The 144,179-nt window shown below is 37.2% G+C and overlaps 1 protein-coding gene across 1 annotated transcript; it reads right to left on the bottom strand.

The window, feature by feature from the left end:
* Positions 1-36,315: 36,315 nt before the first annotated feature.
* EYA4 (EYA transcriptional coactivator and phosphatase 4) lies at positions 36,316-138,548 on the bottom strand. The gene is made up of 20 exons (XM_069489093.1): positions 138,471-138,548; positions 138,187-138,324; positions 137,642-137,814; positions 98,919-99,043; positions 97,422-97,490; positions 89,342-89,434; positions 84,896-84,962; positions 83,560-83,702; positions 83,278-83,421; positions 81,479-81,558; positions 77,516-77,681; positions 67,998-68,134; positions 66,493-66,576; positions 53,539-53,628; positions 47,439-47,497; positions 47,171-47,331; positions 44,791-44,905; positions 41,886-42,007; positions 40,138-40,238; positions 36,316-36,396 (listed from the first exon to the last, which is right to left on the bottom strand). Exons 1-20 carry the CDS (start codon positions 138,546-138,548, stop codon positions 36,316-36,318), a joined length of 2,226 nt encoding a protein of 741 aa, XP_069345194.1.
* Between the last annotated feature and the right edge of the window lie 5,631 nt (positions 138,549-144,179).

The raw sequence follows: 144,179 nt of genomic DNA, 5'->3' as shown, positions 1-144,179 counted from the left end.
AACTTCACAGAAAAAAAAACAACTTTGGGGTCTGAGAAAGAAGAATGATCATAGCCTATTTTTCAGAGGGTTTTTAAGAATACCAGGGCCCATACCTTTCTGTGAGGAGGTTTCAAATAGGCTAGAATTGAAATAAAACAATAGTAAATAACACTTTTAAATGCTACCCCAAAATCAGTTTTTTTCCATCATTGTTGAGATATCAGGGGAAAATTATACTTTCATTAACAAACTGGGTGTTGCTTTTCAGTGCTTAATTTCTGGTACTTTTTGACAAGTTTAATTTATATGAAGCTTTTTTAAATCCGGTATACTAGAGTTAGGGGGATATGGCCAGGTTTAGCTAAAGGGACAACTGAGTTTGAAACTCCTTCCTCAGGACAACACATGCCCTGTGACCCTCACAGGACACACCCTACAGGGGCGATGAAGGAGAGCTGAGCTTTTAGTCACCAAAACTGTCATCCTCACTGCTCAGTGATGAAATACTACTATCTGTAACGTTAATATGTGAGAGAATGATCATAGATTTTTGAGAGGCTCGTAATTTGTACAAATATACACATAAATACACGTACACTCATACGTGTATGCACGCACGTATACGTATACTTGTTTTCATATGGTAACATACATGTTTCCTGTAATTCTTTTCCTGATAACTATTGTTTTCCCTAGATTCTTGCAACAATGTTACACTTATCAAGTAGGTAGTTGCCGAAAGGAAGCCTATTCCCAGCCGGGAAACTGCCGTAGCACAATGCAAACTACACTTTTCTAAAGCTTTAAGCACTTAACTATTCATGATGTTGCGATTTGTACTTCCGCTCTTGTTTAGACTCGGAATAATCCTGTTTCTGCAGTTTGCGTAAATTCCGTGCAAAATAAAAGATTAATATTGAAGTATAATATATTATAACACAGCTTCCTTATAAGGCATGATACTTCTACTTTATTTGTGGAATAACTCTTATTAGATGAATCTGTCAATTGATATTTGGCACTCTGGATTTTAGAGGGATTCCAACGTTTAAATGGATCGCCCTCTGGTGTTCTTCTGAAGTATTGCCAGTGGGAATCAAAACCCTGAGTATTGACCAAAGGGAAGGAAGAAAGTAAAAAGTTTATGCAGTTTTCTCCTTTAACTGAATAAATTGTAGCAATAATTGGGTAGTCTTGTGAACCCACCTAAGGAATTTCTTTATTCTTATTTCGCTTCTTGGTTTTGGTGATGCTGTTTGTGTTACTGTTGTTCTCCCTCAGCATGGAGCCAATTTTTTTCCCACTCAAAACTTTTGACTCTGTATCTTTTGGCTTTTGAGAGCAGTAACTCTAATAAGGTTGTAAGTGCACAAATATTTTATTGAATTCCTCGTATGTGTCAGGTACTGCGGTAAGTCCTAGAAGAAAGAGAGAGGGGATGACTAAAGTTGTCTCACTTGCTTTTGAATCTTTTTTGACTATCGAGGCTTTGTTGATTTTTTAGTCACACCTGTTCTTCATAGACAATGCCAACCTGCATGTAAACATAGGATCAGCTTCCTCCTACTGTTGGGAGTTCCAGACACACTCAAATTCTTCCCCTGTGTTTCTTAGAGTCCTCAAATTGTCTCAAATGTGCTTGATAATTATTCTTTAAGCTATTTCCACACAGCACATCCTCCAGCAGCTACTGAAGTGTGTGCGTCGAAAGCCACTTCAGGTAGGAAAAGTGCCCTTGGGTGCCACGTGGGCTGCAGCCTGCAACACAAAGGGGTTGGGCCCTCAGAAGCAGAGATTTCAAGCCATTGTTTTAAACTTTCATTTTATTTTCTCTTTGCTCAGAGAGACTTATAGATTAGCCTGTCCCCTGCAAAATTGAATCCCTGGGAGGATGAGGTATTCATTTGCATGAGGATCTGGAGCTGGAAAAGGGGGTTGGAAAAGTCTGGAACATTGGGCACTGCTCAGAAAATGTTGGTTGGGGAGAATGACTGTGTGTGAAGCGGGGAGCAAGGGTGCATCATGAGGACACTGGACATTTGCAAGAGGAACGAGAAGATGCAAAGTGTAGGAAGAGAGGCACTGGAAAAGGTGCAGGATAACGTGAAAGGTAAGCTGTGTGTGAGCTATAATTCATTCTAGAGGCCAGCCTAGACAGAGCTGGTGGTGGCACTGCCATAAGGTGGCATCCCTCTCCCCCAGCCCCTCCCCTAAGGGCTAAGTGGCCAGCACTGTCCCCAGGCCTGGGCTTGCCACCAGGGCATAGTCAGAATCAGGGAAGTAGTTACCAGAGGTGGTGCCCTGTGGTGTTTCTTACGTAGCATTAGAGACAAAAGTCCAGGACCTGGTTATAAAATACAAATAGAGAAAAACAAAAGGGAGTTGAGGTCTGAAGTGAAGTGGGTCATAGACTGAAAGAGCAGCTGCCTTAAAACATGCAAGTATGGAAGGAATACATGGAGTCAGGGTTCCACAACACCCCCCCGCCCCACGTTTTAGGTTTGTTGGTTGGGTCTTTTGCCTTGTTTGGAATGCCCATGGCCTGTGCCACAGTAGAAGGAACTGACATGCTGCAACAAAAGTCACGAACCCAGTTCAAGTTGGTTCAAGGCCCAAAGATCCTCAACAATGCTGGGCTGAATGATGCAGTAAAGTCTTTTGAAAATTAGTTTGCTTTTTTCTACTTATATAACCTCTCTCTCTTGTATTGCAATTATTATTTTAATTAATTTGAGATGATGTGGGGCCATGATACATTCTCATCACATTCTTTGAAATCACTTCTTTTTATATTTTCTCTATAGCACTTAATTGGAGTTTTGTTAGCTGTTTTCAGCTCTATTGTTTCCATTTTTTTTAATTTCAAGATATTAAGGGGGTACAAATGTTTTAGGTTACATGGATCACTTTTGTAATACTTGAATCCTGGCTAAAGGTGTGCCTGTCACCCAAATAGTGTTCATAGTATGCATTAGGTAGATTTTTGACCCTCCCCTTCTCCCCCCACAGGTTGATTTCCACTTTGTTTTACATCCCTCTGTGTACATGTGTGCTCATTGGTTAGTTCCAATTTAATAGTAAGTATATATGGGGTTTGTTTTTCCATTTTTTAGATACTTCACTTAGGAGAATGGTCTCCAGTTCCATCCCGATTGTTGCAAAAGGTATTAATTCATCTTTTTTTCAAGATGGATAAAAGAGTTACATCTAAGGAATGAAACCATAAGAATTCTAGAAGAAAATGTAGGTAAAACTCTTCTACATATCTGTTAGGGCGGCCTTGAATCTCCCAATTTTCTGATAACAGCTAAAGATCATGCTGTTTCTCTCCCAAGCTAGCAGGCAACCTGCTGGGACTGTTTTCACAAACTTCCGAAAAAAGACAAAAGAAAAGAAATGTAAATCTTTCTCTTTACATTCACCAGCTCACAGCCTTAAGAATTTGCTTCTATAGCTTAAAGGTGTTCCTGAGAAGCTCCCCGACCAGGCAGCAGGAGGGTGAACTCCAAGTCTTAGTTTCCTGCCCAAAACCATATCCCAGGGGCAAAAATCACAGCCCCAGTGATAGGCCTGTCTACATCTCAGAGGTAACCAAGCCTCCAGGAATGAAGACGAAGCAAGAAAGACGGACAACTTGACATCTTGCGACTGCCTGCTAATTACTTCATAACAATTACTATTTTTCTCTTTGTCCCCATAAAAGCAGCAAGCCACTTGGCCTAGCTGCTGGCATCTTCCTTCTCTTTCTTTGGGATGCCACGCCATCTCCTTGCTTTCCCCTCCTTTCTCTCCCTCTCTCTGTCCTTCTAAAGGATAAAATAAAATAAATTTTACTTATATTGATAAGGAAGACCCCCATCTATTACCTGGCACATCAGCCACCTGAGACCCCAGCCCTCGGACTGCTTCAACCTAATAAAAATGGGAAAAAGCGAGTAGATGGGGCTCAGAATTTGGTGGTGAGACCCCTCTGAGCCCACCAGTGAATAAATCTTGATTCTCTGACTCTCCATGTGCCCCTCGGTTTGTCCTTGGAACCACCCGCTATAACACTTGCTGTAACAATATATCTTAATCTCTGTGTGAGAAATCTTTCTTCACCCGCGCGGTGAGCACCTGCTAGCCTTTCCTCCCTGACAATATCAGCCTAGGCAAAGAATTTATGAAAAAGACCCCAATGGCAATCATGGCAACAACAAAAATTAATAAATGTGACTTGATTACACTAAAAAGCTTCTGCACAGCTAAGGAAACAATCGACAGAACAAATAGACAATCTACAGAATGGGAGAAAGTATTCACAAGATACACATCTGATAAGGGGCTAATCAGAATTTACAAAGAACTTAAGCAAATCAACAAGGAAAAAATACAGCCCTATTAAAACGTGGGCAAAAGACATAAACAGAAGCTTCTTAAAAGAAGAAAGACAAATGGCCAATAAACATATGAAAAAATGCTCAATGTCACTAATCATCAGGGAAATGTAAATTAAAACCACGATGAGATATCACCTTACCCCAATTAAAATGGCATTTATCAAAAAGTCCAAAAACAATAGACTCTGGAGTGGATGCAGAGGGAAAAGGAACACTTATACACTGTTGGTAGGACTGCGAATTAGTACAACCTCTACGGAAAACAGTATGGAGATTCCTTAAAGAACTAAAAGTAGGCCTACCATTCAGTCCAGCAATCCTACTATTGGGTACTTAAATCCCAAAGGAAAAAAAGACTTTTTATCAAAAAAACACCTGCACTCAAGTGTTTATGGCAGCACAATTCACAATTGCAAAGATGTGGAATCAACCTAAGTGCCCATCAATTCCCGAGTGGATTAGTAAAATGTGGTATATGTATACTGTTTCCATTTGTATTAGCGCCCCTTCAAAGCAGAGAGCATTTCTTAATTATTTTGGTATTCTTAGCACTTAGTACAGGATTTGCTTATTCTTTAAAAAAAAAAAAGGTGATTTATAAATATTTTGCTGAGGAAATGGAAGAGTTAATGAATGATAACGATACATTCTAATAAATGAATTGTAGATAAACTGAGACCAGGTTAATCCATTTCTATTTGGCTGACCATGTATCAGGTCCTTTTAGTCTCTGTTTGATGTGGGCTGTCAGGAGCTTAAACAAATGAAAAATAAGAAACAAAAGCCAAATAAGAAAATGTTCCATATTGTGTAGTTTAGTATACCAAAGGGAATTCAAGAGAGGATCCCTGGAATCTTATAAAATTCAACTCATACTATAAATTCATTTTATCCATAAGTCCCAAGTGTGATATATTTTGGGGGGAAATCTAGGTTTGGTGGCCAGCGCTGGGAATGATGAGCAATTTCTGGTGGTTGGTTACCTGGGTAAGTGAAATAGAAAATCACAGATCCCGTTTCATATCTTTTGGAGAGACCCATTTTTCTCATCTTTACTTAATAATAATTGTCCTAAAATTTGTAGATATCAGGACATCTTTCTGATTGGGCACAAGTACAATTATAATCTAAAAATTGCAAATAAAATACCTGTTGTCTTTTTCTTTCTTTCTTGCACCCCCCACCCCCCCTCAACAGAATTGTTGGAGTGTTTTTTTAATTGCCTGTGTGAATGACTGTCTCTGATCTTGGTAAACCTGTTGGCCCCTCTGTGGGTAGTTATTTGAGGAGAATCAATTCAAGTTTTTTAAATGGGCGATGTTTTACTTCCAAAAATTATAAACCATTTGCCATTCTGGTGGTTTATTATAATTATCTAAGTTGGTTTCCTTCTTGAAAAAATATAAAATATAATCCTGGGTTTCTGAGACCAATACTTTACCTGAGGGATAGAATAGATTCCCACTCAGTTCTTCCACAGGGATGGTTTTTACCATCCCTAATCACCTGTGGGAGTATGGAAGGAACCACCCAAGATTGCTCCTTTTATTGCTAGTTTGAAATGTTTGGCTTTGTGCCTAGAAATTGACTATGCCCAAAGTATAGGAGTGCAACATACATTCTTATTAACCCAGCTCCTTGGTCATAGGAACTGTACCTTGGTATTATTATAGGAGTCACTAACAGGTGAAAAGGCATCCTAAAAATTGAGATAACTCTTTTGCAAAATAAAAAATTAAATATATATTTTCCCCACATTCTTTTTCTTTAAAAATTATTTGCTGTATTTTGGAAAGTTGTCTAATTCAATAATTACCAAGATTTGAGAATAATAACTTAAAAAGTTTTTAAATAACAATGATTAATTACAAACATTCACAAAAGTAGAATGCATAGTACAATGTAACCTCTATGTACCCATCACTCAGATTCAAAAATTATCAATAGTTTCCTACCTTGGACTATTTCTTTTCCTTTCCTTTTTTTCTTTTTCTTTTTTCTTTTTTTTTTTTTTTTTGCTGAAATATTTGAAAGCAAATTGTACATCATGTTATTTCACCTCTATATATATCTAAAAAAAACCACACACACAATTTTTTTAAAACATAACCACAGCACCATTATCACACCTAATAAAATTAAAAATGGGTTTTGGTCTCATATGATATTCAATTAATAATTGATTTCCCAGATTGCATCAAAATGTGTTTTTACTGCTGTTTGCTGAAGATGCACCCATTCAATGTCCAAAATGTAGTTGAATCCCCATAGTACATATTGACTAATAACATAATGGTGTGAATTTGGTAACACTTTCAAATGCAATTGTATTTCACTATTCTCCATATCAGCTACATATATTTAGAATACGATAGTACATGTGTGATGACCATATGCACTTGCAGTATTTGTAATAAGTTTGCAACCCTTCTTCAGGCTGTGAGTCTTTGATCTAGGCTAGGTTTGTTAAATGGTTAGAGATAATTCTATTTTAGACCAAGATTTTAATTTATTTTTGTATTTTTTGTTTTTATTATATTTTATTATTGATTGTATTGTCAAAGATTACACACTGACTTCTCTTGGTAGAATTTTAGTTGTAACCCTGGATTATTATTCTGGTGGTTTTCTAAGGTTTTATGCCATGGAGTACTTAATAAATGAGATAATTTCAGATCTTTTGGCCTACTAAAATCTGAGCTTCTTTATGCTTGATTTTGCTCTATTCCATTTTTATACTATTTATTAGTTACTAATATATTCCCCAAATGTCAATTTTGCAATATTCAAAAGTTATTTTTTAAATTAAAATGATACCTTATGAATTAAATTCTAAAAACTATCATCTCAAGGAAAGGAAACCTATTCATTATAGAAAATTTAGAAACTATAGAAAAATGAAATGAAGAAAATAATCTCTTATAATCCTATGACCTAGAGAGAACCTGTTAATATTTTCATGTACAGCTTTCCAGCTTTTTCTATCTTTTATAGCTTGGTTCATTCTGCATATATAATTTAATATTCCATTTTTTCACTCAACATTGTGTGTGAGCATTTTCCTATTTTATTATGCATAGAACTGTGATTTTTACAGGCTCCGTATTTCACCATATGAGTGTACCATAATTCACTTAAGAATTATGTCTTTGCCAAGTTATTTATAGTTATTTATAACTATTATAAATAAATCAATAAACATTGTTTTACATATTTCTCTAATTATTTTAAAAAATAATTGAGTTATTTAGTAATTATTAATTAGTGACAGATCTTTTGAACTAATTGTTCATGAAATACTAGATATAATTTCCTTGTTTGCTTCAACCCCTAAATCACGAGGCTCTGTTCCATACCTCTCAAGGTCCTAGACACTTGGCATCTACTGATTCCTTCTTCTCACCACCACCCCTTCCATCTTGCTGCATCATCCCCTGCCGTATTACCCCAGGGAACTCCAAATTCTTCTCACTCAATCAAGCCGTCACAAAAACATTTCCAATTCTCATCCCTTAAGACACAGTCCCATCATTGTATAATATATCCCAAACACAGCACAACTCTCAGCAGAATAAAATGGGTTTTCAATGAACAGAATCTATCTGTAAAGGGCAGTTACAGTAACTGAGACAATTTTCCTTGATTAAATAGCTAATCAGCTCCCGGGACTAGCTGTGGAGCTGCTAAGAGGTAAGGCAAGGAAACATGTCAGGTGCTTAGCATAGTACTTGGCACATAGTGCTTGAAAAAAGTTAACTGATGATGATGATGGTGGTGGATACATCTCCTTCGTGAAGATATTGGGTTGAACCTTGTGAGACTGCCATTTTTACAGGCCAGTGATACAGAGAATGATATCCCATATAAGATGCTAAAATGTGTTTAACACATTTTGAGAAAACCTCTGGGTTGAAGAAGAAGCAAAAATCACCTGAAAAAATGGGCTCCACTGAGAAAGCTCTGTGGGTTGCGTCTGGCATTCTACTGCTACTACTAATTATTTGTATTATATTTGTACACATTTCCTTCAACTGCAAAACTTGATTCTAGTGTACACAAATCCCTCCTATTGTGGATAATTTGGAAAAAATAGGAACCGGATGGTTAAAATTTTAAGATAAGGGAAATAAAAGACAAAGCAGGAAAAAAGACTTAGAAAGAAAAAAAGAAGTCATAACAAAACAAACCAGATCTTTTTCAGGATGGCAGTTGTGCAGCTTAGGAGGCAATTAATAAAAACTATGGCATAAAGTTTATCAAGAGCCAAGCTACGGAATGAATTTGTATCTTTACCTTACACCATGTACAAATATTATCTCCAATGGATCAAAGGGATTAAAGACCTAAACCTAAGACCTAAAACTATAAAACTCCTAGAAGAAACATAAGATAATAACTTCAGGACATTGAATTTGGCAATGATTTATTGAATATGATATCAAAACACAGGCAACAAAAGCAAATACAGACAAATGGAACTACATTGAAATTTAGACTTCTGCTCATCATCATAGTGAAACAATCATAGGTGTAAAGCAACCCTCAGAATGGGATAAAATATGTGCAAATCATATATCTGATAAGGGATAATTATCCAGAATTTATGAGGAACTTCTACAACTCAACAACAGAAAAGAAAACCCAATTTTTAAAAATGGGCAAATGCCTTAAATAGACATTTCTCCAAAGAGGAAATACAAATGGCCAACAAGCATATGAAAAGGTTCTCAGCGTCACTATTAGAGAAATTGAAATCAAAACCACAGTGAGATATCACCTCACACTCATTAAGATGGCCAATATCAAAAGAACAGAAAATAACAAGTGTTGGCAAAGATGTGGAGAAATTGGAACTTTTGGGTTGCACCATGATAGGAATGTAAAATAGTATAGTTGCTATGGAAAACAGTATGGAGATTCCTTAAAAAATTAAAAATAGAATTACCATATGATCCAGCATTCACATGTATGGGTATATATCCAAAAGAAGTTAAAGCAGAATCTCAGAGAGAGATGTGCACACTCATGTTCCTTGCAACATTATTCACAATAGCCATAAGGTGGAAGCAACCCAAGTGTCTAGTAACAGATAAATGGATAAAGAAAATGTATGTGTATGGCATATACACATACATTGGAATATTATACAGCCTTAAAAAAGAAGGAAATTATGCCACATGCTACAACATAGGTGAACCTCAAGAACATTATGCTAAGTGAAATAAGCCAGTCACAGAAGGACAAATAATGTATGAATCCATTCATATGAAGGATCTATTGCACTGTAGTCAAAAATCATAGAAACCAAGTAGAAAGGTGGTTGCCAAGGGCTAGGTGGATAGGGAGAGGCAATTAGTATTTAATGGGCAAAGAGTTTCAGTTTTGCACAATGAAAAAGTTCTAGAGACCTGCTGCATGATAATGTAAATATAGTTAACACTACTCAACTGTACACCTTAACATGGTTAAGGTGGTAAATTTAACGTTATGTGTTTTTTATCATAATTTAAAAAAAAAAAGGTTGAAGCACATTCTGTCTCTTCTCATCAGTTTTCAAAGTTTAAAATCACATTTTTGCTCTGTGAGTTACTTAATCAATTAAGACTCCAGTTTTACTGAAAACATTGGTGATGACAAAAATGACAGGACTTAATACTACAAAATTTCACACTTCTGGCCATCTGCTTTTCAGAGCAAATGAATCTTAAAACAAATTAGCATGTGGCATATGAAAGAAAGGCAGGAAAAATTGGCACACTGCTCAGACCTTCAAAGAAGAGCACTATCCATTCAGTTTGAAAGCAGTTCTCCTCCATACAGGCAGGTCGTTCACACTGCAGGCCAAACTATTTCTTTGTACAAACAATCTCCTGCAGTCCAATTCATCTCACGTTCCTCTGTTATGACCATTCAGCTTAAAGCACAGCAACCCGCTTGCCTGAATGATTTCACTTCTGGTCAGTTCCTTTCATATTTGGCTTTCACACCTGACTCATGCTTCCTACGTAAGGTACAGGATAGGTTATAATAAACATAATAAAATGTAAATAATATAATAAACATAATAAAATATAAATCTTCATAGAGCCATTGAAGCTGAGTTGTTCATTAGGAGATCTTTACGCCAGCAACCAAGGGCATCCTCAGTATTTAAAAATAGATGAGAGGCTGCACCAGCAATAGCAGTGGCACCTGGGAATTTGCTAGCAATGCAAATTCTGGAGCCCCGCCCCAAACCTACTGAGTCCGAACCCCTGGCGGTGGGGCCCAGCAAACTGTGTTGTCACAACCCTCCAAGTGACTCTGATGCCTGCTGGAAATTGAGAGCCACTGCTATAGATCATCTGTCCCTGCATGGCGGAGGCTGGATAAAGGCCGATGTGCGAAGAGTGACAGCAGGTGGCAGTGTTTGACTATTTCTGCCTTTTTCACGAACCTGTGTTCACCACAGAGCAAACAAATTTATCACTGAAAACGTACCGTAGGTTACTGGTGATTTAGTGAAAAATAAATTTCATCGCTAGTTTGCTTTCCAAAAAAGAAGAAAAAACTTTTAGAAGAAAAATTGAAAATAAAGACCCAAACTCTAAAAATAAAACATACATTTTTTTTTTCCTGTTTTGACCTTTTTGGGAAATTTAACTTTGGAGGTATTTTTAAAATTGTATTATATCAAGATAATAAAATGCCTATACTGGATCTCCTTAGGTATAGTTAACAGAATTTTCATTCCTCTCTCCTGTGCCCTGCTGCTCTACTGTTTTGTTTTCTATTCTGTGTAGCCATGACTTTTACCTGCCCAATTTGCCTACGCGTATCCCTGGTGAGAACACTGAGTTTAAGGATAGTTTATATTTTAAACAGGGCTCCTTGTGGCACAAGCCAGAATTTTAATCATAGCTAGGGGGAGGGACTTGGAAAAGAACTATCATTGTCTTAAGAGATTACATGACATATACATGATGTCACAGCAAAAGCGTCAGGCTTTCCAAGCAAATTATTCTTTTCCCCACTAGTGGAACAAATACCAGTTGCTTTCTGATCCCCCGTGGCTACGGGGATTCAGCCTGATCTGCCTGGGGCCTTCTCGAAGGCTGCCCTCCCAGTGACCCTTCCCTGAGCACAGAGACTGGTCCACTGCACTGGGACCAACGGAGGAGCCAGAAGACCATACTGGGCCCTAGCCACTCCCTGTCCCTTTCACCGGACCCTTAAAGCACAAAGACTTTTTTAATTTTAACATTATTATATGCTGAAGGACTTTTCTTGATGAATGGCCCTTTGAATGACATGTACAATAACATTCAGTGTCTTCTCAAAGAGGAATGACTACCGCAGTGACACAAATGCAGTCGGGGCCATTCCACCTATTACCACAGCTTTGTTTTCTGGTGTCCTTTTATCTACAACACCAATTTGTCCCTGTCAGCAGTCATAAGCTATGGAGGCAGGATGCCATGCACGGAAGGCAGTGTTTGTTCTTCTCTACTGGCATGTGAAATATTTTTTTCCTGATGCCATGTTACATTTAATGTTATGCTGCTGGGGGAGGGAAATTCATCAGTGCCTCTCCGCTCACGGTCCTATCTTGTCTTGAGATCACGTTTCATTATTCCCCAAGCCAAGAATACATGGGGTCTGATCCACGGCCAAATAATGTGATTCTGGGACATAGATTGGGATTACTGAAGATAAAGTGGCCTGGCCATGAGGCGTACTGTAAGAACACATGTGCTTATTAGATTGCATCCCATCCTTGTGGCGGCCGCCCTCCTGCCAAGACTGAATGCTACTAAGCACATAGCTCCCCTCAGCTCCCATGTGAGTCACAGGTTTGCTTTCATTCCAAAAGCAAAACATAACAGTGACAGAGGCCCAGTGCCGCTCAAGAGCTCCAAGCTGTCAGTTCGTCTGGGGACAGGGCCTGCCTTCCAGCTGATGCAGCACCCCAATAATGCCAAGTGGCGCCTTCAGCACTGTCACAGGTGCAAGCTATTTCTTCCTGAATGAATCACCAATTCTCCTCTGAGATTTTTGTGCTACTCACTGTTGCTTACATCATAAACACACGGAGGCTGCAAAGCCTCACACTTCTTTCCAAACATCTAATAGGAGCTTTTAGCCTAAGCGTCTCCCTCCTTATATGGTAATAACTGAGCTCTGAACCACTCCCAGCTCAGGGCCTTATCTTTGAAAGGACCATGAACATCAAAGGCTATACCAGTAGCTGAAGACCTACAGTAGTTTTTTAATGTACCAGATACAAAAAGGCAGGCGTATGGCCAACCACTTTCCAGATGGAGTGACATATGTGGGACCACAGCAGGACCTCAGAAGCCTTAGGAGCAGTTTGACATCCACGAGTGAAGCCCGCTTGGTCTTAAGTGAAAGATCAGGGAGGCAGAAACAGCTCTGTAATTTTATCCTTCCGTTTGCAACCTCCCTATCCAAAGGGCCCTAAGGTTGGGGAAGGGTCTCATAGTTTCTTAAAAGTGTACAGCGCAGACTATCTGCCTCCAAATTGTCTGGAGTGCTTCTTACAGGTTTATTCTGAGCCTCCACCATGTCCCATTCACCCCTCAGTGAATCAGAATCACTGAGTTTGGGGCCCCAGGCATCTGCATTTTAACAAGGCTCTTGGGTAATCTTTTTGGACATGAAATTTTGGGAATTGTTTATCCAGAATCTTAAGAGACTTTCAGACTACTAATTAACAATGGATTCCCTGAAGAGTTGTCATGGGGTACAACGGGCCCCAGCCACTCCTTCCATTAAGTCCTCATGCAGAATGGCCACGTGTAGGTGATTGCTCTCATTATGTGTGTATTATCCACCAGGATACAAATCGCAAGGGCAATAATCAGGTCTTTTACTTCCTTTACACTTTTAGCAATGGCAATGACAATGCCATTATAAGTAAACAAGATATATAATCTTGTAAACCGAGACATAAAACAAGGCATCTAGTAAGTAAAACAAGACAGAAAATATTATTTGGATTTATTGTATTGCATTTGAAGGACATCTCACTGGAATTCAGCTGGACTCCAGAATAAGTCTCGCCTGATTGCCTAACGTCACTGAAGCTCGCAAGGACATGGCAAGGTTGATGAGAGGGCTTAACTGGCTATTGGCAAAGCTCTGTTAAGAGGACAGTTCTTACTAACTGAGTTGAAACCTGGAGTGACCCAAAAGAGGTCCAAGTGCTAGAATAGAGCCTGACATACTAGGTGTTCAATAAATGCCTGTTGCATGAAAATGAGATTTGTGGTTCCATTGCTTCTCAATATTTGCCGATTCACAGCTTCCTCCACATTCTCATCTGGTTATTTTATTCTTGCTATCCTACATATTTGCTTTAATGATCAGAGTGTAATAAATAATAGTAATACTTAACTTGAAAACCTCTAGTGGCATTAATTAAGAGAAAGGGTCACAGTGAATTTTATCAGACATTACTGAGGTTTCCAGTGAAAAAATCTAACGTGCTACCATTTAGACAACTTCAAGTGTTAGATCGAGGCAGAAACTCTAAGGCAATTAAGTTTTAGGAAACATCAAAATGCTCATATCTCTGTGAAACTGTCCTGAGAACCTTTAGCACTTTTCTTTCTGTATATAGACCTTGTCTCAAATATGGTAGTTGGAAAAGAATATTTCGTATGTATTATTATTAAAATGTGCAGGTCTAATGCCCCCCCTATTTAGAATGTTAGCTCAGTGAAGACAGGAGCTAAAACTATACTTAATAATCTTCATAGGCACAAATAAGTTACAGAGTTTAAGCAGCTTGCAGGCAGTTAATAAATACCTACATACTGAAATGAGTGACAACTGGAACCCTGGCATAAAATGTAGCCAAGAATCCCCTCATGCCAAGAGAGGGTTTCTGGGTGGTAAGGAGGATGCTCTAGAGAGGAACCCACAGAAAGTTCTTGCTCAAAAAAAGATTCAGAGCCAAATGCTTACTTGCTCCCAAGGACCAGTCTGACCTGACATGCTGTTGTGGGGGAAAAAAAGGAGAGAAGGAAGAAAAGAAGGCAGGAAAAAAAAAAGAATGAAAGAAAGAAAAGGGGAAAAAACAAAAAAAGAAACTAAGTGGCAGCAAAACAAATTTGAGGCAAAGGTATTTATTGGCACTTGTTCACCCAGCCTCTCAGCCTCTGTCCTGTGCCTGCTGCAAGTGACCCTTTCCCATTGGGAAACAGGTGTCTCCTGCCAATTAGGATTTAAAAATCAACAGGGGCTTCTTGAGAGAATGATGACAAGTCTAATTGCAAGAAGCAGCTGTAGAGCCCTTGGCTACACTAGGGCAGGTTTTATTAATCCCCATTTTGCTGGGTGCCTGGCACCAAGCTGGGGTCAGCTCCCCTGTCACAGGGTCGAAGCTGTAAAATGTAGGGCGAGTATTTAATGACCTGAGCTCAGCAGGAGGGATTAGAGTGCCCGGCACTGACACAGGGAGTTGGGCATGTAAAAGTCAAGTGGACACAAAGGCACTGTCAACAAGCAGCAGCATTTCAAAGGGTTACCACCACTACGGAAAGTGACCAGCAGGCTTGCACAATGCGCTGGGATTTATTCAACCTTGCCGTGTTTACTGGACTATCGTCAGAACCCCACCCCTGCGTCCAGGGGAAGAACCTGGAGTTTCTTAGAAGTGTGGCTTCAGAATGGTTACTGATGTTTGCTTTTGCAAACATACTTATTCTTATATTATATAAACCTTAATGTGAAGAGATCAAAAATTGTGGGAGTATAGTACACTAGCGGTCCCAGACTTTTTGGCACCAGGACTGGTTTCATGGAAGACAAGTTTTCTGCAGACTGGGGCAGGGGAAGAAGGGATCGTTTCGGGATGATTCAAGCACATGATATTTATCATGCACTTTATTTCTATTATTATTACCTTGTAATATGTAATGAAACAATTATGCAACTCACCATAATGCAGAATCTAATGCTGCTGCTGATCTGACAGGAGATGGAGTTCAGACGGTGATGCGAGCGATGGGGAGCAGCTGTAAATACCGAGAAGCTTCACTTGCTCACCTGCTGCTCATTTCCTGCTGTATGGCCAGTTCCTAACAGGCCACAGACAGGTACCAGGGATTGGGGACTGCAATAGTACACCATCAGTATAGAATCAGCAAAGCAAAACAAACACAAATAAATCTCGGCATTTGAAGAACCTGTCAAGACAAAAATTTTTAGAATAAATTGAAACTTAACTTGAAAGAGTGTCTTAAGATTTCCTAGTGGCAGAGCCTTCCTAGATTCTCCACAGCTCTTCTATGAGTGTGTTCTCTAGGCAGCGTGTATGCAAATATATGCTCATATGCATATGTATATATGCATATATGCATAGGCAAATAGCACCTCTCCAGCAAGTCCTTCTTGGTCCTCTGCGTTTCACTAGCACATTCTTTATGCCTGCACAATAGCTTGTCTTTAAGTGCCTTGACTATTTTCTTTTATACCTGGCTCATTCATTACTAGAGTGCAAACTTTTTGAGGGTTGGTGTGTATTTTAATTATCTTTGTAGCCTTATCATCTAACATGGTACCTGACATATATAGTAAGTGTTCAATAAATGGTTCTTTAAACTCTCACTTCCCAAATCAGGAGGTGTGGAATCTATCTGCCAAATCATCGCTAACAACTGCCAAGGCAAACATAGTGCAATCATGTGGGTCTGTTGCCATCTAAGAAGTCATTCCTTTAAAATGCCAGTGACGACAGGAAAATCCAAGAAGCATTCCTCCAGAAACACATGCAAACATTCATTGTGGAATGCCTTGGCATTCTCTCATAAGAATAGTTCAGTGAGAGCCCAGCAGAGAGGAAAATGAAACCAGAGACTAACATTTGCTCATAGAAACGTACTATAGACCTTAATTTAGGCAGTGCTGAGAGTCAGGGTCAAGTGGATTAACAGGATGAAGAGTTTTCCGCAGGGAAATTCTGCAAGTCCTATGAATATGTTAAAGTCTACATGCAGAAACTAGTCCATATACAAATGAAATCCTTTTTAACTAAGTTTACTAGAAACTTACTCTATGTTATCTTTTGTTCTGGTCAATAGAACCCAGAGAGTCTTGGTCCCACAATGTCATGCTAAGGAGTTTCCACTTGATCTCTTAAGAGATCCTGGTGTCATGTAAACAGAGACACAAGCTCAGTTCTGTTTTTTATCACCCTGGTGGGCTCATGCAGGACGTATTAATATTAGAAGGGTGGGGAGTGACTTCAGGTAACAATTTAACACTGTTAATCATCTTGGCAAAAAGGAATTGTAATCTTTAGAGATGAGTCCAATGGAGTGAGGTCAGGGCAAAGAGTTGAAGAACATTTCACAGATAATATTAATAAACCTGGAGAGGGAAGAAAGAAGGATGGGTCGATACTAAATTCAAGGTTTATAGTTTGGAGAACCAGGTGGATGGTATGGCATGAACAAAGGTAAGGAAGGGAAGATAAGGTGCTGGTTTGTGGCTTTAAATGAAAAGCTAAATTTTGGAGCCATTAAATGCAGAATTTTAAAGTAAAGCTAAATTTGTAAAAAGCAGACCGATTTTACATTGGGTTCTGAATCTACAGTTAATAAAGAATGTTCTCAAAATGTTTTAATATCATGGATCATTATGTAGGAAAACAAGTCTGTACAAAGCGGTAAAATTAAAGATTCATTTTATAATTTCAAATCATGTGTATATAGTATAAAAGAAAGAGACCAACACACTCAATCCTAAAAATACAAAGCTAAATTTATTGCTTGCTTGAGTAAGAAAAACTCTGCTGGTCCGGCACAGTCTCATTGAGCAAAGAAAAATCTTACAAAGGATTTGGGAAAGAACTTATTCTGGGTTGCGTTGGTGACAGCAGCAGAAGGTTGTCCCAGTCTTGGAAGCAATATTTTGTGTGGGTGACGGAGCGGGTTGATTTCAGCCTTAGAAGCGTGTTCACTGCACAGGATGCGTCACCCAATGGTTGACTTTCAAATTGTAAGGCTGCCGCTGATTGGTCGGCTTTCAGAATCGTGTTCAGGGCCGAAAGTTGTCACTGATTAGGTGAATTTAAAATCTGCTTTGGTGTTTTCTTGTTACCACAGCCCTTGAACTGAAATGTATTGATAAACAGGATTAAAACTAGTTTCTAATCTTTACTGGTTAGCAAAGCTATAGAACTCCCAGGCTTTTCCCGGGAACATGGGGATTTTAGCTCTTCTTTGATTATTGGCAATGGATACAAGACCAATGCAATAACAACCTAACAGGCTATTTCACTGCATTACTGCTCTGACGTTTGTTTCTTTTTTAAGTGTCTTCACTTTTGAACTTATGACGATAGAGAAATAGTCAATCAATGAAAGATTCCCCAAATTGCCAATGTTTTGAATTTTTGTGTTCTTATACCAATTAAAATCTACCATCATTTGGCTAGCACCTAACACATCCTTTCATTTGTCTTATTTTCATGATGTTGTGCATTGTCTTGTGCTATGGGGAAAGTTTGAATTCAGTGCTGAAGGTAGCTGAAATTCAGAATGGTTCCTTACTGCACTTAGGGCTATGTCCATGTGCTGTGGGTTTTCCTCTGTAAACTATCGGTTGTGCTTGTCAAGCTGTTTAGATACTTTGAATTCTAAGGTAATTCTGCGTAAGGCACCATTTGGTTCCCTTACAGCTGATGTCTGGGGCTATATGTGCTTCAGCTGTGGTGCTGGTCCTGACAGGCTGACAGAATGCTTGCTAAGTGGATGTCTAAACACATATGTCTAAGCACATATGCCTTCTCTGCACGGGATCAACAGAAGGCCTGCATTTTTGGGAATCCACTACACTGTTTATATTATGATGTAAGGTTTGGAAGCCATTTTAGGTTTTCTTTTAACACTGCTGAAGGAGATTCCACCTCAAACATTATTGAACTAGAAACAGCATTCGATTCCAGATACTGTACCATGTAGCTCTTATTAAAACACTTATTCTAGGGCATTTCAGTTGCCTATGCTCCTAATTAAATCCTTCCTCAGCCTTCAAAGTCCCTAAGGAATCAGGCCTGATTCCTTTCCTGTTTGGTCCTGGTGCCTGGTGGAGGGCTTGACACATATTAGGTGCTCAGAAAGTGTTTGTTGAATAAAATAATTAGTAAGTTTTTAATGCCAGATGTCAAAATATTTCTTCAATTGGAAACAGAGGTAACATATTCCTTTTATTGTGCTCATTTCTAAGTTCCAATCAATTATAATACTTAGAATTTCCAAACAGAAAAAAAATATTGGCAGCAATCATTTCCAACCCCCTTATTTTACTTATAGTTTCCTGAAAAACAGAGTGGAAAAGAGAAGAATTTTTTTTGGGTAGTAACACTATCGTCAGGAAATGGATCTCTTGATTCTTTTTTTTTTTTTTTTTTTTTGAGACAGAGTCTCACTCTGTTGCCCAGGCTAGAGTGAGTGCCGTGGCGTCAGCCTAGCTCACAGCAACCTCAAACTCCTGAGCTCAAAGGATCCTCCTGTCTCAGCCTCCCGAGTAGCTGGGACTACAGGCATGTGCCACCATGCCCGGCTAATTTTTTCTATATATATTTTTAGCTGTCTATATAATTTCTTTCTATTTTTAGTAGAGATGGGGTCTCGCTCTTGCTCAGGCTGGTCTACGAACTCCTGAGCTCAAACAATCCGCCCACCTCGGCCTCCCAGAGTGCTAGGATTACAGGCGTGAGCCACCGCGCCCGGCCTCTTGATTCTTAATCCAGTGCTTTTCCTATCATCCCTTATAGGTCTTTTTATCCGTATTTTCATTTTTTCTAGCAGTCCAAAACAGTTTCTAAGCATCATTTTTGTATCAAGTTCACTGAACCATTTAAACTTAGTCTCTGTATTTTCACTAGAATAAGATTTGGAAAGCAGAGTTCTTGTGATCAGTTCCTTGCCGATATCGAATCACGAAAACACTTTCCCAATGATTGTCACTGGATACTTCGAACTACTACGTTCAGCTTTTTCCTTTATGCACATCACACAAAAATGTCTGCAGAGAAAGGAATTCTAATGACAAAGAAAAGTAGGGCAGGAAAGATAAATGGTATAATTTAAAATCTGTTTAAGGCTTGATTAAACATCAGGATATCTTGTTAAACTCATGGTCCAGTGTGTAGAGTGGAAACTTACTGGTTTTCCTTGACTGGTTACCAGCTCACATATTCAGATCACTCATTCCTTCTTTTCTCAGGCAGGAGCAAATATTACAACCTTTGACCTGAGAGACACTCTGGTTGGGGGATAAAAAAAAGAGCACGCCTTTTAGTGAGAAGGAAATAAGCTGGACTATATCGGTGTATATGGCTTTTACAAGTTGTTTGTGAACTGAGTCTCACTTTACAGAAATTGAGGTGCTCCCACTGCAAAAGAATCTTGGAATAAATCTTTTGTAAGTGAAAAAAAAAAAAAAACAAACAAAAATCTAAGATACAAATATGTGTCCATAATGCCGCTCTCTCAAAGGCAGCCCCTTGGCTGGTGATATGAAACCAAGTAATACGTTCCTGACTCTCTTTTTGCCTTAAAATGGAGCACCCACCCACCCACCTGTGGGCAGAGCTAAAGGGCAGCTCATCTTCCATTGCCCTGGGCAGTCGGAATCATTGAAAATAGGCCATGGTACTTACTTACAGATGCTAGAAGAAACCAAGCTGAGCTTAATGAAAATCAGGTAGTTGTCTTGAATGATATTAAATGAACTGTGCAATCTCAGACGTTTCAACATGTTTTCTCCAGAGATCCGGGTCTAGGCAGAAATGCAAAGTGTGTTCACTAGAGTTAGAAGCCTGAGATTTCTGGGCCGACTGCTTGGCAATAAGCAGGTGAGGGTGATGAAGGCACATTTGGATGTTTAAGCAGGGTCCAAGTCTTTGATTCTGTTCCCCTCCTATTTTTCAACTGCTGAATGAGATAACGTATATATTTTTAAAATGATTAATTAAAATAAATAGGCTCTTTGTGTTTCTGGGCAGGAATAGCCAGTTTTTTACCTGCAAGGCATGGGGAGGGCCTGACATTGTTCTGTGGGGGAGGGTGTGGCAGGACGCTTCACCATGGTAATATGAATATGTTCTCGCTCAGGTGGACTGTTTCAAGAAAATTGGACATTCTTTGGAATAATAAAAATAACATGGTTTATTAATGGTTGCTGATCCTGACTTTTTTTTTTTTTTTTTTTTTTTGAGACAGAGTTTCGCTCTGTTGCCTGGGCTAGAGTGAGTGCCGTGGCGTCAGTTTAGCTCACAGCAACCTCAAACTCCTGGGCTTAAGCGATCCTACTGCCTCAGCCTCCCGAGTAGCTGGGACTACAGGCATGCACCACCATGCCCGGCTAATTTTTTTTTTTCTATATATATTTTTAGCTGTCCATATAATTTCTTTCTATTTTTAGTAGAGATGGGGGTCTCGCTCTTGCTCAGGCTGGTCTCGAACTCCTGAGCTCAAACGATCCGCCCACCTCGGCCTCCCAGAGTGCTAGGATTACAGGCGTGAGCCACCGCGCCCGGCCTGATCCTGACTTTTCATTAAAACATCCAAAGAATTTTAAAAAAATAGTATTGTCCAGGTCTCACCTCAAATCAATTAAATTATTATCAATGGGAAAGGAGCTTCAGCACTTTTTAAAAAGTCTCCTATGTAGTTCTGATGTATAGCCAATTATTTTGAATAATTTGCGTAACCCTTTAAAAGGTATATCCTACTAACCAGAGGCTCCATCCCCAATTCACACCCTCAGAAGTGATTCTACCTGCCTCTTTGGATCAAGTCCTCTTCCCCCATATCCTGTCCGGTTGCAATAGTCCCCTAACCACTCTCCCACCCCCATCCTGTTCCCACCATGCCCCTCCATTCTCCACATAGCTACCAGAGTTGTCTTACCTAAAGTGAATCTGACTGTGACATTCCTCTGATGAAAACTCCCTGGTTCTCCATCCTGGCATCCGATATTGGCTTATATTCAAACTCCTCAACTTGGCATTCAAATTCCTTCCTGAGTTTTCTGCTGCCTTCTTCCCCAGCCTCAGCTTCCACTGCTCCAGGCAAATTCAATGTTCTCCGCAGGATAGGGTTGCCAGATACAATACAGCATGCCCAGCTAAATTTGATTTTCAGTTGAGCAACAAAATAATGCAATATTTGGGACATGCTTTTACTAATAAAAGTATTCCTTTTTTTTTTTTGGAGACAGAGTCTCACTCTGTTGCCCGGGCTAGAGTGAGTGCCGTGGCGTCAGTCTAGCTCACAGCAACCTCAAACTCCTGGGCTTAAGCGATCCTACCGCCTCAGCCTCCCGAGTAGCTGGGACTACAGGCATGCGCCACCATGCCTGGCTAATTTTTTTCTATATATATTTTAGTTGGCCAGATAATTTCCTTCTATTTTTAGTAGAGACGAGGTCTCGCTCTTGCTCAGGCTGGTCTCGAACTCCTGACCTTGAGCGATCCACCCGCCTCGGGCTCCCAGAGTGCTAGGATTACAGGCGTGAGCCACAGCGCCCGGCCAAAAGTATTCTTTATGTATCTAAAATTCAAATTTAGCTGGATGTCCTATATTTGTATTTGCTAATCTGGGGACCCACCCCAGGAGGAATTCTGGAGAGCGGGGCCACCCCCTTCTCTGCCCACACTGCACAGGCTGCTGCCACCCCTTCTAGCTGGTTGAGAACCCACATTTTTCTCCCAGTCAAGCTCTCCTTCCTCTGTACACACACTCCTTTCTTCAAACTTCCCCCTAAGGTGAGAGTTGTGTCTGCGCCTGTCTCCTCACCCCACTTTCCACCCCCAGGCACGATGAGGAGCAACTTGATGTCAGGAACTGAGCTTTACCCAGTATCTTCATATTCCTAGCTCCTAGCAGTGCCCGGTGCTCAATAAGTGCTTGGGAAGTGACTTGATAGCACTCTCTGGACACGCTGGCAGATACAGTGAAGTAGGATCATTACTTTAGTTTTTGGTAACAGAAGCATTACCCTTTCTGGAACATTACCAACACTCCTCAAGTCACCTATTGCAGCCCATGCCTGAGGATACTGTGCCTTCCAAATACTCTTTTTGGATTTCTTTCTCTACAAAATAACCACATTTTTTTTTGTTGTTTTTGTTGTTAATTTCCTTTAGAGATGCGGTCCCCAATACCTCGGCCGCAGAGTGGTACTCATCCCTGGCCTGTTAGGAAACAGGCTCCGCAGCAGGTGAGTTGCAGGTGAGCGAGCAAAGTTTCATCTGTATTTACAGACACTCCCCATAATTCACTTCACTACCTGAGCTCCTCCTCCTGTCAGATCAGCAGTGGCATTAGATTCTCATAGGAGTGTGAACCCCACTGTAAACTGCACATGTGAGGGATCTAGGTTGCACATTCCTTATGAGAATCTGATGCCTGATGATCTGAGGTAGAGCTAGGTGGTGATGCTAGTGTTGGGAAGCAGCTGCAAATACAGATTATCATTAGCAGAAAGGTTAACAATGTAATAATAATAGAAACAAAGTGCACAATAAATGTAATGCACTTGAATCATCCCAAAACCATCCTCCTGCCACCCTGGTCCATGGAAAAACTGTCTTTTATGAAACCGGTCCCTGGTGCCAAAAATGTTGGGGCCCATTGCCTCAGAGGAACCTCCACAGAAGGAAAGCTCCTTAAATATAATGTCACTTAACTGTCATAACAAGCATAGGAGATGGGTTAAGGGTTAGAGATGGGAAGTTTAAGGCTCAGGGAGCTAAGTGACCACCACAAGGTAACAAGAAGCACTGTTGGATTTGGACCCAGGTACATCTTACTCTGAACTGTGTTCTCTCTAAGTGATTATGCCTATTCTTCTCACTTTTTAATCAGAGCTTAAGCATCAATGTCAACTTCCTCCAAGAGTGAGGTAGCTGGTCTCCAACGTAGCCCCAAAGACCCGCCCACAACCTGGTACTAACACCATCGCCTAATTGCCTCCCATATTGTACCATGGTTGAGCTGTGTGACGTATAGTGTATGGCAAAAGGTATGCCACTTCTGAGATTAGGTACAAACAACTATGACTTCCATCTTGGGTGCTCTCTTGCTAGCTTGCCCTGTCTCCTCCTCTTAGATCTCCCCTTGAGAGGCAAGCAAGCTGACATGCTGTGACTAGTTTTATGGTGAGGCCCATGTGGCAGGAACTGAAGCCTTCAGCCAAAAGCCAGGGAGAAATGAATGCTTGCCAGTGACCATTTACATGAGCTTGGAAGAGAATATTCCAGCCCATCAAGCCTTGAGAGGAATGCAGTCCCAGCTGACAGCTTGCTTCTAATCTTGTGAGAGACCCTGAGCCAGAAACATTCAGCTAAGCTCCTCCTAGATCCCTGACCCTTGGACACTATGTGAGGTAGTAAATGCTTGATGTTTTGAGCTGCTACATTTTGGGGCAATTTGTTACATAGCAATAGATAACGAATACACAGATAGACAAGTATATCTTTCTCCAAAAGGTTTTCTGATGCAATTGGGTAGAAGAAACTTTAGATCTCTAAAATCATACCAGTTAGCCCACTGCCTGCCTCAATTTCTCAGATGATGCTGAAGAAAGACCTTGTCTTCAGCTGGAATACTAATGTCCAAGCCTTGCTTCCAGTGTATCACACATGGAGAGAAAACAGACTGATGGCTCTCTTTTGCACCATTTAGCAATTGGGGAGCAAACATTCCCTGTTAAACCCTTGACTCTTCCAAGGCGCTGGTGGGTGGTTATTTATGGTTGATTCTGAGTTATTACTGCATAACATCCCCACAGGCAGTTTGCACAGTATTTATTGAGCAGCCTTTAATGATGAATAGAGTGAGAAACACCAGGCAAAGAGTATGGTAATAACAGTACATAAATTTTATTTTCATTTAGCATGAAAACACCTGATTTCCTTCAACATTGTAAACATGTCACATTATTAGACAGTGAAAGCTTGATGAATTTAGACGTTCATTTAGACATTGTTTTGAATGGAAAATGTACTTTAATTCCATTAGCCTCCACCATTACAGATCATTTTGTTTTGATTTGTCCTATTTCACTTTGGTTTGTTTTAATTAAAAAAAAAAATACAAGGAGAGAAATCAACTGTAAGGTTTTCCCAGGATGGGGTTGGTTATTTTAAAGACACTTCACTACTTATTCTCCTGAGAAACAGCGAAGCAGCCTCAGAACAGACCATTTTATGGTCAGAGTTGGCAAGTACCTCATGGTATGTAGTTAATAAACATGATTAAAGCTAAGTGTTCAGAAAGAAATTCTGCTAGACCATTTTTTTAAAAAACAAAGCAAAGAATGCACTCATTAATTATGTACAATTTTGTCATTAGTTAAGGAAGGAAATTTTAGGCTAGGAAGGCAACTTATTCCTAGACATAATGTTGAAGAAATAAGTACCTTCAAACTTAAATTATTGCCCTAGAAAAAGACAGACAAGTGTCTTTGCAAGTCTCATTATAGATTTGTTGTTTCATTGGCATGACGATGTGTTTTCTAGCACTAAGATCTTGTCAGTTGTTGCAATAGAAGCTCTTACTTTTAGAGTTTATCATTCAGCTGTTTTTTTTTTTTTTTTTTAAAGGTTCTGGTTGATCAAAAAGCATAGTAAAATAAGCTCTCAGTGTGGGTGCCAGTATGGGTGTATTGGAGTTACAGGGGAAATGGGAGAGAAAAATAAAACCTACACACTTTTAACTACCAGGCTAGTTCTGAATATACACAATGCTGTAGACTTTATATAATTCAGCAGTGCCCTTTTTATTTAACACATTGTATGTCTAGAGGTGTGATTGTAGTGACTCAGGGTTATAGGGCAAACATTTTTCCATGGAATGAAAAGGTAAGGAGTGGTCAAAGAATCTGGCATCTGATTGGCTAAGTCAGTCCTAAACCGAATTCCACAGATGGTTAGGCCATGTGGTCACAGGTGGGGGGTGTGGTGGGGGAGGCAGATGGAGCACTGAGATTCTAGTCCTGGATATCTGTGTCCTCAAGAGGTGTGCCCAAATCGCAGAGTGACATAAAGTGAGGTGCCAGAATTCATCCAAAGCACCATAACTTAGAGGGGAAATATTTTAAAGTAACAATTTTAAACTATTATGAGATATTCTAAGCCCTCTTCTTTATAAATAAACAGTCTCTCCCTTCTATCTCCTTTCTAGCCTCAGATGTCTTGGCCACTGTGGAGCTGGAAAGAGCAGAAGACCTAGAGAAGAGCACAGTCAGGAGTCTTAAAACCACTCTTTATATACTGAGCGACCAACTCTAACCCCTTTATTTTCCTAAGCATTGATTAGAGGGCAGGCTCTGAGCTGTTGGCTCCAAGAATCAATATTTCCAATTGGATATTCTTGCACATTCTCTTGACTGCAAGTGACAGAAACCAAAGTCAAACAAGTTTGAGGAAAAAAGAAAAGAAAAGCTTTTGGCTTATGAAGCTAAAATATCCAGGCTTCGTTGTGGAATTGGAGTTCTGCTTCCTGACACCCTGAAACTAAATGTTCTGACATTACCAGGGCTTGGCCTCTGGGCTACTCTTGGCTTCATTTTCAGGTTCTTTCTCAATGTGGCAGGAAAGATGGTCCTGGCATTCTAAGCTGACATAGACACCGGAGCTCCTGATCCCAGAGACAATGCATCTTTCACGAGGGCTTTGGAAAAAAGTCTTGGGGTGAGTATTCATAGGCCCAGCTTGGGTCCTATAACCACCTTTGGACAAATAAACTATCATGGTAACTAGGATGGAAGATGCTGACGGGCTAGGATTGAGCCACATGCACAGAGGTCCATATGCACAGAGGTATGGTGGGTCTCTAAAAAGGGGAACACAAAAAAGTCATTTTTACTATGAAAATGGCAACCCAAGGAGTGGGAGACAAAGTTTGCAATTCATATATGTGATGAGGGGTTAATATCCAGAATATGCAATTCAACAGCCATAAAAACAACCCAGTTAAAACACGGACAAAGGACTGAATAAACATTTCTCCAAAGAAGATAAACGTATGTCCAGTAAGCCATAATCATTAGGGAAATGGAAATAAATACCACAACAGGATCTCACCTGACATCCATTAGGATGGTTACTATAAAAAATACCAAACAGAAAAAAACAAGTGTTGGTGAAAATGTGGAAGAAAAATGTTGGAACCCTTGTGTATTACTGGTAGGAATGTAAAAGGGTGTAGTTGCCATGGAAAATGGTATGGCAGGTCCTCAAAAAAATTAAAAATAGAATTACCATATGATCCAGAAATTCCACTTTCGGGTATATGATGAAAAGAATTTAAAGCAGAGACTCAGATATTTGTACACCCATGTTCATAGCACCATTATCTGCAATAGCTAAAAGACAGAAGCAACCCAAGTGCCCACTGATGAATAAATGAATAAACAAAATGTGGTATAAACATACAGTATTATTCAGCCTTAAAAAGGAAGAAAATTCTGACATAGGCTACAACATGGATGAACCTTAAGGACGTACATTATGTTAAGTGAAATAAGCCAGTCACAAAAGAATAAATACTGTGTGGCTCAGCTTATCTGAGGTACCTAGGCTGCTCAAATTCATAGAGACAGAAAACGGGAGGTGGTTACCTGAGATCAGAGCGAGGGGAGAGTTGGGGGTTATTGTTTAATAGGTACAGAGTTTCAGTTTTGCGAGATGGAAAGAGTTCTGTGGCTGGATGGTGGTGACAGCAGCACAACCATGTGAATGCCCTTCATGCCACTGTACAGTTAAAAATGTTTAAGACAGTAATTTTTATCTGTATTCTACCACAATTGAAAAAAATCATGTCCACTATAGAATTTTAGAAAAAAGACAAAGTTGGCCAAGTTGGTTTTCTCCACTTACCCTTTATGGACTTCCTTCTGAATATCTTCCATCCAGATACTTCTGCAATCATGCTGACTCCTCAGTGCTCCACTGTGATTTCTTTTCGCTATACTATAGAGGCTGAGGACCTTCCTAATTCCCTACTCTGGTCTCCTTGGGACCATGCTGTAGGTCAGGGAGCCTGTAAGTTTGTTGTACCAAGAGCTATTGATATGTGAGTTGTACCTAGTAAAGGTGTTTTGAAAAGAGAGAATCTGGAAAATGTGTCTTAACCTAAATGCAAACTAATTCAGCAGCTTTAACTGGATAGTTTTCTCTTGGGTCTTCATAGAGGACTGCCTTTAATTGCAATTGTCAAGCCAAACTATCAGCTAAGAGCCCTTTTACCACTTACCTGCGAAAGTGAGATTTCTACTGCATAAGGGCATTTCTCTCATGGACAACACAGGAGTTACTTGGATGGCATTTATGTCCAGGGAGAGAGAACAGAGTTACCATTAACCCCATAGCTCGCAATCTCACCTGCTCTTGATTGCACTTTGCTTCAGATCATGACTCTACAAGTGCTGAGCAACACAACTGCAGTAAACAGGCAGATATAGTGCAATGAGTCTAACTCTGCAGTCCAGATAACACCAGCCTGATAGACTTAAGTATGTTCCAACTCTATCTATGCCACCTACAAGTCATATGACCTCCGGAAGTCACTTAACTATGCAATGGAACTAAGGATACCAACTCGCAGGCATATAATTAAATGGTAAGCTCCTGGGTCTTTATGGGTTTTATCAAATGTTAGCATATTTCCTTTTCTTCCTTCCTGCATGCTCACCCAAGAGCTGGCTCCAGAACTAGTGATTGAATCAAAGCCTGACCACCCACTACATGATCTCATTCCTCACCTTGCTAGAATGGTACCAGCTGTCTCTGCCCAGTGGTCACTGCTCAGGTTGAATGAGTAAAAAACCAACAATAACGAAAGCTTCAAGGAAAGAGATGAAGGTACACATATAAATATCACCACTCTGCCTAGACTGAGGCAAGGAAAATGTTTCTTTTTCTTTTCCTTAAAACTAATTATTGAGTCAAGCATGGTTAACAACATGTATTGCCAGAAGTAGCCAGTTTGTGGTAGCTGGTTTTATTTAGGAAATCGGCGGGTGCTCGTAATTTGGAAAATGTACTTGTCATTTGTAAAACTCTAGACGAAAGTTTAAAAAATGATGTTATACCACTTTTTCTTCAGAGCCCTCTCCAGGGCTCCACCTCACCCCCTGCTGTTCCCATAACTGATGTAAAAGTAATTTCATGTGCCTAATAGGGTGGTTTTATAGGTGTGTGTTTGGCGTTAATTTTACTTTCTATGCATGTACTGGATATTACTGCCTACTCTCATGAAATAGTTTATTCCACCGTAACATATATTTTAATGACCACCATGTTTTTTAGACTACATTAATCTGTCTAAGAAAAAGTGACTAAATCATCTGTCATTCTGTTGTGGAGCTCTTTAATATGTTTTCTTTCTTTGGCAAATAAATTAGAATGTCACATTGGTTTCCAAGCAGACCTATGCTGGCGATGACTTATTTATACAAAAGTCACTGATGAAAAGTTCATAGAGGCATTTGGATTTCTTCAGGGTTGTAAATCCAGATATATTACTACTTTATCTTACTGGAAACTGGGGTATGGTAGGAGATGAGAAAGCATGATGTTAAATCAACTGGTGATCCCAAATAATTTTCCATGGTGCTCATCGTCCATGAACATTCTACATCACTGGCATCATTCCTAGCCTTTCAACCAGGCTGTCTAAAGTTTTCACAAATGGTAAATGTTTTATAAACGATCAACTGATGTGATTTGATGAAATTATTTAGGATTACATGTACTGCACTCAGAGAAATTCAGTTACGGCCTGGCAAGGTGTTTAACAGACAACCAGGTAGTTGCCATAAATTCAGTTCCCCCCTAGACAACTCTATTTGAGGCCACCACCACCTCCAAATTAACATTTCCAGAAACTGGGCTCAATTTCTCCCTCCAATACCAAGCACCATCAACCACAATAAAAACAGCAACCAGAATCTCTCTTCCTCTTTTGTGTTTCTGATCTCTGTGAACTGCGTTATAACCTACCAGACTGCCCAAGCCAGAAACCTAGAAGTCGGGTTGGATTTGCCCAAGCACATGAGATAAAGCAGCAACCATGACAAAGTCCTAATTAATCGTAATACCTACATTTCTTTAAATCTGTACACTTCTCTTATTTTCTATGCTCATCACCTAACTCAGGAATCTAGTACTGTCTGGGGAATGGACACGCCTGGAGCTCTGACTTGGGGGGATAGGCGGTACATGGGCAACGTATGTAACCTGAACTTTTGTACCCCCATAATAAGCTGGAAAAAAAAAAAAAAAAAGGAATCTAGTAGTGACTCTTGAGGATGCTGCGCCAGCGTCTTGGGTTTCTGATTATCCTGGGTTTCTGATTCTCCTTGTGTGGCCAGAGTAACCCTTACAAAGCACAAATCTGCACACATAAATTCTCTGCTTACAAACCTTTCATTTGATACCTGCTGATCCCAGGATAAATTAAAACTCATTGTATCAAAAATCCTCATGAATGGTTCTTATTTTTCAGTCTCATTGCTTACTATTTCTTCTCATCACTCCATGCTCCAGAAACAAGAATTACTTGCAGTTCCCCAACCACATCATGCTACTGTTCTTTTACCTACACTCTCATATATTTTTCACTTTGCCTGGATGCTGCCAGTTCAATCCCACATTCCCTGGTCTTCTCTATGTTATCCTTGCAGTTTCAGTTTGGGAATCACTTTCCCCAGGAATCTTCCCTTTAAGGGCTGGTTAGGTTCCTCCGCAAGCAACTCATTAAGCACCTGTGTTTACTCTTTGCAACACGTTCTACACAGCATCTGAACATTCAGCCCCAAGGAAATGCCTAAGAGCCTTGAGGGTCAGGACTGTGATGAGTTCAGGGTTAGCACTACTCTGCTGTAGTTCTGTGGAGGCCGATTTATTTGGTAGTCCCTCTACAAGCCCCAACATACACCCTCTTTCAGTTCTGTGTATTTTCACTGAAGGCTCACCAGAACACTAAATTGACATCATCATAGCAGACATCGGGCACAAAAATCTAAGATTTCATGACTGCAAAAGACAACGCAGTGTCCTTTAGCCAAAAAGACAATGTCTGTGCAAGCTCCAACCAAAAGATATTTCATTGGGGGGAAAAATAATTGTCTGGCTTATATAAAATAATTGTCTGCTGTGTCAAAGATTCCTTAGCATATTATGTTTGGGCATTTTTAAAAATTGTGTACTAACATGGTCCTGGAAGGTTCTCTGGATGAGGGGAAAAACTAAGTATTTAATAATAATTGCTACTATTTCCATGTAAATTCAGGACTTGGGCTCAGCGAACATTTCCCTCTTGATGTTCTGAGGAAGCATCTTTGTTGAGCATAGTACACCTCAAGAATTGACTTTGGCCTGGTCAAATCGGAGATTCCTTTGAGTAGTGACCTGTGTCTAAGAACATGTGTACTTTGAGAGCATTATATCCAATAACATTTTTAAATAAGCAAAATAATGCACAGATCTTAAATACTGGTTATTTTTTGCTAAGGGAAATTACTCTTCTCTTTCTTTTTTTGTTTCAGAGACTGAGAATCATGAACCACAGAGTTTGCGGAGAGCTCTGATTTTTAAGTGATTTTTTTTGTGTGTGGCTTTAAGTAATTCAAGTCAATCCAACCTACTGATGTTTCATACTTTTTTATATACATGCAAGAGAAAAAGGGGGTATAAAGGAGGCAATTACTGATTCATTGTAAACTTGTTTTTATCCAGCAAATCATTGTCAGGTCATGTATAACCTTTTTTCACTTAAATCCCTGTTTCTTATTTTCATAAATTATTAGGATTAGGCCAGCAAACATTCCAGCTAAGTTTTCAATACTTACATAAGTCCCAATCAAACTTACCTGCATGTTTTCTTCCTTTTTTGTCCTTCAAATCTAGCTCCACTATTTTAAATCACTTTAATTCTAGACCATGAGCATATATACGTTTTCCTATAGTTTAGGGTAGGCATTCATTAACAAATGCTTTTTGAGTACCTGCTATATGCCACACGCTTTTCTAGATACTGATTCCATAGAAATGAATAAAACAAACAAAAATCCCTGCCTTCACAGAGCATATATTATAATGGCTGAGTCATACAATACAAAGATTAATTAAATGTGTATCATGTTGGATAAATCTAAGTGTTAAGTATTCTTCACCAGTCAAGCAGGGAAGTGGCAGAAGTGTTGGGGACGCATGTGCAATTCTAGAGAGGAGCACCTTCTCAGCGAAACGGCGGTCTTTGAGTAAAGACCTGAAGAAACCCAGGACATAAGCGACACAGATATCTGAGCAAAAACCTTTCCAAGTAGAAATAATAGTGAGTGCAATGGCCCCACGGCAGGTCGGGTGCGGGTATGTGCCAAACATGGAGGTGCCAGTTTGGCAGTGCAGAGTGAGCCAGAGGAGGGTAGAACAACATGAAGATGGAGAGCTCGACAGGGACAGCGCAGGTAGGCAGACAGGCCATGGTAAGGCTGCTGGTGTCTGTGCCCAGTGATCTGGGACGCCAGCTGCTGGAGGTTTTCGAGGAGAGGAGGGACACGCTCTGATTCGCAGTATTATTCTGGTTGAAGGGGTGTGAGGGCCAGAGCAGGGAGACTAATCCAGAAGCTGATGAAGTAACCCAGCTGGGAAGCGATGACAGTTCCGACCCAGGTGGCACTGTGGGACAGGTGAGATGTGGCTGGGGCAGAAACACAAGTTCAAAAGTTCAGATTTGGACATGTTGGTTTGAGAGGTGTTTTCCTCCAAGCCAGTATGTTAAACAGGCAAATAGGATGCAATTGTTTGGCGTTCAGGGGAGAACTGGGATATGATACATATAATTTAGTATTATCACAAATTCAAATTTCAATGGTAGTTGTCTATGAGAGACTAGAAAGGAAGTTTATATATTCAATTTATTTTAAACATATTCATTGTATTCTTGTAGGCCATCATTGACTTTTTTTTTTTTTTTTTGAGACAGAGTCTCGCTTTGTTGCCCAGGCTAGAGTGAGTGCTGTGGCGTCAGCCTAGCTCACAGCAACCTCAAACTCCTGGGCTCAAGCAATCCTACCGCCTCAGCCTCCTGAGTAGCTGGGACTACAGGCATGTGCCACCATGCCCGGCTAATTTTTTCTACATATATATTTTAGTTGGCCAGATAATTTCTTTCTATTTTTAGTAGAGACGGGGTCTCAGCTCTTGCTCAGGCTGGTCTCGAACTCCTGACCTTGAGCGATCCACCCGCCTCGGCCTCCCAGAGTGCTAGGATTACAGGCGTGAGCCACCGCGCCCGGCCGACACTTGCTTTTAATATTCTAATACGCATTACTTTATCATTAATGAATTGTGGCTACAGTATGCATTATACTTGAATGGAGCTACCTATATGTAAAAAACTATGCAATCACACCTTTTCAGTAAACCAGCCCACTTTTAGTCTTAATTAGTGACACTTCACTGTGTTACCTCCTGCTTTGCCTTAACTGCAAATTACACAACCTAGGAACAAAAAAGGGAATGTAAGAAAGAATACATCAAGAAACCTAAATACAAATTTCACATGATTTAGAATCAAACTAAATGCACACACAAAAACTCTGCAACATGGGAAGGTGAAGAAAATGAAAACATTTGCAAAGGTATTTATTGAGAAATAGTAAAGATGTACATATTTTTACAAGCTTTTAATATTAATTTACATTTCTTTAAATTATGTAGGCCCCGATAATCTATATTTTACTAATACATAACACAAACCCTTGACTTTGTGAGATTTCCATAACGATATCATAGTTGGGAGTCAAAATGCAACTTTGGCTCATAATGCTTAAGTTTGTTTTTAAAAGAAATACTAAACGCCATATTCACTGAGAATGTAGGCCTGTCATAAACAAATGTGCTTTAAATAAAAAAACAACTTCATACTGGAGCATGCTGTTGACACTATGTTGAATCTTAGCTCACCAAAGACTAAGGAAAAAAAAAAAATTTAGAGACAGTTATTACCTACTTTGGTGCACAAACCGCATGACTCTAAAATATTTTTTTGCCTCTGAATTTAATTTACAAATTTTTGCAGGGGTATAGTGTCTTAATCGTATGCTATAATATTGCAGCCAGGTCACCTATTTTGTTACTGAAATTGCATGGTCTTGATATTTTTAAGGTGCAACACAAGGTGGTTATCTTTCCTAGTGATATACCAAGTTTGTATGTGTAGTAGCTGAAAACCCATTTCAGTTACAGAACATTTTTCAAACCGGTTTACAATAAGGCACAATATTCTATATGTAAATAGAATGTAGGAATTGTCAAACGGGCTGGCTTTTTGTTTGTTGGTTTGTTTTTTGTTTTTTCAGATCAGAAAGGAAGAGGAATTGCTCTTCCTAAGGTGGGAAGGGAAGAGTTCTAGTTTAAGCATGCTCAAAGTCACACGACCAAGCCGTGATGCTGGCCTGTTGGCCTGCACCATCGTTGTGCCAGACGAGCTGTTCTCTGTCAACCTAGCAGTTAGGTTTTATGCTGGCAGCCTCTTCTGAACAGAATCAGGAAAAAAGGTGTGTGTGAGAAACAGCCCCGGGCAATGCAATCAGCCAGCTTCTCTTTGCCATTCGAAGGGGTGTTTCTTTCTGCACCTGCAAGTTTAGCAGCATAAGAAGCCTTGTTTGTTTGATATAAAAAAGAATTACAAATTTAGATGTAATTCCACAATTCTATCACTTAAAGGAACCGGCTATACAGTAAAGATAATTTTGGTTTTTTTCACAGTAATAAATAGTTAAGGTTTTAGCGCCCAAAGTAATTAAGTACTGATAATCAATGCAATACTTACATTTTTTTAACTGCTCTTTTCAAGCTAAAGGCCAACAGAAGTGTAAGATTTATTATTATTATTGTTAAAAGTATTCCAACCTTAATTTGTCTGGAACAGTACATGGGGCAAAGGTAACCAAAAGCTACAAAATTTAAAGGGCACATTTAAGGTTTATGTGATGAAGTCACAATCTTATGCAAAATTAGGATCTCACTACCTTTCTGCCCAACATAAATATGGCCTTAGCATTCAGTAAAGAAATACAGATTCGAGTCATAGCCTGAAGAAATAAAATCCTATTTCCATAGTGAACATTATGATCCGTGAGCACGGTGCGACCTATGGAAGCCACAGAAGCCTCAATTGATGAACTGTCATGAGCCAGCCTCTGGTTAGGGTCACTGACGAGTAGCTGGACTGCAGGATCCACATTATGACATTTCAAACACAGAACTGCAGGTGCAGACACCATTAAAATACTCGAGATCTTGAAGTCTTAAATTTCCACAAGGGAAATCTTGTCATAGGAAATGACAGGAGAACCTGTACAGTGTTCCCAGCATGGGCTACACAGGAAGAAAAAAAACCCTGTAAACACAATGATGACAGGTTCTCCTTGCAATGAATGCTGTCCATTGTGCAGTAACAGTACAGGCAGCAACTGTCGTTTGCAAGTCTGTGACGAAGAGAACCTGCATTGATGTGTTAAGACAGAGAACCAGGTACTATTTTACTGCTGTGATTTCAGTAATGTTGCCAAGATCCAGTTCACTTGCTAATTTACTTTATCATGATATTTTAGGTAAAATTTTCATAGACTCGCTTTTTTCATTAGAAGCCATCTGGGACATCTGCCTTCCATTATTGATGACATATCATTTCACAATGGCATTGGGAATAAAACACACCTAACTTTATTTTAAGCCATGTTCACACACTGTGGATTTTAAGCCACGTCCATGGCATATTCTCAAAAAGTTTGGGTGATAATTGCTTATGATTTGCATGATAGTATCTTCCTCTATGCAACTTACACATATCAAAAAGTCTCAAAATCAAAATCGGGCAAGTCTTCATGAATATGGCTCTTAGTTTTCTCCGGTAAAACTGTAGAAGGGGTACTTGAGACTTCTACATACATTTTGCTTTCTAAGTAAAGGTCCCACAGTCTTTCCCAAACCTTCTGTTTATGGTTGGATGCACAAATAGTTGCCTCATACAATTATTGGAATTATTAAGAACCCAAATAAAACACAAGCTTTCTTTTATTATCATTGTTGTTTCCTTATTGCAACAAATACTCAGTTTCTTGCTGATGCAGTATTAAGCTTTGATAGCTTGAATTTGAAATTTGGTCATGTTAAGAATTATCACAAAGGTTTTTGCTTTTCATTATCTACAGAGATTTTTAACCAAAGTTACATTGTAACACACAAACGCTGTCTTGTCTTTAAGGCACAACACATCAGTATGAACATTCTGTTTGCCAAACTTAAAAAAGAGACAATATTATATTCCCATTTCCCCTCCCTCTCCCCTCCCCGACAAATGAAAGAAAAATTGCATCCACTTTCAAAGTCAGCTGCTAATAAAGTCACAGTAAATTATTTTCATGAATAATTTACACAAATTACAGGTCTAGATAGGACTGTCCTTATACAGTCTGAGTGCATTCCAATTCAGATTTTCTGGGCTAGGTAGGCTAAAGTCAGATTCAAACCTCAGGGCTGAGAAGATCTCCCATTGTGAGGAATGTTGTTGACCTTGTCAGACGGAGCATGTGTGTTGCTGCTTTGCCAGGGTAAGAGTTCTTTGCTAAAGCTGTTAATTCCAGTTAGGACTCATTCGGTGTGTACCAGCAACCTCCACAGATTTTTTTTTTTAAAAAACCCATTAAAGTGTTGTAAATATAAGACCATAGAGCTTCCTTTCTGTAGCACTAAAGTTTAATTCCATTCAGCAATCTGAATTCTTCATTCTGGAATTTTCATTCCAAATATGATTTCATCCTTTAAGACAATTTATATGTGTAGAGCCAGAGGCATTGAATCACACATAAAAATTCAGTGTACTTGAAATATAAAAAATGGATCTCCAGCTAGAGAACACAGTTACAAATACTCTAATTCCAGTGCTTGATGTAGAGCCAAGAGGTCTGAGTGACTTGATATCCTCCAAAAGGGCATGTTGTGCTGTGTGGTTAAGAGAAGGAGGGATGGGAGAGAGAAGGGGAAGGAATGAGGAATGGAGAGAGATCACAAACATCGTCTCAGCAAAGCAGCAGTGCACACAAGGATGTGCAGTCCACCCAAGTTCAAGGGAGGGAATTTAAAGGAGGGATGATCACATCTGAAGGCTTGGCAGCACCAATATGGCATTGTCAAAATAATAAATAGATCTGAACTGGATGTGAATGATAATAAAAGCAAATATTGAAATTTCTCAGGTGGTTTACTATTTATTCTGGAAAGTATCATTACCAAGATCGACATCTGGCAAAGCAAGTGGGCATCAAAATCCTCCCTGGCTGATGAAAGCAAGTTGTTTGTTTGTTTGTTTTGAGACAGAGTCTTGTTCTGTTGTCTTGGCTAGAGTGCAGTGGCGTCATCATAGCTCACTGTAACCTCAAACTCCTGGGCTCAAGTGATCCCCCTGCCTCAGCCTCCTATGTAGCTGGGACTATAGGCACACGCTATCACACTCAGCTAAGTTTTCTATTTTTTGTAGAGATGGGTCTCTCTCTTGTTCAGGCTGGTCTCCAACTCCTGATCTCAAGATATCCTCCTGCCTCAGCCTCCCAGAATGATAGGATTACAGGTGTGAGCCACCGCATGCGGCCCAAAACAAGCTTTAATCAATGTCTCACTCTTAAACGTCCATCTCTCAATTGAAAATAAAATAAAACAAAACAAAACAATAAACTTCTTAAGCCTAAGGCTTTTTATTTAAGAGGAAAAGAGGGTGACCTATGTGAGAAATAATTTGAAGCTAGACTATAGAAAGCAGAAAAAATATGGGAATGAGAACTCTCTTACTTGTTTAGGATAAAGCCAGTGGAGTTGACCTGATTTATTGCACTGGCATGGGGTTGAGAGAAAGTACTGTAGCACACATTTTCAATGGGGGAGATATTATTCCTAAGGGGACAAAAGTAGGTTCTTGTAGAGCAGAAAGTCTTAGCCATTACAATGGTTTGTGGCTCTCCAAAGATATACCAGTATACAGTATATCTGTGGCATTAAAATTTCACAAAAAGGGGTGATTAGGAAAAAAATGTCTAAAAGACCCCCATGGGGATGATAATGAGAAAAAGAAAACACTGTGCTATAGCAACTGACAAAGCAAAGCATTATTTTTAAGTTTGAGCTGATGACATCTTTTAGAATATACATGTATGAAATATATATTCATGTATGCAATGGAAATACATATAAAACATGGAAAAATTTTATTTAAAAAATTAAGCATCATCATAATAATCATGATTGTACATAATTCTTTGTTGCTTAATATGGTAACCACTAGCCACATGTGGCTATTTAGCACTTGAAATGTGGTTAGTCCAGATTAAAACACAGACAGAATTTCAAAGACTTAGAACAAAAAAAATGTAAACATCACATCAATAATTTTTATATTGATTAGGTGTTGAGACAATAATGTTTTAGATATATTGGGTTAAATTAAAATGTTATTAACATTAAACAGTTCTACCTGTTTCTTTTTACTTTTTCAAAATGTGGCTTCTAGAAAATTTTAAATTACATATGCAGCTCATGTTATATATTTCTATAGGAGAGTGCAGTTATACATACCTATTCTTAAACTTTGAGATTTCTTCTTAAATTTCTCAAACAAAATATGTTTAGGGCAAATTAAAGGACAGAAATTCACCTAGAAGTAACATTTTTTTTTCATTCAGCTCAGATCTATTTGTAATAACAAAACAATACTTAATATTTCTGCACATGCGATTACTGCTACATTCAAAGAAAAGCATGCATTCTGGTACTAGAGAAACCAACCACCTGCATTTCAAAATAGAATTATAAGCCTTCACCATCACCCAAACTGTACCTACATAAACAACCATTTGGAAATAGCATTCTATCTGAGATTCTTATCCATTTGGAGTCACGCCTTTTTCTCTTGAAATTCCGGGTGTAAATCAGAAGGTGTAACAACTGGTATACTGAGTCTAGCTTTCACACCGTGGATAACTGGGGGTAGACTTGGTAAGTTTTAATTTTCAAAGGCATATATTGTTATTGGTTTGGAAAAGTGAATTATATCACTCCTTACCTAGATATACGTGAATTTCACACAGGCTATAAGACGTGTAAATGTTCCCTGGAGGGGCCACATCATTGACTGCTATTTGTTGTGTGTAATTATGGTGCCAATATGAAAAAATCAAAACAACGTAGACTCAGGACATTGACAAACTCCAGAAGATATTACAATTGTGTGCGACTGGAAACATTTCAAGCGGTAGTCGGCAATGAAAGTTGTATTTCTTGAGGCTGCAGCCCTGACCTCATACAGAATGTCTTTGGGGCCAGTGTGCACTAATGGGTCACTAATGAAGACCCAGGTGCTCTGTGGGAGGCAGAGCCCCCACCCGCTCTCGTAATGGGATGGAAAAGCATGGAGAATTTCAAGTATGGCTGCCAACACTATCGCCAAATCTTCTAAAATGGATGCGCTTTCTTCTTCTCCATTTTGCCTGATTTAAATTGACCAGAAACATAAATCATTTCCTTTCTCTTTCTATTATTGCCATAAACTTTTCTAGAAAAGTGTTTATGTTGATTTGTTTTGGGAAACAGAAATCAGGAAAGCACTCCAGCGCAAGTGTTTAGTGAAGGCTTTATTAGACGATGATTTAAAATTTCTTCTGGATAATAAGGGTAACATTCTTTCTATATAAAACAATATAAGCTGACATGTTACTGTTTAAAAATACTGATTTATCGTTTTGCTTTATTTTATAAATGCTATCACTTTTGTCTTGGCTAGCTGATATTTTGCTGTCACTTGGTGAAGAAAGCAGGTCTCAGTGTTGTGTTGACTGGCAGTCTGGTGTCAGGGGCCAATCCTGATATCATTCTTTTGATGTTGAACCAAACATTTAATGGTTTTTAATTGCCTTGGTTTCTTCTTCAGAAATATGGGCCAGATGAAAAGCCTTATTTTAATACGTAGATAAGCCTATGAGGTCTTCTGAACACGTTCAAAGCCAGATGCTTGGCTTCAAGCAAGTACCAGTGGCTCACCAGAACACATGAAACTCTTTTATAACATGTGAGGCCCACTGCCTTTAAGACAAGTTGGCATAAAAGGATCTGAATAATGCAACTCATTCCAACAGTGCTTATTAAATCACTTACAGAAGCTTTTCTTTGGCTACTAAATCCACCCTTGGTATTTATCATCACGGAGAGTACCTACTTGTAGGTGCTCACAGGGGTCATACGGCACAGGAGATTCATGAGCCACTCACACGATTATTCTATGGGGCTCATTAAACTTCTTTATCTTGTTAAATTTCATGGGCTTAACAGTGGTTGTTTCCCCTCCTCTTCCTTACAGACCACTCAGTCATCTATATATGCATGCATTATGTGCATATATATGCATGTGTATTTATGTACACACACAAATATATATATTTGTCAAATTTACTTTATACACACACACACAAATAAATAAATATAACTAAATTTTCCTGCATTTCCTATCAAATTTTAGGCAAAAAATGCTAGACTCCAAATGGTTTATTTGAATGTAAGTATTGACCCTCTCATGCTCTTATTGCTTTGCATCTATAAATTTAAATCACTTGTCAAGCTGCCATTGGGCCAAACTACAGGAATGCAAACAAAAAGGCTTGCATCAGAAGTATCACACCGACATTGTTGGAGACAGGTTACCTTTTTTGCTGCCTGTTCTTCTTCTACACCATCCCCAATTACAACATACACTACTTTTCTGCCAAACCTTTGCATTATTCGTTCAAAGCAACTTTCTTTTCCTGGAAGATAAATGAGATAAAGTTCAGAGTGAAGTTACCTGGTTAGCGGCATGCTCCTCATCTCGGCCATCTCCAATCACAACATAAGTTATGTTAGTGCCAAATCTGGACACTATACGCTCAAAACAGCTTTCCTTGCCTGAAAAACAATGCACTGCTTATTCTTCCAGCCATTGCATTCATTAACCTAAAGATTCATAAAGTGTTAAGTTAATTTCTCTTGAACATCACTTGAACTAGCTTACAGCCTCTGCGTTTATGAAATCAACACACGCTTGAATAACATAAATCTTTACTTAGGACAGGTTATTAAACAAATGTGCTTCATGCTGCAAAAATGTCACTAGGGTTAAGCATTTGACCTATAGAAAATGTTAGTATGTTTTACTCCACGAAGAGTACTGGAACAACTTTACAGGCAACTATAAGTTTTAATAACCTTTGTCATTTAATTCTATATATCAATTTTTATCTAATTTATTTTAAGTAGCATAGCCAAGTAACTTGAACATGTTATTGTGAAAAGTCTTGAAGGTTCAGCTCTAAAGAAAGAGGAAATACCAAGATGTGGATTTACACATAAAAGATTAAATATAAGGAATAATTTGGCCAATAAAAAAGAATATTGTCCCTACTAAAATAAATGTTTATCCCGGGATAAAGTTATTTGATTTGTCAAAAAGCAAAATTATCTTCTATACAGTAACTGTGCTAACATAAATACATACATTTATATAAAAAATACATGGTATTGCTACCCAAGCTCTGAATTATAGTGCTCACAACAATGTGGAATTTACTGGATGGAACAGCTCTCTTAAACTGTACTGAAACAGCTGCAACTGGAGGCTCCTTTTGCCAGAGCCAATATCAGACCTCCTCAAGGGCCAGGGCAAGTTATTTTTGGTGGGGGATTTTAGGATTTTGAACCTCTCTTGTCAATGTACCAGGGCCTAAGTTTGTTGACCTTCAGGGCACATTACACAACCCATTTATTTTCTCAGGCATTTCCTTGACAGACAGTGGAAGGTATGAGCAGTTTTCTTTTAACTCTTTCAAGATGGCAGAAGGTGATGAAGTTGTGTTTTTGAATGTTTATTAGAAGTTTGAGTCTGCGAAATCCACTTAAAGTCAAAGATAACTGCATAGATAGATAATATCTAAATAAATAAGCTTATAGTTCTTTGATTGCTACTGCACAGTTTTGGAAATGTGCTTTTTGATTCATGAAATTCTTTGTTTTCTGTAATTAAGCACACTAGTTCAATCCATCTGAGACTCCCCTGTAATGCCAAAACAGTATTTTTATCTTGGATCTAGATGACTGCATATGCAAGGATGTAATACTATAACCCATACTAATTAAACTATTAAATACCATGGCTAAGAGATATGCCATATTATTTAGATAACATATGCTGTAATATTCCGTGAAATATACAGAAGAACTACCCAGATACTGAGTTCAGAGTTTCACTAGCTAATAGTTCTCATAAAATTCCTACACATACAATGAGTTGCAAGAGACTCTGCAACTTTATCCAAATTTGCTTCATGTACTAATAATGAAATTGATGAAAAGGGGAACCACGCAGAGTCACACAGATGTGAACACATTCCATACAGAGTTTAAAATAATTTCCTTACCTATTTTGGTTGCACTGTAAATATTTTCAATGGGGAAAGCACCTCCTAAACTATAGAGCAGAACCTTCGCGAGTGCTGGGATCAGTTGGGTTGTCGTTACCAAGACATTTACACAGTTACTCCTAAAATAGAGAAGAAATGTACATATTTGTTTTCTAATACTAAATAACTTCTAATAGATTTAAAATTGTCACTGTAGTCTCTAAATTCCATAATAAATGTCCTTTTCAATATTCAACAGTTTTGCCGATCAGCACATATGTATTCACCAAACAACGGCAGATTGTTAAGAATAAAACACAAACCCATGACTGTATTGTGACATTTAAAGTTCTATATAATATTTTGTCAAAACAATATGCTATTCAAAGTCATATACAGGTGAATGTTACAGAATGAAAACATGGTGAAATAAAATAAAGCACAGGCTTAAGTTTAGAGATATGGTTTTGACATGAAGTTTCACCACTTACACTGTGTAATATTCAGAGTTACATCATTTCTTTTTTAATTACAAACATTGTATATATTTTTAATAGAAAATTTATAAAAGACAGAAAAATATAAAGAAGAAAATGAAACGCATTAATTATTATTCAACTATCTAGAGAAAGCTGCTGTCTGCATTTTGTGCATTTACTTTCAGTGTTTGTATACAAATTTTTTCCCATTGGGATCATACTATTATATATACGCAATTTTGTATTCTGTTTTATTTATTTAATATCATAAGCCTATTAGTTTATATCATATCATCTATTATTTCCCTTCTCCCAACAAAACAGTATGTGCAAACTACTCTACCATGTAGATGCACCAGAATTTTTAAAGTTAAATTTAGTTGCTTAGATGGCTTTTGATTTCTAAACATTATAAATAATGCTACCTAAATTTTTTCCTACATCTTTGATTGTCCTTAGACTATATTCATAGAACAAGAATTAAGGTCAGAGGGTAACTTAAGTTTGCTAAAGGCTGTGATAACATGATTCAACAAAGCATCTATTTTCTGACCTCCTGGGCATTTTGTGAAAACTACCAATATGATAATATATAAATTATAATTTAATAATATATAAAATATAATTTAACAAATTCCATAGCATTTAACTATTCAGTGCATATTGATTTATTTTTCTCCTCTCCTTCCTTGGTATAACTTTATTAATTTCTCAAAACTATATATCCCTGTAGTTGCTTTAAGGCCATCTGTTTAATAATCTGTATATGAGGTCTGTCTAGAAAGTATCCAGCTATGTCATATGAAAAATAGAGACATTTATTGAAGAAGATACAATATCCAAGAAACATTGTTCATAGGACGCCTCAGTCCCCTACAAAGGCACACAGTTCTCCCAGTGTCTCTTAACCTAACCTGTACGCATTCAATATTCTGAGGTGTTCCGCTTGGTGCAGGCCTTCCAGGACGTGGATCACTTTCAACAGATTCTAGACCACCTTTGAAGTGTTTGTGCCACATGTTTATTTGCACTGCACTCATCGCATAATCCCCAAAAGCTTTCTGAATTAACCGAATAGTTTCCGCAGAGTAATATTCAAGCTTAATGCAAAATTTGATGCAGATTCGTTGCTCCACTCACTCAGTCATTTTGAATGTGACAGCCACACAGAACACAAGTTCCCTCAATGGCTCTAGCGCCCCACTGACTAGTACAGTGACGTCATCATTGTTCACGCAGGTGCATCCCAGTCCACCCTCCTTGGCTCCAGGTTACACCCATGTCGCTCAAACCGATCTCCTGTTACATTAACAATGCTGGATGCTTTCTGGACAGCCCTCGTATATTATATACAATGCAATAAATGTAACCTACAGATAATATAATAATCTTTGTTTTTTAACTATCTAGGAGACATCTTTTAGAAATAAATAACAGCCTGCTTCAACTCTGTCACAGCCCCGGCTGGAATGCAGTGCCCAGAACTGAGCAAAGTACTCTGCCACGGCCTCCTCAATCAGGCCCGGGAAGCTACTTCCCCCTCTGTCCTCCATTTAGACTTTCTCTCGTCAACGCAGCTAGTGATCATGCCACGCGGTCAGAAGCCACGTGCAGGATTTGACACACACTCATTTACTTTCATGTTCTTAACATTAGACTCTTCTTTTAACCTGCCAAGGTTTTTCTGTAGCCTGATTCAATCAGTCCAAACAATCCTTTTTCTGAATGTTGTATTACCTATACATTGCTAAGCATGCTTTCATCTTCATTTATTCATCTAACTCGGAAATACAACCATGGAAGAGGGCAGTACAAAGATTCATCCTTACCTCACTAGCTATCACTTTCCAGATTTATATTACTTTATGAATTAGCATTTATGGCATACGGCTGTTCAACTAGTTATCAATCAATTTAATTCTATTATCGCCACTAACAAGTCAGAATTTCACTGTTTAGGTCAAAGAACACAAAGTTTAGAGTTTTTCAAGAGCTTCCTCTTGCTTTTCTGATGCTTTTCAATTGTGTGTGTATTATCTAATATGGCCTAAAAGACCTAAAACCTGCATTCTTTGTAGAAATAGTACTGTTTTATTTCTGCCATCACCCCTTATACTTTGCCACCAACAACGTGCTTTCTTTTTTCATTGGAAGTCATGTAACCACTCCGTGAGGATCATCAGTGGTTATGAGGAAAGATGGATGGAGAGACAGAATCTCCTGGTTATTCTGAGAAACAGAAACCCTCTCTCACCCAAACACACACACACACACACACACACACACACACACACACATGGAAATTGAAAATCACTGGACTAGGAATTGTTAGGTCACTTCAAACTCTAAAACAATCTAGGAATTAAAATATTTTCACCTATGCTGTGCACTTAGAACTAAATCTTCAATACAATAAACACAGAAATGGCAATAATGCCACTTACCTGGTGCTAATAATTGAGAGAGACTTAAGTGCATTTGTTAGCCAGGAATCTGTCAAACCTTCAATCTCTGCCCTTAACTGTAGCCATGCGTCCCTTTTGGCAGGGCCAAGGAGTCCTGCAACACAGAAAAGGAAGGCAGAGTCAAGCGATGAATATTTTCTTGGAAATATCTGGTTTGGAATCCCTTCTGTCCAGTATAGATAATTTTTAATTCAGTCTGTATCAGAAATGGAGAGATATATTTATACCAATATTGATCCTTCATTTTTGAATTGACTATCCATTCATCCATTCAATGAATATTTATTGAAGAATTCCTAGGTATCAGGTACTGGGCTAAACACTGGGGACATACAGTGAAAAGTGGGCCCCTGTCTCTGCCCTCACTGGACCTAGGGTCTGGTGTAGTGGAATCCGATCACCTGAGAGTTTTGAAAACTCCTGTGCCCATCTCATTCCAAGGGACTGAGATACATCAGATCTGGAGTTATCAGGTTCTACCAGCCTAGGGACACAAACCTCAAATATTCTGGCTGCCTGAAAATGTTTAGTTTCTTAATACTCACAATCATGTTCACTTTGAAACAGTAACAATGCCATTATCATATGTAGCTATTAGAATGCTTCTAATACTAATGCTAATGCTATTATACTTTGTTTTGTAAAAAGAAATTAAGAATTGTGTTTAAAATCCTAAAGTGCATGATACAGTTATAGAAAGTGGACAACTACAATGTTATAGAAAAGATATTTAAAAAGATCCAGTCTCTGCTTTTATGATAAAACAAGGCCATATAAATCTATTTAAAAAGTTTCTTACTTAAATTGTATTTCAGGATACTGAAGCACATATATAGTTCAATGATTTTTTTAAAAACAAGATTTATAGTTTCCAGCAAGGCTTATTTGTCCTCATTTCAATAAAGAGATGCTCATGCATGATAGAAAATGGACTTGTGTTTGTTTAAAATTTCTAAGATGTAAGATTATTTCTTAGCAATTTGTCAATTTTTGAATAATTCTAATAGTACCTTGTAAGAGCAAAATGACATACATGAATGATAAAAATTAATTCATATTTCCTGACAGGATATTTATTTTAAAGTTAAACATATTATCCACAATTGATTTTAACTGGAAAACCTATTTATTTGATTTTACAAAAGCATCATGTAGAGAGACTGGACTGCAATAGGAAACCAGAGATTTTTCCCTAGAACCCTGGGCAAGTCAGTAGCTTTCAGGGGCCAGTTTCTCATTTGGAAATGAAAGTCTTCCATATCTAAGCTCCCTTTTGGTGCTAACATTATTATTGTCTATGGTTTTTGTTCTCTTACAGTTACTAAAAATCTATTGAGCATCTGTTGTGTGCTTCACTGCCAGGCATGTGGGGATACAAGGTGAGCAGACATATAGGCTCACCTTCATGATGTAAATGAGAGTATGTGATATATGTATGCTATATATGAACATTTTATTTACTGTATTGTAGTTTATGACATATATGTGAATATACATATGTATAGTATGCACATATATATTTAGCTGTATCATTCTGTTTTGGATTCTGGTGTGTGGTTCTCAATCACCCTTCCTTTTTTTTTAAAAAAGAGAAGCACATAAACAAACAAGCAAAAAACCCTGGGAGATTAAACTTATGTGATCTTATAGCAAATCTTAGGAATCTTGTTGACCTAAAATTGATTCTAACAATAAAGATCATCAAGGTTTCTTATATTCAGAAGCACATACAGGATCCTAGTTTTGATATCACAGGTTTTAACATCCTCTGTAAAATATATAAATAAATATAAAATGTTTAGTTATTACCTACGGAGTATTTAAATTTTTAAAAACCATGATAATAACAGTTAATACTATAGATGGGAAACACAGACTGTCAGAAAATGTGCTTTTTAAAAAGGTAAACTTGTTGAAGGTCTTTGAAATGACGTAAATGTTTATATTTATTTCTGATCGGATTTCCAGAAAGGTAATGCTTGCTAACAACTCTGCTTTGATGACTGAGGCTCTCTTCTTTAGAAAGGTCTTCTTCCCACTGGCTCAGTCAGCTGCTCTGTTGGTTTTCATTGATAATGTCCCAAACACCAGCTGATGAGGGTAAGCTAAATGCCTTGCCATAAATCTTGACTAAACATCTGGGCATAAGGTTTCACAAAGAATTCCCAATTCACGAGAACAGCAGCGCATGTTTTATTTTGCACTTAAATTTTCCCCACCAATTCTAAGAAACTTAAAATTCTGGCTTAATGCAGGTCAACATGAGCTTTTGCTGGTTATAGTAGGATAGTCTTTAACTACAGTTTGAATTCTACTTATACTCAGAGTGCCTTTATTAGATTAAGAAAGCCACACATACCTCCAACATTGTTCTTGTAGGTGTTATATAATTCTTTTACTCTTCTGTAACGAAAAGCCAACTTCCTCATCCAGTCCACTCCTCCTCTTACACCTGTTGGCAAACAAAGGTTTGCACTACTTGCAGCTGCATGGAAGCCATCAGTTGCAAAACTGTAGGTACTGCAACACCCAAAATACATTAAAAAGAGATAAAAGAAATAATTACATGTGCAAAACTCCATAGCTGAATTTCTGTAGGAAACAGCAGACTGAAAGGCATGGCTTACCTTAAGTCCTGCCCATTATCATCAGAGGAAACATCATCTATATGAACTTGATCACACTCCTGTTAAAAACATTGGAAACGTTATTTGTTTTTCAAATGATGCTTGTCACCACCTTTGAAGGTTTTCCCATCTTGCCATTTGATCGGACTATGGCCAGAAGATGGCAGCACGTGCCCATCCATCCCACCATCTCACGCTTGTTTTCTTGTGCTGGGAATGGCACCATTTCTACCCCCTAAGATCTAAATCCGGAAGAGTGGCACAAAAAAAGGGGTCAGAAAACATATGGCATGAGGGTTTCTTTAGAGCAATTTACACAATGATTTTAATCTTAATATTATCAACAAGAAATTCTCTTCTGAATCTTTGTAATCATTTGGGTTCTTTGCTGGCCATTTCTGTTGTGCTTACTCAAGCACGGCTAATCTGAAGATCCACAAAACTTGTCTGGTCTGAACACCTTAGGTGGTTAGTACGATTTATCATTTGTTGAGCGGCAACAAAGGGGCTTGCCCTCAGATTATGGTGTCCTGTGCGATTTCCATGACTTCCTGCTGGACCAGAGATACTGCGAACGAACCAGGCTGGTATTATTTTAAAGGTCCTGGTCTCTGAACACAGAAAAAAGGTAATAATCACAGAAGCTGACGTTTCCTCTTTTCAAGTTTTTAGATTTTCAAACAAAAAGAATACTTCTAAGTAAAAGGGAAATAATGAAGATTTACCATCTTCAAATGTGCTACAAAACTCCACGGAAAATGAACTTTAGGTAGGTATACCCACACAGTTGACCTGATTTTAAGTTACAGTGTACTCAGAACAAATGGTAACTTTTCTGGACAAGGATTCTGTTCGTCTTTGCTGTCCTAAGAGTCTTATTCTGCTTTTGAATAACCTGCAAAGTTCCGGTGAACCGTTATAAGATCTGAAGAAGAATTTGGTGAGAGCATTTAAAATACCTAGTCCTCAGAATAAGTACACAAAAAATGATAAATTACTATAATTTATAATAAATGAATATAGTTATAATAGGTAATCTCAGAATAAGTATGGTTTGGCATCTTGGGCCCATTTTTTTCCCCTCAAATTATTTTAATCATACTCACAGATTGTGACTATATACCATTCAAAATCAATTTAAAAAAATCATTAAATTTGAAAATACGTCATACTAAACAAAGGCTTTCCAGCTATTATTTATATATTATTTATATTGATATATTATTATATTGATAGGACTTGGAAGTATCTGGTAATCAAGTATTTCATAGCTAGTCTCCCGCTTTTCACACAATGTATTAATCCTGTTTCCGTTTAAAGATGATCTAGCTGATTACTTTAAAACATAAAACTCAGTGACTAGTTTAATGGGTATGATTTTAGCATATAACTTAAAAATCTAGGTAAATTAATTTTAAAAGTTCATATGATTTACATAAATTATGGGTTTAGTATTTCTGGATAAATCTCTACCTACATTCATAGGTAAGGGCCCAGAAAATTTAATGTGACCCTGTGGGTGATGTTTGGTTCACCAGGATATACCAACCTCACTTAAAGCACAATCTGGCAAAGAATAATCACTCCACAATTCTGTCTTTAACAAATAGCAGAAATCTAGACAAATGATAATCTTGACAGCATTACCACAATTATTTAAATTTTCTGACACAAACTTACAGTGATAGAAAATAAAAATATTCTAGATCAGCGGTCCCCAATCTTTTTGGCACCATGGACAGGTTTCATGGAAGCCAATGCTTCCACAGACTGGCGGGGGGGAGGTTGCTGGTTTTGGGTTAATTCAAGCACATTACATTTATTGTGCAGTCAAACCTCTCCGCTAATGATAATCTGTATTTGCAGCTGCTCTTCAGTACTAGCATCACAGCCTCAGCTCCACCTCAGATCATCAGGCATTAGATTCTCATAACGCGTGTGCACCTAGATCCCTCACATGTGCAGTTTGCAGTAGGGTTCACGCTCCTATGACAATCTAATGCCGCTGCTGATCTCACAGGAGGAGGAGCTCAGACAGTGATGCAGTGATGCGAGTGATGGGGAGCAGCTGTAAATACAGATGAAGCTTCACTCACTTGCCCAAGGCTCACCTCCTGCTGTTCAGCAGCCTGGGGGTTGTGGGACCGCAGTTCTAGATGGTGAGGACTCTAAGAAGATATTCCTATCAGGAGTGGAGGGGAGGGAGAGAGCAGAGCAGGTGCTGAGGCTGCCCAAGCCATGGCCAGACAGGCATTCAGAGAGTTTCTTCCCCTCTTTGACCAAGCATTGGTTGAAAGGAGTACAGCCCAAACTGTAACCAAAAGAGGCATTATGCTTCCAGAAAAATCTCAGGTAAACGTATTGCAAGCAACAGTAGTAGCTGTTGGATTGGACCTTCAAGAGAAGGGTGGAGAAATTTTACCAGTTAGCATGAAAGTTGGATATAAAATTCTCCTCTCAGAATATGGAGGCACCAAAATAGTTCTAGAGGACAGGATTATTTCTTAGTTAGGGATGTTGACATTCTTGGAGAGTATGAGTACTGAAATAAATCACTGTGGGAATGGTATCACATGAAGTTGCCCATTCCACTGAAGTTCTGAAATCTTTCCTCATGTAAATAATTTCTATGTCTCTCCTTTATAGTAAACTAATGATATGCCCTCAAAAGGGGGAAGGGATCCTTATAAATCACTCTGGTAATCAGATGTTATTTCTACATTTAGTAGCCTCTCATCCTAAGTTTTAGAGAAATTCTTCTGACATTTCAAGTATTAATTCACATGATTAATTTGTATATAGGTTGCCCAAACATTTATTTTTTCCTCCTGAGGACAACAGTATATCAAACTTATTAGACCATGAACTCCATATTTGAAGTTATGTTTGAGGTTTTTCCAAATCTAACTTCTCTTTAAATTTATTTAGGCATAGTTAACTGTGCCTGTTGACTCTGGACGCTTGCCTGAGGATTACAGTCCAGTGAAAGAAACCTGAACTTCAATTACTTACATTTTTAGGAAAAGCTAAATAATTTTTCTTCAATTAGCTTTCACTCTGAGGAACTTTTGCAAGCATCACTTTGACCCAATGTGAAATACTGAAAACACTCTAACGTTTCGGCTCTCACAGATTTTAGTAGAACTCAAACATTTGAAATACTTCTGATAGTAATCTTAAATTTTAAAAATTTTGTCTTATAAGGTGACCACAGAGTTGTCACTGATATTTATCAGTTATAATTCACAGCAGTCTTTTCTCACTTTTGCGATCTCAAACTCCCTGGTGCCTTCTTTTCTGGAAGTTATTTTAACTGAAATAGCATTTTATTTAAACACACAGCATTCTCTTCTCAGGGGGAGCAGTGAGAGCATTTGCTTTCTCTGCAGTTGGGCAGGATGTAGTGAAGTGTCTATTAGGAGGACTTAAATTTGTATCTTTTAAGGAATTATGTGAGGAGCAGCTGCTACTACACATGTTGCAGTATCTACTGAAGGAATTGAGTCTCAAATTAGACTTTTAGGTTAAAAAAAAGGAACCCTGAGATGTTAAATATAACACCCCCCCGCAAAAAAAAAACCTAATGGTGGAGTTACTTTCTTAAGGAATTCTTTTCTTTGTCAGCAGAGGTGGAAATAATTCTAGTTATGGAGTCCAAGATAATCTTTGGTTGCAAGGTTTATTGGAATAAAAAATTGTATGAGAGTAAAGTTGACTTTCACTGTCAGCTGTGGGATAGCAGAGATGCATGTAACTATACTGAATGTCTTGAAAGCTATTATTTTGATTTTATTAGCTTTAGTGCTTATTTGGCAACTTAAGTCAGTAATAAACTTTTGTATTTCCTTGGGCACTTCATCTGGATGCGCAAGCATGTGTGTGTGTGTGCACGTATGAGTTCAATAACTATATATGCACAGACTCAATTATTTCATTGATTACATTTGAGTCCAATTTTTATCATATTCTAAAGCAACAGAAACTATAATCAGACAAGAGAAAGTCAATGCCAATATCTTCTCAGTTACTATTTCTACCAGAGATCCTGTCAGACATTTTAAAAATTCACACAACTAGTATCTGAACTAAAATAAAAAGTCTTTAGGTACCATAGATGACTATAACATGTTTTTGATATTCCAATATTCATTTCAAACTTGCTAAAAGTTATTTATAAATTCATTATATGCGACTTTCACCTTCTCACTTTAGTGTTTGTTTAAAAATTGAGTAGTAAATTTATTCCATCTGGCTTCTAATGTGTCACTAAAAAAGCCAAAAGTTCATTTATTCCATTTATTTCTAGTAAAAAATAATTAACGAAATGAAATAAACACTATAAAACCTGGATACAACCACATAAAATCATTTTCCTTTTACAGCTTTGAAAGAACTAAGACACTTAGAATTCTCTTTAGAATGAGACTCAGTCATATTAACCAACAGAAAAACTAACCTAAAAAATTATCACTGTATATAAAAAATTCAAGTTCCAAAAACATTAAATGTGTTTCCTATTGTCAGGTATATATAAAATCATTCTGTATACTAGACAGTAATAAGTAGCAGGATTAATTTAAATCGGGTTTTATAGAGGTGATTATTATTTATTATCTAAAACTGGAAAACTTGCCAAGGAATATTGATCTTTCATATTGTCCGTTAAAGAAAAAAAATGCCTCTTTAAACAGACAATAATTTTATTATCCAGTAAAAATGCTGAATCCCTGTAGAGAAAAAAACAACAAAATGCTATTATACAGATTTTCAGCACACACATTTATGGGATGATTTTTATTCTCACGTCTCAAACATAACTAAAACCGTATTTCAGACCGCGTCAATTTAAAAAAAAAAACAAAACTTATTTAACAGACTCAGTAACTTGGCTTTTTTACACTTTTAAAAATTTTAGCCTGGTATGGGGGCAAAAGTATGTGCTCTGGAGCCAGACAAATATGTTTAAAATTCCAGTTCTACCACTTCCATAGCAGGTAAGCCTAGCTGTGATTCTACATTGTGGACCCTGTAGTTTCTCCCTTGTAAAAATATTGTGATAAACATATTTATTTCAAGACATTGTTAATTAATTAATGGAAAGTCCAACATAAAATGTCTAGAAGAAGGTGGTGGTTCAGTAATAATTTCCCTCTTCATTCATAATATGATTATAGGTAAAAACTTTTATTTCATTCTGAAACCATGAGATGAAAAATAAACTTAAATATGTCATTTAAAAAGAAGAAAGAGAAATATCTATTTCAGCATAGTCATGCTTGCCTGAGAAGTACTTCTGCCAAATGCACAAACTACTTAGTTATTTTCAGACTCTATTATCTGAATGCCTAATAACCAAAGTTATTAGCACACAGACTATACAGATTCAACTACTCTGAGGCTATTTTTTCTTGGGTCCTTTCATTTTTGTTGTTGTTGTTGTTGCTTTTACTCTCTTTTCCTCTTGTTTGCCGTTAGACACTGTGTTGCCATTTGAGGTTGGAAATGGACAAATAAATTAAAAAAAAGAGAAACTAAATGTATTCAAACCCATCAAATAGGCCATATAAATAGCTCTAGCACTGTTTTATCCAAAAGGGGAGGAAATGAGGAATGGCAATGTTGTCTAAAGTTAGGCTTCAGATTATCTGCAAAATTTAATGATCATGCTATCACCATGGATGGTATCTGTGAATACTGTCTAGTGATTAACCTAAATAGTATCCTGGTTAGTCATCTGGAAGAGCTAATGTTGATTCCAAAGGTGCCAAATGGGTTGTGGCTGACACTAAATAACTAAAAGAACCAGGAGCAGAGTATGGGACAGCAAGGTTGACCATCTCTTTTGGGACATTTTTGCACTATGTATGTGCCAGTACATATGTATTTATTTGTGAACATAATTTAACTTTATATTTGTATATATAATTTTTCCTCTTGATGAGAATTTTATTATCTTATTTATAATAAAATTTTATTTTATTTCCTCTTGATGAGAACTAAATTTCTATCTTTCCATTTTCTTGAAGCTCTCTGCAGATGCAGACACCATCTAAGAGTTTTAGTGCTGGATACAACCATTCCTACCTTTAAAAATTCTTACCTCTAAATCATTAAAAAACAAATGCGTATCAGCAAGATTAAAAATCATTTCCTCCATACGGAGTCCAAGGGTTACAGCCATGGGGGGATCCTAAAAAGAAAATGCACACATAATGAGGCAAAATTTCAGTAACCACCAAAACATTTTAAGTGCCTATTGCTGTGGGAGGAAGAGACTGCATGGATTTTTTTTTTTTTTTTTTTTTTTACTGAAGATACAAAATATTTCCCAATTATCTACAAAGGTGACTTTCCAACAACAAATGCACAGACATATCTGAGAATTTACACATACATAAAGGTGACTCAGCGCACATTCTCACATAAAGCCACATGTTCATGAGAGGAGGAAAGGCAGCTGGCTCATATGGCCCAGGTTACACATAATCCACAGAAACGTCTTTTGGAGAAAGGCATTTGGATGGGGTGCTGGAGAATGGGGCAAACTTCGTAAAAAGAGGAAAGAATATCCCTTTAAGATTGGCAACAAATAATCAGAATTAAAAGATAAAAGTATGTCAACTGGAGGTGTGTAGGACTTCAAAAGAGAAAGTTATCTTGAGGTGGAATAAGAACAGCTGGTACAGCATGGTGCAACCACTACTTAATTATTAATTGCATTTTGATCAACAGGGTAATAGGAATCTCTATTCAAACATGTGTTGAGTTTGGCCTCACCTGCATTTGACTAGGGTGGAAGACGGGAAGGTTGAGGATAACTAAAAGAAAATTACTTCCATAAATGTAATCTAGGTAGAAAATATATGCTGTGGGTAGTTTAACAAAAGTGAAGGGGTTAATGAGTCAAAATGACTCAATTTTTGTTTACAGAAACCAAGATATTAAACAGCAGCAAGGAGTTGAAAATTAAGACCAGAGTTGTTACTTTACCATGATTAACTACAGCTGAAGGCCTGGCAGCAAGCGGTGTTAAGACTAAAAAGTAAGGAAAGTTTAGGGATAGGGACAGAGAAGTAATTCATGCACAAACATTGTGTTTAAAATTATCAAAGTTGGAATAATCTCTAAAGGAGAACTGCTAATAGGTGCGACTCTGAAGATACGGAAAATGGGAAACCTGGAAGGGACAGAGCCTTAGAATTTGAGACCAGATGGGTGTCAGTAGGGAGAATATGGTTTTGAATAAAGCTGACAAATCTAGAAGGATACTATTGGTGTTGGCTGAGAAGTTATTTTGGAAGACCTCAGAGGGTGATTTGGGTTGAGTGGCTGGGCCAGGAGCCAGACTGTAGGGATTTGAGAAGAGAGAACTGAAATTGTGTTTTCAGTGTTCTAATAAATGGCATTTCAAGAAATATATTTAAACTTGGGGAAATGTAACGCTAACTTTACATGATTTATGATAAGAACAAGCAACCTGGGTCACACCAAGCAGTATTCATCTACACCTCTGAGCTGATTCCACTCGCAGGTGGAAGCCCCACCTCATGCCATCCGTCCACAACAACCACCAGTCTTACTCCTACATCTCCTTCCACAATGCTTTGAGGCGAAAGCCCTAGAGTGTTAACATGTCTGAAGTGTCAGCTCTGTGTTCTGTAGCCATTAAAACCTGGAGTCTAGGAATTGCATGCTGGGAAATAGGAATTGAACGCCAATAGGTCATTGAAGTGTGCAGCACAAAGCTAAGACTTGATGTGGGAGAAAACGGACATTGATAATAATAACATGTTGGATTTCAACATAATTTTCCAACTGTTTACATCTTCTCATTCGAGATTTCTGTGGACTTGAGAGCTAGATACTCTTCTTTTCTCAAAAATGGATGTTGACTGTCACATACTTGACTGACATTGTGTTCTCCCAGTCAGCTTGACTCTATTGCCACATTCATCTGTTTTCCTACCAGTGACAGGACCATTTGGGGCAACATACCCAAATACCAAATAAATTCTGTTTTATCCCAAAAATATTCATTCAAAAACAAGGACAAAAATATTAAGTGCTGGTTTTGTGTTTCAAGGGGTTTTAGAACTCAGAAGGATCCCTGTTCTGTTTCCTTCATATAAAATTCTTTTTTTGTTGTTCATGTTTTTGTTGTTGTTGTTGAAAGAGAATCTCTGACAGTTGAATACATTTGTTTTTAAAAATATATATTTTTATCTGTTAAAAAATTCCTATTGCTAGTCTCTCTCTTTTTTTCAGGGAGGGGGAGGCACTGGATAGGCAGAGAACATAGAAACCTTGTAAGTATTCTGCCTAGTCATGGAACCATGAACAAAAAGTCTACAGAAATATCAGGAAAAATCAAATGTAATTACAGCATGAAAACATATAATTCCATTAGTGATGCTCTATGCTTTTGAGGAATGTTCACTGATGCAAGACAATAAAACTGAGCTCCACACTGCTCTGTTATGTTTGCGATCATGACTGCCTTAAAGATATGTATTTCAGATGGGGGTTCAGAAATATCTTATTTAAAAGGTTTTCCTTCTGGAGACCAGGTTGGTTAGATGCTTATCCTATGATGTGCCATTTATTCTTTTTAAGTTTTAAATAAAATTATTGACTTTCTTATGCTCATTCCTCACATTCTTTGCATTTACAGATCAGGTTTATGGGGATGGGAGAAACCGTACTGTTCCTCTTTGATTGTGACTTTGATTGATTCCATGCTTCTGAAGTACGTAACTCTCTATGAGACCCAAACAGCGATGGGAAAATCCATGAAGAATGCATTCTGTGCATCTGATAAGCAGGCAAGCAAATGCAATTTTTTTTTAAAAAAATGCAAGACTCCTCTAGCAAGCAAGCACAGCGTATGGCATGATGAAAACTGCATTTGAGCACGCCACTGGAATGCAACCCCATGGCACTGGGAGGGCTGCTCGTTTGTTTTTCAAGCTGCGGTGATTCCACATCACACACTCGGCTAGAGCCAGGACTTAGTAAGCATTTTGGCAAAATAATCATTTGTTAACTGGGAAAGTTTAGGTTTGTGGTTTGCTGGAGTGTGAACTAGCTGCATTTTACTAACGTTTCCAGAGAGCAAGGCCTGTTGAAAGGGAGATGTTTCGTCAGCCGTGCCAAAGGCTTGGCACAGACGGGCTAGGGAGGGATGCCATGAGCCAAGGAAAATCATGCCTGTAAGAGGTGGTGATCTTGTTTCTAAGAGAATGTCTGGTGAGGGCTTACTTTCAAATATCTAATTTTACTTTTTGTTTTTTCCAGCTTACTAAGTCACTGGGACAGCTAATTCTAAGTAAGCAGATTACAGTACCACATTTTTTCGGTTAAAGGATTCACAGATCTAAGAATCCAAGAAAGATGACTGGACATTTGGTGTGTGTGGCCTTAGCAATGTCACTGTGTTGGGCACCTTCCACCTTGCCAAACTACCGCGACAGAGCTGCCAGCGCCTGCAGTCCCACTGTTTTATCAGGCATCTGAGAGCGAAACATACATCTGGACTGAGTCCAAGTTTTATAAAAAGATGTTTGCTCATTTTCATTAGATGTTCGTAGAATTATAGGCACCTTATGAATCAAGAGTTGCTGCTTTTTTTTCCATTGAACTGTAGTGAGTGTTGAGTTTAGGGTCTAAAATGAAGTGACAGCAAAAACTTGGATAGAGGAAAAAAGTGGGATAATAAAGGCACTAACAGGGTTTTGTGGAAGCTCTGATACGTATTACAGATATATAATAGTTCCAAAAGGTTCAAAGTGTCTACAACAGAGCTTAATATGGGGAAAACTAAACTTCTGCCAATTTATTCTGTGTATTGCTCTATCAAAATACTGAAAGCATTCCCAAGACATTTTTTACTGAATACAGAAAGAGAGAGAGAGAAGATGATGATGAAGAAAATAAATAGCTCTTGGCCTTTAAATCTGTGGTTCTTAGCCAGATGTTACCAGTGTACAACCAAGTCAGGATTGAGTACAGCACTTCTCTAAATCAAAATACGAACGCCTATTAGCCATGTTAGCACAGAGCATAAATTGGAGCCAGACTGTCTGTCTATGGGCCTCTGCCCTGCATTGGGCCATCAGCTGGAATTCCTCCTCTAGGGACACACTGTAAAAATATCTCTGGAGAGGCAGCAATTATGTATTTTTAAAGAAATGGAGAACTTTTTTTTTTTTTAAGGCCTCAAGCTCTTGGAACAGTTATTCCTTTGGGACCTGAAGCACATGTGCAGACGTGTGCACACAGAGACGGAAGACGTGCAAGTTCATCACAGAAGAAGGAAGACAAACCAGCCTCATGAACCAAGGTGGAAACAGCTCCTAGAATTGTTAGAATTACACGAACTCCTCTAATCAGGGATAAGACATAAAACATAACTCAGTCACGAATCAGAAGGGAAACTTTACAATTGAGATTTTTGTCTATGATGGATAGGTAGTGGGCTTAGGAGGAAATGGAGGATGGTTTCAGGAACATTCATTTATTAACAACATATTTATTGAGTGTCTATTAAGTGTCAGGCATGTTCAAATTCTGGGCAGAGCACGGATAACCAACAAAGCAAAGATCCTGCCCTTATGGGGTTTATTTTATTACTGGATGAGATATCTGACAAACAGACACAAAGCCAGTAAATATAAGCATTCCAGGTGGTGGTTAAGGCTACAGTGGGAAACAGCAGGACAGGCAGCCACAGGGATGAAGTGGGTGAGTGGTGATGGCCAATTTAAAGCAAATGCAGGGAAGGTCCCTGAGTCAAATGCACGTGAGAGGCCCCAGCAGGATAAACCAAAAGGGAACATTCAATTTGGCAAGAAGGTGGTTCCTTAAACTTGGAAGGAGTCTTTTTATGGCAGGCTGCAGAGAGTAGAGAGAGAGCAGCACCTGGAGGGGAACACGGGCTCAAAGGGCTTTTCTAGTGACAGGCCTATTACAGCGTGTACAGTGGTGGTGGGAAGATTCCAGGAGAGTGGGAAGCCGGCGGCTCAGGGAAAGAGGTCGTTTCAGGAGTAGATTCCCTGGGTGGGCGAGAGGGTGTGGAGCCAGGACACAGGTGAGGTGTGGGAGTCGGCAGAGAATACGGCTACAGATGCAGGGGCACAGATCTGGTGGCACACAGAAGAGGGAATTCTTTTCAATTTGATTTTTTTCCCTTCTCAGAAAACAAGAAGGAGGTTTGCACGGAATTGGGAGAGGGCTCTGAAGACCCGAAGGGAGAGCAGGTGTGAAATAGTCAGACGACGGAGTTCACTACACTAGGCGTGCCAGCACCCACTTAAGGTTTGTGGCCACATGCAGCTGCTGAGGTACAGGGAGAGTCAGTGGGGTTTTTTGCAGATGAGTCTGATGGAGAAACAAAGGATAAGGACAGAGAGGATTTATGCAAAATCAGGGCTATAGTGATATACTGGGATGCCAAGCTGGAAGGTTCTCACGCTTCACCATACATGAGAAACACTTGTGGGCCTTTTGTAACTCTTGCTGCCCGGGCCACATCCTATACCTATTAGATCAGATTCTCTGAGGTGGGCCCAGGTATCAGTCACTTCTAAGCTCTCCAGCGATCCAGTGTCCCAAGACTGAGAATCAGCCAATGACCTTGGTACTTAGAGTGTGCTTCACACACCAGCAACACTGGCATCACTGGGAACCTGTGAGGAAGGCAGAATTGTAGACCCTACCCCAGATCTACGGAACCAGAATCCGTACTTTAACAAGATTGTCAGGTGACTCACATGACATCAATATTTAAGAAGCACTGGTCTAAGAGCTCTCATGAAGGACTGGGACAGTTAAGGAAGACCAGACCTGGCACGACCGTCTGGCTTCCCATGAGTGAAGCCTCTGGGGTGCTTCCAAAGGACCGTCAGACTCGAGTCAGTGGGATCACTGAGCACAACGGTGGCTCAGTACAATTTCTTGGGACTAAGCTTCTCTAGCGTTGATTACAGTTATGAGGAAGAATGCATTTTACCATCTTCACCCCCTTAAGGATCATCTGTGGACTTCAAGGACTAAATGACTAATGTTGTCTCTTTCTTAGTCATGTTGCCAAGTACCTGCTGGGGAGCTGGTAAAGGTGAAAAACTAGCTCTTTTTTGCTCTGGATTAAAAGATTTTGTTCACAATCCAAGTGTTCAAGGTAAGCAACATATTTACAATTGAACAGGGGTTAATACGAAGTAGTCAGAAGCCCACAATTTACCTACCACTGTCAACTCCTACAGTTTCAATCAGAAGGGAATTCAATGAATAAAACTCACCCAAATTTATTAAACTAATAATGGAATAAAGGTAAATAAGTTTCAAGGGGAATGACAGTAGTACATAGCAATAGTGTAACAGAGCACTTGGATGGAAAGAAAAAAGTCAAGCTGGTGAAATTGACCTTGGGAGGCTGAACTAGAAAACACAGGGCCCAGAAAAAGGTGGGACGGCAGAGATGGCAAACGAACACAGCCAACGAAGCCCCTCAGCATTTATGGAGAAAGGACTGGTCTGTGAGAAGGTGGCTATAAAAGGATGGGTGAGAAAATTTAGGGAAAGGAGAGTTGATGATGATTTAAGGAAACTTAAGGGAAGTTAATGATAGAATCCATCACTTCCCCAAGATGTGAAATTGAATGATCATCAACTGAGATAAAAGAGAGTGAAAATTTCAGGGCGTGTTATAGAAGGCTCCTCTAGAAGTTTGCGTTTTTGAGATATTAGTTACCATTATCTTTCTTGTTTTTTACCTTCAAGTTAATAAAGCTATTTTGCCTTTTCTAACATACTGCCAGCAATAACTTTGTAAGGTTGGGCTTAAAGAAAGTTAGTAAGGTATCTGGCTATTTGTGATATCACCTAGAGCCACTCACTTAATCCAAAAGAAAAAAGCCCATTTCTCTAAATAAACATATACTCAGCACAAAGCTCTGAAAGAAGACACAACAGGTAGTACTGATTCCCAAACTCCCTATGATAGAGTTTGAGAAATGTCTCTGTCCTGATTTAGCTTTATTTTTATACGTATCTACTATACTTAGGTGCACACTATACACATACACACATCACATGCATGTGCGATCAAACATACTATGAGCAACCAGAAAAAGCACAATGCATTTTCAGAGGCTTGCAAATTCTATATTTACTCATTTTATGTCAACCTACCCAAACCACTCTCTGGTCACCCTGGCATAGTGCTACTTCTCTACAATACTGAGCTGAGCTGAGTATCTCATATTATGAGGTAAAACAAGAGATACAAATATGATATGCAAATTTATTTAGAAAATATGCAGTTTGCCAAATTTCATATTTTCTCGAAACAAAATAGATTACGCTTATTGAATGTTCACTATGTGGTTGGGAACGTGCTGAGTTTTAATGCATTAACTTATTTAACCCACATAATCAAATTATTACTTTTATTATTCTCCTCATTTTATATATAAGGCAACTGAGAATCACAAATGCTAAATAAATTACCCAAGGTCACAGGAATAGTAGGAAGTGGAGCTGAAATTTGAACTTGAGTCCATTCTCCCTCCAAAGCCAGAGGGCGGCTAATGGACCTGGTGCTAGCACTGCCATTAGAGTTGCCTCAGAGCCATGGTTCTAACACTTGATTAATCCTCATCACTTCCTATTAAGTCACATTGATTTTCTAAAGTCTATACATGCACTAAAGTCAGTATTTACCTTCATGACTACCCTATTATTTAAAATCCAGCTGGTGCTATTTTGTAAATCTTGTTCTACATGAATGCATGTAGATTATTTAATATAAAATAATCAATTGATTTATCCCAATGAACATATTATTTCCCCAGCACTGCTCTTATATAAGATGTTGTCTAAAATGAGCAAGTAGTTTGGGGAGGCTGAGTTTTAATTTCACATTACAAGGCAACCATTCACTTTTCCTTGAGTTTTTTTCCCTGACTTGGGCTATTTCTTTTGTATCTTTACGGTGGGATAACTTTAGAGAATCATAGCTTCACAGCACATGATACATTAATGCTCTGAAATGATCCAAATCCCTAAAGCACAATTTATTTACTTCCCTTCGCCAGTAATTCCCCCCCAAAAGGAATTACTGCAACTTATCAGGTAAAATAACATATACAATTAATCAGGGAATAGGAATAATCTTCATAAACTCTAACAGATGATGGATGATTCCTGGCCTACATCCTGTCAAATTTACAAACTCTTATTTTAGAGTTTTCTAGTGTTGAAAACTGTACACGCCAACTGGTGCTCAGCTGCAAAACCCATCACCAGCCTCACTGCAGCGGAGCTCAGATACGGATGCACCTCACTGGCCGCTACGGGAAATGTCCAGGAATAGTTCTGCTTGGGAAGAGAGAGTGTTGACAACGGAACAGAGTCAAAAAGTGACAGTATATTAGGAAGATCCTTGGAAAATACACATTATTTATTTATAAATGGAAGTAGAATTTTCCAAAAGTGCTTTTTTTTAAATGAAAACACAAAAGTTCGTTATATGGGCCAATTCATAAGTAAAATGGAATGCCTATACCACTGTGTTCCATGAATTTTATTTTTATAGGTTGTTGGGGAAAGTACGAGAACAAAAGAGTATAGAGATTAAGAACCTGTCAAAGAGATCTGGGTTCCACCGGCCATGCCACGTACGAGCTGTGTAACATGGTACCAATCACACAGGGTGGTGGTGAAAGCCGAAGAAAGAAAGCATTTAGCAGGACACTCAGCAAATGCCAGGCACACAGCAGGAGGTCAAAATGGTACTTATTATTGCTCACTGTTTATGGGTGGTGGGAGAGAAAGAGAGACAGGTAGATATGTCGGTAGGTGCGGTAATTTCAGGAACGTGATTTCACATCTCTGGCCCATATAGGCCCGGCTTCCAGCTCACTGTATGGAGGCCACCTCAATACCACTTTGTGCATTATAAGAGCAAACACTGACCTTCTGCAGGTTTAAAAACATCTGCCTTTCATCATTTCTCATTTGGGGGAAAGAATGTGTATTTTTACTTAAGTTTTTCTGACCAAGGAGGTGGATGATAGTTTTCATAGTGGAGTGTCATTTTTATATAGTTACATTATCTCAGTTAATCCACCCAGTAACTGTAGGAAGGAAATGGATTATAAAACCATTTTCAGATGAAACAGGATCAGAGGTCAAATGACTAGGCACAGGAGGTCCTTCCAGCTGACCATTTTCCTTTATGGTTTGCGGTGAAGCTGAAGCGACCCAACATCCGTTCTGTCTCACATCAGTGACCCCTGAGCTGCATGCGGCCCGCAGCTTCACAAGATGGGCCTTACTGAGCACTTCCCAACATGCCAAGATATTGATGTCATACTCGCCAAAAGGCAATGCCCATTTCCTTACTGACGTTAAGAAAAATGTCAATGATAAAATGACTTTCAGAAAAATGTCAATAATAGTTCAATAATAAATAAGGCAATCTAAGTGGTTTTCCACAGAATTCAATAAGGGTGTTTTTATTTTGATTACAAAAAAATATAGCTTAAAAACATTTTTACTTTAATTTTCTTAAGTTGCCCTGAATAAAAACCTTGCTCAACCTGGTCAATTCTAATAGACCTCCTTCCAGGAGGAAGAGAATAGTATAAAGAACATCGACTTGCTATAAAACTGACTTGGTTCCCAATCTATGTACAAACGTCTGTCATTTCTGTGACCTTGGTCAAGTTACTTAAACCCTCATAATCCTGGCTTCCTCATCCATAAATCTTGTATCACAATAAATTACAGCAGAATAATTGTGAGAATTAGATGGGATAAGGTTTGTAAAAGTGACCAGCAGCAGCTAGAATTTTTTTGAGTTGTTAATTCACACCAAATGTTCTGCCGTACCCTTCAAACATGCTATCTCTTTAATGCTTATTTGCTATGGATGGTGTTATTCCCATTTTACAGATATTGAGGCTGAGGAATTAATTAATTTGCCAGAGTTGGAAAGCTGTAAGCATCCGAACTTGACTTTCAAACTTAAGTTTATCCAACTCAAAAGCTCTTGCCCTTAACCACCACCCCCATTGCTTCTAAAATGTTAAACACAGGTTACAGCACAGGCCAGGTAATCCACAAATGAAAGCTTATCCTCTTCACACCCTTCCAATAGCGCCTGGATTCTCTTCATACTTCGCATCACCCTGGGCACTTGATCACTGCCAGCCACACTCTATTCACTGAGTCTTTCTTAAGTTTTACCTCTTGGTGAAAAAAATATCCCAAGTGTCTGAGAGAAGATAATTTGAATTATTACAATTTAAAAGAGAACTCACGCAATGGCCTACACAGTACCTCACTAATTATCTTTACTCCCCTTAGGAAATGTTACTTTTCTATTATACTCCTGATAGATTAATTGCCTAGGCCATGTCATGTGCTACAGCAGAAAGAACATGGGCTTTGGAATTAGAGTCCAGAGCCTCAGGACTCATATCCGCCACTGACTAGCTGTGTGACTGTGCACACATTTTACTACCTCTCTGAGTATGTTTCCTCATCCACAGGGTGGGCAGAACAACCTACCCCTCAATGTTGTGTGATGCTTACTGCATAGCACATCATAGCATTAAATAAAGGTTAGTTTCCTTCTTCCCCTCACTTTGCCCCACCCTTTCTGTATGTATTCTCTGCTACCTTAACCTTCTGGAAGCATGGAGAAAGTCCCTATTTTGTATTTGAATAAAGCTTTTTAGACAATACTTTGAAATAATGAAACCTGTACGTTGAAACGAGTACTGTACGTCCAGGCACTCATCATCCAGTGAGTCGACGTTTATTTCAATGATGCACCAATGCTGGCAGAAGTTTGAGAGCTTAGCTTTTGGAATTGCTCTTAGAGCCAGTTTATGAGCAATTGAGAAAGCAGCTTCATTACTCTATGGTATTTTTGACAAAATGAAAACAAATATATATAGTGACATTTTACCATGCTCCTTTATCCACTGCCTTGGTTCCAAATGATCTTATTATTTCTAAAGATAAAAATTACCACAAAAGGATGAAGATTGGAAGTCAGGAAATATACTGAAAGTCTAAAGATATCTCCAAAAGGTGAGTACCAACACTCATTTTTCACAATGGGAACAACATGTATATTTAGGTATAGTCCCTAATGGTGACTATTTTGAAGGGACCTTTATTTGGGTTCATGTACTCAAGTTAGATTATTTATTTTAAACACTTATATAATAATATAAATTTAGCTACACAAAAATATTACAATCAGTTCAACAGAATTTACTGTGTATTTCTGATAAGCTGATACTGTATCAGAAGAAATCCTTTAGATTATTGTCTGGAAACTTTTTAGATTGCATACTCCACCAGTAATATAATTTTCAGCATGCACTTTAAATTTCTGTGTAGTAATTTACTTATAAATTATAATCATTTGCATTTATGATATGAACCAAATGTTTGTGCCTGCTCAAAATTCATATACTGAAATCCTAACCCCAATGTTATAGCATTAGGAGGTGGGGCCTTTGGGAGGTAATTATTAATAGGTCATGAGGGTAGATCCCTCATAAATGGGTTTAGTCTCCTTATAAAATGACACAATAGCTTGCTTTTTCCTTTTTTCTCTGCTTTCCATGATGTGAGGACACAGCAAGAAGACTACCATCTGTAAATCAGGAAGCAGACCCTCACTAGAACTGAATCTGCTAACATGTTGGCCTTGGCCTTCTCAGCTTCCAGAATTGGGAGAAAGAAATGTTTGTTGTTTAAGCCACCCAGTCTATGGTAATTTGTTATAGCAGCAGAGCTAACTAAAACAATGTATTTATAGAAAGTATATGTATTATGAAACAGATAATAAAAATTAATAAGTATGAAATATAAATGTGTGTCTGTATATGCGTGGTCATTCTAATATTTTCTTTCCTTATCCCAAAGGAGGGTCTTGTATGTCCGGTGGATATGTATACATCCTGCTTTGGAGAAGACTTTTTAGATGACAATTGTAATGAAGGGGCCAAGACTCTTGTAAATGGTTGTTAAAACAACATTGTTAACCTTTCATATATGTTTAGCAACATCCATTACCTATACCAAAAAACAAATGACAATGCACATTCACCCAAACTGCAATTTAGAAAGATATACTCGAACACAATTCATTATTACCTGTCTAGAAAACAAGGCTTAACATTGTTGCTAAAAACTGCACGCTGAGCTGACATTAAGACTATCAAACAGTGAGATAATATATATATAAATAAAGACATAATGAGACATTTTTGTAAATGTATATAAAAAAGGAACCAAAGTTGGAGACAACTTTGACTACAGTAACTGCAAGCAGGCCAACCTATTCTGAATTGATAGCTAAGGCCTAAACAACTGTGTTTCCAGCAGAAAAGCCTGTTGCAGTTGCATCAGTCTTTGGAGAAGCCCTTTCGCGAAGGTGTGTGACAACACTATTCTAAGAAGCTTACTGTAAAAACAATAGCAAGAGAAAAAGGCAGGGGAATAATGAGCCCATCCGTCACTGACTGTGTATGTGGGAGGGTGTTATCCCAGTTGCTGTGCGTATGCTTACTAAAGTTACAGAAAACCTTTCATTCATAAATCCAGAGAATCTGTCTGACAAAAGATCACTTGCTTATTTCAAATGGCATTCTATAGCAGCAGTTGATGCAACAAATTAGTTCAAACAATTTCTTAGATTTCCTAAATGGGATAATATGTGATTTTATGTTTTAAAGTCCATTTCAATTTATAAAAAAATTTTTTTTAAATTATTATTTGAGAGTAAGAAGCTTGATCTTCATGTAGAAAACTCAGTTGTTTTGAAGAAACAAAAAAGAACTCAATTTCTAATTAGCTTAGTAAAATTTGCCAATTCATATTAAAGAACAAGCCACTGGAAATAGATAATTAAGAGAAAAATCTGACAGAATGCAATAAAAACACTTAAAATGCATTTTTAAATGGCCCTTGATTTTTGAACAAAATACACTTCTAGTAAGATTTCTTAGAGTAAAATTTCTTGATTTCTTACCTTGCCATACTTCTGTGCATAAGACCCTGTGAGCAGTGAGTGAAAAACAATGATGGTTTCATCCAAATCCCAGACAAACACACGCTGAAGACAAAAAATAAATATCAAACAATTATAAAGTTTAAGGAAACAGAAATCTCTTTACAAGTAGAAAAATTTCCCTTCATTGTTGGATATCATCTTGATATCATTTTATAGAAAATAATCCTATTTCTTCAGTAATGGTTTTCCTAATTTGCTGAATCTAATTCCTGTAAAATCTGAGGAGCAAGAGTGATTGAAATAATAACAAGCTTGAAAGTCAGAAGCCCTAACTTGAATAAATTTATGCAAACATTTACTTGTAGTTAACACCAAAAAAAAGTCACACTTAGACTTTATGACAGAAGTGTGCTCGAAACTCTGTATTTTAAAGTTTTCCATTTTGTGGATCCATAAAATTTTGCAATTTATGTGAAGAATTAAATTTTTAAATAATATTTAAAAGAATCAATAAATAACCCCTAGACAGAAATTGCAAAATGCGGAGCTTTGGGTCAGATTAGGCCAGCAAATTCATTGTTTGACCTTCATGGAGTTTTGAAAAATTTTATATTATTTAGCATCATTTCAAAATTAGGTGATTTCACACAAACTTCAGGGTTCTGGCCACGGCAAATAAGTTGTGGCCAGGTTGGCTGACATTCCCACATGGTAGTGAGGGGTAAATCTCCTAGAATGGGCCAATGTTCCTACTTTGCTGGGCTCCCCAGCCCGGTCACTCAACTATATCGCCTGTCAGGTTCCAGAAGGGATTTAAACTTGCTGTTGTTCAGGTAAAGGAAGTTACCTCGTTTGAAGAAGCACAAATGGCTGATACTTGATTTTACTACGTCTGGTGATTTAGTTTTTTCTTAGTTGAAGTATTTGGTTATGTAAGAAGTAACATATTATGGTTAGGAATAGTTTCTCCTGATGTTTTATAATAAAAATCAACTTGATTAGTACAGCTGTATCTCAAAAGAGCTCACAAGCAGAAAAAGTGACATACACTGAAATTTCCACAGATATAAACATTTTAATGAATGTTTGAAATTTTTCCTATTTTTAGAAGATGACTTTGTCTTTCCATACAGATTACTTTTATCTTTTTAAATTTAATGACTCCTCTAAATGCCTTTCATTTTGGTAGTACTAAAAGTACAGTGTTCTTCAGAAAATTATCCCACAAACAATGGCTTTATTTTAAAAATTTGTGCCAATTTGGATCAAAAGATGCAATTATCTCAGACCCAGAATTTGCAAAGCAATATTGCTTTTAAGTTGTTATTGTTTTTAATTTTGCCATTATAATGGATAAAATCTCAAACTTCAGAGCTGCAAAATGCCTACGACAAAGTACGTCCACTCAATTCATTCTATGTCTTTTTGTTAAGCTTGAAATTTAATGGGACTTCAAGGTATATAGTATATCATTCAATAAAATAAAGCATCATATTACGCTCTTTAGGAATAAGTAGGCATACCTCCAGGTCACTGTCAGGAGGTGGGGAGGGATTATTTTTCCGGCCTCTTCCTCTGGACTTTGACCCAGAACTCCTACATGTTCTCTCATCAAGATCTTTGATGGGTGTGGAGGGGCTCTGCACGGTATCAAACTCTGCTATAAATAACAGAACTGCTGTCAAGAATAGCACTTCATTTTTAGATCAAGTATGAGTCTTCATTATTAATTATCTTAACACATTCCTATACAATAGAAACCTCCTTATGAAAAAGAAAGCTTTATAATCCTAAGAACACAAAAATCCCTCCCAGTTTTAATCTATATGATCTATTAAACTTGAACATCTTTATACTCCATATGCCTTCAAATTCCTGTTTGTACCCTCACCTATATATTTATCTCCATTTGGATCTACCTTCACCTCCATTTTTGGGTCACAGTTTGGAGAATGAGATGTATTCTTCTGGATCAAACCCACCCCTGCACTTGTAAGCTTGACTCCGCAATCCCACCTATTAGGGGATCATGGTCCATGAGTTAAACCCTCTCGCATCTTTCCTTCAACCTGTCCCATTTCTGGGGGCCCCCTGACAAATTTGAAAGTTCTTCCCTTGGCCTTGCATTTCCCATCGAGATACTATGCGCTTGCTACCCTCTCTTTTAAATAAAACTCCTTGAAACAATAGTGGATACCAGTGCTGTCAAATGGAAATATAATGTGAGCCACAAATGTGATCATATATATAATTTTAAAGTTTTTAGCAGCCACATTAAAAAAAGATACGTAAAATTAATCTTATTCATATATGTTAATTAACTCAATATATCAAAAATGTTATCATTTCAGCATCTAATCAATGTAAATGTTGTCAATGATAGGTTTTACATTCTTTTTCATACTAAGTCTTTGAAATCTTGTGCATATTCTACACTTACAGCAGACCTCAGTCTGCGGTAGCCACGTTACAAGTTTTCAATAGCCATGTGTGGCCAGTGGCTATAGTACCGGACAGCGCATTTGTCTCCACTTCTTGACATGCGATTTATCAAACTCTAGCTTCAGTTTACAAAAATGCTAGGACAAATACTCTTGCTAAGAGTCCCCAATAACTACCTCACTGATAAATGCAATAGCAATAGACAGACTCAGTTCTTCCTCCTGGATCTCTGTGCTGTGTTTGATCCTCTTAAACACCACCTCCTCGGAACCATATTGGGCCGCTGATGCTCTTTCACTCTCCTAGTTCTTGAATCTCTATCACCTTCTCTGTCCTTCTCTGTCTGCGAGACAGGAACTACTGTCCTTCTCTTATTCCTTATAAGCTGGTATTTAAGAATTCCATCCTTTGATCACTGTACTTCTCACTCCCTACACCCTGGGTGATTTAAAACTCTCACATGTTAATGACCTTTCGTATGACGACCCAGACATAAATCTATACCTCCAACCAGGCCACATCCTAAGTTTCAGACCTTTTATCTAATTGACTTCTGCATGTCCCACAGGTATCTCAAATTCTGACACATCTAAAGCCAGTGACAATGTATCTTAGGAGGTAGAAAGTACTGAGCAGTGGCAAACCTGTGAGAGGAGTTGTTAGGATAAACTGAGACAACCATGAGGAACAATATAACAAGTCAAAGAGTCAGAATTACTGTGTGACTTCACGCATTTTACTCTCTGAATCTCAGTTTCATTGTATAATAATGGGCAATAATAGCTACCTTTTTGGATTACTGAGGGACAAATATAATTTATAATAATTTGATTTAAATCATATGTATAAAGTAAAAATCTCTAGAAAAGTCAGATGGCAAACTATATTAAATTTTAATTAAATAATTTTTAAACATAATGATGTTATGACTATCACACTTTATTATTAAATTAAAATATAATAATTCTGAGGGCAGCCAAGCAGTTTTTAATCTAAATAAACAAATCGGAACAAACTTAGGCAATGTTTTTTTTTTGAGAAAGAGTAATTTTTACATAGTTAATCTCTAATTGTTTCTATTGGTTTTAACATTTCCTTTGGGAAACACTGTACATGTCAGGGCAGGATCAAAAATATGTCTGTGCTCCAAATACTATTGGCTCTAAAAATATTGCTAGCACAGTTCATTACATGGGTCTCTGTTATCGCCTGGGTGAGAGTAACAGCATAATAGGAGAGGTTTTAGTTATGGGGTTGAATATAGGCCTATCTTACACTGAACAGAGTTTCAGCTTACCTGCACAGGCATTAAATGACACTTTAGGTACGTGAACACACAATTTTTAAATAAAAGCACTCAAAAATTTTTCCATTTCTAATTGTTTTTTGAAACAAAATTTTCCTAGTTACTATATCCCACAAATTAAAATAAAATGGCGATTCAAATTAGCCCTCATTTGTTAAGCAAGCTTTTAAAAAATTTTTGGATGATATTCCATAAAACCTTTCTTCATATTCATTATCGATCAATCTTCAGGTGTTAAGTATCATCAGGCAGCTTCCTTCCTGCCACAGTGCAAAAACTGAAGGGACAAAAACTTGCAAAATCCCAGTCATTGTGATCAGTTATGGGTGGTTGATTGTAGATGAGATCCATAAAGAAGGCATTTAGCAGGAACCACTCGACTCTGCTATCCCACAGCCGTCACAGTGAGGGGGTGCAAGAGCAGAAGAGGCCAGAGAAAGACTGTGGCCCCAGGAAGTGTCTGGGTTTCAGTAAACATAAGACTTTATTCCCATTGAAGCTTTTCAAGTGACTGAAGGATCCTAAAAGAGCTCTAAGAATTTGGACAAAACATGGGCAGAGGCATTTGCTTGGGGAATAAATGCATAGCTTTTTAGGAAAACTATAAAAAGTAGGTCCACATTTATTAAACTTTTAGTGTATATATATATATATTCTTTTTTATATATATATGTAAATACATATATATAGATGAATAGTGTTACGCACTGTCCTTCAAAAAAATTTTATTGAAACATGTGTTTGGCTTCATTCACTGCTCATTATGGCTGTGAGATCATCCACATTATACCCTGGAGCAGTTGTTTGTTCCTTCCTTAATGTGGCTAGAATTTCATCATGTATGTGTATTATACTTTATCCATTCTTTTGATGGACATTTGGGTTATTCACAATTTTAGGCTATCATAAGTAAAGCTGGTATATACATTCTTGCACATGTCTTTGTAGACATAAGCTCTCATTCCTCTTGGGAATCTATACCTGACAATGGGATTGCTGGGTAAGAGGTAAGGCATATATATGTTCATCTTTAATAGACACTGACTTTTCCCCGAACTGGTTATATCAATTCACTCTCTTACCAGAAATGAGAATTCTAGTTGCTCCACATCCCTGCCAATACCTGGTATTATTAGTCTTTTTAATTTGAACCACTGTGGGTGCACATACACGGTGCTATTTCATTGTGGTTTTAATTTGCATTTTCTTGATGAATAATTATGGAGAACACTTTTTCATATGTTTCTTGCCCATTTGATATCATTTTTTATGAAGTAACTATTAAATCTTTTGCCCATTTAAAATATTGAGTTATTTGTCTTTTATTGATTTGTTGGAGCTCTTTATTATGAATCTCTCTTTCTCTCTCTCTCTATATATACACCTATATCTATATATAAATATAGGACTTAAACCTCACTCCATTCCAACCCAGTGAATTAGGTCCTTCATTATTGTCTTCTAATAGTGGAGGACATGGAGACATGTAAGACTTAATTAATTTACCAAAATTAAATAGTTTGTATGTGGCAACATTGCTGTGATTCCAGAACTTCTGCTTTCACCATATGGCTATACTTCCTCATGCAAACAGCAACAGATTCTCCAGGTTACAAAAAGGGCAAACCTAGATCTGCTTCCACTCATCAAAAGAATCATACAACAACCTACCAGAACGGGAGAAAATATTTGCAAACCATACACATGATAAGGGGTTAATATCCAAAATATATAAGAAACTCAAACAACTCAATCATAGAAAACAAATAATCCAGTTAAAAATGGATAAAGAATTTGAAAAGAGATTTCTCCAAAGAAGACATACAAATGACCAACAGATATATGAAAAAATGCTCAACATCACTAATCGTCAAAGAAATGCAGATTAAAACAACCACAATGAGATACCATCTCATGCTTGTTGAAATGGCTCTTACCAAGAAGAAAGACAACAAGTGTAGGAGAGGATGTGGGGAAAAGGAACCCTGCACACTGTTGGTGGGAATGTAATGTAAATTAGTACAGCCATTATGCAAAACAGTACAGAGGCTTCTCAAAGAATTAGAAATATAACCAGCATATGATCTGGCAATACCACTACAGGGTACATATTGAAAGCATATGAAATCAATATGTGAGAGAGATACCTGACTTCCATGTTCACTGCAGCCTTATTCACAATAAGCAACATACGGAATCAACCTAAGTATCCACCGGTGGATGAATGGCTAAAGAAAATGTGGCATATGTACACAATGGAATACTATTCTGCCTTGAAAAAGAAGAAAATCCTGTCACTTGGGACAACATAGATGAACCCGGACGACATTATGTTAAGTGAAATAAGCTAGGCACAGAAAGACAAATACTGCATGATATGTACGGTGCAAAAAAAATTTAACTTATAGTAGTAGAAAGTAGGATAATGGTTACCACGGGCTGTGGGGATGGGGAAGGGGTTTAGGGAGCTCTTGGTTAAAGGACATAAATTTCAGTTATATAGGAAGAATAAATTAACAAGATGGTGACTACAGTTAATAACAACACACTGTAGTCTTGAAAATTACTGAGAGAATATCTTTCTCACCACAAAAATAAGTATGTGAGGTAATACATATGTTAATTAGTTCAATGCAGCCATTTCGCAATGTTTAAAAACAAAGTGTTACACACAATAAATATATACAATTTTTTTTTAAAGACACAGGGTCTCACTATGTTGCCCAGGCTGGACTCAAACTCCTGGGTTCAAGCAATCCTCCTGCCTCAGCCTCTTGAGTAGCTGCTACTACAGATGCCTCCCATCATGCCTATAGATGTACAATTTTTACTTGACTATTAAAAAATAAATTTAAAAAAGAGTTATATGGCGATTATACGGTTTCTGTGCGAGGGAGGGCCAAGGAATTTGTTGAAAGAACTTCGTAGAAGTAAAAGAACACAACCTGTAGAGGGCTTGTGATATCACCCAGGTGGAATTGTACTGACCTCTATCCCTTCTGAAGGTTCTATCCTTTCTTCTGATAAAGGGTAAAACAAGGGACTTGAGCTCAACCGGTCATTAAACATTTGTTGACACTTTTTTTTTTTTTAAAGGAGAAAGCTGTTAATTCCACTGCCTCTGCCAAATTGCACTCAGGTAATTGCACAAGGGCACAGCAAGGCTGCAGGTGGGGAAAACGTAAACTGGGACAGCAGTTCAGCGTGGTCTGTCCTTACAATCTAAATCCTCTTGTGAGTTTCAATTGGATGAGTTAGCTTCCTTCCTGTCATGTGAAAAACCATGAAGTTATGAAAAGGCTGCTGTGTTCTGCCTTTGAAAGGGGCTTCTTTTCAGAGAGTGATCTTACTACATGCTTTACATTTCTGGAGCGCTTGTTAAGTTCAATTAGCTACTGTATTATAATGTTTATTAAAGTCCCAGGCTAAAGCATAATATTGTTACAGATTACTAACTCCATTTAATTTTAAAGATGTTTCAAATATTTGAAAAGGATGCTATAAAATATCTCTCATCTTCATGTGCTCATCAGTCCTCAAACTTTCTGAGTATGAATCAAAAATATCATATATCTAATATAAATTTTATATTAAAGACAAAGAACAATCTTTATAAAGATAAGGAACTAAAATGTCTGTTCTTAATCAGCATGGTAATGTTTCTTTAAATCCATTGTCAAACTACCTAATAAGGTAAAGTAAAATGACTGAACGCTATTTGCAATTTCCAAATAATATCAGTCATTACATATTGCCCTAGGTTTTTCTTAACCCAGCATTACATATGATTAAATAATTATCCTTTAATCAGTATAGCAATGAATAACTGCACCTTTTAAGTTTTGGATATTTAGATCTGACTTTATTTCATTAGGCTTATCTCTAAATCAGAACAACCAGCTGGCTCTTATGGAGCACAAGTTATGTTTTTATTATAAAAATGGAAGTCAACAGTAAATGTTCTATGAGAAATTGTGGATTTAACTCTTAGGTTTCTGCTTTAAGTCCAAAATGCAGAACTGGCCAATGGGAAATACTTTTCCTACCTTTAAACTAAATATATCAGATTCCATCAGTAATAAAGAAAACCCCATAGTTACAAACTTGTTTGTTTTTTTGGATGAATGCCAGATCTGAAAAGGCAAAATTAAACTTGAAACTACCTTGACGGAAGGTCTGAGGTCACCGAATTCTTTAAAGATCCAGGCATGTGTGTTGTTATGATTTTGGCAGAATAATATAGTTATATGTAGAAATAATTTCTTCTTCAAATTCAACAAAAAGTCAAATAAAATCTAAAAATTATGTCAAACTATATTTGTTGGCATCAGCAGCCAGTGGAAGCCTGAAGAAACAGCAGCATTCTGATAGTGAATATGCAAATGCCACATTCAAAGTCACATGTGAATGGATATGTCACATTCAAAGTCACACATTCAGAATATCTACCTGCCTGCATTTAGGATTTTTAATACGAATAAAATAGCTAGTCTCAATACTGATTATTTCTTAGCTAATGGAAAATAACCATCTGTGTCTTTCCTGCAGAGAAACTGTTGGGATCACTTGGAAACTAAAGCAAATGCAATCTTTTACGCAAAGCACTACCCAGCATATACCATATCTGAGCATAGAAATGGTTTTCATTCATGGCAGCTGTAGTTCAGCAAATTCAGAAACACCCTGCTGTTCCTGTCTCTCATTCAGTCTCTGACACCTTGATGATCAGACATTTCTACTGCATTGTTTTTCAACAGACTCACTTCACGTTGTTTTTCCTCAAACTTTCACCATTGAGAAAAATCTTCCACAGTGTGATAAGTTTGTCAGTAATCTCCCTACCTAAAGTATCTCCACTACTTGTAAAGCAAGGATTCTGAAATCACTCATTCTTTGAATTAAGGTATGATTCTTCATGAAATGCAAGTATTGACTAAAAAGGATCAGGACAGATTTGAGACATGTGAGTTAGGCTGGGACTAATGAGTAAGGCGCCCAGGCCCTAGGGCACAACATTTAAGGGCCCTGAGAATGAGTTCCTCCTTAAATTCTGTGCCCTCAGTGCTTCACTGGCCTTACCCTAGTCCTGGCCCTGCAAGGGATACAGGTGATCAGGGAGTCTGAGATAGTTGAAAAGCCTAAATAAGAAGCTCTAGCAGGACAAGAACCAGGAATTCAAAGGGTCTGTGTGCTCACAGGTATGAGGATCTAAAGGAAGATAAGGGGAAAGAAACTGAAAAGTAAGGCACCAAAGAAACTGTATCTTCTAGATTATTTTTCCTTGGTTCCATAGTTAGAGATGATATTCAGAACAGGGAACCAAAAATAAGGAATGTTACTATTTCATCCGTGGAATGTTATCATCCATGATATAAGCATATCTTGGCTGCTGCTCAAAATAACAGTTTCATTGTTTCTTATGTTCAAATTAGTTCACTTGTTAATATTCCCCATATTATCTACCATTTTCCCTTTCTCAGTACTCATCATTATTGTAATTATCTGCTTAATCTTTGTCTTGCTTGTGAAATGAAAGGTAAAGGAGTGCAGAGAGCTCATTCACTGCTGAAATACGCATTTCTAGCACCGTGCAGATACCTAATAGGCATGCGATAAATAATCATTTCCTGGCATTGAATCAGCTTGGCCCCACTGGTCCAGTTGGAAAGAATTTACAATCCTGTGACCATGTTTCCCTATTTTCTTTCCCTTCCAAAGCTGGATAAAAAAAGAAGCAGAGATGAATTTGGATCTTGCAAATAACTGAAGGTAGAAAAATATACTTGAACACATTAATGATATTTATAAAAATTCTTAACCTCATTTTTTTCCTTCTTTTTATTTTTCAGAGAAAGGGTCTTGCTCTGTCGCCCAGGCTAGAGTACAGTGGTGCAATCATAGCTCACTCTAGCCTTGAAATCCCAGGCTCAAGTAATCCTCCCATTTCAACCTCCTAAGTAGCTGGTAGTACAGGCACATGCCACTACGCCTGGCTATTAATCTCATTTTTTGTAGTGATTTTGAGAGTTCCCTATATATTCTGGATACAAGTCATTTATCAGATATGTGTTTTGCAAATATTTTTGCCCGATCTGTGGCTTGTCTTTTTATTCTTGTAACAGTGTCTTTTGAAGAGCAGATGTTCTTAATTTTATGAAATCTAATTTATCTTTTCTTTTCCAGATTGTGTTTTTATTGTCCTATCTATAAAATCATTATGCAGTCCAGGGACACAAAGATTTCCTCCATGTTTTCTTCTAGAAGTTTTACAGTTTTAGCTTTTACATGTAGGTTTATGATCCATTTTGAATTAATTTTTACATATGAGTTATGATTTGAAATTCTATTCTCTTTTGCATGTGAATGTCCAATTGTTCCAGCACCTTTTGTTGAAAATATTATTCATTCTCCATTCAACTGCCTTTGCACCTTGGTCAAAAATCAGTTTTCCAGTATATGTATGAGTCTATTTCTGGACTCTCCATTCTGTTTCATTGCTCTATGTATCTATCCTTTTGCCAATACTGTACTTTCTTGATTACTGTATTTTATAAATCTTGAAATAAGGCAATGTGGGTCTTCAGACTTTGTTCTTATTTTTCAACATTGTTTTGACTATTCTAATTCCTTGTAGTTTTAGAACCACCTCAATGTTTTCTACAAAAAGTTCTGGAATTTTGATTGGGATTATGCTGAATTTCTATTAAACTTGCTTTTAACTTTAAATACTTTTAAATACTTCAGCTGTGTCAAATATGTTCAGCAAATACAATCCCAACAAGAATATAGCAAGCTTCAGTTAAGTGAAATATGCAATGGAGTTTAAATATGCTCTGATCGGACTAAGATATTAACCTGCCTACCACTGACCCTGTCTACATTGATCCTAGGAATGTACGACATGTTCAGTGGCAGAGCTACTGATGACTCACAAAGGTGAAGAAGTTATGCAGTCTCACCAGCATAAAAGAAATATTGCCAGTTATACTCAAGAAAGATAATTTCAAGATTTTTCTTTGTTGTCAAAAATTTGTCTGGCCAAAGGTCCATTCATCTTTTATTTCCATATTCATACATATACAATCATTTTGAGATTAAAATCTCCTATCCCTCCCACATCTAAGAGAAGGGTTTTCTGAAATGCCAGAAAAGCCTTATCTTATACAGTGAAGGCAACACAGATTAAACATCAGCACAATGGCCACTTTCTGCTATGTTTTTGAAATTTCCATTTTCTCCATATTAGATACTGCAAAACACATAAAAGTATTTCACCTGGGTGAAGATCTGTACCTGGTTGGTTAGTCAGTCCTGGGAGAGACTCCTGCAACTGATAGGTTGAGGCGGAAGACGGTGTGCCATCGGTCGTGTTATTTGATGTCATGTACGCTCCATACGTTGATGCTGAGTAGTATTGTGCATACTGGTTTTGGCCAAAGGCTGTATAGGATGGATAATCCTGAAACAATAATTGAGATGTGTGTGTTTAAAAGAGAAAGTAACCAATCACTATGGTAAGTGAAAGGCTAAGATTCTGCGCATTGATTCCTGAGTACACAGCTTTGAGGTGATCCAAATGAATGCAGACAACTTGGTAGGCATCTTTCACATGCACACAGTAAAGCACTATCCTACTGGTTTTGTAAACAGGGTCCAGTGCACAAGTTTCAATCTGCCTAAAAGTTGTATACACTTCACTTTCTCCCTGATAATTACTCACCCAAGAATTTACATCATCAGGACCTATACGCTTAAAGAGCAGAGGAGATGGAATCAGTTGTTATCCACAAAATCAGTTCTTATGCATCTCCTGACATCACTAGCGAGGAGTTGTGGTTGCCCCTCCCACCCTCCACCTAGACGTCAGTCTGTGTTTTTGTGATTTTTTTCCCCCCTTCTAGGCTACCCTTGATAACTTTGTTTTCTTGGCAGGCGGTAAAGAGTAAATAAAAGAAGATGAATAAAATTGTTTTTACCAGCCTCTCACAAACTATGTGTCACCAAAGGCCTGGACTTAAAAGTTTTCAGTGAGGTTTTCAAATATTTAGTTTCCCTGCTTTGTTACAGAGAAAAATGAATGCATTGGATCAACTCCTCTGACCTGCTTTTTATTAAAAAATACTATTAAAAACCTTAAAATAATAAGAAAGATCCTTCAAAAATCCTTTTACAGATTAAGATGATGAGTAAGGATCTGTTGTGACAAATGGTGTTTAATATATCTAGCATGTCTTAGCCCCGAATCTTATCAGTGACGACAAATCCTTGATCAGGGTTAAGATGCCTGTTCATACCCAATGGGTCAGTGTGCACTTTCTGGGGATGGGCACACTTGTAGCTCTGACTCGGGAGGTGCAAAGGCAATATATGTAACCAAAGTGTTTGTACCCCTGTAATATTCTGAAATGAAATAAAAAAAAAAGATCCCATTATGAGACATGTTCTAAAGGGAATAAAAATCCACATTTGATGTGGTTTCCAAAGAAAGGAAATTCTCTCTATAAGTAAATATGGGTATTGTCAGAAAAGATGAAGTAATATAGCAGGAAGCTAAAATTCTATTAGTCTGTTCATTTCAGGACCTGATGTTCCCCACTACTACCTCTGAGCCAAGGAAAAAAAAAAAAAAACTCTTATCAATATTTGAACAAAGTTCCTAGCAACACTTCCTTCTCAGAATATAAAATAGTGATAGCAAACATTTACAAAGTGCTTACTTTGTGTTAAGGCACTGTTCTAAGGGCTTAAATAGATTTATTCATTTAATCCTCATAACCTCCTATGTGATATTATTACTTTCATTTTACATGGAAGGGGACTAAGGCACAGAGTGGTTAAGTGATTTGCACAAGGTCACACAGATAGTAAGTTTCAGAGCTGGAATTTGAACCCAGAGAGCCTAACTCCAGCATCTCTGTGTCGAAGCTCTCTGTTAGCCTGCTAATGCCCTCACAGGAAGATGAAGTTATAAACTAGAAAGGTCCAGGCTGCTAGTCTCTGGGGAATATAATGCCTTTTTGTATTCAAACATATCTTAAAGATCTCCCCTTCTCTTCATTTCCACTATTGTCCCCTTGTCCAAGTTAACTTTACTTCCTGTTGCAGCCAATGTATTCGTTTTCTAATTTATCTCCTTGTTTCCATTTCTTGACTTTCTCCAAAGACCCTGAAGCCAGAGTAATCTTCTCAAAACATAAATTATATGATGTTATTCTCCTGCCCCAAATCCTTTAATAGCTTCCCACTGGGCTTGGAATAGAATCCAAATTCCTTATTGTGAATGACAGGGCCCTAGTAAGCAGGCCCTGCCTCTCTCTGCCAATACCTGCTTCCCCACCTTCCCCCCATAACCGACTAAACTCCAGCCTTCAAGTCCAATGACACATGGAGTCTTCCACCCATCAGGGGTTTGCTGCACACCAATTTCTCTGCCTGAAACACCCTTGCCTTCATTCTTTACCTAACTCTTAGAAGTCTTGGCCTAAATGTGGTTTCTATAGAGAAGCCTTCCACAAAACCTCTCCTGTTCAAAATTAGACATCTATTAATATTCTCATAAGCTCTTTTCTCTCCCTTTATGTTTTCTAATTCTATATTTATTTGTGTCATTATGGTTTGCTGTCTGGTTCTTGCAGTAGGCTGTAAGCTCCATGAGGCAGGGATCAGACGGATCCAGCCCTGCCCCCTTCATCATCCCCAGTACACAGACCAATTCCTAATACTTAACAGGCACTCAATAAATATTTGCTAAAAGAATAACCTGGCACTCAGACCATGGTCCAAAACACAGATTGCATTCTATGCTAGATCCACTGTATTTAAAATGCAATCTTAAGATAGAATTGGATCTGTTTTATGATTAAATCTTTATAAATAAATTTTCTTTTCCTTGATGAAGCTTTTCTTATTCCTCTTATAAACAGCAAGGTAGTTCTTCCTTTATACTACCACTCTGCCTAAGTGTATATTTCTATTATTATATTCATTACATCCTACTCTCTGTCCATATTATTTTCATGTCTGTTTCTCTGTTTCTTCAGGAAGACTGTGTCCTCCTAAAGCGCAGGGAGCAAAGACTTCCTATTTTTGACTCTTCGATGCCTACTCAAAACCCTAACATAGCAAAGTGCTCAATAAATGTCAGCTGTATTGATAAATAAGTGAAATTAGGCTATCAAAAATTCTCAATTTTTAAAAATAAAACAGTGGCTTTGATGTTAGGTGTTTTAAGATACCATTTTTCTAACTAATGACAAATTATAGTTTAATCCTAACAAAAATATTATTATTCCATACTATTTTAATAATCGCTATTTCCTTTCTGCCTTTTGCTATATCAGTAAAATTTAAAGAAGGCAATTAATAGAATTCCTTTTGTAAATCCAAGAGCAAGTACTTGTGTGATAACTTATACTTCAGAATATATAAAAGTCCAACAATTACATGAAAGTAAAATAGTGTATTGCAACCCCAGAAATCAGCTACCCTTTAAGCTCAACTATTCTGAACATTGTTGAGAATCAGGAAATAAGGACAAAACATTCTGAAGTGTCAACATATATCACAAATTCATCTCAGAGCTGATTCAGTCATTCTGGAACATTCACTCTTGCTCCACACATAATTCTAACAAACTGGATTATAAAACTCATAAAAATATTAAGAAAACATAATTATGAGAAGGACTCAGGACTATTAGAGGCAAGCACAGTGACAACAGCAAAAAGTTACAGCTGTCAGGAAAGTAGGAATCAAACATTTATTAAAAGAAATTATATAAGTAAAAAATGAAAAAAATTAAAAAAGCCAACACTAGTTCTACAGGCATTTTGTTTAATAACAAGTGATACTTTTTAGGACTTAAAAATGTCATAAAATCTATAATACAATCCTGTGATTGATTTTAGTTCAATCTATTGATTAATATTTATAACTTTTATCAAGAAAAATAAAATTATTTTTAGTATTTCAAGACAACAGAAAGTATCCAATACATTTTGTAATTCCATGCCAAACCAACTATATCTTAAATGTTTCAAGGACCAACCTTTAACACTCAAGAAATCTAAAACAGCCAGAATAATGTGTATTCCAGGAAGTCTTGATAGCTAAATTTTTATTATCCTAAAATGCTATCTTAATTTTAAATAAAGAAATCTTATTCTGGGAGACTACACACTTACATGGGAACTTGAAAGTACTATCCCAAAATCTGAAATAGACATAAAAAGCTTAAAACACAAAACTCTACTATACCTGTTGTGAACCACTGAAATTCGTTGAATTGGAAACTGAATTATTTGCATAAATAGTAGATGATGGTGCAAAACTAGAACCTAGAGGTAAAGAACAAACTTCATTTAAAAAATATTCCTTGTAATATGATAAAAATATTTCACTTTACAGAATTTGGTGAGAAATAAATTTTGAATTTTGCTGTGAAGACAGTGAAATTTGAAGTTGAGTGATTTATATAGAAAATGTGCTTCACTGTATCCCTCCCATAAAAGCTGGTAAATCCTTTCCTGTCGAATCTGTCGGGCTAAACAGAAGCACATGGGAAGAGTCTTCATCAGGACTGAGGCTGACATTTAAGGGTGAAGTGTCTAGTGGTGCAGGGATACCCAAAGAATAAGATCACACACAGACTACGACTACTTCCAGGAAATCACTGGAAGTTTCAAATCATATCAACTGCATTTGCATCCAGAAACCACTGGAGTTAAACATTTGGATGGAGTTATTAGCATAGGAAATAAACACACAGGACCCACATAGACTTGATGCTTACAGCTCCCTGTACTTTTGTTCCTCCATGTCCTTTCTTTAGAACAAAAATAGCTTAAGAGTTCAGACTCAGGGAGAACTATTTATACTGCAAGAATCTAAGGTCTGAGGGCTTTCTAAAACTGGACTACAAGGTCTGTCATTTAATTATTTTTCAAATTAGGGTGAAAACAAGTGAGCTACCAATTACAGATTTTTTTTTTTTTTTAAAAATACGTCTTCATGGAATGTACTTGTCAAGGAGTAAAATGAAAGACTATTGAAGCAACTGATTACTTATTTTACCAAAGTGTTTTGAGTAGCAATATATCATGAGTCAATGCAACTTACCTGGCCTGGAATAGCCAATATGAAAGTATTTGGGGGAAAAAAATGAAAGTGTCTCTACGCTCTCTGTCACACTCCTAACTAAAACTGTATGGCTCTTTGCGGCTAGGGCATGCATGCGAATATGTTTCTATCTACATTCCAGGAAAAAAGAGACCTTCAATTCTAGTCAAAAATGTCTAACTAATTATTTAATTTTAGTCCATTGACCAAAATGTCAATACCAGTTGGTTCAAACGTGTTAATATAGCCCACAATTTGTGACTAACAATGTAGACAAAATGACAGATAGGAACTAGCTTTTAAATGTTTTTACTATGTCACTAAAATTCTTTCAGCAACTATTACCTAAAGATCAAACACAATTTTTAATAGAAGTCAAAAATAAGGAGAATTTAAAAATGATCCTATATGGAGGACTTGGGGGGTAAAAATTATATAAATAGTCTTATTAAGAAATATGTAGGGGAAAGAGATTTTAGGAGTGAACAAAAATTCTCAATCAGTTTTAATGATAAATGAAACTTAGAAAAGAGCTAATTCGCTTTTAAATATCATCAAAACAGCACTGCATACCTAAGAAATATTGAAAAGAAAATAACTCATTTGTGCTATGAATCTTTTAAATCACTTATGTAGACACCAAACGTGTGCCTGACCTGGTCTCTGGCTTGTGGGTTGCTTTGCTTGGAGTTGGTTTCATACTGATGTTATGCAGCTTAAACTTAAGTATTTAAATTTGGTATGGGTCATGCTTCTTGATGTAAATTTAATGATTTTCATCATGTTTCTGCCTAGTTATTTGTCTTTTCTTTAAAAATTCTGTGAGCTGTGATAAAGTTTAAAACTGTCTTCATGATCAGGCGTTCCTAGTCTGAAACCAAGAAGCCTCATTCAAAGAATCAGTTCTCACATAACATGTTTCATGGGTGGTTACTTACCTGGCATTTGGTAAGAATAGGGTGTCTGGCCTGGCTGTGGGGTGGAAAACCCTGGGCTGTAACTGAGGCAGCCACTCTGTAATGGGGACTGAGTTTGGGAAAGTCCACTCTCTGTCTTGATGGCTGGCAACATCACACCCAAATCTGTTTAGAAAATGCATGCACAAACCATTTAGTTAGTAAGGTGATCTTCCTTCTGAGCTATAACCTGCATTAGAATATAAAACTACTAGCCAGCAGGATTACCTGCTTATAACCAAAGAAGGAGAAGACGTGAAATACCGTAAGTGGGCAGGCTGTAGGGCTGTCCTGTCTGTGAGTAGGCTGTGTAGACGGCTGGCTGCTGCATCCCCGAATACTGAGTCTGGCCCGCATAGGCAGACATTGTTTGAGCTGCTGGTGTAGAAAGAATGTGTGGATAGGGCCTAAATATCAGAAAAATAGCATTACTGTGGCAACAAAGACTGCATATTAATTCAGACAGCTTAGATTCAGTGAAACCCTATAATATCCAGGAAGTAATCCTCCTCTTTATCCACAATATAATCGTAACAATACAGGAAAGAACAAGACTCTGAATGTCAGGAGGCCAGGCTCTGCTACAAACTAGTCCAGTGACCATGGACAAGTAATTTAAACTCCCTAAGTCTGTAAAATGAGAAATTTGGTTTAGATATTACATCAGGTGTCTCTTCCAGGTCTATAATTCTTGATTACATCTGAAATAGCACTGCAATTTATATGCAGAGGAGGAAAACTGGGCACAGGCCAGCTAATTATTATGGTCATGAGCATATTTACACTCATCACGAGTGACCTGATGCTACACAATAACTATGAAAGTCTATTTAAAAGCCCTACCAAGAATTTTCTACCAAGAATTTGAAATCTTAAAAAAATACAAAAATTAAAAAAGTAGGGGGCTTTCTAAAAAGAAATGGAATGGCATTTCTTTCTTCATGCTACATTTTATATTGTGTACCCCATTTAATCCCCAGCCTATATATACTTAACGATACTCTAGATGCTACAGAAATAACATACTATATTTCAATGTGTATGTATCAGAAATATAATATCTTGGCACATCTGGCTGATTCCAAACAAATTCAGATATATACCCAATATAGGTAAACTTGAGAAATGTCTACCATTGTCCTCAATAAGGTGACTACATTAGTTATAAAAACAATAAAGCATATTCTGCAAAAAATATGTTTATTAGAACTTTAAATCCAAACAAAAAAATTCAGTGATATAATGAAATGTTGATGTTTGGGTAATATGAAAACTCTTCAGGTTTTCTTTAAACTAGCCAGCATTTTTGAATTTGCATCTAGAGAACCAGTGAATTCTGATTTGAGCTTGATGTTTTCCTCAAGGACTCTAAGTCCAGATTGGAGGGAATTATCCAGATAAATGTGGGTATCTCTATTTCAAGTTTATACAGGATATTTACCTATATGTCTAATCTACCCAAGAATCTATCCAACTATCTATTTATAATACAGATATATAAATGCTTGCCAATTTTAAGTTGTTATATTATGTGAATACAGATTAATAAAGATAATTCTGGAAAGTTCTAACAAACAGAAAGGATCTACTGACCACTTACTTGGAAGGATACAGCTGTGGGGAATACTGATGTGCTGATCGGGGGCTGTAGCCACTGCTTGTTATGACTGTAAGACACAAACACCAGTGCACAGCAGGTTGCTTCATGAATATATTTCACCAAGGTGTATATAACCACTTTGAAGAAATTCCCATATTAAATACATGTTTCTAAAGAGAAACCGCTAATCTAACACTTTCTCCTAATTAAACTACTTTGAGTTTTGTTCTAAAACCATGAGATGAACATTCCTCTCACAAATCATTCCCTCTATCATTCTTCCATTTTCTCAAGTCAATAGCATGCTCTTAAGTATTAATAGGCTATGAATAAATCCTTGATTATAGGCTAACTAGGCTTTCATGATGTAAACTTTTTAAAATTTTCAAACTTTATACATTTGAAATTCCACATATGATGGCAATATATATTGCTCTTCCTCCATCTGTATTCTAATAGAAATACAACACATATTAAGACAGATTTGATGTTCTAACCTTCATTTTCTAATTGTAAAATCCTATTGTATTCTATTTTCTTTCATTTTACCAATCAAACAAGTAGTTAAAAATGTGGAGTCCAAAATATTCTAGTAAGAATTGGAATATACACAGAAAGCATGGGCGATAATGTAACATTTTTCTAAAAAACACAATCACAAAATGCAGTAGCAATTATGTTTGCAAATATATTTTGAACTATCAGAGACAATACTTTTCTCAGAAAAACTTAAAGGTGAAAGTCAGGTCCTACGAACAGTCCATCCAAACATGCAGCCCCCAACTGGAATATATCCAAAAGTTTGGAAGTTTCTCTTTCCTTTAACCATCTGTCTTGACTAAGACAGATGTACTGCAAATATATGGCCTCTAAAGTGTTGAGCCAGTCCCTTCAGAGCCAATCCACACTGAGCAAGGACACAGAGTGTCTTTATTAGGCCATCTGCTGTTCATTCACTTTTCAAAAAGATTAAAGTAGTACACAATGCAGTGCTGGAGTTAGTTTAGTCTAATCAATCATAGTTATACTTCAAAGTACAATGTCCTTTCTAAGTTGTTCATAATAATTCTGGAGCTAAACTTTTAGAATTGTAAAAGTGACAAATAGGTTTAGGTTGCTAACTATTTTATGAAACATGATATATTTCTATATCCAAATGCTATTAAGTACCCTTGTGATCTACTGCTTCAAAAACATGTAGAATTTAATGTGTTTAAAATGCTATATTGCCTGGAAATTCTAAGTATAGAAAGTATATTTTAGTTTTTATAGTAATAGAGTAGTCAGTATATTTTCAAGAATATTATGAATTAATTTTGAAAATCATCAAATCTGACTAATTATGTTCTAAATATTTTCAGCTCCAATTTTTAAATGAGTTTGCTATATATAGTTGAAAATAAATTGACCAATAAACTATTAATTTCATACTTATTTATTAAAAACTTAAAGAATGTTTAAAACTTTCAAGTCAACTTGAAAACAGACTCTTTGTCCTACACCATGGGCACTAAGTGTACATCACATAACAACAGTGTTTTCCACAGGATATTCATTCTAATTTATTAATTCACAATAATGAATACTCTATTTAGCAGAAATGTGGTTAAATGAGGCTTCATTCCAAGCTGTTTTTTTTTTTTAATTGACTTTCACTTTGGCACATTCAAGACTTGGGCTATGCTAATCAGTTATTCTCAAGATTCTAAAATAGAAGTTTTTTCCCAAAGAAACACTGAATAATGAAACATTTACTACAGCAACCTTAAAGAGCAAAATTATATTTTTCAGAAAAAATCTATACACATAAACTCAATTCTAAATACATAGGGTGTACATAGGACTCATCCCTCTAATGATGAGCCTAGACATCATTAGAATAATGTGCCCACAACACTGAAAGGCTCAATTAATCTTTAAAGTTTCATGCTAATGTCTGTAAGTTCATTTTCTAAATAGAACACAAAACCTTTGGCTCATAAAACTAAGAGGTTCACATAAAGAATAAAAATTGGAGAGTTTATGCTTCTTTACTAAAATGTTTACATTTTGTTCTAACTCATAAATTTTCAGATAACTGAAAAAAACAACAAAACTAGATTAAAGTGATTATGTTACTAATCAAAGGACTGTTCCTACAAAGGGCAACCTAATCTCCAGAACGATTACTGCAATACCATACACAAATGTGGAAGACCTTCGTTTTACTCTCCATTGTCAATTAATCCTAAACAGTATCCAAAACACTCAACTCACTGTATTCCATCACTTCTTTATACAAAAAGTAAGCAAAACTGCTTGTTTTCAAAATGCCCTGAAAATTCTTTAAAGTAAATTTTTAATGTCTATTGTCAGTTTCCCAGATGGTCTCAAAGTCATTTTAAGGTTTTATTCTTATTATTGTGACGTCTTAGATCAGTGACTCAATGAAATGAGAACTGGGAGCCTGGGGGGATTTTGTCTGCTAGGGGACACTTAGAATGTTTGGAGACATTTTTGGTTGTCATAACTAGGGTGTGATACTGGCATCGTGGGGTAGATGCAAGGAGGCTGCCAAGAAGCTGACAATGCAGAGGACAGCTCCCCTACAATAACGAATTAGCCCAAACCTTTAATAGTGCTGCAGTTAGGAATTCCTGCCCTGGATCACTGCTGTAGAACAGAACTTTCCGTGTTGTTGGAAATGTTGTGTATCTGAGTTGTCCAACATGGTAGCCACTAACCACATGCAGCTGTTAAACACTTGAAAGGTGGCAAGTATAACTAGAAACAAATTTCTTAATTTTACCAAATTTTTAATTAATTGAAATTTAAATAGCCACATATGGCTAGGGGCTACTTTATTGGACAACACAGCCCTAGATGTTTCTTAAAACAAAACTGGGAAAATATCTACAAAGATAATATGAATGAATTTCAGACAGGATGATTGTTCACTCTTATTTCTTTTTCCCAATGGGGTATTAGAGAAAGGATCTAGGGTCTAATCATCAGGACACAGTTCTAGACTCTTTTACACATAACTCTGACCAACTGTGAGGCCTTGACTCTGGGGCCTTAACTACCTTTAACTTAACTTCTCTGTGTGCCTTGGTAAATCTTGTCTATAAAATGGATCAGAGAGCACTGAAATTCCTTCTGGAGCTTATATTCTATAGTTTTGTGGTTTTTTTTTTTTTTTTTCATTTAGCTTTCAATTAACTTGTAGTATACCACTTAAGTATGTCAGCAATACTTAATAATTCCATTCTTTTCCTTAAAAACTGGTTCATAGACATTTTCTTTGCAGAGAGATATTTTTATATAAGAGTTATGATAAGTGAGCAATACAGAATGCTAGAGTAAATGGGTATATCTATCTTCTGGAAGCAGGTGAATTGCTAGAAAAGATGTAGTTTAGCACATATGGCTCTATGTAAAGTTTATATACTATTATTTATTTGTTTGGTGTATTAATACTTATGTGAATACAGATCAGCTGCTTCCAATTGGTGTGAACTAATAAAATTGGACCATCTGTATCTATAAAAATCAAATATATGCTATAGTGACATTATACTCAAAGCCTTACCTCAAGTATTTTTACATAAAACATACCCACATACGATTCTTGTAACATGAGAACATGGATAAATGTAAAATATGTTAAAGTAGAATAACAGAACCAAGATTTCATTACCATAAATACTTTTCTAGGTTTAATGGTCATCTATCTGATACACACATTCCTCCTCAAGTTAAAAAAAAATTCCTTTCACCAGATAATAAGCCAAACAAAATATTGTAACTTAGAAAAAAATCTTCAAGTCAACTTAATTTGTGCCCTCTGTGCCCAGCTGGGAGTTATCAGGTATTAATATTTTAAAAGGATTGATGTTTAAAGAGATGCTATTGTTCTCTCTGAAGCATACCAGTGCTCTCAGAGGCTAGGTTCTAATGCAACCAGCATGTGCTCTCCTGCAGCCCATTAACCTTTAAGACTTGTCACTCAGCTGCTTACACAGGAGTAGTTTTTTAAACCCAGAGAGGAAACAAGGTTATTTAGAAGGAATCAAATGGATAGTTTTACATCTCGAATGTTGGACAGAAGGCAGTTTTCATGTAATTTAAAGGGTAAGTTGAAGGAACAAGGTCGGCTATTACAACCTAATTATTAAATTGATTAGACACTGTATAAAATAATTTCAAAGGAAGCCAGCTTTGCTTATCTCTAATAAGGAAGGTCCTGGGACTTTCTCTCTCAACTGAAAATCCAGAAAAATGATTTCAAATATAATTTCTAAAAACACAGTTTTATGACAATTAGATTGCAAAAAATGAATTTATCACTGACTTTATGCAGATCAAAGTTTTAACAATTTTGATGTTTATGCTGTGTATTCATAAGGAGGAGAATGTGTATACAGTCCCATGTGTACGTAAGGACACACGAGCTAAAGGCTTTACCTGACCCAGTAAAAGTGTCAAGCGCTCCATCTCCAGTCGTGGCTGTGGTTTCACTGCTGTTCAAGGGCTCTGTTTTGACTGCAAGAAGAGACACTATGTAGAAGAATAAGTACATGTGAGATTTACTTCTAAATGTATATCAAAGACCCTGACTGTTCTACTAGTGATTTTTCTAGCTACCGTGGGCATGCAAGAGAAAACTTGAGAAGTTGAGGAGAGTTTTGTTAATTTAGCTTCTAAATGGGCATGCATTTACAGAGGACTTAATCTAAGATCTTCTGGCTAAGCTAATTCTCTCGAATCTGACTTTTAAAGGCAGTCAACCTTAAAAAGTGAAACAGCAGTACACATATTACATTTTTAACTCACCTAAGCACACTCTAATATAAACAGAAAAAAGGAATCATCAGTCAGTCTTCAGCACATTTAATCCAAATCATAACAAAGAGATTTACTAACTTATATTTTTTTCTTCCCAGGGAGATATTTTTTAAAAAACAAGAGTACAATGAAGGCATATGCAAATACAGAAACCATGGGCCTATTCCTATGAGTGAAAAATGAATTTTTAAAATTCATTAATAAATTTTCTACTGTAAAATGACTAAAGAGCTACACGGTGTTGGGCTTTTATTTTAATGGTATAACAATTTTAATGTGTCATAAAGATAAGCACAGAATAAGAGATGACTTCTATGGTAAGTACATCTTTTTAAAAAATTGTTTATTTTTAATTATTATGGGTACATAATAGTTGTATACATTTATAAGGTACATGTAATGTTTTGATACAGGCATACAATGTGTAATAATCAAATCAGGATAATTGGGGTATCCATCACCTCAGGCATTTGTCATTTCTTTGTGTTAGGAACATTCCTATTCCACTCTTTTAGCTATTTTTAAGTATACCATAACTTACTGTTCACTATAGTCACTTTGTTATGCTATATTATGTAACTATATTTTTGCATCCATTAACCATCCCACTTTATCCCCCTCTCCCCACTATCCTTCCCAGCCTCTGGTAATCATCATTCTACTGTCTCCATGAGATCAAGTGTTTTAATATTTAGCTCCCACATGTGAGTGAGAACGTGAGAGATTTGTCTGAGCAGCAAGCATACCTTTTGAAAACTTTTTTAATGTTATTTCTACTTTGAAGTGGCATATTTTGGCAAAATCCTTACGTGGCATGAAGTAGCCTGGCACACATTATTGTCATTATTAGATACTACAAGGGGCAGGGAGGCAGTGGTAAAGCGTCTACCCATTTGGTCACACCATATTTTCCCTTTGTTGGCAAACTTTTACTACATATATCACAGTAGCAAGGAAATGAGTGAAATTATTTTCTACTTAACACCTCTTGAGTTTTCTGGTCATAAATGAAATGAACGATACAGTGAAATAACTCAGAAGCAAGCAGAAAACTATAAAGAAGAAAGCTGAAGACTAGCCAACTGTGAACAAATATGGCCAAAAGGAACAGTGGAGTCATAGGGAACCCCTCAACTAAGCAAGTCAGAATGTTATTCTGTTAGAAAAGTAATTAATTTGTGAAAAAACATGCAGTAATGGTTACGTTTTTCCCACATGAACAGAACTGAGCAGACCCTCAGTGAGCTCTGGGTTAATTTAGTATTCATGATTTAATAATAACACGACAATTTGCTGGAAGATTCATAAAAGAAATGCAAAAGTTGGAAAGAGGAAGTAAAGAAACTTGGATTACTTATCCTAGCAAAAGGGAAAAATAAGCTTGACCTATCTTTCAATAGCAACAATGATCTAAGGTGTACAGTCTAATGAGTAATGATAAATTATATAATATATTGGAAGTTACTACTTAGTAATTTGCACAGTGGCCCATATTATTATTATATCTGATCAATAACTGATCAGTGCAAAATTATTTTACTACTTTTTTATTTACTACTACAGAATTATTTATTATTTATTGAGAGCTTACTGTGTGCTAGAGGATGTACATTTAGCTAATATTTAAAACAATCCTGATGGATATAAATCACTATATTTGTTTTATATACAAGGAAATTAAAGTTTAAAGAGCCTGTTTAAGTTCCAGTGCAGACAATGACAGAAGATTCGAACTCAGGTGTTTAGCTCTTTCCTCCGTAACAGGCTGCCTTCAGGTATGAAAATGGCTTATGTTCATGACAACAAGAGGCAGCAAGTTTGAAAGCCGATAACAATAACAACACACATTTAAAAGGTACTCAATACATTCCAGGCATTGTTCTTGTGTTTTACAGGTATTAAGTCATTTACTTCTCACAACAGTCAGCAGATAATATTATCATCTTCATTTTTGGGATGAGGAAATTGAGGCACAAAAAGGTTAAATAACTTGCCCGTAGTCACAGAACTGGAATTTGAGACCAGGTCGTATGAAACATGTTTAGAATCCAAATAATAAACCATACTGCCTCTCAGGCAGCACTAACTAAGCAAGAATTTCTTTCACCTGTATAGAGATAATCCAGAATATAATCTAGATGGGTATAAAGGGTACATTTCTGTGATGCAATGTCCACTTTTGACTTTTGACATTTAGGACAAAAAGGCATAGTCTAAAGCCTTTAGCAAAATTAAGGCAATGGACAGTTTCTTGGAACTTCCAACTTCTAATCGTGGCTAAGTTCCTATTTAAACATGTCTGTATCTATGCACAATATTTGTAAAGTAGATTTATTATACTAATAGTAATATATATTTTGCTTGTGAAGGTGGGCAATATGAGGGGTGTGTCTAACAAAGCTGGTCTAGAAGTCAGACAGGAAGATTAGTTTTGTTACTTTGGATTCCAACTTTACGACTTGATTTTAAAAACTTAGCATTGGTTTTGATTAGAGTCTCCTCAATTTGAAAGTTGCAGGAGAAAGAAGAGGGAGGAGAGAGTTTTTGGTCTCCTTCTTTATACTGGAAAGGTCTCATTAAAACTGTAAAGGTCTGCATTTAGTCAAAGACGAAGAAGGCTCATTTTACTAAGAGAAGACATTCTAGTATATGAAGAGAGCAATAAAAAGCAAGATGTGTTAAGTGCACTAAAATGCATGGATTTTAGGCAATAATTCAACAAAATGGGTGCTAACATTTGGGGGAAAATGGCGCACGTTAATGTAAACCTGTTTTTCCTATTCAGGTAAGGGTAGAACAAAAGGGAAAAGGGAAAAGAAATTATTTAACCTGTCACAGAAAATAAATTACTTTCACATTAAGAAAGCATCAACAAACATCTCTTGAGCTCCAAGTTAAAATGCAAAGTTATTTTGGCTTGATTCTTTTTAAAGAAAAGAGTAACATTAGGTAATATAAATAATTTGAATTTTTCAGCAATAGAAAGCTCAAATAGAGAAGTGAAATGGACACTCCTTACATTATTAGTTTGTTTATTAAAAATATGTCAGAATACAAAGAAGTTGTACTTGATATTCATATAATGGGTAACTAGCATAAAGTAAAGATTACATAATAATTATAGATAAAGCTTGGAATGGAATTTATTTTCAGTGAAGCTCCAAATAAATTTGAAATGTATTCTATTTTCTTTTATCTTGCTTTTGTTTCTGCACTTTAATTTAGACATACTATATGCTTTTCTAGTGGCAAGAAGCTTTTTATTTCATTAAATATGTGCAAGGCACTATTGGAATGATGTTCATTAATAAGACAAATCTAGTCTTCCTACTAATTTTCTAAAACTTGTAAAAATCTTCATTCCAAATGATTATCAGTGTATAGTCATTGACATGTTCAAATGCATTTTTTAAACTATATTTTGTTTTTCTTAAATTAACATGGAGTTCAAACAGGTCTTTTTACTTATTTTCAGGACAGTGCCCAAAATCATTACATGCTATAAAATGGAAGCAAAAATCCTTCTATAGGAGAAAAGCACCATATTTCTCAACAAAATTCCAACTTAAACATCAAGTGTTTTGATTTCAAAACCAATAAGCACATTTTAACATCTTAGTTGAAGAGTTCTGTGAGTTTATTATTCTATATGCTCAAAATAACTGAGTCAGGGTTCATTTTCCTAAAACTCTGATAAAATAACTTTATACAGCACTTCGTACAGAACCATTATGTTAAGAAATATTTGCCTGGTCAGGTCCTCCTCCCCATTAATTGTCTACTTGCAATTTGGATGCTTTTTATAGTGCTAAATAGTAAAACTAAAAAAATAAAAAATATATATAGATGATTGGATTTTCAATTTTTTAGCTTGAAAAATAATTCCTATGTACAGACTAAATCAAGGTCACCCGTGATTATTGTCAGGTGTCAGTTATGGCTACTACATCATTGATTTCCTTTCTTCACATACCAACCTTCATCCCTACCCTATACACTAATTTTCAAAGCAAACTTAATCTCGTCCCCTTAAATTATCTTTAGAATTTAAGTATGATATTAAGGTATATTAATTACTTTTGAAGAAAGACTGTTTTATTACAATATCTCAAAGGTTATATTTATTTGTTCTAGTATCAGGTTTATTCTTGAAAGGTGACTCAAGTAATTTACATTTTACATTTCATCTTCAGAAATCTGTGTTTAAACTGGTGTTCATTTAAAAGCCTACATATATGTAATTCTGCATACACTTCTTTCTGAACTATAAAATCACAAATAGAGACTTTTGACACTTTAGTTTCTACAAAGAATTTCAGGAAGAGTTAGATCAGGAAAGTTACAATTGATAACACTGCAGGGAAGCAATAAGTATTACCTACTGGTTTTAATAATCGGTGTAGCCTATGATTTACGCTTGTCTGAATCAATATATTCACTCAAAAACCTATGAGTACCAAGTGTCTTCATTCCTAACTATCCATAATTTCTTAATATAATTATATGAAGCAATTTGTGACTTTTATTCTAAAAAAAAAACTACAAAGAATACAGCCACATTAGTAGGTGGCTCTACTGCAAAATATATAACATTCAGAAACACATTTGTTACATGTGAGTCAATCATCTCTATATTAAAAATCCTGGAAGAGTCTTTTCTATAGTATATAGATTTCAAATATAGAAAACACAATAAAGCTAATCAGAATGTCTGATTTTGGTTCCCCTAAACCTTTTCTTTGAAGTTTTTACTTAATCTCCATGTAGAATCAAATATTCCCTCCCTCTGCTGTGCATCCACCTTGAACACATTATGGCATTCATTATTTTCATGCCTGCTTTGCTCTGCTAAACTTCTGGGCCCTGGATGGCCAGTATCGTGTTCTTTAGGTCAATGGGTTCCCATTTCCTAGCATAGAACCTGGCATATAATAGGAACTTGATACATTTTAATTAAGTGAGAAAGTGAAAATTCATTCTTTTTGACCCTGCCCTATGCTCTCCCACTAGATTTAAGTAGTTCTGTATAAAAAGTGTAGTTAATCATGAATCCTAACACCATTAAGCAAATTAGAATCTGGAATTACCTATATCTGGAAGTAACTTTTCATATGATTGGCACACATTCATACATGTACAACATACTTCATATATATGCACATAAATCTGTATCGGGGTCATGCCAGATCTGACCCATGGCCTATTTTTGTATGGTCCATAAGCCAAGAATTGTTTTTACCCTTTTAAATAGCTGAAAAATACCAAAAGAATAATATTTTGTGACATGAAAATTTCAATGAAATTTAAATTTCGGTGTTAATAAATCAATCTTATTTAAACACAGCCACAATCATTTGTTTAGGTATATACGGCTGCTTTTGTGCAACAATAGCAGAACTGAATAGTTACAACAGAGATCATATGGCCTGCAAAGCCTGATCCCTGATTTATCAGCTAAGGTAGGATTACATTTATTTTATTTTTATATTTTATATTTTAACAATTTTAAGAGTGATAAAAATTTGAAAGAAAAACTTAGGTTTCAATACAAATACGTAGATGTAATTATATAATTAAGATTAAGGTGATTAAACACTTTAAATTACTTTAAGGAATAATACACCATACTTAAATAGCACCAACATGGTATGACAGACTCTTAAGGTGAGACTATCAACTTAATATTAAAAAAATAACTAAAATTATCTTTTTGAACATTCAAGTTAATGGGAAGATCTGGAAAAGCCATTAAATTAGTTCTTAGCTTTGCCTTTTGTTTTATTATAATAATTTTACAAAGTGATCCAATTTCAACAATAAAACCCAGAATTAAAACTAAAATAGTTTATTCCCAATAGGAGAGATTATGCAATTAATTTATTTTATGTGATAAACACTTCGTGTAAAAAAGTCATTAAAATTCATTAAAAATTTCATATACTATGCCACCAGGACTATATCATTAATAATCAAAGTATACCTAACATTTTGTTACTAAAAGTTTGCATTCTTTGCCCCAGTTTACATAGTTCTAATTCCAAAAGAATGTGTTATCTAATCAAATATTGGAGAGTCTTTTAACACAATGCATGTTTTCATTTTCCTTAAAAAGCTGCTGCTTAATTATTACTATTAATTAAAACAAGGACGATACACTGATATTTATTGCCAACCAATTTATATACACTATCTAATTTAAGAGAAAAGCTTGCCAGGGAAGTGTTACTATCCTTTTATAGAAAGGAACTGAAGCTCAGAGAAGTTAAGTAACTTTAACTTGTTCAAGGTGACACAGCCAATTAAGTGCAGTGCTAAGATCCAGATCCGTGACATACCCGACAACACAAGTCCTTGTTCTTCTAACATCAACATTAAGGACCAGGAAAGCTTGATGCTTAACACTTAGAAATATGTTTCTGGTTGAGATGAGATGTAAATTACTAAATATGCCTTGTCTATATTCACTATTGTAATGTTGCCTGTGTTAAATGCTGCTTTAAAACAGAACAGTCAGTGTGAGCTAAGAAGGCTTTTTACATATTAAATGTTTTAAAAATTATCAAAATTAGAATATTTCATGATAGATGAAAATTGTATAAAATTTAAATTTTAGGGACTATAAATAGACTTTTATTAGAACATAATCATGCTCATTCAGAAACATATGGCCTACAAAGCCAAAAATATTTCCTATGTAGCTCTTTACAGAAAAAAAAACCTGCATTAGAATTAAGAAAAACTAAATTATGGCAATATATTTTTTAAGTAAGAAAAATATGTTTGAAGTATGAAATTTTAAAAAATTTAAAACTAAAACTATAATAATATTAATAATGGGGTAATGAAGCGCTCTTTATTCACTGATCATATATTCTAATTTAATCTGAGATAGAGCAAGGCCCAAACTGTGCGTGTTCTAACTGCTTGCTTGTAATGCACATTCTGATAGACATGAGCTCTTCTTTTTCATTCTACGATTGTGTGGTTCCACAGCAGTGTGATGGTTTTGTTTTAACTGTTTAATTTTGATACCATGCTAGCACTTGATTTAGGAGAAAGTTTGTTTATATGTGTGTGTGTGAATGCAGTTAATATCTATAGTTCAAAACATTTTAAGGGGCAATATTATTTTATAATTTTAAATGGACAGTTTTCATCACTGATAATTTTTAAAGTGATGGGATATTGATATGTTGCTTTAGATTGAATGTTACTTTAGATACTTTGAGATATTTATCAAAGTCTGTAAAAGAGCAAGTATCTTTTTTGCCATGTTAAAAATTTATTTTAAATTATGTAAGTGTACAGGTTATGAAGGTAATTAAGTATGTGTGCGTGCCTACTCTGCTTCAATTGCTCTGTTTGACATGACCTTGGATGGGCTGAATTAACCGTGCAATAAACTGGTAAGTAGTTAGAAAACCAATACAATATATGCATCATTTGTGTGGAACTATGAAAAAAAATCTAAGAAAAGAATACTATTGATATAATAAATCTAAGATTAGAATATCAATTGATAAGAAAATTGTAACCAACTGTTAACAAAAAGCAACTAAAAGGCATGTTCATTTCTCCTTTCTCTTTACAAGTAGTGAACACAGAAAAAGGGTGCAAACACAGAAATAGCAATAGACAGCAAACCAGAGGGGCAAATCCACACACCCAAACACATGCAGTGTACCATCAGCTCTCATACTTGTTGCAGAAGAGGGAGTGTTGCAACTCAGCAACCAGTCTGCTGTGTTTAAAACAGTCATGTTGTCCCCTGAGAACAGGAACAGTATAAGAGTTCATTGCCTGAATGCCTGCTGAGTGGATATGAATAATCTTCAATGCTTGCGCTGGTTTCTGACCTTTCAGCCAAAATTATAACTGCACTGTATGACTTTTACATTTTAGTTTATCTAAAATAAACTAGTTCTAGTTCAGTCAAATATATGTACATGACCACTGGTGAACTTTAAGGTCTGATTCCAGAGTGCTTGGGTTTTTTAATCTTCTTATTTGTACCCAATTTAAGGTTTAAATGTAAATGTTCTTACTCCAGTAGTCATCATTAAATATTCTTACACATTTGCAATCCCATAATTAATTAGCTGAAATTATAGATGCATGTTTAGAGACAAATAAACATTATAAACAAGGAAAATGTTAATCTACAAAGGATTTGGTGTAAAACATTATTAAATACAGGTAAGTTGCAATGCACACAACTTTACAAAGAAAATTTTAGATTGCACAAGTTATTCTAAAATAAATGGGAAGAGGTGTATCAATTTCATAGGTATTTATTTAAAATTTAAAAGAAAATATGATGTGGCAAATGCTGATATATTATAATATAAATAGTTTATAAATTAAAACAAATTTCATATAATTTTTAATTAATTGACTCGACTAGTTCTACAAAATTTCAAAATGACTGTGAATAATTTGAAATGCACCATATATCGTATGTGTGTATATATACATAGTCTCTATACATACATATTGTGATACGATTGGGTCATATTTTCTGAACAAGCTATATGCATTATACAAAAACAATAAAGCAGAATATTTGAAATAATAGCTATTATTGTTGCCATTTGCTGTGGTACAATTATGGGCTAATTAAATGAGAAATGAACTGGAAAAAATACAATTCTTTTTAAAATAAATATTAGGTATTATTCTTTTTGAAAAGAAAATGCAGCAGATACGAATATTGTTGTATTTCTAAAATCATTTTTATGAAAAACTAGTTTTAAGAAAAATGTTCGAGTAACCTTTTATTACAATTCAACATAAAGCCAAAAAGTGTTGGGGAGAATTTTTATATATATATATATATATATATATGTAAAATTTTATAATATATGTACACATTTTTGGTAATATCAACGTACAAATCCTTTGGCCTCAATTTCTAAATTTTGGGGGATATTTACAAGGCAAATACAAAAAGGGAGCCTTGCTAAAGGCCCTCAAATGTTTTTCAAGACTATTCTGTCTAAACATTTCCAGCTATAGAGGAGGAGCAAAAATTTCAAGAAAATCAATAGAACAATAAATAATATATTAACTATGGATTCCTTGGTATAATGGTGATTATGTTATTGATAACAAGCTATTTATTAGCAGATCCCTAACATGTAAAATTAAAGCACACGTTGAGATGTGATTCTGGGTATCTTCAGGGTGGTACACTTACCTCCTGTCCCATTTGTAGTGACTGATGTACTGCTGAGATTAGATTTATCCAGTTTGGAGCTACCAGGAGGATCACTACCTCCGACAAGAGTATGAGGACTTGCTAGGTCCTGCATTTCCATAGACCTGTTAGAGCAGGAAGCAGCAGAACAAAAGTTGAAATTTCAGCAATTACTTTCTAATAGATTACACATATTATTCTAGTGAGCACATGTGTGATCTCACAATAAGAATTGAAACCAGTAGGTAAGATTTAACCATGTGAACATACCAGTCCATTTAAAAATAAGTAAGTAAATAAATAAATAAGAAGAGCTTCCACAGTAAATTAGGCTTTATGATCTGTTTGTTATTTGTAATCCTACAATTCCACATAATAATGTAAGGAAAAAAGCAGATTCTGTCATCTTGGCAGTTTAAACTGACATAGGTACCCTCCCAAACTGGTCCCCTCTGCAAGAAACACTAGAAATTCTGCAAATGTTTAATTCCCAACACTTGGCATCCGCTGCCATCAATAAGGAAGAAAGCAGTAGCCAAAAATAAAGTGTGAACTCAAAACCAGAGCAGAAGCTTCCAGCTGACCTTGTTGACCCAGGGGGCTGAAAAATGAGCCCGAGGCCTGAGAGCTGGGATTGTTGTAACACTTTTAATATCCATTCAGGAATGGAAGACTGACTTATGTATGTTCCAGGGAATGCTCTAGAATTGAGACCTAAAATAAAACTGGGATTCTTGAAAGGCTGACCGTATTTTGAAAAGGAAACTAGAAAAAAGAACTACACAGTGGCTCAAAGAAGCTACACTTACTTTTATGAAAGAAAGGAAATATAAAAGATAAACAAAAGTGGAGAGAATTTCCCACCAACAACCTGAACTGCAAAAAATAGTAATACTAAAGAAAGACTTTCAGCTGAAAGAAAGAACCAGATGAAAATTCAGACCTACAGGAAGGAATGAAGAGTAACATAAATGTAAATATATAGGCAAACACAAAAGATTATCTTTTATTTTTCTCTCAATTCATTCAAGATAGACTACTGAAGCCAAAATAATTACATTGTATTGTGGGATTTATAATAGGGTATAGAAATAAAATTATATGACAACCACAGCACAAAGGATGATGGGGTGAAATTATATATTTTTAAGGTTCTTTCATTTGGCATGAGGTGTTAAATTGAACTTAGATCAGAGGTAAGTTTAGGGTGCATAAAGTGATTACCATTAAATGTTAATAAGAAAAATACCAACAGGTAGAACAAAAAGCCAACAGAATAATTAAATAAAACTTTAAAGAAACAAAAAACATACGTGAAAAATGGAAAATACATAGCAAGATGGCACACTCAAACCCAACTCCCGGGATGATTACACTAAATATCAATGGACTAAACACTCTAATAAAAAGCCAAACACTGTCAGATTAGATTATGCAACTGAGACCTAACTATAGGGCATTTACAAGTGAAGCACTTTAAATATAAGCACAGAGTGATATGACAATGCACGGCCCAGACATCCAGCTCTAGGACTGAAGAACTTATTCCTATAGCTGCTGGGAGTGTTACCAACTGGCAGCTCTCAATTGAGTTTCTTTCCAGGACTTGCCCTCAACTAAACAGTCACTTTGCCCAAGATCACACCCTTTCTGAGGGCAGCCCTCATCTGACTGGTCAATGTAGGGGTATAAGGACTAAACTATACCCTCTTACCACAAGGGTCATCCTAGCCTAGGCCCCCTCCATAAGACCAGATGATACCTTGGTTGCAACTGAACTCTCAGCCCACAAAACAGTTCATGCCCACAAAACAGTTATTGACACTGAAAGCACAAACAATAAACTCCTGCACACGAATCTCCATCTCAGTGTCTGCTTCCTAAGAACCTGAACAATGAGTGGTAAGGCCCAATTAGGATGAGGGTAAAAGAATGCAAATTGACATACTATGCAAATAGTAAACATAAGACAGATGTTTAGGCTATATTAATAGCACACCAAATAGGCTACAAGATAAAGACTATTAACAAATGTAAAGAGAAAAATTAGAAAATTATGAAAAACAATAAATTCTTCAGGAAGACATAACAATCCTAATTGTATATGTACCTACAAGCAAAGCTACAAAATAAACAAAGTAAAAACTGACAGATTTATAGGAAGAAACAAGCAAGTCCATGATCATAGTTGGAGCTTTTATAACATGCTTTTCACAGTAACCAAGAGAAAAAAGTAGACAAAAGATAAATTTTAAATATATATACATAAGTTTTAAACAGCATTATCATCAATATGACCTAATTGACCATTACAGGACACTGACACCCAATAATTATGAAACATACATTATTTTCAAGTACACATGTGATATCTAAATTTTTTTTTTTTTTTTTTTTTTTGTTGAGACAGAGTCTCACTTTGTTGCCCAGGCTAGAGTGAGTGCCGTGGCGTCAGCTTAGCTCACAGCAACCTCAGACTCCTCGGCTTAAGCAATCCTACTGCCTCAGCCTCCCAAGTAGCTGGGACTACAGGCATGCGCCACTATGCCCGGCTAATTTTTTTATATAGATTTTTAGTTGTCCATATAATGTCTTTCTATTTTTAGTAGAGACGGGGTCTCGCTCAGGCTGGTCTCGAACTCCTGACCTTGAGCGATCCACCCGCCTCGGCCTCCCAGAGTGCTAGGATTACAGGCGTGAGCCACCGCGCCCGGCCCACATGTGATATCTAACAAAAGGAATATATGCTGGGCTATAAAATAAATCTTGATAAATTTTAAAATGGAAATATTACAGAGTATGGTATCTGACTAGAATAAATTTAGAAAGCAATGGTAATAAGATATATTTTAAAAATCCCTAATATTTGAAAATTAAACACCACACACTTCTAAATAATCTATGAGTCAAAAATAGAAGTCAATATAAAAATATTTAGGAGAAAATGATAATAAAAGGCATCAAATCAAAACTTGTAATATTCAAATGGAGTAGTGGTTAGTGAGAAATGGTTATATTAGAAAAGGAGAAATATTTAAAATCTGTGATCTAAGTTTCTGCCTTTAGAAACTAGAGAAAGAAAGGCAAATTAAACATAAAGTAGAAGGAAACAATAAAGAACAGAAATCATTGAAACAGAAAATCTATGAACAATAGGACAAATTTATAAATCCAAAAGATGAGCATTAGAAGTACTAATGATATTAAAAGGATAATAAGAGAATATTATGAACAGTATTATGCCAATGGTTTCAATATTAGATAAAATCAGTGAATTCTTTAAAGACACATTTATAGAACCTTAACCAATAAAAAATAGAAAATCTGAATAGTTCTATATAAATTAAGGAAAGCAAATTCATAATTAAACACTTTTCAAAAAAGAAAACTCCATGGCCATCTAGTTTAATTAGTGAATACTAGTAACATTTAAGAAAAAATAATGGCAATTTTTTATGAATTCTTTCAGAAAAAAATGGGAGGAAACACTTTTCACTCAATTGTAGGAAACCAGAATTACCCTGACCCAAAACCTGACAAAAAAAATTTCAAGAAAAGAAAATTACAAATCTATATTTCTTATAAACATAGATGAAAAAAACATTTAACAAAATATTCTCAAATCAAATCCAGCAATAAAAAAAATCATGACCAAGTGTGGTTTATGCCAGAAATGTAAAGCTGACTTAACATTTGGAAATCAATGTAATTCAATATATTAACAGAATATTATTTCCATGGGTGCAGAAAAGTATTTGACAATATTTATCTTCTCTTCATGATACAAACTCTTGGCAAACTAGGAAAATAAGTATTTTTCCTTCATCTGATAAAAAACCACCCTTGAAATATCTACAGCTTATATTATATTTAATGATGAAATATTGAGTTATTTCATAACCAAGGCAAAATGTCTGCTTTCCCTACTTTAACACATTTTACTTGCAATCTTAGCCAGTACAAGACAAAAATAAAGAGAGAAAAGGAGCAAAGTTTAGAAGTTTAGAAAAAACTTTAATTCACAGTTGATGTAATTATTTATGTAGAAAATTCTGAGAAATCCATCCCCAAGCCCCAAAACTACTAGAACTCATCAGTGAATTTACCAGAGTTACATGTACAAGGACCTTATCAGTACTAAATAAAATATAAACTAAAAATATCTGAAACTTCAGTCAGTGCTTCTCCAGTTCAAATACTGAAATACCAAAACAGTGGTTGTTCAGCAGGTTGGAAGTTGGGCTGTTCATGGCCCAGCTCCAGCTCAACTCAACTCCAGGAGAGGTCTGAATGTGCAGACCCTCACCTTAACCACCAGACAGAGGAAAGAAAGGACTCACACTCTTTAGGAAATACAACAGAAATATTATGCTCCAGTCTCTACTAATTATTTTGCATATAATGTTCAGAATACTATAAATATTTTGAGACATAACAAGAAGCATAGCCTAATTCAGACTGTTCTAATAAAGTTTACAAACAGGCCTCAAAAAACTGAAGCTGATCTGCAAGTAATTTAACTGTCTGCCAGAACAACGTACAATACTTTTTAAAGGAAGCAAAGAAATCAAGTATTCAATAATGTATAATCCATCATCTAATCAAAAATTATCAGACATGCAAAGAAGCCAGAAAAATGTAACTCATAAACCACCCAAAATCAGACAATAATAACACACTCACAAATTACAGCAATGATAGAATTAGCAGAAAAATGACATTAAAAGAAAAATTTTAAGTATAGTTAGAAATTAAAAGATAAGCATGAACATAATGAGGAAAGAATAGTAAGGTATAAAGAAAGTAAAACTTCTAGAACTGAAAAATGCAGAAATGAAATTCCACTAGATGGAATGAACAACAGATTAAGAAACAGACTATGAAAGAAAAGTGAACTTTAAGACAAAGTAAAATAAAATATCCAACCTAAAGAATAAAATAAAGACTGTAAAATAAAGATTGATAATAAATTAACAGCCTCTGTGTCCTGTGGGACAATGTCAAGTAATCTAACTTAAATGTGACGGAAGCAACAGAAGGAGAAAAGTGGGTTGCCGGAAAAGTTTAAAATATATTTAAAGAAAGGAAGGCTGGCCATTTTACAAATTCGATGACACACAGCAATGAAGCCCAAGCAAGATACACTACACATGTATGCACGTATGCACCCAGACATACATAATCCCACCTGAGTATGGTACATCACAATCAAATTGCTGAAAACCACTAACAAAGACAAAAATATTAAAAGTAGCCAGATAATTCATAGACATTTTATCAGAAACAATGCAAGCCAGAAAGCAATGGAATCATTAAGATTGGAGAAAATACAGGTATCAGCTTAGAAGTTTATGTACAGTAAAAATATCTTTTAAAAATGAAGGTAAAATAAAGATTTAAAAAAAAAATAAGAGAATTTGTTGTCTGCGAATCCACTACAAGAAATGGTTAAAGGAAATTCCTCAGGCTGGAAGTGGTAACACAAAGGCAGGAATTTTTGCCTGTTTTATTCACTGCTCTAACCCCATTCCCTGCAAAGGTGGCTGATGAATGAAAGAATGAATGAGGGAAATGATGTGTAAGCCATGCCATCTTAGAAAAAGTTGTGAAATCAAGCACGTGAGTGTGAACAAGGTGAATTAAGTATGAAAAACTGGGAGAAATGAGTTTCAATGGCAGTCAGGAATCAGAAGATTTACCAGTCATCGTGAAAACAAAAGAAAAAGACATGAAATCCAAGCACAAAGATGAAGTAGTATCTGCAGCACACTCCTGATAACAGACTTAATTACAGTAAACGATGAATGCTTATGATTTCAGTATCTCCTACCACAAAGACCTTTAGTTTAACTGATCAAACAAATTAATGATCGCTTATTACATGCAAAGCACTGTCACGGGTGTTAGGGTTGCCGAGTGAAGAAAACATGGCCCTATCCTCAAGGAGTTTACAATCGAAATGAGAAAGCAGAGGGCCTGCATAGGAATTCCAAGTACATTAAATGTTCACTAAGTGGCACAGACAGAAATCAATGTAAACTTAGAGTCTGGAAAATTTTCTCAGAAATTGATAGCTGGGTTTTGATGAATTCAAACAAGGGATCCTGGGGGAGGATGTGATAGCACTGAAGCCACAGAGCAGAGTGGGGGCTCGCAGCCAATCTGGACCACATGCAAGATGAGTAAAGGGGATCAGTCAGGAACGAAAGAATGGAGCATACACCACAGACGGGAGCAGAGAGGAAATAGAAAATATTGCTCTTGAAAAACAAAAATATCAAAATCAAAATAGCCTTGATATTTTACATTCCAGTCCACAGGAAAGCAAAATGCAATTATCTGAATCTTTACAATGTAGTCCCTTTTGCATGAATTCGTTTTAGTGGGTTGATGTTTGCTTGCAACTAAAAGAGCCTTTGGGGAACAGAGATGCATTGTCGCTACCATGAATATAGCAAGAATATTCCTGTACTTCCTTTTGTATGTTCTGTAATTAATTGTGACACTTCAGATTCTTTTTAAGTCTAATTTATACAAAATATAATATATAAAATGTAAATTTTACCTTACGGGTTCAATGGCAGAACATGGTTAATGGGTACCTGTTTTTACTGAGTACATATTGTATGACATATTCTATGCTTGGTACTTCATATATATTATCAATCTTAATCGTTAAAATAACACATTGATATACATATTATTTTCCATATTTTAAAGATGAAAATTGAGGATCAGAGAGGATACACAGCAGGCCCAAGATCACACAGGTAAAAAGTAGGAGCCCCAGAACTTGAACTCTTGTTTATCTGATGCCAGAGCCCAGGTTCTTTCTATCATATGTTGCATGTTTTCTATTTTAAGTGACTTTAATTCTTTCACACTATGAAGCCACAGTCAGGAATGCACATCCCTGCAATAAAACATTCTGTATAGTTTTCAAAAATGACTGAAGAAGGCATCTATTCTGCCAACTCTACAATGCCCATTATGATATTTCCAGGTGACTGTCCTTCCCTCCCAAGGGAAGTCTATTTCAACTCCCTTTTAGTGGTCTTCGTGTCATAAAGCCATGTGAGTAGTAGCGTCTATGTGGACAACATAAGAAAAATGAACTTAGCCATAAAAGCAAAAATTCATTTAAAAAAAGAAAAAACAGAATAATTGCAAAACACATGCAACTAGTTTCTTGGGTCTTTTCTGCAATTTTTCTGTAGCATAGATGAAATTTATTTCTAATAGTCTTAAATACCCTCTTCAAACCCAAGGCGGGGCAAGGTTTACATTTGTGCACTTTAGAGTCTAACTCAGAACCTGTGATTCATTCTGTGCAGATCCTGGTAATGAGTCATGGTCCTGCTTATTTTTAGGTTGTCTCCATCAGTTGTTCACAACCCAAGAAATGCAAAACCATTCTAGACTTCCAAAGATACTCACACTTCCAAAGATACTCTCATGCCAGCTTTTCCTCTTTGCATAAAGTGGACAGTATGCATGCATGGCTCTATTTCCCACAGTCTCAGAGCCCACTGAAATAGCAAATTAGCATTTGACTATTAGAATGAATTTAAGGGCAAGAGTTCAGGTATTCACTCTGCTCATAACTTCTTTTTCTATGCAGTATAAACCTCAATTCTCCTTAGCTGAAAAGCAGGAATAACATCAGCATCTACTCACATAATTAAAGTGTAAGTTTCCATCCACTGGGGCAGGGTTTTCTATCTTCTTTATGGCTTTTTTCCCTACTCTTAAATGGTGCAGTGTACTGAGTGGGTGCTAATGAATAAATATTAAAACAGGAATAGAAAAAATGCAGATGAAGTGATTTGAGTTACTTGGAGTCAAATGTAGTCTAATTCGGCAAACACTGCTTGAGCATCTGCTATGTTCTAGGAATACAAAGTATCTACAAAGAGGTTGCAGGCTAGTGGGAAAGCAAGGGGCTAGGTGGAGGGAGATGGGGATTAGTTCCCTGATGCAAATGTGCGTGGAAGTTTTCATATCTGTAGGTGCAGTTTTAGATCTCCCAAATGAGTGAGAAGTGTGTATGTGTGTTTGTATGTTTGTGTGTGTGTGTGTGTGTGTGTATGTGTGTGTGCTTGAGAAGCAGAGGAGGGAATACCCTGCATGAGCAAAGAAAGACGTAGTGGGAAACGCTCTGCAAGGATAAAGAAAGATATTATGTAAGAAAAAAATAATAACAAAACTTGGCCAACTGAGATCAGATGACAAATACTAGGGCATGTCCCTACTGAGTACGAGTTCCCAGGTACAGGGAAACAGTACCAGCCTTTAAAAACATCGGATAACAATGCCAGGTCATGTAAAACCAACATAGCTCAGATTAGGATCCCAGAGCCACTTGTCACAGCTGCAGCCCTGAGCCAGTGACTCCGCTGGCAGTGAGGCTGGGAGATGCAGCTCCTCTCAGCTGCACAATGTCTATATCACCGATCAGGTGGACAGACAGTCCCAGAAGGAGGCCCTCACCAACCCAGTTCCCTAGACACAGTCAGAATTGAGGTCAGCTGCAGAGACAAGGTACGGCAGGGAGAAGAACCTTACCAAGGATCAGGGACGTGGGTTATGCATAAAGAAGGGGAGCTGTTCTTGCAATTTGCCAGTAACCGCATGCCTGTCCCGAGGCCAGTACGAATGCTTGCAGTGCAAGTGACCCATCTGCCAGGGTGACCTCAAGCCCTGGAGTAACAGCAAATAAAGCCACGAACACACTGTTCTCTGAACTCTTTTAGAATCCTTCCTTTCCAGGGCTTACAGCTCTAGACCTGAGACCTGCAACTCTGGCCCTTTGTTCACTACGACTCCAACAAATTATTCACATAAAACATGTCAGTCCCCCGCCCCAACCCCCAAGAAATGTGAGTAAATATTTCAAAAAAACAAAAGTATTTCTTTAAATTTTGGTTTCCAAAAGCCTCCCTCTATTGGAAAACAAAGGAGAAAACAAAAATCCAATGGATTCTCCAAATATTATTTGCATGGAACAGACTCAAGTTTCTGTCAGATCAGTTACAAACCACGGTTAATGAAGCAGGAAATTATTTTCCTCTAGCAAGTAGTGGGGTAAAGCCATAAGGCCACAATCAAAACATTTAATGCCATCAATTACACCAAGAAATATATCAACCTTTTTCTAAGAAAAAACTTTACCAGTAAGGATCAAATATTTTATAGGATGAACAGATCTGGATTTTTCAGTACTAGCATGTTGAACTAACAAGAGCAAAGCATTAACACATTACACAAAATAAAGGTGGTTACCTATTAAAATGATAGAATTTCTGGCTCTGAAGGGATATTAAATGTCCTTAAAAGCAAAATACCACATTGCACTCGAGGCTATGAGTGCAGTGTTAGGAGCCTCTACCGTCAACTAAAACCTGAGTTTTAAACTCCGCCTCTGGCATTTACCAGTCATGGGACCTTAGTCTCAAAATTAGAGATCATAATATCCACTGGAAGCTACTGTGTGAATTACGTAAGATCACATAGAAAAAGTACACAGAGCATGGCATATAGTACATGCTTCACAAATGCTGGATATATTACTACAACTACTGCTACATCACTGACAATGAATGGCTGGTTTGTCTGTTTGAAAACTTGCAGTATCAAGAAAATCATTTTCTTAAGAGACAGCCCATTTCATTTTCAGATAACTTATCCTAGTAGGAAGTTTTCTAGTCACAGTTTCCCTGGAACTTTGGTCCTAGAAGAAAATTCATCTATCAACACGGGTCAAATCTAAACGGTCTTTCAAACATCAAGGAGCTGTCCTGACCAAGAGCCCTTTCTCACCCAGGTTGGGCATCTCCAGTTCCCTCAGTCCATTGCCTTAGACCATTTCAAACTCCTCATCTTCCTACTGTTCTCTTCTGAAGAAATTCCAGGATTCTTCTTTAACTATGGGACCCACAGACACACAATTATGGTACAAAACATGGCAAGGCTATTGCAACTCTCACTGCACCTGTCTGTAGCCTGAAGAGTGCATTAGCTTTGCTCTCAGCCATTTACAGTCTTAACTTATGCTGAAACCCAGCCAACGAAATCCCTAAGTCTTTGTCCCATATGATGCTTTAGGGCCATTTCCTCCCAGTCCCTACACATGTAGTTGGCATTTGGAACCCGAATGAACAGCTAGCTTTTCATGTGTTCTTTCTGAATGGCACCTTGTTGGACTGAGTCCCCTGTTTCAATCTGTCCTGTTAGATTCTGACTCAGCTGTTCAATGTACTAGTTCCTGGTGAAGTTTCCATGCCACCCATGAATTTTTTTAGCATGCCCTCAACACCCTCACAATAAACATGTTGAATAGGCTGATGTCAAGGCCAGGTCTTGAAGAGGACACTTGCTATACATTTGTGTAACTCCATAAATATATATAGAATATACACATATTCTATAGGTACTAAGTGTAATGCATGTCTTTGTTCCTGCTTTCTGGTATTGCTATCACAAAAGACCAGGAGGTTATTTTGATATGCCTTTTGCCTAGAGAACATATGCTAGATTCTCATCATCATGACCCCCTAATTATTTACATTTAATTATCTAAGAATTTCATTTTAGAATCAACAATCCACAAGAAGTTCACTGGTCCATATATTATGTCATATACAGAAGCAATTAATGATTTTAAAAGTAAATCTGATCCTAAAATATACATAAGAAACGTGCTTTATTAGGTAACAATAGGATTGAGAATCAGAAACATGAATTTAAGTCTATGATCTACTTACTACCTAGATTAAGTTAATGGGTGTGTATAGATAGTTTCCCAAATATCTTCTCAGGTTTATAGGCACACTAAATAACACTGAGACTCTTCCATAGACAGGAATTCTGTAGGCCCCTCCTTTCTCTGCCAAGACATTCTGTATCTTTATGAGGTTACTCAACCCATTCACTTTGAGTGCAAAAAGTTAGCACCTGCCACGAGGGATCAGAATGTGACATGTGATGAGAGGGCCCTGTGATAAGTGCCTGACCTTAGCAAACAAAAATAAAACCTCCAAGAAAAAGATGAAACTGCAGTAACAGACAAACCAGAGTATTGCATGGCCCTTCATAAAAGCAATTAAAATTCCAATCCACAGCAAGCAGTGGTTGAGGCTGTGTACGATTCACGGAACAGTAGTGCCAGGAGACGTCAGGGAACTCCCCCGTTGCCCCATCCTTACGACACTGTAACACGATAGTCTCCATGGAAAAAAAAAAAGTCAACCAGCCATCTTAGTGATAGGAACCTGGGGCCCATTTCTCATCTGGTGTAATACTTCACAGAGCAGATCCAAACACAATGCAACGTCCTTGAAATCAGCAGGAGCTCAGCACCCTGATCCGTGCCAAAGAGCAAGATGAGAAATGGGGCTGGTATAAATATTCAATTGGGAAGTTATGGCCAATCTCCTTGCGCTGTGTGTTTAGTGCAACTCAAAACTGCTCCACCTGGTCCCTGCTGGCTCCCTCATGTCTACCAGGGGCTGGCAGCTGGAAGGCAGGCTGAGCCTGGGGGATCTTTTAATTTGCTGTAGCACCAGGGGGGCAGGCGGGAGGGATGACAATGCTTATGCTGGGATTCAATTACAGAGCTGCCTTTTTCCCAGGTGGGAGGCACCACTGACTGAAGAGAATTCAATGCTTCCGTTTGTTAAGGTCCCTTAGGAAGTGACTGGTGGTTTGCAAATGGTGGGGGTGTGGAATAATGCACTATGGTCTTGCCCTCACAACAAAGGTCTCAGAAAAAAAAAAAAAATCAATAAAATTGAATATTTTGTTAGGCTCATGTGCTATCTTTATTTTTCACTTGTTTTCCAAAATAAAATTATTCTGTAACTTCTGCCTCATGAATCTCACTGCCAAAAAAGTTTTTAAATATTGCATAAACTTAGATGTGTTCCAACTAGGAACATTTAAGGGGAACACACAATGTTCTAAATTTAAAGTACTTGAACAGTTCCTGAAAGCATGACAAAAATACCTACAATGTAATCCTTTCCTCACAATAAAATGTCATAATGTCATTAATTTTAAGGATACTGATTTTAATAATCTGTAGTGATCTCCCCGTGCTGAAGGGGGAGGATGTGCTTCATATTGCACCTGCCACAAAGCAGAGTTCACCAAACGCAAGAGTATGATTGCAGTAACTGGATTATTTCTATATGAACAGTTACTATGCTAATTACAAACCAAAATTACATATTTGTTAAAGTAGATCTTTCAATGCTATTACTTGGACAAACGTCCTGGTTAGATAGCTTTACTTTATTATATATTTAAAAGAAACAAAAAGTTGCATTTGTTCCAACCCAGGGCCACATTTGCCCTAGAAAGGCCCGTCCTCCCATGGCAGTTAGAGCACAACCAGCTCAACCAAATCAGTCCTCTGTTCTAAACCCTCTAATGCCTTCCCATGCCTCTGACAGCAATTCCCAAATTCCTTGCACGGCCTCTAAGGGGCTTCGCTTCCTTAAATGCACCCCATTCCTTGACCGCACCTCCTAAGTGAGTCCCTCACTCATGGCTCCCCAATCCCCTACATCCCATCTCCCCAGCCTGACCTGCCTTTCTTCAAACGTGTTGTGCTCCCAGATTAGGGCCTCTGCACTTGATTTTCCCTTTTCCTAGAACACGGTTGCCCCAGCCATCCTCCTTGCCCTGGTCAAAGCTCAAACATCCCCTATTCGGAGAATACCTTCACCCAACAATTGCTGCTACCCAATTGCCTTGTTATTCTTCTTTAAGGCAATTATTTCCCTGACATACTGTGCATTCATTTACTTGTTACTTGTCTCTCCCTCTAGAATGTAAGCTCCATGAGAGCAGGGAACCTAGCAAAGTGCCTGGCACATAGTAAGTGCTCAGTTAACATTTGTTGAATGTATGAATAAATTTTCCAGTGATTTTAACTGACCTACCTAGTCAGACTTAGTTACCTAGGCTTTATTATACTGCTCAATATTACTAGTTTTTTTGTGGCACAGTGTTATTTTCTTGTAGAATCAATTCTCTCATAAATAAAAAAAGATTCTAGTATAAAAATTTTATAGTCTGATTGACAGAGAATCTCTAATATTTTCACCCTTAAATATGAAAAATAGAGTAAATAATAATTATTTAATGAGTTTCTACCATGCATTAGGCACTGTGCTTTCCATAGTTTAGTAAAAATCACATGGTTCTGTTAGGTAGATAGTGAGGGACTATAGGTCTCCTAGGGACGAAAGTGGGCCCTAATCCTGTCCTGAGCTACTGCCATTCCTGGGGGAAGAGGAAACCCCCTACGAATCTGCCAATCAGAACTGAGGACGCCAACTGAAAAAAGAATGCAGAGGACTCTCTAGCCACTGGGCCAAGCCGCAGAGGTACGATAGAGTCTGGAAAGGGACCTGAACAACCAGTTTTCAGAGAGGCTCATGGGAGATCCACATGCTCAGTAGGACTCAGGTCATGTAACTCCCAAATGTCCAATCTGAAGTGGTTCCATGGTGATGTCTGAGCCATGAGGGAGGTCCCAAATCCGGACACTAGAAAACAAGACTGAGACCATAACCAAGCTCTTATTTTGCTTTCTTTTGCTACAACAATGGGTCTGGTCATCATCTGTGGCATATGTATCTCACTCTGTAAATTTATATCTTCCTTTTGCTCTATAATCCTCTTTCTCTCCTCAATAAACCTCATTTTCATGCTTGCCTTACTTTCAGTGCGTCTGGTCATTCTTTGGCCATGAGCACTCCAAGAACCGATATTTCAGACCCTGAAACCTGACAGTTCTACCTGACATTAAACATTTTCTTGCATTTTCTGCAAAATACGGATTTTAGCCTAAGACTAAACAATGAGGTAGAACACAGAAATATTTTATGTATATTTAAAATATCTACTAAACATACACACAGTCCTAAAATATAAATAAGTATTCTCTTCTTTAAAATATTTCTGAAATCCACGAACTCTGAGGGATAAAAACAGCTTTCTTTTTCTCTCTTTCAATTGATGAGAACTCTTAGGCCAAGATCATACAACTGGTCACTGGAAGAACCTTTGTCAGAATGCAATTGGGAGTTGTTAACTAACCTTTACACATATTATAACTGATGATTGGAAAAAACCCTTTGTCTCACCATATTTCCCCCTCTAGTGCCTATATTATCTTTATTCTTCCTTTCAAAACTCTGAATCTTGGACCTAGAGTCAATTCCTCATATCCACTTTCTCACCTCAGTCACTCTCTGTCCACTTCAATCAGAATCCAAAAAGTATCTCTAGGGTCACCTTCTCCTACTTACTGATTCAATGGCCTTGTTTTTGGTTTGTCATTTTTTCTTTAATTCTTACATTGATCCTTCTTTGGTCCACAACAGTGTGAATGACATCTCAAACTTTCATCTTCCTAGACTTAACCTGATACTTCTGTAGTGGTTCTTGTTGCCTTGTTATGCATTTTGCATTTTCCATTTCCTTGTACCTAACAGAATCTCAATTTTTGTTCAGGCATTCATCTCTCACTGACAAAGTTTGGTAACTCATGAGAAACTAAATCCACCCTCGGACCCAGAAGATGGAGGCTAACTTTCTCCTAAATTAATGATTGTTTCAGGAGTCACTAAGTAACCAGATTTGTGTCAATGGGACACAGTAGCACTTGGCTAGAGACTTGGGGGTAATTCCTCTTCATTCTTCTAAGAAAGCTTCCATATCCAAACTGCCTTGTTAGCTGGGTATGAATTTGTACTACCAGGTATTCTATCGCCAGAGAAACAGCCATGGGGCAAATGCAAAACCGTGGATGGCAGAGCAAAAGGAGACGAAGGAAACTGGTTTCTTGATGAAGTTATTGAGCTCCTAGATCAACCACTCTAGAAATCACTCCCCCTCTGGAATTCCAGTTATGTGAGCCAATAAATTGCCTTATTGTTTAAAGATAGGTGAATCAGGTTTCTATTACTTCCACTTGAAAGCATTTTAAGTAATACAACTACTCTTTCCTGTTTCTTGACATCATATCTGGCCATGCAGTTTTCAGTCACCTTCGTGGACCATTCTCCTCTTAATCTTTTGATGTCCTTACCTTGCAACCTCACCCTTCATTTTATCTCACTAAGGTAAGCACCCTTCTGGGGATATTCCACATGTATTCATTTCATCAACAACTATATTTTTTGTGGATCAAAATTCCAAATCCATTCCTCCTCAGCCTTCTATCTCTCTGAGTACCAGAACTTATCTACAATTCTGTACTGGTCATCTCCACAGAGATTTTTCACAGACTCTTCTCACCTTTATGTCCATAGCTAAATTCACCACCACTCCTTTCATACCAACTCATACTCTTACCTCTAGCCATACTATTAAATTGGTCAGTCCACTCTGGGACTGACCCTGGGTGTGTCTTCAAGCCCTCAATCTTTACATGGTTCACCAAGTACTATAAGTGCTTTTGCCTAGATGGATTACAAAATATTCACTCCTTTTACCCAACCACTACCTAAACTAGGTCATCATAATTCTTCACTGAAACTTTTCCATCAGGCTATACTTATTACACAGAATCTTAGTTGTTAACTCAACCCTAAGTACACACCAAGCAATAGGTACTTTATAACTGAACCTTGAAGAATGAACAAAGAGCCCCCTGGTTTTACATCTTCTACCTACTCTCCAAATCATCCTCCAGACAATTATCAGAAGTATTTTTTTCAAATACAACTGTAACTAGGTCACTCTCCTCCTGAACTCTTCCTCCCCTCAGATAGGCAAAGGTTCTCAAGTGGCTTCAGTTCAAATGTTCCACAAATATTTACTACATGTCAGATTCTGAGCTAAGGGCTTCAATAGCATGAGTTATGATTTTTTCTTTTAAAAATCATATAATTCAGGAGAGACTTGCTAAATGGCCTTAACCACGGCAAAATATAGGTATCATCATACTATTCTGAATCCAAGAACCTGCATCTATTTTTACTTTGAGATAGAATAGTCTCATATTATTTTATACTCCATCTATCCAGATTTGTAATAGAAATATCCTGAGTTAATTTCAACTTACATCAATGCACAACGATTTCAGAAAACATATGATTGATTAATTGACACTGTCTGGTATAGAAATCACCACTTTTTAGAAGAGGCTCTAAAATTCAGAATTTAAATGCTGTGCTTTAGATAAATGAACATGGTGATTTGCTGGTCTTGTGATCTCACTTAAGACATTACCTCTAATGTATCATATACGTTAAAATTCAGAAATTCACTCAAATTTAGTCATACTGTCTTCAAAGTTTTTTTCCTTAAGAAATAAGGACTATTTGAACCCCACCATATAGCAGACAATTTTAAACTTTCATTCATTTGATGAATATTGTGTATCTAGGCCTTTGGTTTTCCTTTATGAACAAGACAGACAAAAATTCTCTGCCTTTGTGGAGCATATCTTCTAGTGTGGGGTAGGGGAGAAAATATGCATTCAGAAATGTATATATATAGAAAACACATTGTAACTGCTATTCACTATACAAATTGCTATACATCAGAAATACTAAAGGAGATGTGATATAGATACAGATATATGGTACAGATAGAAAAGAATATGATGCAGGTGCCAACTTCAGCAAGGCATTAATTATCATTAGAATTCAGACAAATGGAGGAGAGAGGACAAGATTTTCAGGACAAATTTGAGCTGGGAACACAAGTTGGAATGAACACAGCTTGCCACAGGAAGTGTGAAGAATGGAGAATACATTATAGAACAGAAAAAAATTGATTACTAGTATAGCTAGAGCTTTTGAAAACCAGGCAGTGGAATCTGACAGGGGTGCAATGTAATCAGAGCAGTATTTGTAGGAGATTAGTCTAGCTAATCTGAACTAGTACAGTTTAGAAAAGAGGGAGAATTTACTGACATAGGCTGGTTAGGAAGCTGATACAACAATTCAGGCAGGAAATTTTTGAGTAAGGTGGTGATGACAGGATTGAAAACAAATGAAAGCCATTACGCGTATGTTGCCTGGCAAATTACAACTTGATGACTAGATTATTAAAGACACACATTCATTCATTCATTCATATTTATTGAGCAACATAATTTGAGGTACTCATATTTATTAAGCACCTGACATATTTACTGAGCACCTATTAGGCAACTCCTGTTGTACCTATTATTGGATTCAAAGGTAGACAGCCACAGCCTCCAAACTGACATGGTCACATTCTAGCAAGGACGGTCCTATGGCAGCACAGTGCAAGGGCAGGGTCATGGTCACTGGCGGTGTGGATGAGAAGTGGTCAGCTTTGCTGGGTTTTGTGGGAATGCACAGGTGTGCAGAGACAAAAGAAGGCTCAAAACTGAGTTCTGAGTTTTCCTCAAAATTGGTGAGGGATTCCAGAAGCTGGAAGGGCAGCTTTATTTAAAGGCACGGAGGTGTAAAATGGCATCATGTGTTCAGGTTCCTAGAAGCAGTTAAATCTTTCTGCATCATAGAGATCAGGGAACAGAGGGCTAACACCACAGAGCACCTTTGGTTCTATGCTGGCATGGGGCATAAAAAGATTGCCCAAATACAAAGACACCAAAATGGGGAGTGTCTAGGCCACTCCTGAGAATCTATGCTGAATAAAACATATTGTAACCAAATTTCAGGCATATGGAATAAATTCCAAACATTGTGGTTTGCCAAAGATTGGTAAAGCTTTTAAACCTTATTTAGATTCCTTGGCATGTTTGGATTAATGTACTCACAGTGTGACTGGCTCTTCTTCCTGCGTTCTACAAAAATTCTTAGATAGAAGGGCTAAGCTAATTTAAATGATATTTATATTGGAACATGACTCCAGGTGCAACTGCAATTAGCATGTGTAGGAACCGCAATAGTTCTTCCTGCACACTTCTGCTGAGTGTCTCTGCTAGAGGTAAAGGTACACATCTCACTCCGACTTCTTGCATGATTGGGCTGTGTCTAGTCTTGTCTTCACTGGAGAAGACACATAGTCTAAGGAAAAGCCAAATGAAGGGGAAAAGGAGGGAGGAGGAATTCTTTAAAGGTGTCTGTCCATCTCTTTTCTGCAGAGAAACCTGACATGAAGGGCAGGCTGCAGTAACAGTAGTAAGTGGAAAGAAAGGCAAGCCAGATAACAGGCTGTTAAATAGTGGCCTACTCTGTATAAGGTGTGCAGCTACTCCTGGAACTACTGCAATGCCTGCTCACCTTGCATTCAATTGGGTGTCAGAGTTTAGAGAGGTGCTTGTCACATTCCCTGGGATCCTACCATGACTGACATCAACTCTAGCTTTCTGTATGAAGCTCAAACACTGTCACGCCACAGTGTTGGCTTCTCAGCTCACAGTCACATACGGGCACAGCACAAGTGTGGCAAAGTTGACATCTCCTGTGCTTACACAAGTGTTAAAGTTGATCAAGGTCATCAAGGTTGTCCCTTCCTCAAATGTTGTTATAACCAAAGGTATACTCAAGAACCTGCTGCCTGAGTCCTATATAAAAGGACAAGTGGGCAGGGAGGAAGAATGGCAAGCTGGCAGGCCTGTGCCAGTCCTATCTCCACGGTTTCCCAGGTGAGTGACATTACTTAGGCTCCTCTGCACCTCAATTTTCTCACGTATAAAACCGGGAAAATAGCTCTTGTCCTGCCTAACAAGAAGGATAGAGTGAAGACTGACATAATATTTGGCAAGATGCTTTTAAAATTGTAAGTTGTATGCAAATGCAAGACATTATTTGTAACAATGGCAAAAATAAAAATCAGGAGAGAAAACTTATATTTTGCACAAGGTACCCTTAACATCGAGATATTTATCAATATGCTATCAACTTTCCACAGAGGGGATGGTGAAGAAGTGTTCATTGTCTTAATAATGAATAAGAATGTATGAGAACACCTCTTAAATCAGTGGTCCCCGAACTTTTTTTTTTTTTTTTTTTTTTTTTTGAGACAGAGTCTCACTCTGTTGCCCAGGCTAGAGTGAGTGCCGTGGCGTCAGCCTAGCTCACAGCAACCTCAAACTCCTGAGCTCAAGCAATCCTCCTGTCTCAGCCTCCCGAGTAGCTGGGACTACAGGCATGCACCACCATGCCCGGCTAATTTTTTCTACGTATATTTTTTAGCTGTCCATATAATTTCTTTCTATTTTTAGTAGAGATGGGGTCTCGCTCTTGCTCAGGCTGGAGTCCCCGAACTTTTTGACACCAGGGACTGGTGTCTCCACCTCAGATCATCAGGCGTTGGATTCTCACGGGGAGCATGCAACCTAGATCCCCTGCATGTGCAGTTCGCAGTGGGGTTCGTGCTCCTATGAGGGTCTGATGCCTCCACTGAGCTGATGGGGGCAGGGCTCAGGTGTAACGCAAGTGATGGGGAGCGGCTGTGGGTACAGGTGGGGCCTCACTTGCTGTCTGCCACTCGCCTCCTGCTGTGCGGCTCGGTTCCTGGCGCAGGGGTCAGGGATTGCTGTCAAATTATGGGAAATTTGTGAATAATAAGTATGTGTGATTTTTTTGGTGATGTTCTAAAGACAAGAATTACAGATTGCTTTAGAGATTTCCTGGGCAGTGTCACTTGCCCAAATACATCCCTGTAGCTTTTGCAGTATGGCCAGTCACCTCAAAAATGTACTCACGCTTTACAGTGACACTATTTACACACACACGCACACTGTCTCTCTCTAAATGGGATGCCAAGCAAAATAGCTTAAAACATCTCTTCTGAGTTTTTATGGGGCATTTTATTCATTCACTGATTCGTTCATTCATAAACGTCTCTTTAACACACACCGTGCACTGGGCACCATGCCAGTCACCACAGATACAAGATGAAGTCGTAGTGTCCATCCTGCATGAGACTGCACCTACTCAGACTGCCATGGCTACATAGTAATATATTGTTGGACTGTATCGCACTCCTTTTTAAACACACAGAAATCCTTTTGGTTTGGGTAATGTATGACGTTTCAGTTTGAGTCTTCTTTTGCATGGAGAGGAGTGTGCATAGAAGGAACACAATATTTATGGTGTTTCTATATGTTGTCTTCCATTCCTGAATTATTTTCATATAGGATGAATTATCTCATTCACTTACAATAAAAAGACGGAAAGACCAGCCCATGTCCTATGAATTAGTATCATCAGACAGTCTAACGGTGGCCCAGAGACAAGAGGGAGAAAGCAGGGCATTGTATCATTCTATTCACATTTATCAAAAAACAAAGAATAGAATGCCTTATAAATAAATCTTTATTACTTTAGAAATTATTGCTTCCAGATGCAGTTTTCTTTATTTTCAAATATATGTCAAAGAAAGAAGTACACAGTATCCTAATCTGGAAATGCCAAAATTGTAAACTTTATAAAGCTATAATTTATCTTGAGATCCCTAATTATGTCTATCTGTTTTTCTTATTTATAGAGTTGTGCTCTACAGAGTAGTTACCATCTCCCCAGCTAATCTGTCTAAAATGTAAGGTACTCATGTTGAACGACACTTTAAGTTCCTGTTTCAGACTTCATACAATTTATCTATGTACTGACTTATCAATTATGTGTATTTGAAATGTATTGAGAATATACACGTAGAGTTTAATATTTGTATGTGTATAATGTATGTGTGTATATATATTTTTCAATGTTAAATGTCATAGAAGAAAGTCCACAATATAATGCCATTAATAACTTTCATTAGCCATGCATTCAACACATAGTTTTGAGCAATCAGTATGTGCAAGGTGCTGTGCTGGGCACTGTGGGGAAAGAGATTTGCAAGACGTCTAACAGTCTAGCTTGTGCATAACAAAGCCCAAAGAGCAGCCACAGCTGTCACAACCCTGAAGAATGTGAGCTTGTTACTCAGGCACCACACTGGAGAGTGGGGCTCCTGCACACAGACTCCCAGAATGCAGTCAATCAACAACGTGGAAGTGAAGTTTGACTTTACAGGTTTTGCGAGGTAGTACGCAGCTTCTGAACATATCATATATTGCTTTCCCCCAGCTGCTGAAGAATGAAACGCTAAGGCAAGACCACAAGCAAAACTAACGCCATAATGCACTCCATCTTTAAGCACTGTGATGTTAGCTGTCAAACACAGGGAAAGGCAGTAGCTAAAGGCAACTTAAATCTGGAAAACCAGAGAAGATGTGGGGTATATGTTTTTTGAGTAGGAGTACTATGCACTGCCCACAATAAAAGAATAGATTGATACAACAGCTTTAAAAATGAGCCATAACAGAAAATTCAGAAATATTCTCCATATGCTTTGGATGATTCAAAGGGCTCCTGTGGAAAGATCCAGATTTTAATTCAAGAAAGTTGTCTTCAAGTCCCAGCTCAGCTCCTCACACTAATGTGTGATTTGAGGCAAACATTTAACCTCTCTGTGCCTTATTTTCTATCTGTATAGAGGGAACAATATCTCACAGCGTTACTACAAAGATTAAAGCAGTAAATAATGTTTTGATTGTTGTTTCATTTTGTACTAGTAATATGCCTGGTTATGAATATCCAATACAGAGTGTATCTGTGTGCATATACATTATCCTTACTCACTCAACATTCCACAATATATATATTGCAACTACCAAGTACAAATTCTATGCATTAACCAACTCATCACAAATCCTATGAGGTCATCTTGACAACTGACCTCATATTCACCTTTTCTTTCTTGTTCCCATTCACTCCACCCTAATCCAGGCCCTCTCTCACTGCCTCAGGTCTGAAACGCAACGATACTGTCCAGACCTTCTTGCTTTCAACCTTCATTCCTGGCCTACCGATAGATCCAGCTTCCTATGAGACAGCTCACCTCTCCTGTTTAGGTACTACATGGCTTACAAAGTGAAGGGAAAGAGAAGTGAAGTGTGACTCAAGAAGTTAAGGTGTAGTCTTGGTTCTGTCTCAAATTCCACCTCACTTCACCCTCTGGCCTTCATTTCCCTATCTATAAACTTAGTAGATTTGCTCTAAATGATTTCTAAGTCCCTTCCAATTCCAGTATTCTTAATTTTAAATTTCATATTCAAATGACACATCAAAACCGTCACTGCAAAAATATATAGTCAAGACAACTGTCTCAAATGATGATCACAATAGGAACAACGGCAACAACCTGCTTTGTGAACAGTGCTTTGCCCCCCTCCACGGGTGCAGCACGTGCTAGGCACGCACCCAAACCCACCGTCATGCTCCCTCACACAGTGGTGTAACTACAGAGGACGGCTGGCCACAGCCACCTCCACTCATTTCTATGATACTCAGATGCGATAGGGAGATGGTGCTTTGCCCTATTCACACACTCATGTGTGAGCCACGGTATTTGAGGAGTACAGGGACACAAAGAGAATACGCAATTTCATCTCAAGGAGCGTGGTTCTACTATTGTTTGCCAAGCAAGCTGGAATAGTCAGATTTGGGGACTTTATTTTCAATGCAAAAATGTAAGTATGTAAATTCTTATGCATGTGCAGTTTCACTTATCTTTGATGTCAATGTAATATAAGATATATAATGCTTTATCTTTTCTATATGATGTTGAAATTCTATCTGAAGCCAAGTCTACTGATGTGCAGGTCCCTTACTCACATGCCCCTCCTAACCTCTTCCTGAAGACTTCCCTGTTCGGCATTAAAGAGCATGCCATAAATGGAAAATGGGACCTTGTGAGGATTTTAAAATATAACAATCAAACAAAGCAAAACAACAAAACAACTGATCAATACAGACAGCTATTAATAGGCTTGGGAAAAAAAAATGGGCAAGAAGTACTCGGTGACAGACACCCAGGGTGTCACACAGATTTATCCTGGTCTTTTCCTTTCCCTTGCTAACCAAATCCCATCAATTACAAAATCCTGGTGCTTTAAATTCCTAAACTATTCTTGATTAGTTCTTTATCTGTATTTTAACTCCTCCCTGGACAATGTAACAACCTTCAAATTTTTTTTCCTGCCTCAGATTTCATCTTTTTCAAATCCATTCTTCACACTACAGCCTGGGGTAATCCTTCCATGAAGGGTTCATCTGACCAGGGCACTCCCATACTGAGCATCCTTCCATGAGTTTCCACTGCCCAGAGAATCAGGTGTTAGTGGCCTTCACAAGGCCTGCTGTTTCCTGACCTGCACAAAGATTTACTCTCCCTGCAATACCTTACCTCTCTCCTCCTCACCTAACTGACTCCAACCCATCCTTAAACAAATTAGCAAAGGCCTCACCTTTTTCTAGAAGTCTTCCCTGAGTCCACTCAGGACAGACTAAGAGCTTCTGAGATTCCCTGTACATAGTTCTACTATTGCCCTTCCACACTATTTTAGATTTGTTACATGTCTGTGTCTTCCTGCTAGATTATGAGTTTCTGGAGATGTCTCATCTGGCAGATGACCTGGGACATTAATCAAATACCAAGTATTTATTGAGCACCTACAATGTACCAGGCACCATTTTAAGTGGCGGGGATATAGTAGTGCACAAAAGAGGTGGAAATCTCTGTCCTTGTGAAGCTTACATATGTGATGACTAAGCAGATTATATATTATGTCAGGAGATGGTAAATTGTATGAGAAAAAATGGAGCAGAGATAGTGTCAATAAGGAGAGACGGGTGTAATTTAAATGTAATAGTCCCATGTGTCTCATAATCCCCATCAAGCTGGGACTTGAATCCAGTAAAGGAATAAGCCATGAGGATGCTAGAGGGAAGAAAACTCCAGACAGAAAGAACCGCCTGTGCACAGGCTTTGAGAGGAGGCAGGCCCGGCATAAACAAAGAGGAGGCCAGTGGACCAGATAAGACTGAGCAGTGAGAGAAGAGGAAGAAGTGGGGCCAAAGACATAATGGGGGGCTAGACTGTGCAGGCCTTTTGACTACTGTAAGTTCTTGGGCATTTACTCTGATGAGAGAAATGCAGACCTACTGGAGAGTTTTACAAACAGGAAGCGGAAAGGTAAGAAATAGTCCACTGGAAGGTTCTCTTCATGGAAGGACCAAGGTACTGTTTCACTCTGGTAGTTCACTTATCTATGCAGTAATGAGATATCTGTCAACACACCAAGGCGCTGGATTTACCAAACCAGCAGTGTGGATAACTAGGAAAAGAGGCAGGTTTGACAGCAGCCAAGCCTGAGTTTGAAATCTGGATGTTACTAACGCTGTGACCTTTGGTTAGTTACGTGAGTTTTCTAAACCTTAGTTTGCTCACCTGTAAAACAGAATAATAAGATTTAACAAATAAGAAGAAATAAATTCACTTACATGAAGAATATGGCATAAAATAAAGGCTCAAGCAATTCTCGTCTCTGATGTCTTTTCATATTTGAATTATCCTCCAAATAAATCAATGAAAGTCTGTGACTGACACGCAATGTCACCCACCTCAAATAAGTAAAACGTGATGTAATTTCTTCTCTGGGTGCTGATTATAGGGATGTGTCTAATTTTATGAATATTCACAAAACTGAAATTTATGGTATATGTACTTTTCTATATGAATATTGCACTTTAAAAATAAGTTAAAAACCTGCTAAATAAAAAATACATATGATTTTTACTTACCCAAACAGTAACAATTACATTTTTTTTTTAAAAAAGGTAATAACTCAGTGTTGACAAGCATGAGACAAGAACTCTTATGCCATGCTGGCTTTGACTTTAAAATGGCACAAATTTGGTACAAAACTATCTGGCAAAATGTTCAAGGGCTTTAAAATATGCATGGCCTTTGACCTAAAATTGCATTTCTAGAAGTTCACTCTAAGAAAATCAGGACTATGAGCTGATTTATGCACAAATATATTCAATGAATTACTCATATTCATAAGAGGAGAAATTTGGAAGAAACAAATATTCCTAAATTAGGAAGTGATTACATAAATCATCATATACCCTGTGATACGATATTATACAAGTAATTTTCACTTCTATGGTGAAATATTCATAAGGTAATGTAGAGTTTTTAAAAAGCAGGATAGAAAAGTGAATATGCTGTATTGTTCCAAATATACTTAAAAGAAGGATGCCAAAGTGTGGTTAATTCCGGGTAGAGTGATTTTGGTTTTAGTTTACTAAATTGTGCATTTTCTAGATTTTTCTAAAAAGAGCATGTAATACTTTATTGATCACAGATTTTTAAAAAATCATGGTGGTGTTGCATTTTTATTTGCTTTTCTCACAGAGTTTCCTATTTACTTTCTATACAAGTGACAATTGTGTACTGCTCCATAAAAATTGCATTAACTGTTTGACTTCGTGCTGTCTGGGATCAGTGTTTCTTTTTCTTCAAAACCTTTCCCCATAGTGCCTTACAGAAAACAGAGTACATGCTCCAAAAATACAGAATCAAAAAAATAGCACGCCCTCATATGTTATCTTCTATTTATATAATTGTTCTATACAATTAAATAAATATCATGCAGTGTTAAACCTTTTGCTGTGTGTATGCAAAAGTGAAAATAAAGTACCTCTAACTGCACTGCTTGTGGTTTATCCACATAACCCACCCTGTCTTCTTCTGGCTTGGGAGGGCAGAAGGTCACAGGGTGGTGGGGGGTAGCATAGGGCAAAGGGGAGCAGTGGGGCCAGGTGGGGAAAAGGTCTGGAAGAGCAGATGCTGGAGCTGAGGGTTCAACCCCATCTCTAATGCTCCATCTAGAGCACTGCTACTTTGATCTTCTTCCAGCTCTCTTCCCCTTCCCCCATGGCTCAGGGCTGAAGGAGGTAAAATCCAACAATCCAACAATGCCACGGGTGAATCAACACCTGGGGGTAATAATTTCACTGGCCCACTGGGGAACCAGAGCCCTGTTTGAAGTGGACTGCAGGGGAGCCCCTAAGAGGAGAGAAAAGCCAACACAGGAGGGACTGCTACCACACAACAGACAAGGGCCCCTTCAAGGCAAAGGGGGAAAACACATGATTGATAGAAGAAATTAAGATCTTAGCTCAATGCAAAAACACAGAAAATTTTTTTCTAAGAGGAGCTCCTTCATAGTCAAATCATGACCTTTGCTTTTGAAAAAACGTTGCTATTTTTCATGTTAGTTGGTGATTTAAAAAAAAAAATGTGTGACTTGAATGGTAATTATCCAATGTCCTTAGTTAAGCTGGATTTATATAGACTTAAATAATACTTTCTCAGAATAACTTGTTTTCTCCCTCTCCTCATGTTTATACAATACTTTTCACTCTAAAGTTTATATCAACTTTAGAGAAAAAGCAGCATGTAATTTATATTTAATAAATACCAGTAACATATCCCTATTTAAAAAATATTTATTTTACATGAATATTTTACTCACATTGTACTCAATAGGAAGCTTTCAAGAATGCCAGCCAACTTTCCATTCACTTAGGCAAGTTCTAGTATACTATCATCTCATTACATTAATGAAAAAAGATTTAATCAACAGATGTTAGTAGCACTAAGGTCATGATCTGTCTATATATCTATACATTATCTTTCTCTAAACTAGTTTTGCAAATATTAGCAAATTTGCTACATTACACTTAGATATGTATAGGTTGTAGTTGTATCTGCAAAGTGCTTCAAAAGCCTAATAGCCCTCTATTTTTTTAATATGCATTTAAATGACCCAAATAAGGGAATTGAAATTACATATATATGTGTATATATGTGTGTGCATATATATGTATATATATGTATGCATATACATGTATATACATGTATACATATGCATATACATGTATACATATGTTTTATATATGTGTATATATATAGACAGAGAGTAAATTTAAGGTGTACCTGTTTTGATATACACATACATAGTAAAATGATTACTATAGTCATGCCAATTAACATGTCCCTCATTTCATACAGTTACCTTTCTTCTTTGTGGTAAGACCACTTAACATCTATGCCCTTAATAAATTTCCAGTAAATAATACAATATTATTAACTATAATCCTCATGCTGTGCTTTAGATCTCTAGACTTATTCATCCTACATAACTGCAACTTTGTACCATTTGACCTACATATGTCCTCATGCCTCCCCCTATCTCTGATAACTACCATTCTACTCTCTATTTAATTTTTTTAGAGATGCCATATATAAGAGAAATCATGCAGTATTTTTCTCTCTGTGTCTGGCTTATTTCACTTAGCATAATGTCCTGCAGGTTAATCGATGTTTTCACAAATAGCATGATCTCTTTTTTTTAAGGTTGAATAATATCCCATTGTGTGTACATATCACAATTTCTTTATCCATTCATCCCTCCATGAACACTTGGTTGTTTTCATATCTGGCTATTGTGAACAATGCTGTAATAAACATGGGAGTGCAGCTATCTCCATGAGGTGCTGATTTCATTTCCTTGGGGTAGTGCATAGAAATTTCAATGCTCTAATTTTGGATGGGAGCAGTACATGTTTCTAAATGATCTTCCAATCCAGTCTCAAGTGCCTTCTTTGTCAGTCAGGACTTAAGCCTCTTCTCCATAATGGGGCGGCTATGGACTGAGGACCTACAGACCACTGGCTCACCAACTTCGTTTCACCTGTAATAAAATCCAGATTGGAACAGAGGTTTTGCAAGATTGAAGTCTAATGAATGGAGGTGAACTCTTTTTCACTACTTAAAAAGGAATTAAAGTTATTCTCCACTCAAAATGACCACACACCTCCAAGAGCCCTATCAAAAATAGCATTAAACCACTCCATGTTGAAGCTGAATTTAATCCTAAATCCTACACAAATGAGAACATACTCCTATCTGATGAATACCATAAATAATCATCACACAAAGACTAACACTCTCTGAGTGCTTGGTTAGTGCCAGGCACTGTCCTAAAAGCTTTGATATCGTGAACTCATTTAAACCTCATGGAAATATATGAGGTAGGTACTGTTATTATTACTCCATCTTTGGATAAGAAAACTGAGGCACAAAGAGATTAAGTAACTTGTCTAAGACCTCACAACTAGCAAGTAGTAAATCCAGGTTTCATTCAGATCAAGCAGTCTGACTCCACAATCTACATGTTCTACCGTTATAGTAGATAGCCTCCCAAAACTAAAAACTTACTGAGATTCATTCAATCTTACGCATAGATTCTAAAAACCAGACAAAAGATTTTTTTTTTAACCTCCACACAAATCAAGAGGATAAGACGATGCAGACGGTCCATCTGCAATGTAACCACATAAAAGAATTCTGTGCAAATCCAAGCCCATTAACAAAAGTGTGCATGGAATCTGCCAAGGAGCCAGATGTCTCCGTTGGAGGAGGAATGTCTTCCTGGCTTGTCACTGAGACCTCCAGCAGGGCATACCCCAACAAAAGAGGGAGGAAGGATGATCTGTTCACCATGCCAACAGCCCAAATGTAAAGTGCATGATGTATTCAGTAATAACCTTGAAACTCTTAGTAATAAATACTCTTTAGCAAAATCCAAACTGCAGCACCGACAGTAAAAGGAACTCCATAAAGGTATGCATTATAGTTCTGGGAACGTTTGCATAATTAAAAAGTCAAAGCTTGTCCTAATCCCTTTTTCATGTTTAGCTCTTAATATAGATCAGGGTTACTTTTTTCTTCCCCCCTACTTCAAATCCTCCGAAGAATGCAAGAGAAAATTAGGCAAGCGAAACAAGCAGCTTTTGATTCTCTGGCACTCTACCATTTGGAAAACAGACTTGAATTGCAGGATAGCTAGATAGTGGTCTAGGAATTTAAGAAATATGAGTTTGGTTTCAATAAGAAATACCTTTACAAGGAAGCTGAAAAAATAGAAAACAGCAGCAGCATTTTTCTTCTTCTTTTTTTTTTTTCCCCCTGAAAATCAGCAACAAACATTGGAACCCTACATTGAATTAGAGTCTACTCTTTGATTTACAAATTCTTACTAGGCTCAACTTAATTGAATTTAGGAGACTAAAATCACTGGGGTTGAGAAGATTTATTATTGTATTTATCTGTGGCACAGGGGGTCCTTGGATTCTTCAAGAGTCAGGGGAGCTGGCACTCTGTGAGCTGCTTCTGCTAAGCTTGGTGTAAGGTGAAGCCACTGGAGAAAAGACGAAGTCTCCTAGAGCAAGGAAGGAGTGAGCAAGAACCAAAGTCCTGGGGATGTGGAAAGAGTTTGGGCTTGTGGGGTCTGTCTCCTTTTATCCCCTTCCTCCCCATTCAACATCTAGTCCAATCTTTTGCCAATTTAAGAAACACTAACATATTCCCAAAAAGACTAACTAGAATGATCTATATAAACCTCTTGTGATGAATACCTATCCTTCAATTAATGAAAAAGGCCTAGACTCCTTTATCTAACAATGTAGATGGATAAAACTATCTATGTGATAACATGTGGTTGATAAAACTGAACTAGCATTTCAACAAGCAACTGAAATAGCCTAATTTAAGGGTCTTAATCCATTCTCTAATTAAAAAAGTGATCGCAAAGTTTAGTTTCTTTCTTTCCAAATTCAAAGACATTCATAGTTTATTATATATTATACTGAGATATTATCTTACCAAAAGATGTATGCAAAATCTGCTCAAGAGAAAGACAATAAGGCCAAAAGTTAAATTAAATAAATGCATACTTTACCTTCACCTTCTGGAACAGCCAATGCTACAGATACATTATTTCTCTACTCATCTTTTCTCTATAATTAAAAATAACCTGAATTTTAAATTATTCTGCATTTTTTCTAATTTATTCTACTCAGAAAAGTATGAGGATTGAAATGATAAGAGATAAATTATACACATTTCATTTTAATTTTGGTAGAAAAACTTCTAGAATTAAAAAATCCTAATAGTGTACCTGGAAATTATATATTTTGTTAAAGTACTAAAAGATAGGTTTTGGGTGAGCATGGTGGCTCACGCCTGTAATCCCAGCACTTTGGGAGGTTGAGGTGGGGGGATTGCTTGAGGCCAGGAGTTCCAGACTAGTCTGGGCAACAAAGCAAGATCTGCTCTTTACAAAAAGTAAAAAAATTAGCCAAGCATGGTGGCTCCTGCCTGTAGTCCCAGCTACTTGGGAGGCTGAGGCAGGAGGATTGCTTGAGCCCAGGAATTCGAGGTTATAAGGAGCTACGATCATGCCACTGCACACCAGCCTAAGTGACAGGGTGAGACTCTGTCCTTAAAAAACAAAGAAAGAGGCCGGGCGCGGTGGCTCACGCCTGTAATCCTAGCACTCTGGGAGGCCGAGGTGGGCGGATCGTTTGAGCTCAGGAGTTCGAGACCAGACTGAGCAAGAGCGAGACCCCACCTCTACTAAAAATAGAAAGAAATTATATGGACAGCTAAAAATATATATAGAAAAAATTAGCCGGGCATGGTGGCGCATGCCTGTAGTCCCAGCTACTCGGGAGGCTGAGACAGGAGGATCGCTTGAGCTCAGGAGTTTGAGGTTGCTGTGAGCTAGGCTGACGCCACGGCACTCACTCTAGCCTGGGCAACAGAGTGAGACTCTGTCTCAAAAAAAAAAAAAAAAAAAAAAACAAAGAAAGAAACAAACAAAAAAAATCCCAAGCTTTATACAACCTGTTAACTGCTTTTATAATTTGAAAAATGTATATAGGATATGTAATCTAACTGTTATATATTGGCATTTAGCTGCAGACGATTTTAACAAAGGATTTTGAAGACCAAGGCATTGCATGTCATGATAAATCTTAGAATATTTTCAACGAAGAGAATTCACAAAATATATACTCATTCAAAGGCTTTTCAATGGTGACCAAAGCTTTCCTTTCCAACCTTACCTTCCACTCCTGCCTTCACAGATCTTGGACTGCCAGTAACCCAGCAGGTGTGCCCATTCATGCCATTACATATGAGGTTCTGTTTGCTCTGCTTGCCCCTCAAGGTGCAGCTAGATACTATCCCTTCCCAGAAGCACTGACTTCATTCTCTCTCGCCTTCTTTGGCCGATTAGTAGTCATGTCCTTACGACAGTCTGTCTTTTGTCACTAGTCCAGTATGTGTCTTATCCCTCCTATTGTTTCATAAACCTTTTTTGGCTGAGAACTATATCTAATAGATTTTGAATTCCTTATAATACCTGGGACAGAACCTGGCCCGTGCTAAGTGCTAAATAACTGTCTGTTAAATTAGTGAATGAGAATATGAAAGGAGTTCGACAGCCTATGCTATAACACCTGATATAGACAGCAACATTAGCCCCCTAACTAGTTTCCCTTCAGTCTTTCTTCTATATCTGTGCTGTTTACTACAGTGATCCAACCACATGCAGCTTTTTAAACATAAATTAATCAAAATTAAAAATTCAACTCCACAGTTGTACTAGCTATAGTTCAAACATTCAATAGCCACAAGTGGCCAGTGCCTACTATACTAGACAGCACAGATTGTGGAAAATTTCCATCACAGAAAGTTATATTGGATGGACAGTATTTGCATATCATACCTAGGTAGTAGAATAGAAAATACTGAGAATGAGTTTTTATTATACCTGCAGAAATCAATGATGGCATCATGACAATCCAAGAATACATAAGTTAGTAGATGGCCTTGAGTTTTTCCAAACAATGGTATTTTCTGCCACCAAAATAACCATTTATTTAGTCAGAACCGTTTGGACTATAAGAAATATATTCCATTCTGTTTTTTATTGGGGGAAGGATGTAGCTAAAATGATGTTGATCCATTCATTCACTCACATATCCAGTAGATATTTTATGACACTTCCATGTGCCAAGAAATGGCTAAGATCTTTGGAACACAGATTAGAAAGCCCTGTCCCTAGCAACTCAAAGTGCAGTGAGGGTGGCAGGAAGTGAGACAATATTCCAATACAGTGTAGCAATACCATGGCAGTGGCGAGCACAGGGCTGAGAGAGTTGAGAGAAAAGGTACCTCAAAATCATAACTCTAGACAATGACTCTCAGGGAAGTGGGCTCCTGAGAAAGAAAACGTTGAAAGAGTTAGTCACGTGAGAAACCTAGGGACAGTGTTCAAGCAGAAAGACTAGCATCTTGGAAGGCACTACGAATGAGTGAGTAGGGTACTGCCAGGGTAGAGTTTTTAAAATAGAATGAAATAGTAGATGTTGAATCAAGTGAACAAGGAATTAGGGTTTCCCATTTCTCTCTCTTCACACGAAGAGCTCAGGGGCCTAGAAACTGGATATAAGCAATCGACATTGAGGTGGGGGATGACACAAGGCTGCATGTGAACATGAAGGGGATTGCAAAACCAAATGAAAATGCTTTCTATTACATACACACTTATATTAGCTGATAACTAGCTGCATACGAAATTATAGTAGTAGTCTGCAATGTTTTACTATTCAAGCCAACAATTGGAGTTGTTCTCTATGACTAGAAGACTGTAGGAGCTGCAATTATAGATAATTTTTACTTTATTATGATTGTATGTATTTTTTATCTAAAGGATCTATTAATACAATGTAGTATGTTTGTGATATGAGAAAAAAAACAGCTCTGAAAGTCTTAAGAAAAATATTGAACTAGGAGCCACTACTTGTCAAATCCAGCTAAGAGTGGGTATCATCTTTTCTAAAGAAACACACTGACTGGGACAAATAGAACTCAGCAACAAATACCGGCTGGATGTGAATGAATTAATGGAATGAAGTTATTCATCGCTTCAGTATTAATTAACTGAGGATCTTATCTGCTCTCCCTTCATCACTGAGGAACATCTTCGTTTAAAAACAGATAATACGTTTTTTCCTTTTTCATCTATTCTCTTATTAGCAACACTCACTGAATTGAAAAAAATAAGGGAACAGAGGAGTTAGTCCAAAGACAAAAGTTTAAATCCTGAGACATTTTCTGTGAAGAATACATGATAGGAAAAGATACCTCCCAGTTCTGAAGTATTTCGTGTGGAGTAGCTTCCCTTTTTTTATAAAAGATAGTTCTAACTGGTAAATGTGCAAATAGAAGACCACGATGATTCATTCAGATTTGAAAAGATTATTTTAAGGAGATGAGCTTAACTATGAAAAATAAATATTGCTTGGTATCAAGGAAATTCCTTGAAGTTAAATATAATCATTTTTAATAAATGCTTTCTTCAAGTTGTCATTTTAACATGGAATTAACATTGTATACTATAACAAAGTTTTAGTTCCCCCACCTTCGGTTAAAGTAGACATATGGGGAAAAATAGAAAGATTATTTATTTTATATGACTATGTCTGCTAAAAATACTATTGTTTAGGCTAGGTCTTTAGGAGTTAAAGCCTGTGGAAAACATAAATAAGACAAGGTAGCCAGCTATTTTAGAGTTTACATTATCTATTAGGTCAATTCCTATATTTTCTGTATAAACAAATCAAGATGGTCGGAAAGCTTTTTTGTTATTATAATCCCAGAATCCTGTTAACCTTCAGATGTGGTAAAACCACATAAATTCTAATTTGGTGTAACATAGTTAAATTTTTTTTGCTATTTGGCCTGCACAATATTTAGATTTCTTTTTACACAAATGCATAAACAGGAGAGTACTAATGGAAATAAAAATAGCACTTGATGCTGTCCTAAGTGCTTTAGTTTTAGTTAATTTAATCCTCAAAACAACTCTAGAAAGTTATGATCCCCATGATAAAACTGATGAAAACGAGGGACTAAGAGATTAAGAGAAGGGCCCAAATTAGCAGAGCGAGTGCTGGAGGAGCTGGGATCCTACTCTGGACTGTTGTAACTAAGGAGTATCGATAATTAACCACTCTATAATCCACACACTTCGCCAGTTCTCACTGGTCTTGTCTGTCCCTTGTTACCCTCCCTCTTGTTTCTCTATAAACATGAAAATTTATTATATTTGCAAACGGATTCATTCTGTTATTCTTTGGGGTTTATATTTTATTCCTCCCGGCTTCATGTGTATCTAATGTAACCCCATTTACTATTAACCAAGCTAACACACAAAGTCCATATCTAGTGATGGTGCACGTTTTTACATAAGGGATTAATATGAGCAATATCTCCTATTGGCCATGCCTTGGTAGCATCTTTATATTGCACAGCTCCTTGGATCGCTAGACCAGACAAAGATGCAAAAACACGACTCCCAATTCCAGCCAAAAATTCCCGAAGTGCTTCATCAAAATGAATTTGCTCAGAGAAAGTTGACCAAACTCTTTTAGTATATATGTCAACATTTGTGTTGATAGCTAAGTAGTCTTGAGTTTAAGCTTCCAGATCCTTAGCTAGATTCTCACTTTGGAATTGTTTTTAATAATACTGAGTTATTTTATGAATGTTACATTTTTAGAAATGGAACGGGGAATAAAAACGTCAAGTGTTGCATTTGGAGAGCTATTTAATAAACAATGAAGAGCAATTAATTAGACAATAAAGATAACATTATAAGTGCTAGCCACTCAACAACTTAACAGATGTACCAAAGCACTTCTCCCTCATAAGGTATTTTGGAGAAGTTTTAAGTACTGCCATTAGACATCCTCTGTGTCATGACGCAATCTGGGGTAGCTGAACATGTGGGGTTCACAATTCCACAATGGTATAAACAAGATGTGTGTGTGTGCGTGTGTGAGAGAGAAAGGGAGAGAGAGTACGTGTATGATGAATCATACAGTCAATTTTGAAAAAAAAAATGTGGTTTGGCTGAAATTATCTAGATATCTTTTGGAACAGAAGGGTAAAGGAAAGTCTTCTCATAGTCAGTGGAAACAGCTGGTCATAATGAGGTGGTGGGCAACTCCCAGCTCTCTCCTCCTTTCCCCTTGGTTCTTTGTGGTTACTGCTCAAAAAATAGAAAAAGCAGTATAGTTCACCCATGTCACCGCTGCTCTCTGTCATTTTTTCCCTGTGTCTGCTAAAATATTGGGTTTCTGGTATTAGAGAGAGGTATGCAGGAAAAGACCCTCCAGTCCAAGATTGATGTTCCTAAGAAAGCTGAGCCCTGGATTCTGCACATTTCAACAGGTCAATTCATAAATCCCAAGGGTCATTTGTACACACCCCTGAAGATAATCACTACCTTTCACTGAGTGTTAACTATGTGTCCAACATTACACATAATATCATCTAATTTAGTCTTCATGAACACAGAAGAAGAGAGTATCTGATTTCTGGGTAAAAGATGAAGCTAAAAGAATATATGAAACTTATGCTAGTAAGTAAGGGAATGATATTTGAACTCAGTCTTTTGGTTATGAGATATGGTTGTTATGTGATATTATTTTCTTTTTTAACTGATACCTAATAGATGTATTAATATGAATGCATATTTTCAGGGTGCATGTGATAATTTGATGCATTCATATAATCAAATCAGGGTAATTTGGATATCTGCCACCTTAAATATTTATCTTTTCTTTAATGCTAGAAGTATTCAAATTATTCTCTTCCAGTTATTTTGACATGTACAATGGATTAATGTTAAATAGTCTCCCTATTAATCTATCAAACACTAGCTCTTACTTCTTCTATCTGCTTTATTGGTATCCATACAACCTGTCTTCATCCATCCCTCCCTGCTCCCCTTCCTGGCCTCTGATAACCATTATCCTGCTTTCTATCTCCATGACATCCTTTTTTTAGCTCCCACATATGAGTGAGAACATGAAGTAATTTTTTTCTGTGCTTGGCTCATTTCACTTCCCAAAATGACCAGTTCCACCCATGTTGTTGCCAATGACAATACTTAATTCTTTTGTGGCTGCATAATATTCTACTGGGTGTATATACCACATTTTCTTTATTCATTCATCCATTGATGGGCACTTAGGTTGCTTCCAGAGGAGAGTGGCAGGACAAAATAGGAAAACTTGAGCTGTGTCCCCCACTTTAATTCCAAGCCAAAGATGCCCATATGAACCATTTTAAACTTTCTCTCCACTCTTACACAAAGATGTTAGAATTTATTAGAACTTATGGCAATTAAGTAGAGAAAAATATATGATTTAACATAAAGGGGGCAGGTGCTAACTGAAGTTGGTTTGAATTTAAATCACAATTTAGAACATCTCAAAGATATTTAAAAAATAATGCTGTTAAAAGAGGAGGTAACCAATAATACTTTGAATTATTATTATCCTTGACTTGAGTATGATATTCCATTTTTGAAATGTCCACAAACACTGAGTCTCTTTTCATGGATTTTGCTAAATAAAACCCTATGTTAGCACAGACTGTTTGTGCAAAGGGGCTTGCATGTAATTTCCTAACTTGTATCTGGATAAGTTTATACCTTAGTGATAGTGTTGTTTCGCACATGATATGTATTAGGTGTATTTCGTTTTGTTATGAAACTCATCTAAATAGAGATTCTATAAGCACAAAAAAGATAGAAGTAAGTAGATAAATATGCTGATATTCTGATGTGCAAATTCAAAAACATAAAAATCAAACACTGTTCAGAGAATGAGGCATGGTACCCTTAAGAATATTGTGCAATTCGGGCACCCTAGTTCCCGTTTTTTCAGCTCTAATTGTTACTTCTATCTATGTTTTCCCAGCCATTATACAAAACCTCCTCTATGTATTTTCTCTTATTTAATTTTGATTAAACTATGGCAGAACTTTACACACTGACATTAAGCAATTATCTTCCCATCAAAATTATTTTAAGAAACCTATTCTGGAAATCATACAGGCATGTTGCCAATTTATCCTTGTAATGTGGAGGAGAAAAAATGCTGTTTACATTTTCAAAAGTCAGAAAACTACTTTTAAAGCCAGAAAAACAGAAAAGTATTGTCATTTGATGGGAACTTTGTTTCATATCACAACATAGAGTCTTGCCAGAATTCAATGCTATATAGCTACTTACACTATGATTTTCAGCAGATGTAGTTAACAACATTCTTCTGTGTATCATTAGAAAATATTTTCACTGAAAACATATTCTTGATTTAAAACATAAGTGACCTCACTGGGTTTTTTTCTTTCTCAGCAGCTTGTATCAACCTGTTTTTAACTTCCTAACTTTTCCCACCTTTCTACAACACACGCCAACATCTTGATCTAGTGAACTAACCAGATAATGAATAATATTAAATATCAGTTTTTCACAGTAATCCTCTACTTGAAAGAGAGAGAAAAATATATTAAAGTACTAATTTAATAAAAGTAATTTCCTTCTGTTCACCAGTACTTCATTAGGAATAATTTATATTTGCTCCAAATTAAATGGTTTACAATCAGAAAGAAGAAATTATAACATAAAAATTTTTGGCCCGACATTGGAAACAACTGAGAATGTATAAATTATGCCCAGAAAATCCACCAGCAAGGCAAGCTGATTCCGCTTGGATGCTGACCCGATTTTAGCATGACCCGGTGTGGGCAGCAGCGGACAACTGTTGTAACAGGAGAGGGAAAGACTGCAGACTTGAGAAGGTGCATATTTAGCCAAAAGATAAATAGCCAGGTAGTGCCATTATACCTTATGTAATACTAATTTCATTCTCTTTAGTCCACATTTTTTATGATTAGTCTTTCAACAAATCCAATCCTCCTGCAGCATACGCCAATCACATCCTGTTTCTCTTCTTTGTGCAAATTTCACCAGTTTCATTAGGGAGCAAGGTTTTACTAAATACAGTTTTAACCTGCACGTTGGCTTTTTTCCAAAGACGCCAGATTAGGCCTTTCTTTGAGAAACTGGACTTTCCCATTCTACAGGATGGCCAGTTTATCAAAGAAAATATCCACATTTTTAGTGAAATCCTGGACTCTTCTCATTTAGAGTCGTCTCAAAGTTTTCAAACAAACCTTCCCTAGCATGCACGCGAAAGGAGCAATTTCAGAAGAGGGCCTTGAAATAAAAAACACATGTCAGACTCAAAAGTTCTAACTCTTATTACTGACAATATAAACAGCCAACTGGGTAAAGGCAACATGGAAATATGAAGAAAAAAAGTAGCAGCTGAAAAAAATCAAACTCCCTAAATAAGAAGAAATTGAAACCTGTCCTGATTGCCACTCTGTTCAACCAACTGATAACAGCTTCAATTTGGTTGTGAACATTTAATTTATTGCAAGTCCATTGCATAAAATTCCCTTTCCCATAAGAGAAAAGGCAAGCTTATTTAGAAAGTAAAAAACCACTCAAAATCCTCAAATAAATTAGTCTAAGTATCCCCCTCACCCCTACCATACACATAGAATCAATTCATAGGGTGTAGGTGTGTAAAACCAGTTTGGTCACTTCCAGGAATTGCACAGACAGAAAACAAGCAGTCTTTTGCTGTTCATCTGATTCCTGACCAGGAGACAAGGCTTAGATCTTGTACAGCCCTCTCTCTCTCTCTTTTTTTTTTTCAATTTTATCTTCTACATTCAGCATAAAACATTTAGTGGCCACTCAGATGCTTTAACTAAATGGGCCCTCCAAGTATGACCCCGGGGGAAAGGATGCACAAAACAATACACTGTGAGACATTTCTTTTACCATATATGCAAGTAAAAGAAATCAATTCCAAAGATGTTCCAAGTCCTGTTTAGAGTACTGATAAATGATAAATTATTAATAGGTGAAAAGCCAACTATTTTCAATATTCCTCAAAGATCACTAATTCCAATTGCATGAAGGAAACAAAAAACCTTTCCACAAAATAAAATTCAATTTTATAAAAATCCATGTTCCCTGATATCAAGAATCTGTTAAATGGAATGGAGATGATAGATTAGAAATAGAATGGAAACAGTAAAAAGATGCCAGAAATATAGGAATTTTGGAAACCACTCTGAAACCTCACGCTGCTCTTCTTCCAATGTCAGGAAAAGGCCTTGAATTCGGGCTCTGGAGTTTATCGACTCTGTCTAAGCAGAACCTACAGTCAAATGATGTTACTGGGACACTGACCTTGAGTTGTTTTTCTAAGGTATTGATGGCTTGTGCTTTGCTGCTTCCACGCTCATGTGGATGCCCCTGTTGCAATGTCAAGTGTCTGGGAGAGTCGTGACTGGGGTGAACTATCAGAGGCTCTAGAAGGAAATGCTTTTTCCAGCAGAGTTGAGTGGTTCGTTCTGGGTCCTCAACAGGTTGGCTTCACTAATATCATTTTTGATGCCTTGTATTTTCCAGATCTTTTTTAAGTCCATCAGACACATGAATTTTTAGGATACACAGTAGCCTCTTCTGACCAAAATCAGGAACTTACTGGGTACCCGGTGAGTGTCTGAAAACATGCCCGGGAGTTTGGGGTTATCCCAGTCACTGGGACTGCTATGGGGACCGGAAAGAAGGCAGGGTTGGACAGTTCTGCAATTGTTGGTCAGCAAGGCAGTGTGCTGGACCAACCTGAATAACAAAGAATTGCCCCTTCCAAATCCGCTTTGGAAAAACACCGGTGGGTCGTCCGCATTTCCAGTCATGTTGCTTGCACACGCCCATCCACACACACACACTTTCTACACCGTGGTTTCCATCACTGCTTCTCTTTAAAACAAAAATGAATAATAATGAGAAAAAAACTTAAGATAATAACTACCCCAAAAGCACATATATACCACAATGGTTAAGAATATGCAAAAGTCAGTGTCTGAGCTATGGCAGCCTGTTTCATCTCCCGTCCGATGTCAGACATGATGCTCCCGTCTAAAGCCGGCAGTCTTCACTGCAACAGCTGCCGCCATGAGGGTGTGGTGCATCCGTCTTGGCATTCTGCCAAAACACAGTAATCATTTTTTCCCCAGCACAAGCATGGTATCTAACTTCCCAATTAGTTGGGACTTTGGCTCTTCTAGTTGAAGAATAATGGAAAACAAGAGAATAGGCAATACAGAGGAGATAAATAATATAAGATTCTATCACTTCATGTAATAAGACTGGGTGCATTCTTGAAAAAATGGTATTATTTTTGAGAAGTATGGAATCTCTACAAATTAGTCACATTACGGAATGCAATACAGGAGCTTCCTAGGTAAGTGAACCCTATAAAAACAGAACAACTACTTCCTAAGTGATCTTTTGTTTCAAGGAGCATTTTCACATGTTGGGTTGCTCTAAAGATCAAAGTGCAATGCTCCATTATAAAAGTCATTCTAAGATAGGAAAGAGAGGAAGGGAAAGGAGAGAAGGAGGGAGGGATGGGAAAAGAGAATTTATTGACTGTTACATTTTTATTTAAAAAAAATTGGTAAGGACATGATGACTTTAATTAGGGTAACCATAAAACTTATCATGCAAACCAGAATTTCTTGAAAGTAAAGTTTCTCCAACCAAAGGGGACACGGGGACAGCAAGTATAAACTCGGACACTGCTCAGGACAAGCTGAAATACAGAGTTACCCTACTTGCTGTGCAGCAAACTTAGAAATCTTTCTTAGGTTTGATCTTGTTTACAAATGACATTTAAGCCTTTTTAGCTGTTATGTGGCATACTGCAGTGAGAATAGTGTAGGTAAAGACTTGAAGAAATCTCCACTTCTCCCCCAGAAATATAAAAACTAGCCACTCATTCATTCATCCACAGAATAAATACTTACTGAATTCCTACTATGTGCCAGTACTAGGTACCTGAACCGGATTCCCTAAATCCCTAAATGACCCAGACACTTGAGGTGCTCCTGTTAGTGGGAAAAAGAAATAATTCTACAAAACTTTAGCTATCCAGAACCTTCTAGAAATGATCATTAGGGTTTAGTCCAATTTTTTGTGTTGCTAAGCTGTGTATCACTTTAAGCGATAGCATATTTAAAATAGGATCTATCTCTTGAGCCATAAAAAATTAAAAAAATAAAATAAATAAAATAAAATGGGATCATTTTGTGTATAAGTCATTCTAAAATGTTACACTGCTAAACATAATTTGACTTTTACTTAGAGAATCAGGGTGATGAACACTAATGAGAACCACTACCCAGTACTAAGTAAGGCATGCCAGTGTCCTCAGGGATTCCTAAAGCATACTTGGGTTTCTAGAGTTAATGCCAAAATGTCTCAAGTGAATGAGCATTTTGCATTCTTACATTTATGCTTTATTATTTCTCTGTCTCCTTTTGGTTGTTAGACTGTCACTTGTCAATACTATCCCTATGCCTATTTGTGATAAAAGCAGTCATTTAAAATTCATGTAATATGTGACAGGTACTTTTCTAAGTGCTTTCCATATATTCCCCTGTTTAGAACTTAGAATTATGAGAAAATGCCATTTGAGATAGCATCTCAGAGAAAACCCTATGACACCTAGATTTGTCAACAGGCTTTTTTCCTTCTCTACAGTTATCAAATATGTCTATGTGGGTGAAGGTTTGTTTGCCAGATTTGTGGGGGCTTGGCAATTAATTATAATTACAATGATAACATTTAAAAAATACAAGCTCTATATGTGTTTTTTCCAACTATTCTTATTTTGGATATTCTCTCATTAGAAATTTAGATTTTTAGGAAATGTAGAGTTTAATTTTAGTTACATGAATTTTAAGAATATAAAGACAGTTATTTGGCATAGTAAGCATGCCTGAAAGACATCAAGGATCAGGTGATAGAAATTCATAAACACATGAACAAAGAATCCATTCATCCACTGGCTTATTGAAAAGCAAATGAGAATACTGTGTAGGTTGCTAAGACAACTGAAATGTGATGATTAAACATTAAGATAATGAGCAGAATCTCTGTACCTTTAGAAATGAAAATTTTGGAATTGCTACTAAGCCCTCATCTATATTTACAGCTGAAACGTTAAGAGTACTACTTTAGAAAGGCTTTGAGCCCTGCTGGTGAAGAAGCTTGAAGTCTTCCAGCCAGGAGGGAGCCCTGGTCTGAGAGCATGTGTGTGGCATGGCAGAGAGGTGTCCCTGGCTCAGAATCAACCCCACCTTGCAGCAGTGGTAGATGAGGTGCCTGTCAGAGACTATTACCCAGTAGACAAGAAAAAATTATTTGCAACTTATTTATTAAAACCCCAAGTAAATATTTTGAAAAATACAGGAAAGACTAGAAATAGCAGCTTTTCTAGACTATTGCTATTTCCCATTTTAAACCCTGGGCTCACTCTATTCTAGCCACAGTGTCCTCCCTGCTGTGGCCTGAACATGCCAGGCAGGCTTCCACCAAGGGTCTGCATATTGTCTCATCCCCCAGGGAATGTACTTCCTCCAGCCCTCTACTTGGCTTATCTGCTCACCTCCTTCAAGTCTTTGCTCAAATATCACCCAATTTAAAATCACAACCTATTCCCCCTAATATTCCGCATCCTCACTTTTTATTCCCCAGTATTTAAAACCTCCTAGCGTACTCCATTATCATGTATGTTCCTGTTTTGTTCACTGAAGTATCTCAAGCATTCAGTGCCAGACACATGGCAGATGCCCAATAAATAATAACTTTAAGGGCAAAAAAAAGTGTTCCTATAAGTTGATCTAACATGAAATGGGACCCAAAAAGCTTCCATGCTTCGACTCATACAGACACTAGAACTTCTGCCCCAAAGATGCTCCAAGTCCAAAATAACCATGAGGATTTATGAAGCTTAGTAACTTCATGGTATATACTCAGAGACAGTCATCACCCCCATCCACAACAATTTTAATTATCCCTGTGCTGCAAAGCAGAGTCTAGTCTCAGCTCCTTAAGCCCTGTGGATAAAAGTCACTAAACAAATGCTACTTTATGTAATGCATCACTCTGACCAAATTAATTCGAAGCAGCTAGCAGTCTCCAGAAAGACTGTTTCATCCTGTTAACCACAAAGATTTCAGAGCTCAGTTTACTGTGGGAGAGGCTGACCAAGAACATAGCCATTTTCTGGAATTAATCACCAATACATGCGGGAAAGTCAGGCATTTTCTCAGCTCTATTGAATCATGCAAACTGTCAGAAAGAAGAGGCCAGATCCCTCCCACCGCCACCATGCCCATTTCAGGCCAAATCTATTATTGCCTGCCATATATATTTGTTCTGAAATCAGTATAATGCCTCCCCCAAATAACCACGATTTGCTAAATGTCTCTCTGGCCTTTTAAGTAAGTTCCATAGCTGGTTTCCCCACCTCCAAGCACTGTGCCACAGCCGATCTGTCATCACCAGCACAATTTTAACCATGTTTTTACCTGATCAGAAATCTTGCCAAAATTTCAAATTTGGGCTCCAGGTTATTGATTGCTGATTGTATTTCTGTAGGCATGTTTGGAATTCTTTTTTTTTTTTTTTAATGTCTAAACCTAGACACTAATTTTGGCAAAATTACCTTCAGAAAGGTAAATAATTTAAACCACAGTGTAAAGTGCATTAGCCAGACAATTATCTAACAACTAGATTAATCACAGGAAATGGAGAAAGCAATTTGCATTCAGATTGGTATTTGAGAGCAGAAGAGAAGACTGAGTCCATTGAATAGCAACTGGTCTGCTTGGGGATGGGTCCAGGAGTGCCAAAAATCGGTAGAAGAGTTGTTTACAAAAGAGGCGAGCTGAGCTCATCTCACTTTGCAGTCTGGCTGCCACTCCATTTAAAGGTCTGCCTCCAGAATCTTCACTTTGCAGATCAGGGTTCACAGATGTCTGAACTATGAAATCTTACTCCAAGTCTCCCTACTGGTGAAATGAATAACCGTTGAGTTATATCTTATTAGGGAAGGGGTCACTGAATTTTCAGTTTCCTTGATGTTTGCTGGATTATAAAGTGAAGGATGAGGGAGGGGCGGATGATGGAATAAAATGAGTAGGTTATATGTTCTGGGAAGGGAAGAGTAGAAAGCAGAGAGCATTTGTGCGGTTATCTGCCCAGCATCCTTTTTTTGGAAGTTCTCGTCACCCCTAATTCATATGCTCCTAGAGGTGGCTCCTAAAAGCCACATTTCTGTTTTGTGACCCTGCCTCTCTGATAATATTCTCTTCTCTAGAAATTTAGAACTGAGATTTAAAAAGGAGAGAGAGATTTTAGCATCTGGGTGGCTAAGGAGGTAAAACACACAAAATCAGGAGCAGCGTCACATGGGCACGTTCCTCCTACAGTGGGGCCCGGAGAAAAAATAAGTCTGTTCAACCAATCTGCATAGAGAGAGATAAAGACATTGAAGCCGTGAAGCAAACAGGACAGAGATGGACAAGAAATGAGCAGGAAGGCAACCTCCGGCTTCCACGCCTTCTGAGATTCAGCAAGCTCTCTCTTCTCAAGTTCTCTAGGGAATTATACCTTTGCCTAAAACAAAATAACAAGCAAAAACCAAAACTCCCCTTTTCTTCTTCAACTGGCTCACATTTGTGGCTGTAACCAATAAACATCCTAACTAAAACAACTAGGAACCCAGACAGCCACAGTCGGTGCTAATTTTCCGATTTCATCGACTATTTCTTCACATGCATCAAGTAGGACTACTCACCACGCACAAAACATACCTTTCCATTTCCGTTTCTGGTCCTTTTCAGTACCTCACTGTGGCTTCTCTTTCCCCTGTTCAAAATTTCTCTATTCCTTGACACTCAGCTAGAGTCCCAATCTTGCATAAAACTCTTTCTAACCACTCCGGCACACACTACCGTGCTCAAACTGAACTGGGGTCGTGTTGTTCTCCTCTACCCCTCCCGTGAAATAAGCTCATCTGTAGAACTCCCACATTAAGTACTACCTGAAAATAGATGCTCTCGGATGGCCACATGGTGTAAAAACATACCATTTTACTCTAAGATCTATATAGAAAATGGGGACAGGAGAAGGGGAAAAGAAAAACCATACCTATGTGACTGGTATATATTTTTTTCTGGAATGTTCTGGGACTCATATTAGAGCCATGTACTGTTATGTCAGTTTGGAACTAAAGGAAAATATGAAATGGGGGACTCCAGCAACATCTAACAGACCAGAGTAAGGGGACAGCTGCAGAATGGATGACAGGTAGCCCAGATAATCCCTGACCTTTCGTGGACAGCAACTAGGAGCAAATAGTATACTTCTTGCATATAGTTTTTTACTTCTTGCATACAATTCAATTTTTAAGGTTACTTGTTCATGCTTCTGTATATACTCTGTCTACTGAGAGCTGTCTGGTCAATGAACAAACAGGGCAACATCTGTGGAAAGTGTCACTGAAAAAGGTTCTCTTAGACCTGAAGGAACAGAATGGCAGGGTCTAGATCCCAGGAAGCCACATGGGAATCTGTTTATTAATTCAGAGGTGAGGTGACAAGAGCCTGAACTTACACAGTGACAGTGGGAAGGGGCGGAATAAAGAGATTCGAAAAACATGGCAGAGGAAAATTAAAAACAACTTGATGACCGGCAGGATTTGGCAAAGGAAAGAGAGGAATAAGTCAAAGATCATTCAAAAGTTCTGAGATAGGACAACTGAG

This window comes from Eulemur rufifrons, chromosome 15 (assembly GCF_041146395.1).
Source record: "Eulemur rufifrons isolate Redbay chromosome 15, OSU_ERuf_1, whole genome shotgun sequence".
In the NCBI taxonomy this organism is placed as follows: domain Eukaryota; kingdom Metazoa; phylum Chordata; class Mammalia; order Primates; family Lemuridae; genus Eulemur; species Eulemur rufifrons.
The sequence above is the reverse complement of the archived record's forward strand: the minus strand, read 5'-3'. Positions and strand labels throughout refer to the sequence as shown.

Excerpts from the sequence above, each read along its gene's own strand:
- EYA4 (XM_069489093.1), bottom strand. The coding sequence starts at position 138,548 with ATGCCAAGACGGATGCACCACACCCTCATGGCGGCAGCTGTTGCAGTG. Across the intron at positions 89,435-97,421 it reads CACTCCCTCTTCTGCAACAA|TGTCTCTTCTTGCAGTCAAA; the intron begins GTATGAGAGCTG and ends TCTTCTACATAG. Across the intron at positions 42,008-44,790 it reads CTCTCAATTATTAGCACCAG|GAGTAACTGTGTAAATGTCT; the intron begins GTAAGTGGCATT and ends TCTCTATTTTAG.